A 144,179-nucleotide genomic window follows, 5' to 3' on the forward strand; every position below is an offset into this window, starting at 1 on the left:
CCAAATGGTACAGCGCGATTCCTAACTTAAAAATCACTCATTTATTGTTATCCACTGTCCAGTGGCGTTGCTCTTTATAGCGCCTAAAGCGCGGCTTAGCATTAATTACAGAAATGTGTACCTTGCGAGGATCTTTTATAACTCCCTATGGACAATCACTGTGGTAGCTGTGCTGCAGGCAGTTTTTTGCAGTTCATGAGCTATTGCTTCCGCTGATTACATTCGATTTTTTTCCACCACACTCCGCAGTGCTCAACGTTCACTGTCCGCCCGTACATTAGCTCTTCACTGTTTTGGTTTAATTATGGTTGCTCCTTCATATTTTCACTTCATTAAAATACAGGGTGGTCGCAAATTCCCGTTAGAAACTTCTAGGACATGAAGAGGGTAGTGAGTACATAACATTTTGAATAGGAACCTTTGCCCGGAAAAGTATCGTTTCCGTTCGACAACAGTTTCAGTTCACATGTGTATCTCGTCAACGTCTGCTTAGGGCAAGAGAAACGTCTCCTTCCATCCAAGCTCACGGGTTCCGCATACTTAGTCTTCCTACGACACGTAATGGCCCCGTTCTTGAAAGCTGTGCCATTGAATGTCCGTCAGGAAATGTGATTTCCGTATGATTGAGCACCACCTGACTTTTCACTGGCTGTCCGGAGACATCTCAGCAGACGGTATGGTGAAAGATGGATAGGCCGTGGTGGTCCAACCGCGTGGCCGCCACGATCGCCGGATTTAACCCCTATGGACTACTTCTTGTGGGGTCGTATAAAGAGCCTAATTTATAAGACACCTATAGAGACAGAGGAAGATGTGCAGGCACGAGTTCTGGCCGCTGCATAAACATTGAAGAGACATCAGGTGGCATGGAGAGACTGCACCAGAACATGCTTCGGAGGTACAACGTGTGTAGCAACGTTGGTGGTCGCCACATCGAGCCGCTGTTGTAATGCATCGGTACGTTGCGGCTGGTGCCGTAGATGCTGTGTTCTTGTTGCTGTCGACTAACGTAAAACATAAGGTGTAAGATGTAATGCAAATGCGTAAGTAATAACGGAACGAGTCAGTATTCTTTTCAAATGGATTGCAACAATTGTACTGGGTCACGCCTAAGTACATGCCTCACGTGGGTGTGGATGAGATAATCATCTGCATTGAAGCTGTCGTAGAACGGAAACGATACGTTTCCGGACGTGGGCTCCAATTCAAAATGTTATGAACTCACTACCCTCTACATGTCCTACATGTTTGTAACGGGAATTTCCGACCACCCTGTATAGCCAATAGTCGTCTTGGGGAGCGTTATAAAGGCTGATATGCCGTGCTAAATCTGTTACTCTAATGACTAGTCCACGTTCGAAGTCACTGAGGTCTCCTATTACTGTTGCTCTGCTGGCAACACAATATTCCACGCCTTCTTTAATGCTGCAGGGTCTGCCTTTAGTGGTTTCCAGTGATCAATTCTGCATTACACAGGGCTGTCCGGATACTTTTGATCGGATTGTGTAGTCTTGTGATACTGGATGAATTTGAAACGGTAATGCAAGCTACATCAGATGTTCACTAAACCGTATAGCCTAAGGATTCAATTGTGAAGTCGTGCATACCACGCAGTAACCTGGCGATAAGATTTCATTGTCTATAGCGGCACTATTTGCATGATAATCACGGATATTTAGATTTGATGTGGCTGTAACAACCGTTATCTCTATAGAGACGCATACCCTTACAAGTGATGGAACTGCGTGTCGGTACAGACCCGCATTCCCTATTAGTACAGAAATATTCACAACACGGAGATCGGTCGCCGCGATAGCGGTCCAGTCGTTGTCGGCTGGTTATTAAGAGAGTGATCGCAGTGCCGGCACCACGGCGAGGGAATGTAGCGCGGAACACACACGCCGTGACCTGCGGACAGCACGTGGGAGGCACAGACGTGCCGTGGGGTTCGCTATACGAGCGATCCACCAGCCTGCCCCGTGTTCCGTGTGCCCTGGAGCAGACACGACGTACATCGCTCCTCGCCTGTCCATTAGAGCCGCGGCCTGTTTGTTCACGGGGCAGCGCTTGTCGAGGCCTGTGGTGGACCGCAGGCGTGAAGCGACGCGTGCGTGCGAAATTGCTATTCGAAAGAGGTGCTCTTACGTTACTTACGTGCGTGACACTGCGATACGCCGTCAGTGTCGCTCTAAACAGAGCAGCCGTAGAAGAATCCTTGCCGGCCGCGGTGGTCTAGCGGTTCTGGCGCTGCAGTCCGGAACCGCGGGACTGCTACGGTCGCAGGTTCGAATCCTGCCTCGGGCATGGGTGTGTGTGATGTCCTTAGGTTAGTTAGGTTTAAGTAGTTCTAAGTTCTAGGGGACTTATGACCTAAGATGTTGAGTCCCATAGTGCTCAGAGCCATTTGAACCATTTTTAGAAGAATCCTTGCAAGAAGTAAGAGTAATGCCTTTTGTGAGTGCCTGTACCACACTAAGGATACAGGGTGATAGAATAGTGAAAGGGAAAAATACAAATATCAAAATGTCTTGCCAGCATTTCTCAAGAAATATAGCAGAAAGGACATGCCTTTTTGGTACTTATGAAAAAATGTTCCTACGTGGTTACGTTTTTAACGGATACTTAGTGATGTAGCAAAAAATGGTTCAAATGCCTCTGAGCACAATGGGACTTAACTTTTGAGGTCATCAGTCCCCTAGAACTTAGAACTACGTAAACCTAAATAACTTACGGACATCACACACTAGCCGGGCTTAGTGACCGAGCGGTTCTAGGCGCTACAGTCTGGAACCACGCGACCGCTACGATCGCAGGTTCCAATCCTGCCTCGGGCATGGATGTGTGTGATGTGCTTAGGTTGTTAGGTTTAAGTAGTTCTACGTTCTAGGGGACTGATGACCTCAGAAGTCCCATAGTGCTCATAGCCATTTGAACATCACACACATCCATGCCCGAGGCAGGATTCGAACCTACGACCGTAGCGGCCGCGCGGGTCCAGACTGAGTAATGTAACACTTGCGAAGCAATTTACCTTCGTATTTTAGCAGATTTAGTGGGTACAAATATGAAGTGGCTGTGATTTGGTATTTTCATAAGGAACTAGAAGCATAAAATAGGAGAGCCGTGAGGTAAAGATGTTCTTGCTTCCTCTCACACACAATGCTTGCACCCCGGAAGCAGTAGGAGAAGTTCGCGGGCAGCTGAAGTGGGGATTAAAACTAATGAACCAGCCGCTGTGGCCGAGCGCTTCTAGGCACTTTAGTCCAGAACCGCGCTGCAGCTACGGTCGCAGGTTCGAATCCTGCCTCGGGCATGGATGTGTGTGGTGTCCTTAGGTTAGTTGGGTTTAAGTAGTTCTAAGTCTAGGGGACAGATGATCTCAGATGTTAACTGCTATAGTGCTTAGAGCCATTTTCTGAAAACTAATGGACACAAAACAGACATGCTACTTTGCCCGAATGATATTGTTGTCATCACAGAGACGAGATAAGACCTAGACAAGGTCCACAACAAAACGGAAAGGATTTCCTGTAATCAGTATTGTACGAGAATGAACATGAGACAGACCAAGGTGGTGCTGTGCACTACAGAAGAAGAATGTGAAGCTCTGAGAATGAGAATTGGAAGAGAGGAGTTACATGTGATAGAGGATTTGACCTATTTGGGAAGCAGGATCGCAAGGGACGGCAGAAGCTGGTAAGAAATTGTCAGGAAAATGCAGCAGACCAAAACTGCTCGCCATGAAGAACATTCGTCTGCAAAGAAGGAAATGCATTTGTTTGGAGAGTGGCTCTGCAGGGTGTGAAATTTTCACTGCAGGAGAACAAAAGAGAAAACATCTAGAAGCCCTGGAGATACGATGCTACAGAATAATGACGAAAATCAGCTGGAGGGACGGAGTTAGCAATGAAGAGGTGCCGAGGAGAGCACAGGAAGACTGATCTCTCTGTAGGCACCTCCACACAAGAGATAAACTCGTACTACACAGCTTAAGACACAGTAACATAATTGGAACATTAGCAGAAGGCGTCACTGAGGGAAGGAATCATTGGGACGACCAAGGATCTTATACATGCATTAGATTACGAGTGGTGCAGAGTGCGCCACGCATGCACAAATAAGAAGGAAGACAGGAACTGGAGAGTGGAATGGCATGCTGTTGCAAACGAACTTCAGGATTGAACACTGAATAAGATGACAAATATTAAATAGCTCTTTAAGACCCTGTGGACAGATGAAGTGAGTCTTCCACGTACCATGAGTGTCACTACACGCAGCTGTGAACTGCACCTCAACATCTTGTGCCCATATAATGGTCCTGTCCACAGCCCTGTGAACTTTTCTTCTTACCTACTTTAGTTCTGTAGAACAACTTTGTTTGCTTATGTACCGCAACAGAAAAGATAGATTTCGGTTTACAGCGGAGTTGGCATTTTATTCGATATTTCGACAGCTACGATAGTAGTCTTCTTCAGGTGTCGAACGCAGATTTTCAGGACTCCAACCAAACTGTTTATGCGACACGGTGCCCGCCGTCCTACCCATTGTTTCTTGCCGTCATTACGCAATGACACAGACAGAAAAAAGAACGCCGTTAGACAAAAATATCTACCAAAAAACTTGTGAACTGACAGATATGATGAGAAAGAGATAGAGAGGGAACACTAAGGTGTTTTCTGCCACGATGGCAAACTGAGTCAAGATTCCCCGTTGTAATTCGAGCATCCACTACTCTCTTTTAGACTGCCTGCTTTAATACACAGTCCCACACAGTCCCAAAAACCCATATCCTGTTTGAGCATCTTCGTGCTTCATTCCCCGAGGTGAAGCAATGAATGGCGACTGTTGATTTAGCTGGTGGTTGGTATCGGATGTAACGTTTGTACTCTTCGTATCTTGTTGAACAGTACTTACAGTTTGTTCCATTCTCACGGTATATAGTATACATCCAGTTTATGGAGCTCTAGATTATCTTTCCCACATCTACGTCAGCCCGCAGAATTGGGACTGTTTAGTGGTTCATTCTGAATGAATGAGTGGAAGAATGAATGAATGCATGAAAGAAGAAATGAAGGGAGGTCCAGCGTGATCTAGTCGCCGAATGATGTCGGAAATTCATAGACGGGCTTCATAATTTTTGCGCGGGGATTTCCATCTCAACCAGTTTCTTAGAAAACTTTTTGAAGGCGCCTGTATGCAGTTAACATCAATTGTGGGATACATCGGAAAAGGCCATTCCAGGAATTAACACATAAATGTGCAGGTTTTCAATAAGCCAAACAATACACTACTGGGCGCATGAAGACACGGTTTTGCCGTTTTAAATTGACGCAACACATAGAGTGCACCAATCGCGCAGGGAGAATATCTCAAAGTGTGTGGAGTGTGTAGTTGAAGCTGGAGGTAGTTTTGTGACGTTCTGGGGGTGTTTTTCACACCGTAACTTGGGCTCACGCATTCAGGTTACTGTGAACATGAACCAGGATATTCAGTTCAACCTTACTGTTTCTTTTATATTTTCGTCATGACTGTGCTGTGAACACTCCAAAGATGACAAGTGTCGTGTTCACAGGGTTGCATACGTATCTCGGCTGGCCTGCTAAATCACCGGAACCGATGGAAAAAGTCCGTGACTATTTGGAACAGTCGGTGAAACGTAGTCATAAACATCCTCGTAAAAGGGTGGTTTTACAGTATCTAATGGGCAGTTAGTAGTTTCAGATGGATGCGATATGCCGCAAAATCTAGGGCAATCTTTTTCTCACGGAATCCAGGATAGTATGAAAGATAGGTGCGGTGTTGGTGTTACACAGTATTAACATCACGTCAACCGGCAGTGACTAATTTCTTGCCGCGTTGCTTACGTCACGTAGCGGGATCTTATGCTATACATGAACTAGGAGAGCGTAGGCTACGTTACGGGCGTATTTTCGCGACACCGCACTGTTAAGAAGGGATAAGCGGATTATTACACTCTATGATGCTGCCTGTGAAGTCGCAATCTCCACTTACCGGCTCGTAACTTACTTGCAACTCCGGACCTAACTGGGTGGCTTTAGAAAATTTTAACGGTGAGTAGACTGCCGTCGGATGAGCTGGTGGCTCCCCAAAAAAGGCGAGATGCTCGATGTGGGCCCCGCCTGGCGGAAGCGCCGTATTTACGAGCTCCTAATTGGCTGCCGCCGGTTTACGGCGCGTGGGGCGGCCAGCCCACACTGCACGCTACTGCCACTGGCTGCGTACGGCGTAGAGGTGGTGACGGCACGGCAAGCAGCGTGCCAGCCCGTTGTTGGCTCACCGCGAGCCGACGCTACAGCAGCGTAAGTCACCGCCGCTTTGGGAATTTGGCTGTGGGTTTCCGAGCGGCAGCCGCCGTTTTTGTTTCCTATATTTATAATTATTTCGTCCATATTCGGACTGATAGTTAAATACACTCCTGGAAATTGAAATAAGAACACCGTGAATTCATTGTCCCAGGAAGGGGAAACTTTATTGACACATTCCTGGGGTCAGATACATCACATGATCACACTGACAGAACCACAGGCACATAGACACAGGCAACAGAGCATGCACAATGTCGGCACTAGTACAGTGTATATCCACCTTTCGCAGCAATGCAGGCTGCTATTCTTCCATGGAGACGATCGTAGAGATGCTGGATGTAGTCCTGTGGAACGGCTTGCCATGCCATTTCCACCTGGCGCCTCAGTTGGACCAGCGTTCGTGCTGGACGTGCAGACCGCGTGAGACGACGCTTCATCCAGTCCCAAACATGTTCAATGGGGGACAGATCCGGAGATATTGCTGGCCGGGGTAGTTGACTTACACCTTCTAGAGCACGTTGGGTGGCACGGGATACATGCGGACGTGCATTGTCCTGTTGGAACAGCAAGTTCCCTTGCCAGTCTAGGAATGGTAGAACGATGGGTTCGATGACGGTTTGGATGTACCGTGCACTATTCAGTGTCCCCTCGACGATCACCAGTGGTGTACGGCCAGTGTAGGATATCGCTCCCCACACCATGATGCCGGGTATTGGCCCTGTGTGCCTCGGTCGTATGCAGTCCTGATTGTGGTGCTCACCTGCACGGCGCCAAACACGCATACGACCATCATTGGCACCAAGGCAGAAGCGACTCTCATCGCTGAAGACGACACGTCTCCATTCGTCCCTCCATTCACGCCTGTCGCGACACCACTGGAGGCGGGCTGCACGATGTTGTGGCGTGAGCGGAAGACGGCCTAACGGTGTGCGGGACCGTAGCCCAGCTTCATGGAGACGGTTGCGAATGGTCCTCGCCGATACCCCAGGAGCAACAGTGTCCCTAATTTGCTGGGAAGTGGCGGTGCGGTCCCCTACGGCACTGCGTAGGATCCTACGGTCTTGGCGTGCATCCGTGCGTCGCTGCGGTCCGGTCCCAGGTCGACGGGCACGTGCACCTTCCGCCGACCACTGGCGACAACATCGATGTACTGTGGAGACCTCACGCCCCACGTGTTGAGCAATTCGGCGGTACGTCCACCCGGCCTCCCGCATGCCCACTATACGCCCTCGCTCAAAGTCCGTCAACTGCACATACGGTTCACGTCTACGCTGTCGCGGCATGCTACCAGTGTTAAAGACTGCGATGGAGCTCCGTATGCCACGGCAAACTGGCTGACACTGACGGCGGCGGTGCACAAATGCTGCGCAGCTAGCGCCATTCGACGGCCAACACCGCGGTTCCTGGTGTGTCCGCTGTGCCGTGCGTGTGATCATACAAACAGTTAACCAATATTACTACTAAGAAATTTTAGATAGATTTCGTAAAAGATTTCTAAGTGTCCGTGTCAACATTGCTGATAATTGGATTCTCTGTCAGTAGAGCAATTTTTAACCTCAAAATAATTTCAGTACCACCACAGTCACCTTACTCACCAGATATCCCTCCGTGCGACTTTTTTCTATTTCCAAGAGTCAAAACGGCGATCAACAACACAAGATGTCCAAAAAGCTGTGACGAGGGTCTTGGAGGATATTACAGAAGATGAGTTTCAGAAATGTTATCATGAATGGTAGAAACGCTGGAAAAAGTGTGTGCATTCAGAAGGGAACCACTTTTAAGGAGGCAACACTAAACTTGACTAAAACGGTAAGCAACATTTTTTTTTCACATCTGTAAAATAGTCCCCCATTCGGATCTCCGGGCGGGGACTACTCAAGAGGACGTCGTTATCAGGAGAAAGAGAACTGGCGTTCTACGGATCGGAGCGTGGAATGTTAGATCCCTTAATCGGGCAGGTAGGTTAGAAAATTTAAAAAGGGAAATGGATAAGTTGAATTAGATATAGTGGGAATTAGTGAAGTTCGGTGGCAGGAGGAACAAGACATTTGGTAAGGTGAATACAAGGTTATAAATACAAAATCAAATAGGGTTAATGCAGGAGTAGGTTTAATAATGGATAAAAAAAATAGGAGTGCGGGCAAGCTACTACCAACACCATAGTGAACACATTATTGTGGCCATGATAGACACGAAGCCCATGCCTCCTACAGTAGTACAAGTTTATATGCCAACTAGCTCTGCAGATGATGAAGAAATTGATGAAATGTATGATGAGATAAAAGAAATTATTCAGGTAGTGAAGGGAGACGAAAATCTAATAGTCATGGGTGATTGGAATTCGAGAGCAGGAAAAGGGAGAGAAGGAAACATAGTGGGTGAATATGGATTGGGGGAGAGAAATGAAAGAGGAAGCCGTCTGGTAGAATTTTGCACAGAGCATAACTTAACCATAGCTAACACTTGGTTCAAGAATCATAAAAGAAGGTTGTATACATGGAAGAATCCTGGAGATACTAGAAGGTATCAGATAGATTATATAATGGTAAGACAGAGATTTAGGAACCACGTTTTAAATTGTAAGACATTTCCAGGGGCAGATGTGGACTCTGACCATAATCTATTGGTTATGAACTGTAGATTAAAACTGAAGAAACTACAAAAAGGTGGGAATTTAAGGAGATGGGACCTGGATAAACTGACTAAACCAGAGGTTGTAAAGAGTTTCAGGGAGAGCATAAGGGAACAATTGACAGGAATGGGGGAAAGAAATACAGTAGAAGAAGAATGGGTAGCTCTGAGGGATGAAGTAGTGAAGGCAGCAAAGGATCAAGAAGGTAAAAAGACGAGGATTAGTAGAAATCCCTGGGTAGCAGAAGAAATATTGAATTTAATTGATGAAAGGAGAGAATATAAAAAACAGTAAATGAAGCACAGCAAAAGGGAATACAAACGTCTCAAAAATGAGATCGACAGGAAGAGCAAAATGGCTAAGCAGGGATGGCTGGAGGACAAATGTAAGGATGTAGAGGCTTATCTCACTAGGGGTAAGATAGATACTGCCTACAGGAAAATTAAAGAGACCTTTGGAGAAAAGAGAGCCACTTGTATGAATATCAAAAGCTCGGATGGAAACCCAGTTGTAAGCAAAGAAGGGAAAGCAGAAAGGTGGAAGGAGTATACACAGGGTCTATACAAGGGCGATGTACTTGAGGACAATATTATGGAAATGGAAGAGGATGTAGATGAAGATGAAATGGGAGATACGATACTGCGTGAAGAGTTTGACAGAGCACTCAAAGACCTGAGTCGAAACAAGGCCCCCGGAGTAGATAACATTCCATTGGAATTACTGACGGCCTTGGGAGAGCCAGTCCTCACAAAACTCTACCATCTGGTGAGCAAGATGTATGAGTCAGGTAAAATACCCTCAGACTTCAAGAAGAATATAATAATTCCAATCCCAAAGAAAGCAGGTGTTGACAGATGTGAAAGTTACCGAACTATCAGTTTAATAAGCCACAGCTGCAGAATACAAACGCGAATTCTTTACAGGCGAATGGAAAAACTGGTAGAAGCCGACCTCGGCGAAGATCAGTTTGGATTCCGCAGAAATGTGGGAACACGTGAGGCAATACTGACCCTACGACTTATCTAAGAAAATAGATTAAGGAAAGGCAAACCTACATTTCTAGCATTTGTAGACTTAAGGAAAGCTATTGACAATGTTGACTGGAATACTCTCTTTCAAATTCTAAAGGTGGCAGGGGTAAAATACAGGGAGCGAAAGGCTATTTACAATTTGTACAGAAACCAGATGGCAGTTATAAGAGTCGAGGGCCATGAAAGGGAAGCAGCGGTTGGGAAGGGAGTGAGACAGGCTTGTAGCCTGTGCCCGATGTTATTCAATCTGTATATTGAGCAAGCAGTAAAGGATACAAAAGAAAAATTCGGAGTAGGTATTAAAGCCCATGGAGAAGAAATAAAAACGTTCGATGATGACATTGTCATTCTGTCAGAGACAGCAAAGGACTTGGAAGAGCAGTTGAACGGAATGGACAGTGTCTTGAAAGGAGGATATAAGTTGAACATCAACAAAAGCAAAACGAGGATAATGGAATGTAGTCGAATTAAGTCGGGTGATGCTGATGGAATTAGTTTAGGAAATGAGACACTTAAAGTAGTAAAGGAGTTTTGCTGTTTGGGGAGCAAAATAACTGATGATGGTCGTAGTAGAGAGGATATAAAATGCAGACTGGCAATGGCAAGGAAAGCGTTTCTGAAGAAGAGAAATTTGTTAACAACGAGTATAGAGTTAAGTGTCAGGAAGTCGTTTCTGAAAGTATTTGTATGGAGTGTAGCCATGTATGGAAGTGAAACATGGACGATAAATAGTTTGGACAAGAAGAGAATAGAAGCTTTCGAAATGTGGTGCTACAGAAGAATGTTGAAGATTAGATGGGTAGATCACATAACTAATGAGGAGGTATTGAATAGAATTGGGGAGAAGAGGAATTTGTGGCACAACTTGACAAGAAGAAGGGACCGGTTGGTAGGACATATTCTGAGGCATCAAGGGATCAAAAATTTAGCGTTGTAGGGCAGCGTGGGGGATAAAAACCGTAGAGGGAGACCAAGAGATGAATACACTAAGCAGATTCAGAAGGATGAAGGTTGCAGTAAGTACTGGGAGATGAAGAAGCTTGCACAGGATAGAGTAGCATGGAGAGCTGCATCAAACCGGTCTCAGGACTGAAGACGACAACAACAACAACAACAACAAACAATAACTGTCTCATTACTTTATTGTCGCACCTCGTATTACGTAGCATTCACACATAATGCGAGAGATACTTTCATCCTTAAGTTTTACACACCAAAGTGAAGCACCCAGAAAATATGATCGACTGTCAATGTAAGTTGACGCACGTACACATCACCGGTGAGTATGTAACTTATTGGAGATATTTGTGACGCGTAAAACGGTCACCAGAGTGCGTTACACCAGAATGTGTTAGTGTTGTTCGTGTTTACAGTTGTTGCCGCGACTGGCAGGGTACGTAAGGGACTATGAGGTGAAGCAGTATGGGGTGATGAACGCGCTTCTGCCATCCAAGTTCAGCTCGATTGCACACATAGCGACATTATAGCCGTCGTTGCAACGATGAGAGAGGTGTGTACTGAATCTAAGAATTTTTAGCATATTGCAGCCCTGTCAGCAGCTGTGATAGACTAATATATTGAAAAACCTGCTGAGTTGCGAAAATTTTCTGATCTTTACCCAGGTTTAGGCTAGAACAATCTAGCCTTCTTCAGAAGCATAACATTACTATAACATGCCAGAGTAAGGCACAGACAACATTAAAAATTAAAACCTATAGTACCGTGGTACCATGTCAGTTAAGTAGTTTTAATTTGACATGGTACCACTGTACTATAGGTTTTAATTTTTAATGTTGTCTGTGCCTTACTCTGGCATGTTATAGTAATTTTCACTTCTGAAGAAGGCTAGATTATTCTAGCCGAAGCCTGGGTAAAAACCAGAAAATTTTCGCAACTGAGACGGATTTTTCAATTGATTTGTGTACTGAATTTCACAACCTCTGTACTCCCAAATCACCCACAAACTTAATCCTGTATTCCTCTTGCTCTACCATACAAGTAGAGTGATTAAAAATTCCATTTTTTGCTAACCTTGCTGGTGTTGCATGCTTCATGACCAGCAGCGTACTCCTAGAGGGCGGTGAGAGCAGCAGACGACAGCCAGCCGGAAATAGAGAGGTAGCGAGCCACTGCGGTGCGTCCACACATAACGGTGGACTTAAGGTGGCCCACGTCTCCTAACCCAGCGGGGGCCGTCCAGTGCCCTGACTTCCTTAATAAAGAGCGCAGCTAACAAGCGGCGCTGACGTTCGCGAGAGCTCACCTGCCTCTACGGCGCAAGGCTTCCGACGTGGCTGTTGCACTCTGTGACGGCTTGCCGAGGACTCGTCCTACTGGCGGCGCGCAGCGGTGCACAGACTGCGGTGCCCGTCTGAGCATCTGGCAGTCATCAGGAACGCAACTCTGTCACTGACCTCGGCGCACAATGAAGGCAAAAGTTACAACGCATGTCAAAAAACCGGAAATTATGGTTAATATATATACTTTTTGTATCGTTGCTGTATCTTGTATAACTCCATGGCTGCTGTCTGCTAGAAATTTCTGAGGCAGACATCAATCTGCCTAAAATGCTCGTTAACCTTTAAACAAGATTAATTGCCCTGCAGTGCCTGCTTCGGGCCAGTACGCGCATCTTCAGATGGTTACACTTTCACTACATTGTCCTCTGCTCGCCGGCCGTAGTGACCGAGCGGTTCTAGGCACTTCATTCTGGAACCGCGCGACCGCTACGGTCGCAGGTTCGAATCCTGCCTCAGGCATGGATGTTTCTGATGTCCTTAGGTTAGTTAGGTTTAAGTAGTTCTAAGTTCTAGGGGACTTATGACCTAAGATGTTGAGTCCCATAGTGCTCAGAGCCAACTCGTTTCAAATTGTATCGAGCGGATGGTCGTGTACGGGTATGGGGACAACCTCATGAAACCCTGCATGTTAGGAGGGGACTGTTGAAGCTGGTGGAGGTTCTGTAATGGTGTGGTACATGTGCAGTTGGATTGGATGGGACCCGTGATACGTCTAGATACGACTCTGATAGGTGGCACGTACGTAAGCATCCTGCCTGATCACCTGCATCCATTCATGTCCATTGTGCATTCCGTTGGGCTTGGGTAATTCTGGCAGGACAATGCAATGCCTCACACGTCCAGAATTGCTTCAGCCTGGCTCCAAGAACACTCTTCTGAGTTTAAACATTTCCGCTGGCCGTCAGACTCCCCAGACATGAACATTATTGAGCATATCTGGGCTGTTCAGAAGAGATCTCCACCACCTCGTACTCTTACGGATTTATGGACCGTCCTGTAGGATTCATGGTGTCAATTACCTTCGTCGGCCGCTGTGGCCGAGCCGTTCTGGACGCTCCAGTCCGGAACCGCACTGCTGCTACGGTCGCAGGTTTGAATCCTGCCTCGGCATGGATGTGTGTCCTGTCCTTTGGTCTAGAGGACTGATGACCTCAGATGTTAAGTCCCATAGTGCTTAGAGCCCTTTGAACCATTTTTTCGATTTCCTCCAGCACTACTTCAGACATTAGTCGCGGCCATGACAAGTCATGTTGCAATGCTTCTGCGTGCTCGCGGGGGCTCTCCATGATATTAGGCAGGTGTACCAGTTTCTTTGGCTCTTCAGTGTAGTTAGCGTCACTTTATGTGCTCTATGGATGGCTTGCATACATAAAAATATCGTAATGTGCTTGCCACTGAGACCATAGAGTGGTAGAATGAGTTGTGTACATTTATGTGTTCCAGTGAACCATTTTTTGTTCCTCTTTTGTCTATATTAATTTTTAGTGGCAGGCACGAAGCGTTTAAATTTAAACAACAGGGCAACATGAATACCACATAACATTCCACATAACTGTTGCAGCTTCGGACGTGTGCTGAACAAGTACTTTTTATTTATAGTCTAAGATTTCAGATTTTTTTGTCAAGCAAAAAATGCCGTGTGGCTAGAGCCTCCCGTCGGGTAGACCATTAGCCTGGTGCAAGTCTTTCGAGTTGACGCCACTTCGGCGACTTGCGTGTCGATGGGGACGAAAATAGTATTTATGGGACTTGCAGCAAGGCAAATGTAATGTACATTTGAAACTGTTTACTGCAATCCCTTCCTTTAGTTAACGTTGGTTATTCATTTGTTTTCTCCCCAGTTTGATTCAGTACCTCTTTATTAGTCGTCAGATCTCGGCATCAAATCTCCGGCAACCTTCTGTAGCACCACGCTTTAAAAGCTTCTTGTGGGACCTGTTTACTGTTTACGTTTCACTTCCAGACAACGTTATACGCCGGAAGAACAGAAAACACTTTCTAGCATGTAATTTTCGTTTTTTAGAAAACTTTTCTTGCTGTTGCTAGTCTCCATTTTATATCCTGTCTAATTCGACCATGTCACTTATTTTGTTTTCCAAGCAGCAAAATCAGTCTACTGCTGTTAATTTCGTTTCATAAGTTTATTTCATCGGCATCATCTGATATAATTTTATTACATTTCATTGCCCTTTTTTATGTTTGTCTTACATTCAGTTTAACCGATCTTGCAAGTCATTTTCCTTCTCTAACAATCTCATAGACAAACTTCAAATTTTTTGTTTCTTCTTGCTGAACTTTAACTGCCTTTCCTTAAGTCTTCTTGTTCCGTTCAATAACAGTAGAAGAAGACTACAGTACTGTCTCGCTCGCTTCTCAACTAGTGCTTCTCTTTCGTGTCTTTCAGCCCTTATGAATTCAGCTTGATTACTGTAAAAGCGGTACATAACATTTCGCACCCTGTATTTTATACCTGCCACCTTTACAATTTCAAGGAGTTTATACCAACAAAAACTACGAAAATGTTTCTCTAAATCTACAATGAGAAACCTATTTGCTCCCGTTGAGAATAAATATAGGATTAACTGAATGCTGACGTCGTAAGTAAGTCACTACCAGCGCAAATTTCTCTCTGAGTACTTACAGAATATCATATGAAATGTAAAAAGTTAAAGAGAGAAATGTTATTTTTCTAGGCTAAAAATTAAATGAAGTAATTTTAAAGGCATTTATGGCTGTTTGTGATCTCGCTTAGCGAACTTTATAGTACAATTCCTCTGTTGGCGGTTTCCAAGTATGCAGAGAGATACAAGGCGTATGTTGAAGTTGTTATAGTGCCACGCAGCAAAACATAAACCCGAATTGTGTTGTAAATTGGGATAAACTGGATCAGAGATCTACGCGATGTTGGAAAGCAAGTCGTGAGCAAACAGCACGATAACAATTATTCAAATATGCGGCAACGCCGTTTGAGCGCATCCAACACCTCATCAAATAGAGTAGATGCTGCAGTTAACTTGGATGTACAGCAGTACCACAGTCCCTTGTGAGACTTCCTGGAACTCGACATGTGCATGATGGTGGCAGGGACCTGAATCATTGTTTAGCAAGGGAATATTATGACTGGCACAACACATCTTTGTCCACAGTGTACTGAGGTGTAAGAGGAAACGGAATTGTGGAGAATGATTACATATGTTTTTAATGTAAGTGAAAAGTCATGGAACTATCATGTAACTCCCAGAAAGTGCAAGACATCTGATTCATTAATTGATGAAAAAATCTGTATTCCACCGACCAAATAAATCTGGATCGATGATACGTGTAGTCATTCAAATTGCTTACGTATTACAGCAGAAGGTACCGGCAAAGCTGTAAAGGGTACGTTTCTCTGTCTTTGAATTTATTTCATAATTTTGAAAAGTTGCAAGCACAGAGTTGACAGAATATCTGCCATACTGCCACAAAGAGCATAATTCATGCATTTTGCTTTCATGGTTCGCCATTTTAAATTGACCGAGAATTTTTCATTAATAAAATTTTGAGCAAAGTCACCTCGGAAATATTCTTACATTCTGTGTTTCTACGACTCTGAATCACGTTGGAGGTGTACAACGACTTGCATAAAAAGTCCTTTAGCCACTTTTGAATGATTTAAAAACCCAAGAAAAATTACATGGATAAAGCAAGTATTAGAAGCTTCTATATCCAGCAAGTCAGTGGATGAAGATTCTGTTTTGTGTATGTAGGGACTGAGTCCCTCTGCTGTCAGGAATCCACAATTCGTCTGATAACACTAATACAAGGATGAGCAGTGCTAGACCAACTGTAATGGAATTGGCTTCTACATGGTTCCTTCAGACTTAAGCTCCAGACATTTTTAATACTGTCAAGTGTATACGTTAGGGTATATCAACGGACTGAGCGAGATAGCCCACACTTTAAAAAACTTGACCAGTGATGAGAGTATACCTTTCAGTTCTCCAACAATCACGAGGAACTTTAAACTAGGGAAAAATATTTCCAAGCAGTTTCCCGCTACGTTAAAATGCAGTAATGTCTGCGCAGAACCGAGGACCTCGTCCATAGAGTATGTAGCCGTCCAACTACTGTTTACTCATACTGTGATATCGAATGAGTTGTTGTAGTCTTTAAGTCACTGTACTTGTGTATGAATCCGTGAATCGAGAAGTTATCAGTTCCCCGAGCAGCCATCAGAGTTGAGTTTCCCTTGACTTTCCTACATCGATTAAGACGAATTTCAGGATGACTGATTTTGTGAGGAAACGACAGATTTCATTTCCTTTTCTTCTACAACCTGATCTTACGCTTCGTATCTAATGACCTAGTCGTTAACGGGGCGTCAAATCCTAGTCTTTTTTCAATGATTGAGACCTCTCTTCATAGCAGAGTTCTGGTTTACCTTTCAAAGTGACAGCACTCCCATTTTCAGTTGGCAAGATTTCGAGAAACTTAATCATCCACGAAAGAAAGGTGTGTGCGTGTGTGTTTGCGTGTATGTGCTTGTGTGACACTGACAGTTATCCTCCTGTAAGATGCATTCGCCATCGAGGAAGACACAAAGCGTGAATGGATGCAAGCAGTTCGCAAAAATGTTCACGTAATACCACAGGTCCCAAGGAAGGCCAGGTGAATGACTTCATAGCTTGATACTGCTACCACCTGTGTTGCTCGTTTCAAGAAGCCGTTCGCCTAGATAAAGGCGAATACGTACATGACCATCGAGGTGGTGTAACAAGGAAAGTGATTCTTCCGACTAGATGACAAGCTTCCATTGATTCACGTCCTATCTCGATGGTCCCGTGCCGACTGCAATCGTAATTGGCAATGTCGTTGGGTTGACGTGTAAACAAGTAGTGGTCGTCTGCTGCGGAACCCCATATTCAGCAACTTGTGCTGAACAGTATGCTCCGAAACATATGTGCGTCCACCAGCACTGTGCTGTGTCTTCAGAACTGTCGCTTTACAGAGTGGGCAAGCCTCCGCCCTCCACGTTTTGTGATGGGGCATGGACTTCCAACGTTTTGTCACTTACTCTTGACATCGCCGTACTTCAACCACTTTCTGTAGATTCTCACGACAGTAGCACACGTACAGAAGATCACCGTTGCCGTTTTCGAGATGCTCTCACGTACACGACGGGCCGTAACAATGTCAATGTAGCATACGTCAATGGATGCCCATACTGTCGATAGAATGATTCCTCATTTTTCACTGTTCCGCATACGAACTTTCCCTATAGCGTCACGTGACCTCAAGCCCTGTAGGTGGCTCTCAGTCTAGTGGCAGGCAGTGATCATAATGTTTTGGCTCATCAAGGTATATAATTCTGTGGTTACACCTAAAGTAATCCACGCAGAAAACACACACACACACACACACACACACACACACAAAATGTTTTCTTGTCACAAGGCTCGAATCGTGCTGTAGTTTTTTGAATAATGTGACAGGCAGCTCACGCTGATGTACTGGTGCGTGATGAACTGGATTAACCACATCTGGGATGCTGTCAGGCCTCAGCTCCGTACCTAGAATCCAACTAGGCATCTGGTGCTACACACCTCAGGAAACCTACCAAGGACAAGTCGAATCATGCCACACAGAATTACTGCATTACTCCTGTGTTGATTTGAAAAGGTGAATCACCCTATTAAGGAGTTGGTGATAATTTTTTGGCTCTTCACTGTATCATTTCACTTCGAACTGCGTCTGCTTAGCTCCTTGGCTTACCCTTGGTGTTAAGAACGTCATTATGTAGAGGCAACAGGTGATATTCGAAGGCAGTGCTTGGCTACTCAGCGATCAAGCAGAATTCACTGCATGCTTGACCGAACTGATGTCCTGACAAGCATCCTAAAAGATCATGTCCGAGATATTCTCAAGAGGCATACTGCTCTCATTGTCCTCTAACCAGATGTTTCCTGCCCTGCAAATGATTTCCTTAACCCCACAAAAGCTGATACAATTCACATAAATCAATCAAATTTTACTGCCTACGCTACATTACCTCTCAAATTATCGCATCGTGTGTTGCATACTTCTGATAGTAAGTTTCTTGTCAGTTGTGTTCTCTAAGGTTTTCTCGGCGTGACTGATTAATAGTGAGCTTCCGGGAGTTCAGCTGAGCTTATGTTCCCACACGGCGTTGTTTATTGCCGAGTTTAACTGAGAAACGTTCCAGCAGAGAGGGCTGTGAGAAGACGTCGGTCAATAGTAGGGTGACTAGGACGACACCACGACTGTAGCGGCCCCTATACGAAGAGAATATAAGCACCGCTCCGCCTAGCCGCGGCTACAGTGGAAGTCGAGCCGTCATCCAAACGCTTTAGCCGTGACACATGAACTGCTGTGTTATGCTTGCATTGAAATTGTATATACCAAAGGACATCGGTTATTTGCACGTCGCCAATCGCGCGTGACACCTATTTGTGAAAATGCAAAGTTAAATATTAACAATTTAACTTATGGTAAGAAACTCCATTAATAAGATTTGCTTGAATTGTTGTATAGCTATCCGAGAAAACAGCTTCCTGGGCACCCTATATTAACGAGTGGGCAGGAGACGACATAGTGAATCGTAAATCCTCTCAGCGTCTTCATCTCTGATGGATGTAATGGTCAGTGAGATTTTAATAAATTGAGTGCTGGTCCTAAGGCGTTATTTAAACTGTAGCCTCCATCTCTGTTTATTCGGTTTTCTGACATCTTTCTTGTATAGACTACTTAACTATGATGTCTCAGAAAGTTGCACCACGATACTGCTCTCATCGTCACAAAAGTTACAGAATAACGATATCACATATATAGATGGCGGTTGTATCGCGTACACAAGGTATAAAACGGCAGTGCATTAGCGGAGCTTTCATTGGCACTGAGGTGATACATGTAATTATGGCCACACGATGGAAATCAAGACAGTGAACGTGGAATAGTAGTTGGACCTAGACACACGGGACATTCCGTTTCGGAAATCGTTAGAGAATTCAATATTCAGAAATTTACAGAGCAGAGAGTGTGTTGATAATGCCAAATTTCAGGCATTGCCTCTCACCATGGACAAGGCAGTGGCCGACGGCCTTCACTTAACGATCGAGAGCAGCGGCGTTTGCGTAGACTTGTCAGTGATAGCGGACCAGCAACACTGCGTTATATAACCGCAGAAATCAGTGTGGTACGTACGACGAACGTGCCCGTTGGGAAAGTGCGGCGAAATTTGGCGTTAATGGGCTATGGCAGCGGACAATAGACGCGAGTGCCTTTGCTAACAGCACGACATCGCCTGCAGTGGCTCACCTCAGCTCGTGACTATATCGATTGGACTCTTGACGATTGCAGAACCGTGGCTCGGTCCGATGAGTCCCGACATCAGTAGGTAAGAGCTGACGATAGGGTTCGAGTGTTGCGCAGACGCCACGAAGACATGGATCCAAGCTATCAACAAGGCACTGTTGTAAGCTAGTGGTAGCTCCAAATGGCGCAGGCTGCGTTTACATGGAGTGCACTGGGTCTTCTCGTCGGACTGAGCCGATCATTCACTGGAAATGGTTATGTTTGGCTACTTGGAGACCATTTGCAACTGTTCATGGAATTCATGTTCCCAAACAACGATATCGTGTCACAGAGAGACTAGTCTGAAGAACATTCCGGACAATACCAGCGAAAGATTTTCTCACCTAGACCGCGCGACGGGAATCCCATCGAACATTTATTGGACATAATCGAGAGATCAGTTAGTGCGCAATATTCTGCACTGGCAAAACTTTCGCAGTTACGGACAACGCGGCTCAACATTTCTGCAGGGGACTTCCAACGACTTGTTGGGTCTGTGACATGTCGAGATGCTGCACTGCGTCGGGCAGAAGGAGATCCGACAGGATATTAGGAGGCGTCCCGTGACTTTTGCCCCTGAATGTAGATTCGGCGCAGTGCTCGGCGACAGCTGGTTGCTTGTCTGTGTGAGTCGGGTGTGTCGCTGATGTTCCTTACGTCTCTGCTCGACTGTTCTGATAGTCTGCCCAACCCAAGACGTGCCACATTCGCATGGAGTGCTATACACATGCAGGTTTCGGCGACATACATCGGCTTTAACGTTACAAAGAACATTTTTTATCTCAGTTGAAGGGCGCAGTGCACGTCGGGAATCGAACTCGGCTATAAATATGGGCGTGAGAATAGCAGGTATCAAGTACGTACCTCAACAAAACTCGCAGCACGTAAAGAAGACGGCTCCGTCGGTCATCGAAATATTAGCCAGAAAACGGAAAAACAGAAACAACTCGGCTGTATACCTAGAACCTCCCTGTTTTTTCTTGCCAATTTTCCTTGAGTAGCGGAAACTTGTTAATTTTGCATGTGCCAATATTCAATGTGCTAAATTAAAGATATAAAGCAATACAGACGTGAAAGCAGTCTGAACACAAATTCACCTAAGAGAAACGAAAGACTATGCCACTGAAGCGGTAAGTTGATAAGATTAACATGTCGGTACATCGGTCGATGTTAACTACTAACGGGTCGTTAAAGGGCCTGCTGAGTGTCTACAAGTTCCTGCGAAACTTCTCAGCAGCCACATCTTCTGGCAGTAGCTGGAGTTCGCGCTAACGCCGGAGAGCGTCGGCAAACTGCGTCAGTGAATAATTACACGGCGGCGCCGCGTACTCCTGTGCGGCCTTAGCTGCAAACTTGTAGTCGGGAGCAGAGATGCAAACCAGGACCGGTACCTGTCGCAACACGCACAGTCGCGGTGATGCTGGTAGGTGGGTGCTTCTGACGCGGCAACGTCTCACTCCCAGTGCCCGCTGCTACTCGGGGTCGGTGACGTTCCGGCTTAGAGAGCCCGTTCCCCGTCCACCGGTATATGCTAATCGGAAATGTTTATTTGACAGGTCTGAGCAGAACACAGGTGCACAAGCCACCTGCTGAGACAATCATTTTACTGCTTAGTCCCGTCTTATTTCACACAGTCCTTGCAGGAAAAGCGAGGAGTCTTCTGCTCTGACTCGAGCGAAGGAAAAACATATAACTCTAATATGCTATAGTCTCTACTTTTCCCCACGGTTTAGTAGCCATGTGATAATCGGAAAGCTGTACGTTTATTCACCACATACAACTCAAGAAGAAAAATTATTTCATTACTGCCTTTTTTAAAGAACTAATGGTACAGTGGTTGATCATGTAATGTCAACGCCAATATTTTGTGTCACCAGTGTATGCGACAGTGCTCGAGATTCATGAAGTGAAGCATATTTTCCAGAAATAACTTTTAAGCCTATATGCGAAACAACAATACGTTTTATTATTTATATAACCAATTTCCTGCAAAAGATAATACCACTAAAGGCATGTATTGGCGTTGTATTGTCTATGAAATACTTCTTTCTTCTATTGTTCTCTATGATGCATGAAGCGGCTGAGATCGAAGATTAGATGAGGTCTGTTCTTCTAAATATTGTAAAAGGTAGTCATAAGTGATCAAAAGAAAAATGTAACGAATAATTTACTAAATGGAATTCTGGTGTACTATGAATGTTTTAAGTTTTATGTCCGCAGCAAACAGGAAAGAATACCCAGTCCAGACTGTGTTCTGTCTGCAGCCATTACGTGAGCGTGTGCAGTGGCAATTTCAAACTGCAGAAATAATCGGCCATTAATTCATTCAATCGATATTACAATATTTGAACTCTGAGGACAAGAACACACAGGAATTTGTTATTTTTCTATTATTTTCTATTATAACAGTGAAAATAGCATTCAATAGAACAGTCTTAGACTTTACGCAAATGAAATAATTTTTGTGGCTGGCGCGTAAGATTAATTTTTTGCAGACTAATTAATCAGAGGTCTTTAAATAAAAATACACACATCAGAAAATGTCTTGTATCACCCCGGTTAACAGAACTCCTGAAGATAGACGTTGACTGTGGATACTGTATCATAGAGACAGTCCCTTTGACTTAACATATATCAATTAACCCGCCCAAAGATGTAAACAAACATGCATGAGCAGCCCCTATTAGACGGAGGGGGGTCCGACAGCTGATGAGTTCCAGTCATTCCATCAGTGCAACCATGCCTAGACAGTCAATACCGCGTTTCGATATCGGCCGCATTGTTACTTTGTGCCAGGGAGGGCCCTCAACAAGGGAAGTCTGCAGACGTCTTGAAGTGAACCAAAGCGATGTTGTTCGGACATGGAGGAGAAACAGAAAGACAGGAACTGTCGATGACATGACTCCTCAGCCCCCCCCCCAAGGGCTACTACTATAATTTATGATAGCTAACCTATGGGTTGTGGCTCGGAGGAACCCTGACAGCAAAGCCATCTTGATTTTCGTGCAGCCACAGAATGGCCTGTTACGACTCAAACAGTGCGTAATAGGCTGCATGATACGCAACTTTACTTCCAACGTCCATGGGGAGGTCCATATTTGCAACCACGACACCATGCAGTGTGGTACAGACGGGCCCAACAATATGCCGAATGGACCGCTCAGGATTGGCACCACGTTCTCTTCATTCATGAGTGTCGCGTATGCCTTCAACCAGACAATCGTCGGAGACGTGTTTGGAGGCAACCCAGTCAGGCTGAACGCTTTCGACACACTGTCCAACCTGCTGTTTTGGGGTGTCATTATGTGGGACCGACGTATGCCGCTGGAGGTCATGGAAGGTGCCATAACGGCTGTACGACACATGAATGCCGTCCTCCGACCGATAGTGCAAGTATATCGGCAGCATATTGGCGAGGCATTCGTCTTCATGGACGACAATTCGCGCTCCCATCGTGCACTTCTTGTGAATGACTTCTTTCAGGATAACGACATAGATCGACTAGAGTGGCCAGCATGTTCTCCAGACATGAACCCTATTGAACATGCCTTGGATAGATTGAAAAGGGCTGTTTATGAACGAAGTGACCCACCAACCACTCTGAGGGATCTACGCCGGATCGTCGTTGAGGAGTGGGACAATCTGGACCAACAGTGCCTTGATGAACTTGTGGATAGTATGCCACGACGAATTCAGGCATGCATCAGTGCAAGAGGACGTGCTACTGGCTATTAGAGGTACCTGTGTGTACGGCAATCTGGACCACCACCTCTGATGGTCTCGCTATTGTATGGTATTCATGAGTAATAAAAAGGACGGAAATGATGTTTACGTTGATCTCTATTCCAATTTTCTGCACAGGTTCCGGAACTCTCGGCCCGAGGTGATGCCAAACTTTTCTTGATGTGTGTATTTCTAACACCAGTGTTGTGATCGGTAGAGGTTGTGGTGTGACATGTTAATTATTTGGGGAAAGCATTTTAATGTCACGTACTGAATTATTGAAACAGAAGTTCAATATTTATTTTTAGTGATAAGGTTCAAAATGGTTCAAATGGCTCTGAGCACTATGGGACTCAACTGCTGAGGTCATAAGTCCCCTAGAACTTAGAACTACTTAAACCTAACTAACCTAAGGACATTACACACACCCATGCCCGAGGCAGGATTCGAACCTGCGACCGTAGCAGTCCCGCGGTTCCGGACTGCAGCGCCAGAACCGCTAGACCACCGCGGCCGGCTAGTGATAAGGTATGAGAAAATATTTCATTATAGTCGGGCTCAGCAACACATAAATAATAATTATGATATTATTTATTTCTTTCAAATAATACCGTTATCCTTGCTGCTACATTTTCATACGTTTTACAGTAACACGTACACACCACCACAACAACTTTAAACGGAACCAAAACCCATTACAACCGTTGCTAAAAACAGAGACATTGTTGGACAGGAATAGTCACAGGTAATGACTGACGACATGAAACTCGGTACATAAATAGTGGAAGTGGAGTAGTATATTTGCAACGATTACACCAGATGGGGAATGGCGGATAACAGACATAAATAACGTTCATTTTTGACACAGGTCAGGTTCCCAACATAAAGGCCGTTTTCCAACTATCAGTAAGCTATACGCCTTCCTCGGCAACTAGAGCACATTTTGCCCCTGTTAATCATGTTGGCTACCAAACTGTCGAGGAGTCCTTGGGGATATTGTCTCCCTTCTCTCTCAAGTCAGTTTTCTGCTCTTGCACGGTTCGGTGATAGGGGATGGTTCGTTGAGCAACACTGTCAATCTTTTAGCATAGCATTTCCACCTTTGTCCTTCAGTAATTCAGTATCTTTACTTTCCAGTATGTTCGACACCTCAGCGGTCCTGTGTGTGCGGGCGTTGTCGTCCATAAACAGAAATTTGGGGCCTACCGCGCCTCTAAATAGGCGGACATGAACCAGAATAATCTCCCTGTAATACCGCAATGCTGTAACGGTACCTCGCCCAAAGCTATACGGCGGTGATCGGCCACTGTGCATAATGCCTGCCCACATCATAAAGCCTAGGTCATACCGATGACGTTCTTAAATATTCTGCGGTGTGTAACACACTAACTGATAGCCGGAATCACTTGCCACAATGAAGCAGGATTCGTTAGAGAACGTCACTCTGGACCCCAAATAACAAGTTCCCTACACCAATGGACTCTTTCTCGACGATGGTGTCGTTGAAGCAGCACAAACGTAACAGGCTACCGACCACACGAAATGGTTCTGGCCGAGACACATGTACCGGTAGCGGTTGCAAGCCCTGCAGCGATCTGCCTAGAAGTGGGGTGTCGTTACTGTTCGCCGCTAGGGTTACATATCGACCTTCTTCCTGTGCTATGATCCATCTACGACCAGCGGCATGCTTTCGCATAGCATTTCCACCTTTGGTCTTTTTTAATCACTATATGACGCTTTTGGACACAGCCATGACTGTGGCCACAGTAGTGACACAAAACCAGAGTCGAGCCTTCCAACTACTCGTCCACGATCGTAAGCACTCAAATGATGTCTTGCAGACATGTTGCCTTACCACATGGAATGTCGAAGTAATCAGTTCCACAACATTCGTCAGACGCTATGCTGTATGTATGAACTGTAGACTGCGATACCAAACGTTCGTGTACAAGCTTCGCAACAGTTAAGACATCCTATCCTCTACATTTCCTTTCACTATCTTCGGTCGATTGTGCTGCAGAAGAAGACTAGCATTTGGCATCTGCCCCTTTCTGTGGTATCACGTATCGATACCACCCTATGGGCGTCATAGCAATGGAACTGCAAGTGTTCCTGAGATACCGAAAGCGATATCGCTGGACCTGTTGGACCCAACAGGGCACGTTCGCTGAGCCACGCGTACAGTGGTTCGGTACAATGAGCACCCTCTGTCTCTGGGCTATAGGACGGCCGCCAGCAGCGACTCAATCCGCTCCCACTGAGCCACTTTGCAGTGTGATGCTATGCGGACGCCCGCCTGCTCGCTGTTTCGTTTCATGGTTAATGCTTTAGTAAAGAGAGACTTTTCCTTGTAGGCACTGTGATGGCTGACTTTATTTTTTGCTGCATTTGTGCAAGTCTTCTTAGATTTGGGGAAATGAAAGTTCAGTAAATCTTCTGTTTGTTGTATTAAGTTGCTCATACTCATTTCTGATCCTGTCCAGCTTTCCTGGGACGACAGCTGCTGGTCCACTCCGAGGCTTATCTGTCCTTATCGTCGTGTATGGAGTCGTACACAAGTGTCAAGCAGTGCACATCACTTCCACCTAGTGTGAAGTACGACCTGAAAACATGTTCATCCTAATTGTAGCTCGACACTCTTTTTATTTTATTTTATTTTACTTTATTTTATTTATTTTATTTTATTTTTTGTATGTGGTGATGTCTCCCCCTCGAACAACTACCATACGACTCCAGTGTTTACACTAGCGCGGTCAACATTGAACTTTTGGATCCCGAAGTAGGCCAGTTAATACCTAACTAAAGTAACTGTCAATAAAGATTGGGCCGGCCGGCCGGCCGAAGTGGCCGTGCGGTTAAAGGCGCTGCAGTCTGGAATCGCAGGACCGCTACGGTCGCAGGTTCGAATCCTGCCTCGGGCATGGATGTTTGTGATATCCTTAGGTTAGTTAGGTTTAACTAGTTCTAAGTTCTAGGGGACTAATGACCTCAGCAGTTGAGTCCCATAGTGCTCAGAGCCATTTGAACCATTGGGCCGGCCGGGGTGTCCGAGCGGTTCTAGGCGCTACAGTCTGGAACCGCGCGACCGCTACGGTCACAGGTTCGAATCCTGCCTCGGGCATGGATGTGTGTGATGTCCTTAGGTTAGTTAGGTTTAAGTAGTTCTAAGTTCTATGGGACTGATGACCTCAGAAGTTAAGTCCCATAGTGCTCAGAGCCATTTGAACCATTTGAATAAAGATTGGAGGTACACCAGTAACAGAAATCTATTGCTTTAGTATTCAGCAGGAAGAAGACCTGAAAAGCACTCGAAACTGTAACTGCAACCGCTAGAAGCCAAGCCTTCGGAGTGGCCCCTCGCGTCCTGCGGCGCTCAAAAACTGGCAGCGGCAGCTCGTCCTCCCCTGTCCTGTCCTGTCCTGTCCTCCCCTGTCCTGTCCTGTCTTGTCCTCATTCACTTGTTGCTGCTGTTGCTGCTGCTGCCCGGGCTTTCCGGCAGCGCCGTAATGAATGGGTGCCTGCGAGCGGCATGACAGGTCAGCGCCGGTGAGCGAGTGGTTGGCATTCCGGCCTGTGGCACCAAAGAACATGAATTCAGCCTGCTCGAGGCCGCGGGGTTTCTTCGAGGATAAAAATCGGCAACATGCCTCGACGTACGCCCGTGACGTGAAACGAATCCACCGGAGCATCCGCCTGTCTCAGAGTCCTGTCTCGTGGAACCGGAAAGCCGAGTCGCGTTTCCGTGTAGGTTCTTCGTATGTACGTCTTTCTGGAAGGCGATTTTCGAGTGCAAATGAGATACGTCCTCCATTATGATTCTTACAATTTAGTCCAAAAGGAAAACGAATCATCTTGCAAGAGAAGCATACACCCAACTGGTCACACATTTTGCTCATCTTTTGCACATAGTTGTAACAAATGATACCGCGGTACGATGCACTTCTCGATCGTTTTCGTGACGTCGAGGTCCAAAGTTTACGAACGTGTTGAACACTGTATGAGAGCTTCAGCTGTCGAACAGCGGTGTTGATTCAACAGGCTGAGGCGGCAGACTAGAAGCGTGCCTATACTGTATTCGAGTCACGTCCGCAGAAACAACAACAACAATAGCCGTAGTGGTACATTCGTAATTAGGTATATTCGAGATATAATAAGGAACCACGTTGAAAAAAAATATTTATCAATAAATTCACGAATGTCGTCAATGTAGTGTATTTCCGTCACGTTGTCCTTTTATACCAGGTACTATTATTATTATTGTTGTTGTTGCTGCTGCTGTTTTCAAGCGCAGCATTAGCGCCAACGTGATGGCTCGTCGACTGCAGCAGGCAACCGACAATCTCACCGAGTGGGCAAGGAAATGGCGACTCACAAATAAGGCCTCGAAAACCCAGAGTATCGTAGTCACTCAGAAGGTGGTGCCCAGCGTCCAACAAAAGGGGCCGGCCGGTGTGGCCGAGCGGTTCTAGGCGATTCAGTCCGGAACCATGCGGCTGCTACGTTCACAGGTTCGAATCCTGCCACGGGCATGGATGTGTGTGATGTCCTTAGGTTAGTTAGGTTTATCTAGTTCTAAGTCTAGGGGACTGATGACCTCCGATGTTAAGTCCCATAGTGCCTAGAGCCTTGAACCATTTTTTTTCCTACAAAAAGTAACGATGTGGCGCGAATCTGTCGAATGGTCCCCTACAGCCAAGTACCGTGGCGGGACGTTGGACAGGAGACTAACGCGGCACCAACACGTTCTGCAGGTCAGTGGGAAGGTATTCGGAAGACTGACGGGAATTAACCTGATGCCCTGATTCACGGCTTTAGCAGCATCGTTGGTGTCTTGCTAAGGGCACTGGTATTTCAAAAGAAAATAATTAAATCAGCGTCTGAGACAAAAACCGTTGCGGCTCAAAGGGTTAAACCCATGTTTTCTCTTTCTTGTCACTATCGCCCTGTACACAGCTCAAGCCCCAATTAACGGTCCCGTGGCGAAACAAACCAACATCTGTAAGACATGCTGTTGACATTGCCGTTCCCGTGATCTGCGAATTGAGGGCCATCTTGCAGATGATTAATGGTTAATAAAAAGCGTCACAGCTGTATCATTTCATATTTATTGTGTTACGACGGTGTCGTTCGTTGAACATCTTCAGACTGCCGAGTTGTGCTGAAGTCACGGCACAAATGTATAGTTGTCGAAGACAACGCAAAAAAAAAGAAAAAAAATCGTTCTGTCGACCGCCGCGGGATAGTATGGCGAGCAGGCACGGCATGCTGCGTACAGGAACATTGTCAGCTGAGGTGCCCAGCATGATTAAGACCAACACAAGCTGCGACAGTTATTTCCCTCTATGATCACAAACTTGTTAGTTCATCAAACTACCGGCTTCGGTCAGCAGTGGCAAACTTCAGATCTGCAGCAGATCATGGGAAAAATCCAAATATAACTAGTTCACTCTCTACGGCGTAAAAAAATAAATAAATAAATAAAAATATGCTCTAAGGAAATTGCCTCTATGATCACAAACTTGTTAGTTTATCAAACTACCGGCTTCGGTCAGCAGTTACAATCTTCAGATCTGCAGCAAAACGTGAGAAAAATGCAAATATAACTAATGCATTCTCTATGGCGTAAGACAAAAAATAGGCTCGAAGGGGAATATTACTGACATACACGTGAGAATTATGCGCTTTAAATATGACGAGGCATACCTCTTTTAAAAACTAGTCCTAATATAATGGAGCCAAAGTGGTATCGTCAAAATATAAAAACAAGATCAGCTCAGCATGGTGGCACGTAAATAAAATATATCGTTATACTAGAGTCATCTTCTTCACAGCGTCACTGTTCAAAACAACCTGCCATACAGTAACCACAAAATGTTTGTGTGGCATGTTCAATTCAATATTCTTTCGGAGACCACCTTTGGCATTTCCTTGAACAAGAATCGAGGTAGAAACTATAGTGTCTCCTCTAAATCGAGATCTTCAAAGACGGGGTCTAGATGCGCAGGCAGTGTTTATTAAGAAATCCAAAGATCCGAATAAAGTAAACTAAAGACTCATGGGAGAAGCAGGTCTGGAAATCTCATTAAAATCCTTCTGTGTATACTGTCACGTCATCTCGTAAGGTACTAGAATATTATACTCACATAAACAGACGTTTCAGCCTAGTTTCAGTCTTTGAATTGAGTAAGGCCGAAACTTCTGTTTATTTTAGTATTTCAGTATTTTATAAGATGAAGCGATAGTATACACAGAAGGATTTTAATGATACTGGTACCGGCCACGAGAGTCTACGTATTTGTATTATCTCTGGAAGGCTGAACTGTGTTTCGGACTCCACGAATAAGAGGCCAGTTTGGTAGTCATTGTCCCATGTCGTCAGATTTACACTACCAGTATATGAGTTCCTATGCAACATTCTTTGACTTTTTCTTTCCTTTTGTCATGTTAATCCACTAGATGTTACACTTACGACGCCCCATTCTTCTTATTCGCAACAAACGGATGTGTCAAAACGTCAAGGATGATTTATATTGCCAACGTTTGTAAGGCAACACGTAGGCCTGAGAAGGGGCCACATGCCAAACATAATGAAGTGCTTCGCCTCTTCGCATCACGCACCAACAATAACTTGTCGGGACAGAGGCGCGGTGCCGTTAAATTGGACACATGGCTGCAGCTTTGTCCCGACTATAATGTGACGGCCCCCGATGCGGACGTTGTACCTAATAGGAGGAGAGGCCGTGTTGCTGGGCCGCGACACACGGGCGTGAAAATTAAAAGGGGCTCCATTGAATTAACCCGCGACAGCCGCGCGCCGCCGCCGCCTAAGCGATGGCACAATTTTATGCAAAGCGTGTTCGCATTGTCTGAAAAGTAACGCGGTTATTTACAGCTGTGATGCGGGGCGTACATCTTGCGGCGGCTTATTCGAGGGTAAATAATTCAGGCGGACGACACGGGCTGCAGCGCCTGGAGCCCGCGCCGTAAATCAGCGAACGGCGAGCCGCCGCTGTCGCTAAGTCCGAGAGCCGCCGACACCTCCGATGTCGCCTCGCGCGCACCAGGGCCTCGGAAACCACGCGCCCGTCTATTTTCTACGTCCGTTCTATCCACTTTGTGACGCAAATTAATGCCGAGGAGCTATTGTTTCCATGTCGATGTTGTATCGACCCGTTAGCGTAATGATACCCTTTGTCTCTCCTAAAAGGAGTCGCTTGCACACGAATTCCCTTTTTAGCGGTACTGCAGTCTACTTCCCTCTCGCTCGCCCGCTTTCACTCTGACACTGCAACGAACTGCTGTGTGCTGTGCAGGTCGTTGCGCTGTACCGTCGTGTGCCGTGCAGTTTCTCATGTGACTGCTTTAAACGTCAGTTCTTTTCTGTTTAATTTTTTATTTTTCGAATACAAAGTTCCTTCCCATAACCTAATGTTACATCACAAGACTATAGTACACAAAATTAACTCGAAGTATTAATACAGGATGTATCAAAAAGAATCATCCGATTTTTAAAAAATCATAACTGTTATGTTATTTGAGAAATGTGCGTGAACAACGTAATTTTGGAAAGGGCAAACTCTCGAGTTTTACATGGTTCCCGCTAGGTAGCAGCAGTGTTCGCCCACTTCAGTTCTAGTAAAAATGATGTCTGTACAACAGTAAGATTTTTGTGTTCTACATTTTGCGCAGTAGGGATCAGTAATAAGTGTTGATAGTATTGTTCAAAATGCGTGTGAATTTCTAAGGGACCAAACTGCTGAGGTGATCGGTCCCTAGACTTACACACTACTTGAACTAGCTTAAACTAACTTATTGCTGAGAACAACACACACACCCATGCCCGAGGGAGGACTCGAACCTCCGGCGGGAGTGGTCGCACAGTCAGTGACATGGCGCCTCTAATCGCACGGTCACTCCGTGCGGCCTGTTGATACTGTCTTTTGTACTAGCTACGGTGTGAATCCTCCTACAGCACAGCGCGTTGCACGATGGCATGAACAATTCCGAGAAGCAGGTTGTTTGCATAAAGACAAACCGCCGGGCCGTCCCCGAGTGTCTGACACGGACATCGAACGCATCCGCTATAGTTTCACTCAGAATCCGCAGAAATCAGCTGGCTGTGCAGCCCCACAATTCAACATGCCTGCGATGTCCGTCTGGCATGTATTGCGTTGACGTTTACACACGAAATCATAAAAAATTCAACTACTGGTAGCTCCTCGTGAAGGTGACAAAAAAACAACGTGTGGAGTGTTTCTTGGCAAGATGGAGGATGACAGTTTTCTTCCAGACTTAGTGTTCAGTGACGAGGAAACATTCCATTTAAATGGAAAGGTGAACCGCTATAATGTGAGAATATGGGTTACGGAACAACCACATGAAGTTGTGCAACATGAGAGTGGCTCTCTAAAATTTAGTGTTTTGTGTAGTTTCACTGGAGAAGGTGTATGGTACATTTTTCTTTGCCGAGAACACTGTTGCAGAAAGCACATATCACGATGTGTTTGAGAACTTTCTTTTCCCACAGTACGAGTTTGATTCGAACGACTTCATTTACCAACATGATGCGGCACCACCACACTGTGTTTTGGAGTGCGGGAATTTTTAAGTCAAAGGATTACTGGACGATGGATCGGTCGCACTGGACCAAATGATTCAGCCTTACATTACTGGCTTCCAAGGTCACCGGACCTGACTGTATGTTATTATTTCTTGTGGTGGTTTATAAACGACTCTGTTTCTGTGTTCCGTTACCAACAACAGTGAATGAACTGAGACATCGAATAATAGCAGCTGTGGAAGCTGTAACTCAAGACGTGCTCACTGCAATGTGGGAACAATCTGAGTATAACACTGACATACGCCGTGCTTCACAAAAGGAGCATATTGAACAGCTAAGAAAAAGTAAGCAAAAACCTTTTTCAATTTCTCGCTTACCAGAAACAAAATTCATTGTATATTTTTATTAGTTTCAGAAATATAGACGTACCAAATAGAATGACTATTCTTGATGCGCCCTGTATTTTGTGGGTGAAACGAGTTACCTGTTGCATTTGGACATTTTAATGCAAGCATTGTTACTGAAGCTAATACGATTGCTTCAGTCACGATACAAAATACAGCCCATTCACATCTAGAGACGATTACCAAAAATATGAAATCTCCACAAAGAATATGAGTACTTCATGGGAGCTTGTTTTACCTGCTGCCTAACTGTGATTCAGTGTGAAATTTATGTAGATCTTGTTAATTTTTTCTAGACTGTAGAGATGTTTTACAACAGTATGTCCGACGGAACTTACTGTGAAAGTTAAAACTTTCGCAACGTATACATTGTTCCATGATATTTGTGGCTAATTGCTGGATGTCAGGATGGTGAGCTTCCACCACGGAATGCGCTCGGAGCGACGCATAGACTTGCAGCAGAAGCGCATGCGCTGAAGCAACGCTGCACAGTGAAACTACGTACACCGCGCACTCGTCGGCGGCGTCTTAAATTTTTTCCGTGGAGGCTGGTGACCTTGTGGTAAAGCGCGTACTTTTAAATCGAGAAGCCACGGGATCGACTGCTGTTCTGGCCACATAAGTTTTAAGTTTGCCTTTAAGCAACGCTGCGCAGTGAGAATTGTTACAACTTTGCGACGAGTCGCCAGCAAAGACACGCGGTTCTGATTTCTCTTTAAACTGCAGGTTCTTTTCCCGGTCAGATAACCGGGATGGGTGAGGGACACGCAAGTCGCCGAAGTGGAGTCCAAGTAAAAGGCTTGCGCCCGGCCAGTGAGCTATAAGAAGTGTACTTTCGCCAGCAGACACCTGAAGATGACCAGAAGACCCTACGCCGTAACAACGGCGTAGCAATTTACAGACGTCCAGCAGTTCGTTCAAAATTTAAAAGAGTGAAAGAAGCATTACTTGTAAATAACACAACTGGTTAGAATTAGCTTAAGAATTTTTATTCTCTTGGTAGCATTTAGTCAGTCAGTTGTAGTCCACCCTCCTTCCCGTTGCCGGGACAGACAGTCGCTTAGAGTACTAAATGAGAGACCAGTAGGGGAGAGACAAACCGGAGTAGCTGCCCGGGCGGCAATTTCAGTGGGCACCAAATTCCTATTCTTGAAAAATAAAACCTTAATTCACCAACCGCATAGTATAGAGCGCTCTTTGGTCTATCGATTATTCTTATGTTTTTGAAACTACCAAATTTTTGGCCCGGTTCTGAAACATCGTAGATCCGGTGCTGCTGAATGGTGGTCACAACTAAACACCTTGTAATTAATAGTGTTTACTTTGTAATATTGTTCACAATTTGCAACCACAGTAACAAAATAAGAATGCAGCTATTGTGTAGTCAGCAGTATGGGCCTTTTCAGAAGCCTGCTTGAAGTTTCAGGTTGTATAATTTAACGCAATATATGTCTCGAGTTACAGCACTGCCTATTGCACAAATTTTATAATGACCGTCGTTATTTCCTTCACGACGATCACTCAATTCCAGATGCAGTTTTCTCGCATTAAGAACGAACTTACACTCGCTGAGTATTTCGGAGTTTGTTGCTGCGAACTTGAGATTTTAGCGTTGACTTGGGGCTCGCCGCGCCACGCTCGTGTGGCTGTGGAATATTCATGAGGCGTGTGTGTGTGTGTGTGTGTGTGTGTGTGTGCGTGTGTGTGTGTGTGTGTGTGTGCGCGCGTGCGTGCTTGCGTGCGAACTGCAAAGACTTCAAACGTCAGCCGCAGGCGTGGTCGTTGACCCCGCCCCCCCAGCCCCGCCTCCCTCCACGAAGCCACCCACAGCAGAAATTTTAATCGTGGCGACAAGTTTAACTGGATCTCTCAAAACATGCTGGGATCCTCATTTCTATATGTATTCTTGCCGGAATAGCCACGTCGTTGTGAAGGACTTTGGACTAACAGATACGCAGCATACGTGACACGAATAGAAACTGTCTCGTTCCACCCGCCTAGAATCACGTTGACAAATCTAATTCTCCGCGTTTGGCTCAGAGAATTTTTTAACCTATAGTACGCTAGTTCGTTATACTGAACGGTAGATGTTCAACATAAAGGAATGTTATATCGGACCTGTCTCGCGGGAGTATTGTAGCAGCGACGCTTTCTAGACATGCATCAACAATTTACAACAAAGTGGCAGCAGCACTCTCGTTCGGTTCACTGACGACACTGTTTCCCACGGGAAAGTTTCATCGTCAGCTGAATGTAAGAGACTGCACGTCGATTTTGTTTACTCTTTGCCAGGCGTGTAGACTGTTTATGCAGTTCAAGGAAATGAAGTTATGCTGGGTGAACCCAGAATTCCACCGACAAACTTACAGGGCTGGTAGTATGCATCAAAACAAGAAAAACGTCCAGTAAACATGGGATGTAAAATTTAGGAGCTATGAGCACTTGTCCATATTCTCTACTGTGAAACACATCACTTTCACTAAACAAGTGCTCGCAGCTCTTGCGATATGCGTTTTAGAACCCATGTTTACTGGACATTTCTTTTACGTTTTTTTCCATTCTAGCATCTCTGAAAGTCTGTCGGTGGAATTGCGGTTCACGCTGTACAGAAGAGTCATAAACGGCTGATACTGGGAGGGAATACACACAATCGTTGTGGAAGGACAAATTGCTTGCTACTTCCAGAAGACCGAGAGTTTTACTGGAGAAATATGGTCTGCCTATGATGGTTCATCCCGACAGCATTCCACCTGTAAGACACCTGTTGATTTGTTCTTGCATTTCCTCATAATATATTTTACCTTCTTAGCCACAAACAATCCAGAGCTAATAGAGAGCATCATGACTGATACAGGGATTAGTGATCACAAGGTCGTTGTAGCTAGGCTCGATACCGTTTCTCCCAAATCCACCAGAAACAAGTGCAAAATAATTTTATTTACAAAAGCGGATAAAGTGTCACTAGAAGCCTTTCTAAGAGACAATCTCCATTCCTTCCCAACTGACTATGCAAATGTAAACGAGATGTGGCTAAAATTCAAAGATATAGTAGCAACAGCAATTGAGAGATTCATACCTCATAAATTGGTAAGAGATGGAACTGATCCCCCATGGTACACAAAACAGGCCCGAACGCTGTTGCAGAGGCAACGGAAAAAGCATGCGAAGTTCAGGAGAACGCGAAATCCCGAAGATTGGCTAAAATTTACAGACGCGCGAAATTTGGCACGGACTTCAATGCGAGACGCTTTTAATAGGTTCCACAACGAAAATCCGAAGAAATTCTGGTCGTATGTAAAGTACACAAGCGGCAAGACGCAGTCCATACCTTCGCTGCGCAGTGCCGATGGTACTGTTACCGACGACTGTGCCGCTAAAGCGGAGTTATTGAACGCAGTTTTCCGAAATTCCTTCACCAGGGAAGACGAATGGAATATTCCAGAATTTGAAACACGAACAGCTGCTAGCATGAGTTTCTTAGAAGTAGATACCTTAGGGGTTACGAAGCAACTCAAATCGCTTGATACGGGCAAGTCTTCAGGTCCAGATTGTATACCGATTAGGTTCCTTTCAGATTACGCTGATACAATAGCTCCCTACTTAGCAATCATATACAACCGCTCGCTCACCGATAGATCTGTACCTACAGATTGGAAAATTGCGCAGGTCGCACCAGTGTCTAAGAAGGGTAGCAGGAGTAATCCATCGAACTACAGACCTATATCATTGACGTCGGTTTGCAGTAGGGTTTTGTAGCATATACTGCATTCAAACATTATGAATCACCTCGAAGGGAACGATCTATTGATACGTAATCAGAAAACACCGTTCTTGTGCAACGCAGCTAGCTCTTTATTCGCACGAAGTAATGGCCGCTATCGACAGGGGATCTCAAGTTGATTCCGTATTTCTAGATTTCCGGAAAGCTTTTGACACCGTTCCTCACAAGCGACTTCTAATCAAGCTGCGGGCCTATGGGGTATCGTCTTAGTTGTGCGACTGGATTCGTGATTTCCTGTCAGGAAGGTCGCAGTTCGTAGTAATAGACAGAAAATCATCGAGTAAAACTGAAGTGATATCAGGTATTCCCCAGGGAAGCGTCCTGGGACCTCTGCTGTTCCTGATCTATATAAATGACCTGGGTGACAATCTGAGCAGTTCTCTTAGGCTGTTCGCAGATGATGCTGTAATTTACCGTCTAGTAAGGTCATACGAAGACCAGTATCAGTTGCAAAGCGATTTAGAAAAGATTGCTGTATGGTGTGGCAGGTGGCAGTTGAAGCTAAATAACGAAAAGTGTGAGGTGATCCACGAGTTCCAAAAGAAATCGGTTGGAATTCGATTACTCGATAAATAGTACAATTCTCAAGGCTGTCAATTCAACTAAGTACCTGGCTGTTAAAATTACGAACAACTTCAGTTGGAAAGACCACATAGATAATATTGTGGGGAAGACGAGCCAAAGGTTGCGTTTCATTGTTAGGACACTTAGAAAATGCAACAAGTCCACTAAAGAGGCAGCTTACACTACACTCGTTCGTCCTCTGTTAGAATATTGCTGCGCGGTGTGGGATCCTTACCAGGTGGGATTGACGGAGGACATCGAGAGGGTGCAAAAAAGGGCAGCTCGTTTTGTATTATCACGTAATAGGAGAGAGAGTGTGGCAGATATGATACGCGAGTTGGGATGGAAGTCATTAAAGCAAAGACGTTTTTCGTCGCGGCGAGATCTATTTACGAAATTTCAGTCACCAACTTTCTTGTCCGAATGCGAAAATATTTTGTTGAGCCCAACCTACATAGGTAGGAATGATCATCAAAATAAAATAAGAGAAATCACAGCTCGAACAGAAAGGTTTAGGTGTTCGTTTTTCCCACGCACTGTTCGGGAGTGGAATGGTAGAGAGATAGTATGATTGTGGTTCTATGAACCCTCTGCCAAGCACTTAAATGTGAATTGCAGAGTAATCATGTAGATGTAGATAGATGAACGCTATATTTATTTACCTATAATATTTGGCACTTTGTATTAACAATTTTCAATACATATCAATGCAAGCTTTTTCGCGATACCTCTGTTAAGTCACTGTACTCTTCCGCGAGTCGGTTGTCTCTCAACCAATAGCAAGCGTTCACGGGTTGCGCGTCATGTGGTTTACTTGTTCTGAAGTGAGTTACTATTCGAGTACAGTCGCAAGTTGGTTCTAGTTGAAGTTGTAGAGCTGCTTTCGAGGTGATACGCTGCTCTGACTGAAGTTACTTTGTTAGACGTAGAGCCATTTTGTGGAGCACACATTACAATGTACAAGAAATCTAGTGATTTCAGTTCATTTTGTAAACAGTGCTAAAGTATAGTTTTGCGTCTGAGGTTAGCTGGCTGTTGTTTATTAGTACGAGGGTAAGTCAATTATTATCCGCAAAGTAGTTATAAAAATTTATTGTAATGAAATAGGAAACTTAGAAGAAAATCATTTTTCTACATAGTCTCTTTGCGTTTCAACGCACTTGCTCCATCGTTGTACAAGCTTCCTTATGCCCTCACAGAACAAGGTTCTCGGTTGAGCTGCGATTCACGTATTCGATCGCATGTTTAAGCACAATGGAATAATGAATTCATAGTTACTCGGAAGTGGATTACTGCATCTTAGGTAACTTTATTCAGCTTCGGCTATTACAAATTCATCGATGTTAACGGCTTCTGGAATGTAACATTACGTTTTGGCTGATGATTCGGGTATATGTATTCTGATGATGTGGTCTTGTTTTATAAGGATGAGTATTCATCGGATTATCCCTATAAGGTTGCGGAATGTTTCCATTACCATTAAAGGGAAACGTATTCCTTGTTAAATCATGTCTTGAGAAACCAATTATCAGATACGCATGATCGTTTACATTTGCTTTATTTAGATGTTCCACACTAGTTTTCCGACATCTTGTCAGGGTGCAGATGTAATATGCATTATTCACAGTCGCTTTAATGAATCGGCACTCAGCTCAAAAGTACGCACTGACAATTATATATAATAATCAATAGAATCTCTACGGACATATCACAAGGATGGACCAAACAAGGCTAACCAACCGACTCCTCAACTACTGGAAGAGCAGGAAGAGCGTCACACCATGGCTGATAGAAATCAAGAGAGACACCCAGGAACTGAACACAACTGAAAGTGACATTAGAAACCGAGTACTTCTCAGAAGATTACTAAAAGAAAAGAGGTTTCATGACAGATCACCCCGTAAAAAGACCGGCGCCCTTTGTACAAAGGATAGAAAGGAGAAACATAGCCAAAGACTGCTGGACTTCTGGGCAAACATCAAGTCCCTCTCCAGGCTGAAAAGCTGAATCGTGGTCCTTAGCTGGACCATTCGAAAGAAGAAGAAGAATAAAAATCTCTATGCATGCTAGTCAGGTTTTAAGAAATGACTAAGGTGAGGCTATGTGCGATGTACTGTTGGTAGCTGATATGAGACTTGCACTTGCACTTATTCACTGAACTGCTACGATAACGACGAATTCAGGATTATATGAAGTGATTTTTCAGCTAGGCAACTATATTCTGCATTCTGAATTTACTCATACATAATAGGGGAGGCTGCATCATAGCTCAACTGGATATTATAAGTGTCAAGCTAACACATATTCAAAGTAATCTGTTCACTTTATATAAAACAATTCACGTGCAACGTATAATATTTCAATATGTAGGCCTATTATTCTTTCTGTTGCATTGATTTTATGTACGGTTCTAGGCTCTTCAGTCCGGAACCGCTTTGCTGCTACTGTCGCAGCTTCGAATCCTGCCTCGGGCATGTCCTTAGTTTAGTTACGTTTAAGTAGTTCTAAATCTAGGGGACTGGTGATCTCAGATGTTAAGTCTCATAGTGCTTAGAGCCATTTGGACCACTTCTGAATTTATGTAAGCGTGTTGTGTGTCACTATTTTCCATGTACTTTCGAATCGGATCGCGTCACTAAGATTGTTTTCCTTTGGCTTTACATATTCACATTCTGCATATCATTAAGTTTCAGGTCTTATTTTATTACTGTCTCTGAAAGTAGTGTATTTCACCCCCACCCCCGCCACCCCCCCCGCCGCCCCCACCCCCCGCCCCCACACACACATACACAAGCACGCACACGTGCACATTCCAACCTAACACAATGAACTATTCTTAGACAATACAGGGTGTTTCCAAAATATACCTGAAAATTGAAAATTCCAGTGGATTTCAACCTAGTCATCGAAACTAAAAGTTTACCTTGGCGCGAGTTGTTGGTTTCGATTTATGTGGTTGCCAGTAGGCGTGCAGCTAGTTTGTTCATTCCTCATTACGCGTCGAGAGGGCGATAATGAGGCAGCAAGAGGGAGTTTTCTTTCTGCATTGCAGCAAGAGCAAACTGTTTAGATTGCGCGGCATTATTTTCGTGCAGGGTTCAACAGCTCAAAGCACTCGACGATGCCTCCCACTCATTTGTGTTTGTTCAAGACATGTTTCGAACGCCACACAGTTTTCCCCATGGTTCACAAAAATCGACTCGTCATGCCAGCTAGGAGTTGTCATTCCTCATGTGCCTGCACAGGGATGTTTTGCAGCGACGTTAGTGTTTGGCCGTCTCTGGTGAGCTCATTGCCGACGGGACGTTAAACTCTGACTTTCTTCCTTCCTGCCCTGTTACTGTTTTAGACCAAACAAGATGCAACTGTTACAGGCAAACTGGCCCAATAAATGAATGCTATGATAAATTATTTTTAAAAATTAAGACATTAATACCTTTAAAGCTATACTAGGTATTAACAAATGGTTTGAACTCATAAAGTTTTATTTTCTGATTCATACTCATCAATGCGTGCACCCTTAGTGGCACGAATAACGTCTACTCGGAATTCCATTTCTCTCCATGTACGATTCAAGATCTCCACTGCGAAATTTTCAAACACATTACGGATACGTGCCTTTCAAATCCTCTATCTCTCTAACATTGTTCAGTGCACCTGATCCGTAACAGGAAGGAGTCTGATTGTGTGACGTCAGAGGATCGTGGCGGCCATCGAACTGGATCATCCCATCGAATCCACATATCACCTATCGGGAAACTTTTCATCTGGACACTGAGGACATTTAGAGACCAAGGAGGTCGTGCCCCATCCTGCTATAATATGACTTCTGGTTGCGGGTGTTCCAGCTGTGGCGTAGGAAACTCTTCTACCATCTTTAGGTAAACACCACCGTTGACGGCATCCTCCATGGGGGGGGGGGGGGGAAATGGACCAATGATGCAACTGTTTATCAGTCCGCACCAAACTTTGGCCTTCGGACTCTCTCTTTCCAGTTCACGTGTAAGATGAGTATACTGTGAACCCCATATAAGAACGTTATGACGATTCAGTTTGCCAGATGCATGATACGTTGCCTCATCGGAGAAACAAATCTTTTCCAAAATATTGTTGTTTGCGTTAGTCTTACGTAGCATATCCATCGCAAAATGATCACGCTGAGGTTTGTCCGCAGGCTTTATTGCCTGAAGCTGTTGCATCTTGTAGAGATACAGCCGTAACCTCTTATGCAAAGATTGCGCACTGTTGATCGTCTCCTTTCCATCTCCGTGGCCACCATAAGCACCTGTTTTGTTGGACTCCACGCAAACACTTGCCGTACCTTGTCCACGTGGGTGTCTGAAACGGGTGGGTGAGCCGCCGCCTTTTTCTGGAGAGCACTGACTGTTTCCACAGTGATTTACGCTAATCCCGAATTATTGCTCGGGACGGTGCTTGCGTACCACGCCGGGTTAGAAAGTTTCGTTGCACTTGAGTATCGGACGTCGTCTGTATGAACCAGTGCACACACTGAGTTTTCTCCTGTGGCTTCCACATTTTATCAAATTTTCAAGTTCAGTTTTGCTTCAAAATTACGTCATCTGGAAGGTAAAAAAGAAACCTGTATGATTTATCACATGTTGAAAACCATTTGTTAATATCTGGAATAGTTTTAAAGTTATTGAAGTATTAAGTTGTAAAGATAATATGGACAACTTGCATATGTCAAGCGCCTTACGAGAGACAATCCAACTTACGTTATCAGCACCCAGGGAACGAAAATCTGACGTAGACTGTGGCAGATAATATTAACAAACGATGTTAATAAATGCAACGGAGGAAAGGACTGAAACTGTATTCAAAATATACTTATTTGAGCTCTAGATCTAGACGGGAAAGTATAATTCAGAGAGTCAAAGGTTCATTATGCTACCAGTTCCGACATCTTTTCCAGTCCTCATGTGTGAAAGGTTACGATGGACTTGGGATAAACCAGAATTCCTCCAATCTCACAACTGGAATCCTTTCTGCTAGATATGGTTGCTAATAACCTTCCTGTAGGCTACCACGACGTGTAAATATTTTTAGCTTCTACCCTCCCACGCTTGTATTTCAGCGTTTATTCATTAGGACATAGTAAACAATTCTTCTGAATTTCTAAAATCATTGGCGAAGTGGCAACCAAACGACTATATACAGAAGAAATGAAAAGGAAACTGATTATCCGTTAGATGACACTCAGTTTGTTCTTCAGAAGCGTAAACGCACCCAGAGGCAAATCTCATGTGGCGCTTGATAACGGGAGCAAGACTTAAGAAATATCACGACGAGTTCTGGGATTAGAAAGGATGCACGACAGGGTTGTAGCTTTTCAACACTACTTTTCAATGTTTATAACAATGATACAATGACGGAAGTCCAAAAATGCTTCATAAATGCTCTTAAAATGTAAATTCATTACTCACAGTGTTTGTAACTGTGCTAAATCTGCGTTAAAGTGTGTTTAAAAAAGATAGCAGATGGTAGCAGTAAAGTGAAGGATTCTGTTGGTACCAGAATTGAGTAACTAAGTCGCTATCGTTGTTGTTGAATACGATAGTTATTCCTAAAGAAAAACTGAAATAATTTGTTTGGTGTTTTACGTAACGATGCACATTATTTTTCAGTGAGTAGAATTTAAACTTTCGAGAAACATAGCCCGTTCACATTCTACGACAACGGGAAGAACTGTCGAATGCCTGCAACGAAAGGAACGGGACATCTTCAACTTCTGAACTTGATCATCAGACCACTATTCCTGGCTCTTACGATCGCTAGCTGCAGCTCCGTGGGGTGAGAGCAATGTCGTCATCGTCGTTTGTTTTACACTTTCGCCATCCGAATGCTGGGCAACTTGCTGTTAAAAGCAGTGTGTGCAGATGTTGCCGGTTGAATCGCATGCCACACAGATTCGTGGCTGATCGTCGTACGTGAAGATTGCTCAGTAACTTCATATATGTGATGGGACGTTTTTGTGTAGGTCTGCTTTGAGTTGTCTAGTGCCGTTTAGAACTGGAAACTCGTGAGCAGTCGAGCACTTTTTGGCGAAATTATTTATAGCTTTAAACTACATTTTGTCACAATTTGGAATTTTTCATCTTCATATACAAAACAGAATTAGAACCTGAAGATCCCGAGTTCGAGTCTCGGTCCAGCACACAGTTTTGATCTGCCAGGAAGTTTCAGATCAGCGCGCACACCGCTGCAGAGTGAAAATTTCATTCTGGAGCACAAAACTTTGTTGCTGTGGTGACAGGCGTCAGTTGCTGACAGTAGCTTTGAAAAATTTATAAATCTGTCACTCTTCAATACAATGTCTATTCAGAAGATGTCGAGTCCAGGCCACTATGAAATACTACAAATGTTATTCAGCTGGTAAACACAAAAAATGGGGTACAGTACTCGAATGTTCGAACTGAAGTACACCAGTCGTTGAACCACCGGAGAGGGGTTGCTTGCGTGCAGTGATCTCTATAGAACAAGATTGTAGAACTGCAGCGTGTCTACAGGTTTATGTGCTTTGCATTGTTCGTCATGTTGTACTTTGGCAAACAAATTTCCATCGGTCTGTACGTGACAAAGAATTGCAGACTGATTTCTTGTTTTGAACTTTGTCAACATGTAATGTAATAGGCTGATGTAATTGAATCCAGAAGTATTTTCTTTTCGTGTTCTAGTGACATTTCCTAACAGACATGTTGTAGTTTTGCAAGAAGCGAAATTTGAGCATCTATGGCTTGCACGATCAGACAGCTGAAGTTCATCATCCAGATTATATAGGGATCACTGCTTGCATCTCATTGGCAGCGAGGTAATCGTTAGTGGCAGCGCCCTAGTGCCGCGGTGGCGGCTGTAGGAAACACGTAGGCGTATCTGTCGCTTCTGAAAGTGCGGCCGAACGGCTGTCGGCCGATGCCGCGAATTACAAAGGATTTTCACACGTTGGTTACGTCTTTATAGCAATTTACATCAATAATTGCTCCAGATCAGTGCTTGCAAATTACAACAGCATGGCGCTTAAGTACCCCGTGGAGCATTGTGGACAAGAGACCGCAGACAGGCATGGCCCTTTCGCACACAGCTGTTGCCACGGGCAGACTGTGCATGAAGCTGTACGAGGAGGTCGTAAATGTGGTACTATGAAGGTGTAAAAGTTGCTGATGTTCAAACTCATCCTTTCTTTTACACTACGCTACGGCTAATAGGCCGTGGTCGTATAAACGCGTAATAGCCCGGAAGTTTTAAGTGATGTCAGTACCAGCCGTTCAAAAAAAAATGGCTCTAAGCACTATAGGACTTAACATCTAAGGTCATCAGTCCCCTAGACTTAGAACTACTTAAACCTAACTAACCTAAGGACATCACACACATCCATGCCCGAGGCTGGATTCGAACCTGGGACCGTAGCAGCAGCGCGGTTCCGGTACCAACCGTGACAGCTTACATTGTATCATCAAATTTGTGTTATGTCAGGTGCAAATTCAGAATAGCTTAGACAAACTTACCAATAAAGTCTCGAGAGGCAACTATCAACTGAAGCCTGGCGAAAAATAATTATGTGAATGATGTAGATTATTTCCGAATTCCAGTTGCATATGATCAGTTTGTAACACCTCATGCACAACAGTTTTAAATAATTGCTTGCAGCTATTTTTCTATCATAAATTTATGATCAGCTTCATATCCAACTTAATGCAGAGAAAAACTTCTTAATATACACTCGTAATTCTCGAAGGGAATGACCCTATGACACTAGATTCCATAAATAGCTACATAATAGTAGGGTAACAATGGGAACGAGAGTAACTAAAAAACTGAAGTAAAAATTAATTTTTAAGGTTACGAAATATCGTGGTGATAAAGATTGTTCTTTGAAACATTAAGATGTAACAGGTCTTTCAGAAGTGACATAAAATATTCGAAACTGTTTAATAACGAACAGGAAACAGTACTGCCGAAAAATGTAGGTGCACAAAACAGTATGCTGATGGAAAAACACGTAGCATACAAGTAATGTATCAACTGTTTATGAAATCATCGTTTTGTACACTATTATTAACGTGTGTAGACAATCTCCAAGGTATCTAAATTGCAGGTTGCTCACACCATTGTGTGTTAAACGTGCCTGCTTAAAAACAGTCTTGCCCTAGTTTCGTGATCTCTCTGTTCTAGCTCATAGCCAAATAGAGTCTGCCTCACACACTTCATTCTAAGGTCTCGAAACCCCTGGCTTTTCAATCCGCCGTTTTATTCTTTCAAGCGTATTGCGCTCTCTCTCTCTCTCTCCCTCTCTCATCTCCCCATTCCTCTCCCTCCTCTATCTCATCTGTTTTTCATATTTTTTCTCTCTCTTTAGTTAATGTTCATGAATAAAGATCCAGCGTTGACGCAGTACTGTGCCACCAATGGCCTTAAATACTATCAAATCCGAAGAGCTGCTATTTCACTACGTCACACATTTCAGTGAACACTCAACAAGCGGAAATCGCAGTGAGGATAGTTTGATTTAGTAACTGTTCGACATCAGATGCCTGTTCCTCTTCCCGACATACAATTTCACAATTGAGGAACACGTTAAAGCAGATTTTTTTTATTTTAGAACTGTGGCAATAAATTCGCAAATAAAAGGTCGCAGTCCAAACACAGACTCACGGTCTTTTCACACAGTCTTACTCCCAACATTACTAGTGACCCTTTTCTACTTTCCACATTTCACTGAAGTTCTCCTGCAACCTTGTGGGACTAGTACTCCTGGAAGACAGCATACTGCAAAGAGACTTGTTACCTTCAGTCCCTCTCTATTCGTGTGAGAATTGTGAAAATTTATTTTTCCTTCCTATCGTGTCCTATCGTGTCACTTCAGTATATGTTAACCGATGAACCTCTACTGCCGTGACCAGAATTGCCGTTCGAGCGTTTAACAATTCGTGTAGTTAAAAAATAGTAAGTACCAAAACTGCTAATGTATAAAGAAGACGATGGTGGTGGTGGTGATGGTGGTGATGGTTGTGGTGGTGGTGGTGGTGGCGATGATGATGATGATGATGATGCAGTCGAGGTAGCACCTTTCGACTGATACATGCTATCCAAGTACATATCATACTAATATATTAATCATCAATTAAAGCGCCTTAAATGAAATGATAATCAGAAAACTGAAGGGCTACGCAGTTTCTCGTGACAAGGTCCTTGCGTAAAAAGGTGTCGGTGTACTTGCCGCGTCATATTCGGATAAAATTCCGAGCTTTCGATGATGATAGAGACAAACCGAATGTGACGCGGTAAGTAAACCGGGAAATTTTGATGCAAAAAGCAGCATTCTTTTGGATGACGAATGCGATTCGCATCACCACCACACTCTGGAATGACGGCGCAGATCAGAAAACTTCTGTGTTACTCGTAGCGGACAAAGAGTGAAGTAGAAGACTACAGTAGTTATTACTGTCAATTTTAGCCCCTGACGATGATGGCGGCACTCGTCGAAAGCTTGTAATTTTAACCGAATTTGACGCGTTAAATAAACCAAGAACTTTTTATGCAGAAAACAGGACTCTTTTGGATGACGAATGCGATTCGCAACACCACGAAACTTCACAATGACGCCGCACTTCAGAAAATGTTTGTGTCGCTCCTGGCGACCAAAGAGTAAAGTACAAGACTACAGTAGTCATGCCGTCATGAGACTGAGGAGAAACACTTTCTTCGTTTTGTCTTATTCAGGAGGACGGCAAGACCGTCGTTGATGACGAGATAGACTTGCCCTTGGGCATTAACAGAGGCGAAGACTGCCGTGGCATCTGGAGGTGGCTATCTGAGAGTTGGTCTGCTCGCAGCTGGTGTTTATCACGGGTCCAGTCTCACAGACGGTCTGTAATTTCGGGACTCCCGCTCTCACCTACAATTTTCGAACGGGTGCCACATTTTCGGCTCTGCGTGTATTATCAAACGACAGATATTTTGTAGGTAGGCTGGCAAGACGGTATCGCTTTCTTTCTTGTTCTGCCGTCTTCCTTGTGTGAATTAAGACTTCAAAATTTAATCGAATCTTCGCAGATGACATTTATGAAGTATCCTCATAACTGAATGAAAGGCAGCTAGTAGGTAAGTGATTAAACTCATTACAAACAAAATACGAGCTTACTGGAACACGTATGCAGCAGTATATTGCACCCGTGGGTCGTTTGTACCAACACGCCGCCATAGGACTTGAGAGATTAGGAAAATCTTTATAAAACTTCAGTCAGGAAGCGCATTCCTACCGGGTAACCACCGTGCCAGATCAATCGGCAGGGAAGAAAGAGTTTAACAATCCGTCTACATCGCGGTCATCGTAGGCAGTAAGCACTGAAGTTTTTCCAGGGGTGAAATAGTGCTATAATAACACTTTTCAGTTACAAAGTTGGGGTTCAAATACAGTGATGTTCAATACGTAAGATGGAAAGTAACATTTACTAGATGTGTTTCTGCCAAGTAACATAGCTCATTCAACCTTGGACCTTACACAGAAAGAACTACTACAGTATTGTACAGAAGATAACTGAAACAAGTATTTAATGAGGTGAACAGAAGTGACACCTCCATTCAAGGACAATAATTACACTAAAGTCACCGAGATTCATGGGGTTCTCCTGTAAATTATAAAAGACAAGGGGGGGGGGGCGGACTTATGGGCGCTCAACATCGAGGTCATCAGCGATAAAAGACAGGACATGGTTCGTAATAGCGTCCGTGATCGCCACGAATGACAATGCATGCTTTGCAACATGCCGGCCGTAAGGCTGGTAAGAACATCTCGTGGCAGATCGTTCCGTTCCTCCACACCGCGGTTGACGACTGCTGCATGCATATTGTGCTGTAATATGACTTCTCGTTCCAAGAGCTCCTCTATCTGCGTAATTCTATGAGGTCGCCCGTTGTCAGCCATAAACATGAAGTAAGAGCCGAGTGCACTCCAAAATAGACACATATGTGCGAGGGGTAGTGTCTCACGGTTAACGTCGACCGGTGAGTGTCTCTTTTTAAAAACATCTGGAGGTCAGTACGCCCAGACAACATTATACCTCCCCACACCACCATAGCACCTGGTCTACCGAAACGATAATGTTTGACAATGCTCTGGTGGCGTTACATTCTCCCACATCTCGCAGTGTGTGTGTGTGTGTGTGTGTTTGTGTGTGGGTGTGTGTGTGTGTGTGTTCAGCATTACGAAAGTGATCACTTTGGTGGTCCAAGTAGTGTTGCGCGGGAAGACATGATGCATAGGTGTGTGTGTATTGTATACTGAAGCAGGGACCTACGAGGGTCACTCCAAAACAAATTCACACTATTTTTTTTAAAAATCCATCTTTTATTTTACATGTTTGAAAGTTTTACAGTGTGTAGATACATCCTTTAGGAACAATATTTTCATTTCTCCACATAATTTCCATCACTCTCAACTGCCTTACGCCATCTTGGAACCAGCGCCTGTATACTCGCACGGTAAAATTCTGGACCAACCTGTTGGAGCCACTGTTTGGCAGCGTGCACAAGGGAGTCATCATCTTCAAATATTGTTCCACGAAGAGAGTCTTTCAGTTTCCCAAAGAGATGATAGTCACATGGAGCCGGGTCTGGACTGTAAGGCGAGTGTTCAGTGTTGTCCATCGGGGTTTTGTGATCGTTTCCATGGTTTTTTGATTGACATGTGGCTGTGTATTGTCGTGCAACAGCAAAACATCCTGCTTTTGCCGATGTGGTCGAACACGACTCAGTCGAGTTTGAAGTTTCTTCAGTGTCGTGACATATGCATCAGAATTTATGGTGGTTCCACTTGGCATGATATCCACAAGCAAGAGTCCTTCGGAATCGAAAAACACCGTCGCCATAACTTTTCCAGAAGAAGGTGTGGTTTTGAATTTTTTTTCTTATGTGAATTTGCATGATGCCACTCCATTGATTGCCTCTTCGTCTCTGGTAAAAAATGATGGCGCCATGTTTCATCACCTGTCGCAGTTCTTCCAAGAAATTCATCTCCACCATTCTCGTACTGTTCCAAAAGTTCGCTGCATACCGTTTTTCTTGTTTCGTTGTGAGCCACTGTCAACATCCTGGGAACCCACCTGGCACAAACCTTTTTTAACGCCAACACTTTCACTATTCTGCAAATACTTCCTTCCCCTATCCCAATGTAGTGTGGCAATTCGTTCACTGTGATGCGTCTGTCAGCAGTCACCAATTCGTTAACTCCCTGCGCATTGTCTGGAGTGTGTGCAGTACGAGGCCTGCCGCTACGAAGACAATCCTCAATATTGCCGTGCCCGCTTTCATCACGTAACCTGCTTGCCCACCGACTAACTGTACTGCGATCGACAGCAGCATCTCCATACACCTTTTTCAACCTCTTGTGGATGTTTCCCACTGTCTCGCTTTCACAGCACATTAATTCTATGACAGCACGTTGCTTCTGACGAACGTCAAGTGTAGCAGTCATCTTGAAGACATGCTGTGACAGTGCCACTCACGGGGAGAGATTGAACTAAGTTTGAAAACAAGCGGGAAGGATGTATCTACACACTGTGAACTTCCACACATGGAGAATGAAAACTGTATTTTTACAAAAATAGTGTGTATTTCTTTTGGAGTGAACCTCGTAGAAACGACGGAGCGGCTTTGGCAACGTCTCATACCAGACGAGTGTAACGCCACCATGTTTGCTTGGTAGAGTAATTATGGTGTACGCGTACGTGGAGACAGTGTTTGCGCAGCAATCGCCGACATAGTGTAACTGAGGCAGAATAAGGGGAACCAGGCCGCATTCGCCGAGGCAGATGAAAAACCGCCTTAAAAACCATCCACAGGCTGGCCGGCACACTGGACCTCGACATTAATCCGCCGGGCGGATTCGTACCGGGGACCGGAACGCCTTCCCGTTTGGGAAGCAGCGCGCTAGACCGAGCGGCCAGTCGGGTGGGCAGGCATAGGTGTACTCACATCCAAATCTTTGAACACGAGACACTCACGGTCAACACTATTGTGATAAATCATTCTTTCCCCATGTACGTCTTTCAAGGATGCATTTGGCCCTGACTTCGGTTTTGTAAGTGGAATGAGTGGAAGTGCGCTACAGCATCGAGCTGTGTAGGTGGACGCGCTCTAGGAACGAGACGACATTTGGCGAATGGACTGGCAAACCAGTTACACCAACTCAAACCCCATCGATCACGTGGGGGACGCATTGGGAAGACATATTATAGCACCTATACGTGCACCACCGACAGTTCAACAAGAGTTGTCAACCGCACTGAGCCGGCCGTGGTGGCCGAGTGGTTCTAGGAGCTTTAGTCCGGAATTGCGCTGCTGCTACAGTTGCAAGTTCGAATCCTGCCTCGGGGATGGATGTGTGTGATGTCCTTAGGTTAGTTAGGTTTAAGTAGTTCTAAGTCTAGGGGACTGATGACCTCAGATGCTAAGTCCCATAGTGCTTAGAGCCATTTGGACAATTTTTTTTTTTTCAACCACGCTGGTGGATGAATGGAACCCGCTACCACAGGAATGCCTCACGAACACTGGGGTTGATGGTTCAGGGGTACCATCATAAATCTCTGTCAGTTTAGTGTAATTATTCTCTGTGAAGTAAAATGTCATATCTATTAGTCTCATTGCGTATTTCTTTTACTTACCTTCTGTGCTGCACTGTAGCAGTTGTTTCTACGTGTGCTCCATATTTCATAGAGCTATGTTACCTGGCAGTATCACATCATGCGAAAGCTACTTTCGTGCTTAAAGTTTTCACCCCAGTGTATTAGTCCTACTCACTTCAGGTCCTATTCTGTGAATCTCCGTATTTGTAAATATATCTGTGCCCTAACAGCATATGAGCATTTTTCGTTTACGTATCGGAAGTAAATTATGACAAAGATTAAGGCTTCAAATGGAGAAATCGCCATTGGGATCTAGCGATCGCAAAACTGTCAGTAGTATCAAAATTTTCCATTTCAATTGCCGGCCATAGTGGCCGAGCGGTTCTAGGCGCTACAGTGTGGAACCGCGCGACCGCTACGGTCGTCGGTTCGAAACTTGTCTCGGGCATGGATGTGTGTGATGTCCTTAGGTTAGTTAGGTTTAAGTAGTTCTAAGTTCTGGGTGACTGATGACCTCAGAAGTTAAGTCCCATAGTGCTCTGAGCCATTTGAACCATTTTTTGAACCATTTCGATTACTTAGTTTCTTTAGACATGTGCCGGTTTCGATGAGTAATCCATCATCATCATATGCAAAATGCTTGGCTGCGAATAGGACACCAACTTGAAATACAGCATTATAAGCAGCAGACAAATCTGATTACGGCTGGAAAGCCTACTGCTTATGATACTGTATTTCACTTTGATGTGCTATTTGTAGTCAAGCCTTTAATATCGGACGCTGGGGCGTAAGCCTTCGAAACCTAAAATATGTTAGTAAAAATACTTTGTAATCGAGAGAGAAGGTCTGTATATTACTAAAACATTTAGGAAATTAGGCTGCAAACTCTGCATCTTACTTCTCTCAACTCCATACGCAGACGGAAACGAAAAGCACTGTTTCTACAGCTCATATACTGAATATTCGTTTATGGAGTGTATCTGTAATGTGGACAACACTGGAACAAACGTAGAAGAAATCAATTAGATATTAAATACGTCAGCATGGTATTTCATTTCCGTGCGAGAAATTTCCTTGGCGAAATACGTGTTCCGTGATTTTAAATGAGCTGAAGACAAAACTGAAAATTTAACGCCCTCATTTGCCTCTCGCAAAAAAATAACACGCCTTTCAAAACACCAAACACTATAATCACGCACTGATCTGTGTTAAACACATTTAAAAATATGTTCACCTCATATTTAAATTAAAATTAAATTTCTCGCTGATGGGAGCTGATGGGAACTCATCCGAACATTTTTCCATTATCGTGTACAACGTGTAAAAGCGAACTGAAAAGCAACATTTAATAGTTATTAATTCGTTTCATTCTTTGAAAAGACAGGACAGTTCCACTTTGTTCGTTACGGGAAACATTATTTATCTTCATTCAGAGATCTGCTCGTGCATAAATGAGTATTTGCGAAAACCAGATGTTCATCATAACTGACATTCCACTCGAAAAAAATTATACTGTGTAGTAACAGACCGAGGTTCAGTGTATTTCATTAAGAATACTCTTTACGTAGGATGTTAATAGAAACTAATGCGTAACTGCCACACGAAAACAATCACCTCCATCCTGTGCCACTGGTAGAAAGATTTCCTTACGTTGCATACCATTCTTTCAACTTGCTAGGTGAGTCCCTCGAGACAAAAAAGAAAAGCTTGTTTTGTGCTGTACAGTGAAAGTGCATTTCAGGCCGTCATATGTCTTACTACTGCAGTAATGCCCTTAGCGAGCATAAACGGGACACTAGAATTGGTTTTTTTATATTTCTTTTAAGAACGTAACAAATCTGTAGAATGTAAATAAGCTCATTGCAATAAGTAAATTATTAAGGACTATTTATACAGTACAGCATGTTTCTGTGTCAGCACGTCTGACTCTCATGTGGACGACACGGCTTCGAATCGTTATACTGCCAGGGATTTTTCCTCGGTGAAAGAATTGGAACAGTGCGCGCTAAGCCTCGTGATGCCAACTGAGGAGTTATTTGAATGAGAAGTGGTGGTTCGGATGTCTGAAAAATCGGCAAGGGAGAGCTCATCCCATGCCCCTCCACACCGCATCCGCGTGGCGCTACATGGCAGAGAATGGCACTACGGCCGGTCGAAACCGGCCTGTTCGCGGAAGCGAGGTTCTTTTTTTTTTAGCATGTTTTTTGATTTCTAGAAACCCTTTTATGTAGGTTCTTCCGACTGCTGTCTAGTGAAGAAAGTACTTGCTTCAGGAACATTGAACGAAGTTTGTGATTGGTTTTGTCTCCTCAGAACCCAGAATTTTGTACGTCGTCCTCAGTGGGGAGAAATCAACAGGGTGCTGCAGGTAAGTGAAAGAACCTTTATTCCAAACTGAATGTTTTGCTCTGCAGTGGACTATATGCTGTTATTAAACTCCCTAGCAGACTAAATCCTTGGGGCGGGTCGAGATTCGGACCCGAAAGCTTGTGTTTTGCGTGCGATCCTCTTACAGACTGAGATACATAGGCACTATTCATAACCAGCTCTCACACCTTTATTTCTGGTAGTATCTCTCTTCTACATTCCAAACTTTGGGAAAATACGAGAGAGATATTGTCACTTTAGGTCCCGGTCCGGCACACTGTTCCACTCCGCCAATAGTTTCGAAATCCTAAATTGTTCAATGAATAAACTGTGTGTTCCAAACGCTTGGTTTCGACATTATTTACTAACTTATTTACGGTTTATTTAGCCTGAGCAGACACCGGACAGGAAGAACACATGCCAAACAACAAATGGTTCAAATGGCTCTGAGCACTTAACTTCTGAGGTCATCAGTCCCCTTGAACATAGAACTACTTAAACCTAACTAATCTAAGGACATCACACACATCGATGCCCGAGGCAGGATTCGAACCTGCAACGTAGAGGTCGCTCGGTTCCAGACTGTAGCGCTTAAAACCGCTCAGCCACTCCGGCCGGCAAACAATATTACAGACCAATCTTAATATCTATGTCCACTTCTATTTCATTTATGTACGTCTGAGAGACAGTACAATAATAGACTCTACTGGCGTATACAATGTTCAAATCAGAGACGGTAAAATCTGAGATTCTACGGGTGTATGCAATGTTCAATTAAGTTATGGAAATGTAGCCCTGTGACGTCTTAGACAACCGCCGATATTTCGATAGGTGCACATTCTGTCATTTTCAAGGTACAAACGCAAAAAGGATGTGCTTTGCAAGGGAATTTAAAACTCGTTTTGCGCAGCATTTCCGGAAAAAGGAAACACACACACACACAAGCACAAGCGCGCGCGCTTGCTGTAGAAACCAGTGCCGCCACACAACCACAGATGACAGAAGGCAGAAGTTATTGATAGTCAGTATTAATCAAAAACGAGTGGAAGAGCATTAACTCTGTCGAGCAGTTTTTTGACAGGGAGGAGAGGAGGATTGCACGCAGAAATTAAGCTGAAACCTCCATCTGTATTTATTAGGTCACTTGCTAAATTAACTTCAACTGTTTTCTAAATAACACTATCCCATAAGCTAGATCTCAGAGCAGAACCGCCGTGTTGTTGTATTGGATAATACCGTCCTTGTAAGGACAACAGCAAATTCGCTCGGGTGTTGTAAGCATGTGTGACGCTTACGCTGAGTACACTGGTTTTGCACGTCCTGATAGTCCAACCAACACATGACTTACCACAACAAGGAATACAACAGATGCCCGCCTTACGTAAATCGATATCATTGTTACGGATCCTAAAAGGGCTGTAATCTTAGATGATGGTATAAAAACACGTTTCCGCAAAATACGACCAATCCTGTTAGAAATCCTTCCTGCGTAAGGGAAAAAAAAGCCGTGGTCTTTGGTTCCACGTTTGTATTATCATTGCTAACCCGGTGGAAACGTTTGCCCTGTTTCCACTGTAACCACTCTGACATCAAGATGAGCAACTCAGCTGACAAACTCTCACAGTGTGAGATGAATTTGGCCCTCTGAACACTTCGCTGAGCAGTATTGTGGCAACTATCAGCTTGCAGATACAAATCAGAGTGAGTTAGCTTCCTTTAAATGGCATGTCCCAACGTACCATCAACCTCCATCTTGACCATCATACCAGGGAAGGGGAGTCAGCCTTCCCTTTCGACCTCCCTTGTGAAACGAATATCCGGGTGGATTGAATTCAGTTGCTCTAAAAAGCCAATAAAATGCTCATTACCATGCTGCTGAATAACCAAAGTATCGTTCTGTGTATCGGAAAATACCGGGCAACAATAGTAAATGACAGTGGGCTTTCCATTGCAACTTCATCTGTCTGTTCATAGTGTTGGTCATTGAATAAAAAGTAAGTGGACCTTAACACATGCCGAAATAGGTTCGTTACTTCAATACCGACTGTAGTGGCCTATCAGCGACAGTCGTGCGCCCGCGACAGCAGCATGAGCCAACCTGCGCCTCCGTAGCGACCGCTGGCGTCCCGAGTAACATAATGGTTGCTTAGTAGAAAGGAAGTTCCGATCTAGTTCCCCCAGCAATGTTAACGTTTCGGTTAAGTACACAACAAATGACAGTATTTCAACGTTCTGACGGTTTCTTTCGGCCTTTTCGGGTAGTTTTATAAATATGAATACCCAACATCCTCATACTTAACGACATGAGGTATATACGTCATGACGTTTCTCTTTTGATCTGTATAATATACACCCTGTCTGTGGAATTTAATCGTTTTATTGTGGGGTTGTTGTTGGTTTTTTAGGGAAGGAGACCAGACAGCGAGATCATCGGTCTCATCGGATTAGGGAAGGACGGGGAAGGAAATCGGCCGCGCCCTTTCAAAGGAACCATCCCGGCATTTGCCTGGAGCGATTCAGGGAAATCACGGAAAACCTAAATCAGGATGGCCGGACGCGGGATTGAACCGTCGTCCTCCCGAATGCGAGTCCAGTGTGATAGCCACTGCGCCACCTCGCACCGATCACGTATGGAGCGGTGCTCGGAACCTCTGTCTTATAACCTTCTTGCCCTTGCACCTACTTGGCAGTTCTTGACAGATGACAGTCGGCACTACGTAGCGGCTCGGGACACGGGCTCCTCTCGGCAGTACATCAGTTTATATCTTGACTCATGTTGCTTTTACATTAAAATGTAGGGTTGATATTCAAGGTGGTCAGAAATAGTCTAAAAAGCTTGAAAGGGTTTTGGATGGGAGGTTGTGCTGAGAAATAACTTTTCCGAGTTATTAGCCATTAAAGTTAGCCAACCAGGTTGACACGCGCTCAGATTCAAGCAGCCTGCCAGAGACAGTCTCGCAAATTTGTTCTCCATTTGGTTTCTTCAAGCCGAACAAACGTAGCTTTTGCTCACCTACCTTAAATTTATCACTTTCGAAAAAGACACACTTTATCTGGAAATTTGCATTTGAACAATGGTATCTCACAGACCTACAGATGTCTCTGTGTTACCGCATTTTGGAGCGTGGAAATACTTGAATTTGCGCTCGCAACAGCCTGATTGGCTAACTTCAGTGCTAAATAACTTGGAAACGGCGCAACGTATCGATTTTTTGTTAACAATCATTTCTCAGCACGGCCTCCCCTGCAGCACCCTTACAAGCTTTTCTTCAGACTGTTTCTGATCATCCTGTATTTCAAACATGAACAACTGTAATGTTATATATTTCACAGATGTAGTCTGAAGATGGTTGTAATGACCGAAACTGGTTACCAGCATTAGATATAAAATATATTTGAGATTTCGTCTGCTACTTTTAACACACTTTTATTTGGTCGCTTTCTTGCCTATTTATTCCTTCGGTACAAATTTTGTAATTGATTTCAAACTATCTTCTCTGTGATCTAAAGACTTGTAACTTTTAACATAGCCCAGAATTGGATGATAGCGCAACAACAAATCTCATTTGTTTCTGGTGTGAGGAGGGATACTTTGTGTACGACTGCTGTTCCTCCCTTTTACTGTTCAAGTGGCGAATTTTTCATGGTAGGAACGATTGCTGGTAAGCCCCGGTGTGAGCTCTAATGTAATTTATCTTCACCGCCTTTTTGTGATATATATATATATAGAAGGGAGCAATATACTGGTTGAGTCATGTGAACAGATACTGAAATAAACCTGAAATATACCACATATCTCGGCTTTAATCCCATGTTTGAAACTAACTCAAAAATTCAAACACTCACACGACTAAAACTAAGAAAATAATTATGTAAATAAATAATTTTGCATAACCCATTTGTAAAAGGAACTAAAAAGTATAAAAAAAACTTTTCCAACACCATATAGATTGCCAGCCGACACACAGATACTTCTGAAAATATGCGCATGTGAATTTTAACAGGCGTAACAATACCTGTAAATTTTAAAATGTAAAACATGGGGCGCATGCAGTAGGTAGCAGTAAGGAGTGGTAGAGACTGGCTGTAGTTCAGAAAAATCTGACAACAGGTGATGTCATCTGTAGTGCAGTGAAATAGTTAGTGACATATGTGAACTATTCGCGCATAGTTAGCTACGGTATGTGCCCGACGTTCCTCGTTATAAATCATACAAGTACTATCATAACTATTAAAATTCATATGTCCAAATTATTGGGACGATCTGTACTGGGCAATGTATTTATGAGGGTGTCTGTTGCTCCATGAGATCCATAGCGATTAGACAACGGCGCTCAGATCGATGCCGTATTTCTAGACTTCAGGAAGGCATTTGACATCTTCCCGCACTGTCGTTAAGCGAAAAAGATAAGAACTTACCGAGTATCGGGCTAGATTTGCGACTGGATTGAAGGTTTCCTTGCAGGGAGAACACAAAACGTCGCTTTTAACGGAACAAAATCGACAGATTTAAAAGTAATTTCTGGAGTACGCTAAGAAAGTGTTATAGGACCATTATTGTTTACTAACTTACGCTAAGGACAACACACACATCCATGCCCGAGGGAGGACTCGAATCTCTGCCAGGAGGGGCCGCGAAATCCATGACATGGTACCTCTAACCGCGCGACCACTCGGCGCAGCTTTTTCATTTATTCGCGACCCTTACCAGGTAGGACAAATGGAAGAGATATAGAAGATCCAACGTGGAGCGGCACGTTTCATCACGGGATAGTTGGTGCGAGGGCATTACAGAGATATTCGATAAACTCCGCTGGAAGACGGCACAAGTGAGGCGTAGTGCGCCAGGAAGGTTTACTATTGAATTTTCGTGAGAGCACTTCCCGGGAAGAATCGAACCACGTATTACTTCCTCCCACTTACATCTCGCTGCCCGCTGTGGCCGAGCGGTTCTAGGCTCTTCAGTCCGGAACTGCACTGCCGCTACGGTCGCAGGTTCGAATCCTGCCTCGGGCATGGATGTTTTTGATGTCCTTAGGTTCTAGTCTAGTTCTAAGTCTAGGGGACTGATAACCTCAGATGTTAAGTCCCATAGTGCTTAGATCCATTTGAACCATTCGAACTTACATCTTGAGCAACGTCCGTGACGAGGAAATTCCAGAAATTAGAGTTAATACAGAGGTTTACCGACAGCCATTCTTCCCACACGCCATTCGTGAGTGGAGCAGGATAGGGGGGATCAGTTAGTGGTACCAGAAGTACCTTCCACCACGTACGGTTAGGTGACATGCGGAGTGTGATGTGTACATATAGAAAATACCATTTTATACATTTTAGTCCATTTTTAAAAACGTGTTGTATTAAAAAGATTTATGTTTAAGGAATTGTTGCTATTATATTCCCAAGGAGTTAACATTTTAGAGGGCCTTGAACGGCGACGTTTAAAGACATCGAGCGAGCACCGCGAGTATATCATCAGGGAAGCCCGCCACTTCGGCGGCGGAGCAGCCGGTATTCAATTTGGCACGAGGCGAGGCGGCATGGCTGCGTGCTGCGCGCTGCGTAATTGCGTGCCTTCCGCCCCCTGGCCGCTGGAGATTGCGCCCGCCTCCTCCGTCGCCTCCGGACGGCCGTTCCAGCAACTCCAGCAGCAGCGGCGGCAGAAGACCCACGGCGCAACTGCGCTCTCTAACCTTCCACCGGTTTTTTCGTTTTTCTTGCAGCGTCCGGTCGTTAGTGCTGACCCTGAGGGAAAAGTCGCCGGGCGGCAGACGAAGACTGTTCATTCACAGCTTTCGCGCATGTTACGAGATCCTAGCCGTAAATGAACGAGTGGAAGTGAAAGTTTGTAGCCGTTACTCTTATTTCCTCAGCTACATCGTCTTGGGAAGATGTGACGTGCCGTTGATGTACTTCATTTAGACGACAACTTGCAGGTCGTCAGAAAGAGAAAACGGCACACGTCGTTTTTTGGAGTAACATTATGCTTCAAGTGCTTTTGCAACACTGTCCGAGTGAGCACAGTGGTTGAGACATTTGGACAGCGTTCGAGACGAGCGGATTTACAATTTCCGTGCCACCTTACAGACTTCTACGATTTTGCTATACAGGGTGTTACAAAATGGTACGGTCAAACCTTCAGGAAACATTCCTTACACACAAAGAAAGAAAATACGTTATCTGGACATGTGTCCGGAAACGCCGACTTTCCATGTTAGAGCTCATTTTATTATATCTCTTCAAATCACATTAATCATGGAATTGAAACACACAGCAACAGAACGTACCAGCGTGACTTCAAACACTTTGTTACAGGAAATGTTCAAAATGTCCTCCGTTAGCGAGGATACATGCATCCACCGTCCGTCGCATGGAATCATTGATGCGCTGATGCTGTCCTGGAGAATGACGTATTGTATCACAGAGTCTCTGCATTTGGTACCGGGGTTGCGTAGACAAGAGCTTTCAAATGCCCCCATAAATGAAAGTCAAGAGGGTTGAGGTCAGGAGAGCGTGGAGGCCATGGAATTGGTCCGCCTCTACCAATCCATCGGTCACCGAATCTGTTGTTGTGAAACGTACGAACACTTCGACTGAATTGTGCAGGAGCTCCATTGTGCATGAACCACATGTTGTGTCGTACTTGTAAAGGCACATGTTCTTGCAGCAAAGGTAGAGTATCCCGTATGAAATCATGATAACGTGCTCCATTGAGCGTAGGTGGAAGAACATGGGGCCCAATCAAGACATCACCAACAATGCCTGCCCAAACGTTCACAGAAAATCTGTGTTGATGACGTGATTGCACAATTGCGTGCGGATTCTCGTCATCCCACACATGTTGATTGTGAAAATTTACAATTTGATCATGTTGGAATGAAGCCTCATCCGTAAAGAGAACATTTGCACTGAAATGAGGATTAACACATTGTTGGATGATCCATTCGCAGAAGTGTAGCCGTGGAGGCCAATCAGCTGCTGATAGTGCTTGCACATGCTGTACGTGGTACGGAAACAACTGGTTCTCCCGAAGCACTCTCCATACAGTGACGTGGTCAACGTTACCTTGTACAGCAGCAACTTCTCTGACGCTGACATTAGGGTTATCGTCAACTGCACGAAGAATTGCCTCGTCCAATGCACGTGTCTTCGTCGTTCTAGGTCTTCCCCAGTCGCGAGTCATAGGCTGGAATGTTCCGTGCTTCCTAATACGCCGATCAATTGCTTCGAACGTCTTCCTGTCGGGACACCTTCGTTCTGGAAATCTGTCTCGATACAAACGTACCGCGCCACGGCTGTTGCCCCGTGCTAATCCATACATCAAATGGGCATTTGCCAACTCCGCATTTGTAAACATTGCACTGACTGCAAAACCACGTTCGTGATGAACACTAACCTGTTGATGCTACGTACTTATGTGCTTGATGCTAGTACTCTAGAGCAATGAGTCGCATGTCAACACAAGCACCGAAGTCAACATTACCTTCCTTCAATTGGGGCACCTGGCGGTGAATCGAGGAAGTACAGTACATACTGACGAAACTAAAATGAGCTCTAACATGGAAATTAAGCGTTACCGAACACATGTCCACAAAACATCTTTTCTTTATTTGTGTGTGAGGAATGTTTCCTGAGAGTTTGGCTGTGCCTTTTTGTAACACCCTGTATAACGTAACGTGAATGTCAGAACAGTTTGTCTGAAGAAGATATGAGCCATTTCCTTTCCATATCTCGCCCAGATCTTAGTTAGAGCTAAACTTCTAATCACTATGTCACTGAAGGGATGCTAATCTTGAGATTGGATTCCGTTAGGAAGTTTGTGCACCACAACCACATAACAAGTATTTCAAACAAAGGAAACTCCGTCACTGTTCGTATAAATTTGAAACCTTTTTTGTTATTGCGTATCGGTTTCGATTACAGAGTGATCATCTTCAGTACAAAACTAAGTCTAGCGGACTCATATAACCAGGCACAAAACATAAGTGTTCATGATGGACTTAGCAACCAGTAAGTAAGATTCAATCACCGGCAGCTGGTTGGTATATTCTCGACTATAAACACCTATGTTTGTAGGTATATTTTGTGCATACTGCACTTAGTCTTGCACTGAGGATGATCACCCTGTGATTGAAATCGATATGCAATAATAGAAAACGATTTAAAATTTATTCGACCAGATCTGGAGTTCCCTTGTTTATAAAGCCCTAACTTCCACAGTACGACAGCAAACAGACATCGCTCTAGATTTAAAACAAGTAAATGAAACGACTTCATAACAAATGTGAGTGGGAATAACAGGGCAAGGATTTAAAACGCTATGCTGTCTGCCTAATTCTGACCACCACACTTCGATAATTAAGGTACCACGGTTTTCAGAGGACAAATGCCGGGTGACAGGGAGGTACAATAACATCAGGTAATGGTACTACTTCATTATATTGCGCTTGGTACATCTAATAATGAAATGACTCTCCACGTGTTTTTCTTTTTTCATGTGACTTCTGTTTGTAAAAGTTTCCTGCATAGTTAAGATGATCTAAAGATACACTATGTGATCACAAATATCCGGAAACCAGCAAAAACACATGGTTCTCATATTAGGTGCATTTTGCTGGCACCTACTGCCACGTGCTACGTGCCAGCGACCTCAGTACGCCTTAGACATCGTGAGAGAGCAGAATGGGACGCTCCGCGGAACTCACGGACTTCGAACGTGGTGAGGTGATTGGGTGTCACTTGTGTCATAAGTCTGTACGCGAGATTTCCACACTCCTAAACATCCCTAGGTCCACTGTCTCCGATGTGATAATGAAGTGGAAACGTGAAGGAACACGTACAGCACAAAAGCGTAGAGGCTGACCTCGTCTGTTGACTGACAGAGACCGCCGACAGTTAAAGAGGGTCGTAAGTGTAATAGGCCGACATCTATCCAGACCATCACACAGGAATTCAAAACTGTATCAGGATCCACTGCAAGTACTATGACAGGCGGGAGGTGAGAAAACTTGGATTTCAAAAAATGTATAAAATGGCTCTAAGCACTATGGGACAACAGCTGAGGTCATCAGTCCCATAGACTTAGAACCACTTAACCCTAACTAGCCTAAGGACATCACACACATCCATGCCCGAGGCAGGATTCGAACCTGCGACCGCAGCAGCAGCGCGGTTCCAGACTGAAGCGCCTAGTACTGCTCGGTCACAGCGGCCGGCTTTGGATTTCACGGTCAGCTGCTGTTCATAAGCCACACATTAAGCAGGTAAATGCCAAATGACGCCTCGCTTGGTGTAAGGAGCGTAAAAATTAGATGGTTGAAGAGTGGAAATACATTTGTGGAGTGACGAATCACGGTACACAATGTGGCTATCCGATGGCAGGGCGTGGTATGGCGAATGCTCGGTGAGCGTCATCTGCCAGCGTGTTTAGTGCCAACAGCAAAATTCGGAGGCAGTGGTGTTTTGGTGTGGTCGTATTTTTCAAGGAGGGGGCTTGCACCTCTTGTTTTGCGTGGCACTATCGCAGCACAGACCTACATTGATGTTTTAAGTAACTTCTTGCTGACCTTTGGTGGAGTGGTTATACGACAATAACATCCCTGTAATGGACTAGCCTGCACAGAGTCCTGACCTGAATCATATGAACACCTTTGGGATGTTTTGGAACGCTGACTTCGTGCCAGGCCTCACCGAACGACTTCAGTGCCTCTCCTCAGTGCAGCACTCCTTGACGAATGGGCTGCCATTCGCCAAGAAAACTTCCAGCACCTGACTGAACGTATGCCTGCTAGAGTGGAAGGTGTCATCAAGGCTAAGGTTGGGCTAACAGCATACTGAATTCCAGCATTACCGATGGAGGGCACCACGAACTTGTAAGTCATTTTCAGCCAGGTGTCCTGATCCTTTTGATCACATAGTGTAACTATCATCCGTACTGGATCACAAGCGAGAGCGTGGTGAATATCAGTAGTCGGTGTGCACCATGTGGCGAACTGCATTACAGTAAGTCACTAGAAATGTGTTATATTTACGATTTTGTATTTTCTTCTCAAACAAACGAATGCGAAAAACTCAGTGTTTACAAGAAAATTAGGCTGTAGGCTTCTTGTTTTACCAATCATTTGAATGTTTTCTTTTTTTATCTTTTAACAGTGATAACGTGTTACAGTATGAAGAAACCTTCCAATAAAATGTTAAAACAAGATGAAGGACGATGGTGTCACTCACTTGTCATTCTTTTGCCAATGATAATGTCTTACACAACTTGACTAAAAGAATGTTTTGGTTGACGCAACACGTCCTGAAGCGTGAAGGTATCGCTTGACTACAGTGATTAGATTCACTTGGGTGCACATCGCGGTAGTTGTGCAGAAGCGGTGAGTTTTGTACAGGATAAGATGTTATCACATACTCGTACGACATTTACGAAGTGTTCCTGAAGCTAAGGGAAGCTGAAAGGCTTTAAGGAACAGTCGAAGCAACCTGTTGGAATCTTCTAGGCAATTCTCAAGAAATTAGATATAGGTGTGTGTATGTGTGTGGGAGGGATTTGGGTGGAGCGCGGAGTTATATGTGAACATTTTTCACTGGTTTACTATATACGCGTAAATTCGCTTGGTAATTTTAATAACCTTTCGTAACAGAAAGTTATCATAAACAATGGGTAATGCAACAGGAAAGATCAGTCATCAGCATTTCTGTTCTCGATGGAACATCTCGTGGTTGTAAATTTATACTGCATTCAGAGTTAAATAGTATAATGATCAACGACTGCTCACATCGAGAAAATACGACTGGCTATAGTACACCAATGACCGTTTCCAACTTTTCAAGATCGTTCTCATGCAGCATTCCAGATTATCGCACGTAATAACAATGGAGTTCATAGTATAAATGGACATCAATTTGTGCGGTAATGGACAAGTTAGGTGCGGCGCCGCTCCGTGACCACTCCGCGCCGTTACGTGATCGCTGATGGGGGCTGGAGGTCACGACGGAGGCTGTCTGTGGTTTGCAGTACCACAGCCACAGTTTAATCCAGGATGCAGTGTCAGGTTATGACTTCTGGATAAGGCATCTCACCAGGTACACTCATCTACTGCACAGTCAAGGGCTATCCATTGACATATGTGACGTTTATCTCAGAAAACAAACAAGACAACTGGAGTAGGGACATGAACCTGAAGCATGCCTCAATAGGATGAATGGCTTTCCATAGCTGCCAGCAGGTGGTGTGTGTGTGTGTGTGTGTAACTAATTATATCTATTTTTTATCTTTATGATAGTTACTTAAAAACGCTTAAATAAGTTGTCGCTGTATGCATTGAGCACATAGTGCGAACTCTAGTCAGATTTTAGTTTTGGTCGAATTGAGTTGTGTCTAAGGGTACTTTTCACACTTATTTGTAAGAATACGTCTATGTGCCTGCGACTATTCTCATTCACAAATATGTTAATGCTGTTTCTTAATGAAATTGTTAAGCTGGCAGTCTATTCTCAGTTATCTTGTCGCGTCCAGTGTGGAAAAAATCTTACGATTACTACTTTGCCTCCATTGCCTTACGAGGATCAGCTAACAAAGTATTGTAAAATATAACTGATAAATTTATGATACTGAATTTTGTGTCCTAAATTAGCATAATGAAAGCAGTCAGATGTCTGAAATTGTGTTTTATCACGAAAGACTACATAGTTAGAAGTGTAAGTAGGCTGTTTAGGTTTTTATGTTGGTAACGTCACGTAGCGCTCTGTATGAAAATCACTAACTGTACTGTGTGCAATCTGTGGGTGGTTGGCATTGTTGGAATATTCGCTATTGTAGTGTTGGGCAGTTGGATGTGAACAGCGCGTAGTGTTGCACAGTTGGAGGTGAGCCGCCAGCAGTGGTGGATGTGGGGAGAGAGATGGCGGAGTTTTGAGAGTGGACAATCTGGACGTGTGTCCATCAGAAAGAGTAAATTTGTAATATTGGATATCATGGACTGATATATATATTATGACTTTTGAACACTATTAAGGTAAATACATTGTTTGTTCTCTATCAAAATCTTTCTTTTGCTAACTATGCCTATCAGTAGTTAGTGCCTTCAGTACTTAGAATCTTTTATTTAGCTGGCAGTATTGGCGCTCGGTGTATTGCAGTAGTTCGAGTAACGAAGATTTTTGTGAGGTAAGTGAATCATGAAAGGTATAGGTTATTGTTAGTCAGGGCCATTCTTTTGTAGGGATTATTGAAAGTCAGATTGCGTTGCTCTGAAAACATTGTGTGTCAGTTTAGTGATGATCAGAATAAGTAAAGATGGAAATGTCTGAGTACGTTCAGTGTTGCTCAGCTGTTTGAAATTCAAATAACGTAAGAGGTTTATCAACACAGTCTTTTATAATTTTTCTAAGGGGACGTTTCAGAAGCACACACATTTCGTAGCGCGGGTAAATACAAGATATCTCAACCTTTGGCAGATGAAAGTAACTGTTTCAGCCACTGTCATTCAGCTGAATATGACGATGTGTCGCAATAAATTTTCCCTATCACTTATCACTGCAATGACTTTTTCTTCCACGCCAATTTCAACTCCTAAACACTAGCACCCTAAGGGTTTCGTGACTAATCGTGGAGAGGTAGAATTCCCTGGGAAGCTGAACACCAACAAGTTACTCATTCGAGTTACGAATTCAATCGAAGTTCACCATCAGTTACGTCAAACACAAATGGGTGGAGGAAAGAGTGAACGAAACACGGAAGCCGGTACTACTGATACGTGTTACCATGAAGTCTGCTCCGTAAGTTAACGAAAATTGCCAAAACAACAATAAATCGGTAAAAACAATCAGAAAGGAAGTTAGCTATGCCTTTTCTACTGTAGAGCTTCATGAAAGTGCATTGAAAATCAGCTGTCGAGTATTTCGCTTCCTTCATCAGTGAAAAGTAGAGGACAGCTTGTTTGAACCACAGAGTTGTAGAAGACAGTTTGTAGCGTAGCAAGTTATTACGAGATAACATTCATTGCGGTGAGGCACGCAGCCGTGTAGCACGGTGGCTTCGGGACGGCTATGTTTTTTCTTCGCTCTGACTCACAGCGCAGCTGATGCTACCGGCTGTGCGAGCGGTCTCAAGTAACATTCAGTCTGTCCAAAATTCATACCTCCTACAAATCTAAATAAACCCTAGTAATTATCATCCGATTTTGTTCAAACTTGGTACGCAATTTTTTGTTATTAAGGAAGGGATCCTATCAAAATTTCACGTTTACATCTATTATACTTACAGAGATTGAGAAAATTACTTAAATATCTTAAATCCGACACTTATGTTTCAAAACTCAGTTAGGAACAATAACCAAATGTCTTTTATTATCATCTGAAGTCATAACAAAGCTCACAGTATATAAAATCACTTAACTGGAATTTTCTTTTCAAAACTTTAATTACTCTATGTTATGCAGTATAAAAATCATTCAAAATTATTATCTGTTTATTATTATTTTTTGTGTGAATATGTGGAAATGTATGAGAGGATGTATGTGGGACATACGTTAAAACTCAATGTCATTTTATGTAAAACCTTATAAAATTGAACTGTGGGAAAATTGTGTTCCAACCACGATGCTGTTGACGTATGTCAATGTGTGCTTCTTTTTGTAAGAAAGCAGCCAGAATAAAAGTCTGAAGCGGAATAAGTTTCTCTATTAATTTAAAGATTCTTTTACATTTCGTTTTATATTATTAAACAATACATTAGAAATCGAAATTGTAATGACGTAAATGACTATCTGATTAGTGGTTGGATTAGGCAAGTTTTGCTGTGAGGATGATCTGGAAGGATCATTCTGATTAGTAATTCAGATCAATCGCCAATCAGAATCAAGCGGTTCCCACGTGCAGGAGAGTTAGATAGGCAGAGAGAAGAAAAGCACTGAGAGAGTCGCTCGCTAACCTGCTTCCGAGTGACACCATGCTAGATATCTCCTCAAAAATAGTATGGAAAATGAAGAGCTAGTGAAATCGTTTTAGACAGAACGTGTCGTGCCTAAAACGGTTTCAGTTAGGAACATTTTGAGGAAAGTGTGATGTTTCGGAATCAATTAGTTGAAGTTTTATAAACGTGTGATCTTTTGGTCATAGAGACAATTCCGCGTGGCATATTCCGTGTTCTTTATGGAATACTTTGGCGAGCACGTCTAACATAGAAGACTACTGAAACGACCGAATGTCAACTCGGTAATAGTAGTGGGTCAGTGACTGTTAGATCGCAAAATTAACCGGGCCGGATTTCAGGAATTCTGGCTACTTTTACATGTGAAATATGTTGGATAAACAGTGCACTTGAAACGATAGTGCATTTGCATTATTAAATACGGACTTCACAGCCATTTCGTGTGTTTCTTTATGAATAAAAAGGTGTAAATAGAATTTTCAAATGCTTACTGCGCTTAAACTGCATTCTCATAGCGCCCGAATTTTGTGAAAATGATCTTACAGGAACTGATTTGCAACTTGAGTTACGCGGCCTCTATGTGGTAGGTATTACGTAGTGGTTTCATCGACGCTACTTTACACTGCCTAGCGTGTATCTCTTATTGCAGAATGAAGGGACGTCGGAGGGAAGGAATATAGAGGTAGATGAACTGTTTGATGAAAATGAATGAGAGAGAGTAATGAGAAGAAAGAAAGACCGACCGACACCGCCCCGCCGCAAGCTTGTTTAGCTGACTTAGAGGGAGTGTCTCGCGACATTGCTCTTCGAAAGTACTACGATACATCATTGGCAGATAGCAGACAGATCGAAGCCAATGTGGTGAGAAACATACACTGCCGGAAAAAATGCATCACTTTCAAAGAATTTGTTCAACGAGATTACGGTATAATATGTCAAAAAATGGTTCAAATGGCTCTGAGCACTATGGGACTTAACTTTTGAGGTCATCAGTCCCCTAGAACTTAGAACTACTTAAACCTAACTAACCTAAGGACATCACACACATCCAAGCCCGAGGCAGGATTCGAATCTGCGACCGCAGCGGTCACGCGGCTCCAGACTGTAGCGCCTAGAACCGCTCGGCCACTCCAGCCGGCTATAATATGTCCATAATGAGGGGTTGCAGTGTTAGTTATTCATTTGTCACAGTCGTCAGCAGTGGGATGATGCTCAGAAGGCCTATATGTGTAAGCTGGCAGCAACTGTGCAGAGTTTAGAAGTGAACAGTGTTTGCAGCATTCCACTCTAGGGTGGAAGCATGCTACATCGACAAGTACATACACCTGTTGAGTAGCTTCATCCATTCCAAATGGGTCGCATTGTGAGTCTGTGATAGGCAAAATGGGCATATCGACGGATTGCTGTACGTGGATGGCACAGTGTAATTGTAGCGTTCCGTTGCTTTCATCAGAGGTCTGTGGAACATTCCTATACCTGTAGATCAGTTTCTCTGGACGTCTGCGTAGTACAGACGCACGTCAGGATCGAATGATGATACGAGCAGCGGTGGTCGACCAAGCATCATCCACGGACGAGATATGGGCAAATATTGCACTTGCCGTGTCATCGGGGAGCATTGGGAAACGTCTGTCCGCAGTAGTACTAAGACCACTGACACCATGACGCCATCGATCATGGCTGCACAGGTGTTGTGGGCGAGGGGAATGATGCTCTGTTTTCTTCACTGATTAGAGCAGGCTCTGTCTGTATGCGAGCGATGGGCATAACCGTGTATGACTTAGAATTGTTGATCTGCCTATTTCAGAGTGCATTCGCTCACTTCACACAGACCTCATCACAGACTTCAAGATGCTGTGTGGGGTTGGTGGTGAGGGGGGGGGGGGGGGCTTACTCACAACTCGTGGTCACAATGGGTACAGCTGCTGCATCACAATGTGCTCTTCGTGATGAACAACTGCCCTGGGCAGTAACATCATCAGATCTCTCGCCAATTGAAGACGTATGGTACATTATGAAACACGAATTTACTCATTCTCCAGCGCTGCAAGAACCATGGCCGAACAGTAACAGTAGTTTGCAGGATGTTTGGGACAGTCTACCGCACGATGCCATTCGGCACCTTTGTGATCATTCGCATGAGAAAATGCACGCCTGCGTGTCCGCCAGAGAGGGTACAATGCGACTCTTTGGGCACACTTTCCTGTGACATGTGTATTTTTCTTTTAAATCTTATGGGACTTAACTGCTAAGGTCATCAGTCCCTAGGCTTACACACTACTTAACCTAAATTATCCTAAGGACAAACACACACTCCCATGCCCGAGGGAGGACTCCAACCTTCGCCGGGACCAGCCGCACAGTCCGTGACTGCAGCGCCGTATACCGCTCGCGTGTGTATCTTATTTGGTACAAACTTATCATGTATTTCTGACATGATAAAGTACCCGTCATCACTTGTCAATAAAAATACCTTGTTCTCCGGGGTATTTATGCAGCTATAGCTGTGGTGCATTAAAAAGTAATTGGAGCTACTATGCTGTGCAAACAGTGTCTAACCAGAGAAGCGACACAGCAGGATCAACCAAGAACGGCCGAAAGTCACGGCACGAGCTGATATTTAATGTTAAGCACGCTAAGGGATGGAATCGAGAACCTGTCACAATTATTTTCTGCCATGTCTGCAGCTACCGAGACGGTTATTTCACCGAGCACTGTCTAGATTTCTAGATTAATGCGTGCATGGTTCATATGGTTGATTTTAACTACAGACATACAACGCTTTTGGGTCGTCTACATTTCCTGATGAATCTGTGTAAGAGGATAGTCTCGTTGGGAGTTCTCCTTCCCACAGTGGGAAGTGAGTGAATGAGATATCGGACAGCCAAATTTGCTAAAGGAGTAGTGATTCACGTTTGACGTTTACAAGGAGAAACCTTAATCAGGAAGTGAATGCATATTGTCAGCGTAAACGGAAACAGTTGACGAACATGCAAGAATGCATCGGTTAGAGATTGAAGCAAACCCCCAATTATACCGTAACCTTGTGACTCCTCTCTCTAGAGACGGATAATGTTTATTTATACATTCTCCACGCAATGAGTGTGACACATGCCTTACAAATTTCGAAAGTAATCGATTTAACAGACATTCATTCTTCGAGAATAATGTACTTTGTTATCGCCTAAACTGCGCAGACAGTTTGTGGTGTTCACATGAACGCAAGATTGGCTTCCATTTACTGGAATTTACATTTGCATTGCAGAAAATATCACACACGAGTTACAGCACATACCATAGTGGCTGCGTGGAGCTGAAGTTCTGAGGACCAAAGAAACAAACAGATAAAATGATTTGCAGTAAACAGCACAGTTTGGAGTGTCTTACTTTGGTTGTACAAAATATTTTGGGTTTTCTTGCCGCATCGTATCTGGATAAAATCTCGAGCTTTGGAAGAAGTCATCTATCGTCTTCGTCAGGAACAGTCGATTGTCGTGGCTATTGTTCTGGCCGCTGTTTATAGTCCGTAGATGGCTTGTAATTGGTCGGCGTACGTAATTATTACGTCATGTGCCAGAGATTCTGTACGTGTCTGTACAAGAGGCGCCAGACCCCTCATGAGGACGTAAACAGCGCACTCTCCCACATTATAATTTCTACTGCTTCTTTAATGACATAATGCCAGTATTCGAGGTGTAATAAAGAGGTATGAGCAAACTTTCAAGAAACCTTTCTCACTCACAGAAGAATAAAGATGGTTGTAACAACACGGGTCCACAAACACTTAATTCCATGCTATAACTAATTTTCTACTTCTCTTCATAATCACATTAATCATGGGAAACACAAGTATTTTTCGTCATACTTAACAAACAGACCGCAAAACTTTGTGTTCGAAGGGACTGCCATAAGATTCAGTCTCGGGTCCTCTCCTGTTCCTTATTATGGGTTGTCGAGAATCCTCCGGAAATTGTGCTATCCCGTTATCAACAAAGATTTTCTGTGGGCCTTTGGGCGGGCATTGTTGATCACTGTTTGTTAGAATCTCATGTTCTTCACCTACGATCAACAGGTAACCTCACTATGCTTACACAGAGAATACTCTATTTTTGCGCTACTCGTACAACATTTGCCTTTACGAGTGTGCAAAACATCTACTTCGTGCACGATGCAACTCCTCCTCATTTCGGTGTTAATGTTCGTAAATTTATAAATAACAGATTCCGTCACACACGGATAAGTAGAGGTGGACCAATTCCTTGGCCTGCACGTTCTGCGGATCTAAATCCACTAGACTTTTATTTGTGGGGGCACCTGAAAGCTCTTGTGTACAGAACCCTTGTACACAATGTACAGTCTTCGTGCCCGTACTCTGAAACACTGTGAACCCATACGCAGCTCTCCAGGCATACATCAGAGCATCAGGGATTTACTGCGAGGGCGGTTTGATGCATGTATCCTTGTTAATGGAAGTCATTTTGTACATTTCATTTAGGGAAGTGTTTATACTGTATTGATACATTCTTGTCCTGCGTGTTCCCCATGATAAATGCATTGAATATTTATGGAAACGGAGCTCTGACATGGAAATAAAGCGTTTCCGGGTCCATATTCACATAAAATACTTTCTTCCTGTAGGTGTGAGGTATGTTTTCTGAAAGTCTGATCATAATTTTTTGTTACAACCTCATACACTGGCTTAGCAGATGTCATGGGACGAACACCTAATACCGCGTGGGGCCTCCCCTTGCCCTGCGGACTGCAATTACACGCCGTGGAAGTGAGTATGCAGGTCCCTGGTACTCCTCTGGAAGCAGTTAACACCAAATCGTTTGCAGAGCGCCAGCTAATTCTGACCTATTCCTAGGTGCAGGGTTCACGACACGGACCCCGCGTTCTATGACATCCCAGATATGCTCGATGGGGTTCAAATAAGGACTCCGGAGTGGCCGTATCCGACTCTGGACGTCCGCTGCATATATGACGTGGGAGCGGTGTGGCAGCGCGTTATCTTCTTGAAATATCGCAGAACCATCAGGGTGTTGGAAGACCGAAAATGGGTGGAGATGGTCCTCGAGCGGCTCAACATACCGCGGACCATTCAAAGTTCCTTCTACAACAACCAGGGGGCCCATTCCATACCAGCAAAATGCATCCCAGACGATAACAGAGACACTACTGCATTGGACCACACTTTCTTGAGAGGCGGGATCCATTGATTCATGTGGTCTCTGTCACACACGGTGCCTCCAATTGGCATGGTGCAGTTTAAGTCGTGATTCCTCAGACCATATCATGTTACGCCATTGTTCCAGTCTCCATCACTGGCGATTATCGCAAATGCAGCCCGTTGAGCCCGATGACGTTGGGTTGACAGTGGCACCCGTGTGCGGCGCCGATTCCCATACCAATGCGATCCATGTTCTTACGGACTGGTCACTGGGAGACGTCCTGTGTTGAACTGAGCCGCGATTTGTTCCACTGTTGCCCTTCTATCGATATTCACGATTCGTTTCAGATGTCGCCGGTCACGATCATTGAGGATGGTTGGCGGCCGGTAGTTCGTCTGCTGTGGACTGTGACATCATTCAACCATTGACGATACAGCCTGGGCACGGTTGAATGTGTGAAACCGAGTTCTTGTACCACTGACCACTGTACCCCGTTCGAACGGCGTCAAGTCATAACGACGTATCATATTAGACTTCTCAGAAGATCTCCTATACAACTGCAGCTGCCACAGGGGAAGTGTGGTGCAGCATCTGATCCCCACTATCCCAAGACATAGTGTCAGCGTAGAAGTATGGGACAAGATCGAGTTTAATCAAACATAGTTATGTGTTTATTTATGAGACTGCGCTCAGTAGCCGCTGATTTCTTGGGTTCTCGTTTTTTAATGTGGCTTATCCCACGCTTCTACTTGGATTCTGTTAGTCAGTCGAAAGCAGAATGTGCTAGAACAACTTGTCAAGACAGCAGCTACAATCTTAGTGGTGAGTGGAAACGAGCTCTCGGCTGTGAGAAGACACACAGGAACAGCTGAATTGTTTACATTCCTGCGACAACTCTGGCGCCACCAGTGCAGACATAAACACAGTCACTGACAGCATGGTGTAATGTTGACGTACGAAGAGCGACCAAAAGCCGTCTATGGCCTATAAACGGTCACCGCAACAGAAGTCACGACAGTCAGTTGCTCCTGATGAAGACGATAGAGAATTTCGTCGAAAGCACGAGCTTTTAGCGAGATTTGACGTGACCTGTAAACCGAGAATATGTTTTACAAGGACGTCGTCGTGAGTCACTTCGATCTCATAGTTTAGTTTGCTATTCATTTTCCGGAAAATTAAACCCGTAACACACACCGTGCATTACCAGCTTGTAAGGACGCGCCAGCGAGTATGTACTCTACGCCTGAAGACCAACGCTCGTGCGTGCACGCAGCGGGCCTGGTGCGAGTTCGCCTTCCCGGCCGGGCCCGTCATTATCAGCCATTAGGCGGCTATCTGCGCCGCGATCGGGCGCGCACCGCGGCCGCGCCGAATCGCCGATCGGCCTCGCGACGGCGACGCCGACGCCGGCGCCGGCGCCGTCGCACCCACCCACACCAGACGCCCACGACCCGGCAGGCTGCGGGCAGACGTGACGATTCGGCAGCCTCGCCCCTGTCTCACATTACAGAGAACTCAGCAACGCCCAAGACTGAACGTCACAGACATCCCCGATGAGGGCGTCCCACGGCGAGGAACAGCACTTCTGGGAAATATAAGAACAGATTCTGCAATTATCGCACCTCTTGGTAAGAGCTCACGATATTCGAGAGATGCTCAAAACTGTGGACTAGGGCGATCGAGTCGATTCCATGTTCGTACGTTCTCAGAAGTGGTCGGACACCTTTTCACACTGCTGTCTGACAGCAAAGTTACAGAGTATCTTCACAGGTGCAGAGTTCGCTTACTACATGAATTAGATGTATAATCTGGTGGTGACTCTCTCCGAGGGTTCGACAGGCTGCCTCATTCCAAAGGTTGCTTTGTTTGTAGACATTGGCACATTTCCTTCGATTAAGGGCAGCACATCTGACGTGCCTGCTACTCCCACCACGTGTACCCATGATTTTATTCCCGAAGGACTAACCCACCACACTCTGAAAGTGAAGATGCCTCCTTGACCCACATATTTGTGGAATGCATCATTCTAACCAGCATGAGGACAGTAATAAATTTGGACCATTCCCTGCACCATTTAATCGATTTTATAAGATTATGCGTTTATTATATTAAGTTATAAGTCTCCCTGTTGCTACGTTGGTGTAGTGGATGGGCATGGTGGATGAACGCTCCATCGTTCTCCACCCACGCCCTGCAGTTCCGGCACGGAGCGGCTCCCAGTCCACCTTACTCCACCACTGTGCTACTGCAACAACAAATCTTGAAACCAGCCGCCCTACTTACCGCCCTAGACATGGGACGTGCTCCAATATCGCAATCGGAATTGTTATCTTGGAGTGAAAAGTAATCATCTGTTTCCCCGTATCATCGGCTACTTCTGAAGATTCATTCTTAGAACGGAACAATGACCATGCAGTTATATGTAGTCAAACAACAGTCAACGCCATCAGTTTCGAGTACTGTGTACGAACTGTTGTTCACAATGGGAAAGGAGAAAACCCGTTGTCACCATACAGCTTCCGCCTCTCGACTAGTATAAAAGTGACCGCTAAACTTAAGGATCCCATTCAACGTAAGGGTAAGCGTGCGATAACTACTCGAGACACTTCGGAGAAGTATGGCTTATAAAGCAGGTTGTTGATACTCAGTCTGAGTAGTTAGTAAGCGCGTATTAAAGACGCTGCTGTTGTATCCTGACGAGGTTCCATTCATTTCTTTTCTTTTGAGTCTGTCAGAGGCTGTTATTTGAAACACGTAGAGAGTTAAAGATTCACAGTGCTAAAATTATCGCAGGTTTCTACTCAAATTTCACTATCCACGTGTATTAATTATTATAGTCTTCGTGAACTACGATTTTTCCGAAGACAGGATATCTGCTGAAAAGCAGCATCATTTTCAATAAGGTCCATTCACAGAGCTGTACCCACTCGTCTAAATCATTACGGAAGAGAGTAATACCATGAGGTTGTGTCCAAATGTCGAGAAGAGATAATGCATGTTGCCCGCAGAAAGTGAGAAGAGGCCATCTCGGACTCTGTAGTCATATGACCGAAAGGGTTTAACCTCATATATATTCCGGTCTCGCATCAACGATAACTGCGACTTCTCTCAAGAAATTCGCTTCAGAATTGAACAGGCCAGAATTTATCTTCAGAAAATGAGAATTCTGACTAGCGGCGGCCTAAGTATTATACTTCGTACTCGACTACTCTGACGCTGCATATCCAGTACCCCACTCTACAGAGTTGAGTCATGGGCACTTGCCGCAGTTTTGGCTAAGAAACTTGAAGCGTTTGAAATGTGGGATTATCGGAGGATAACAAATCACAAATGTGGCAATACAGCAACATATGAACAAATATTTAGAAATTTTCAGTGTCATTAAGAGAAGAGAACGCGAATACTTTGGCCGTATTATGCGCAACTACAAAACAACAATTCTAACTAATACCCCAAGGAAAGATTGAAGGCAGACGTGATCCAGGACGTAGAAAATTATTTATGCTAAACAACTCAAACCAGTGATTTACAATGAGGGCAGGAACGCTGTCCAGAAAAGACATGCACAAACAACAGATCATGCTGCTAACCGACAATGCTGGTGGAAGACGTCCTCCACCAGCATTGTCGGTTAGCAGAAAGAAGAGTGCTTCGTGTGATTGCAATTGTTACGGGTGGGACAGATGGGCATGCAGTGTCTGCGTAGCGGACCGATGTCCGATGCGCGCGCTAGTGTGGGGGCTGTGACGAGCCGCGACCGTCACAGCCTCTTCATTCCGACGATACTTCACTGGAAGATATCTAGCAGACCTACCCACATTCACGCTGACGCCGTGGTATACTCCTAAGCCAGGCAGCTGTCGGCTTTCTTCCATACAGATACAGGGGTAGCACATGTTTTGCCCAGATTGATCACAGAGCGGTAGAATGTCCCCATGTTGTAATTCATTGTGAGAGAATGAATAGCCTGTTTTGTACATACTTGGAGTCATCACTTTTTATTCCTTTTAGCAAGTAGCCATGTTTCAAAAGTCATGAAAATCAAGTTCGTAGCTTCCACTGCTAACAAAATGTTTGGTAGATTAGCAGGGGCAATGTACGAACGATTTGACATCCGATAAGCTGATGTGTAAAGGAAAATTACAATAACTCTTTTATTACTTTCATTCTCTAGCCAAAAAGCCAGAGTGGGCTGTTACAGTTATGAAAAGTCATGGACTTTCCATCCAAATACCAGATAAACTGGTAACGGGGCAAAGAGAGCACCAACTGGGAATATTGACTTACTACCGACGGAAACCTCTCGAAACGTTCATAAGAACAGGAGAATGGGATTTTTAACTCTGGGACTGTATGAGCCAGACAAAAAAAAATGGAAATTCGTGTATGTGACTGAGTATTTGTTCCTCTATATACTGAGAAAAGTAGATGGCTTTCTTGACTTATCAAGTGTCTCTGACGTGTACGATGATTACAATAACAGAGGAGATCGCTTCAGACAGTGACTCATGCTCGAATTCTCCTACTCTTTCACTAGCGACTGCCCTCACTTCAGCTATTGTAAGAGAAAATTGACGTCTACATTATAAAGTAGACAGTACGTTTATCTGTAGGTGTGTGTGCAGCGCCTTTTGCGATCGTTGAATGGGTTTCCAGTACTGAACTAATAGCGACGCTAACGATTCCTGGGCTCTTCTAGCCCGAGAAACCCACACATTTTGTTACATTATCACGTACTACGACGACGGGCCGATACGCATAAATGATCTCAACGAGATGGTGCTAATAGGGCATAAATTGTAGGTAATTTGTCGACTTTATGAGACAAAGAAAAAAAGTGCAAGTGTCATTGATTTTCAATACTCACAAAGTTTTATGGTAATTCATTCGTCATCGAATTTTCATAAATTTTGTGAATACTGAAGCTTCAGTGAAAAATTAATTTTACCGTTGTAAAACCGTCTGATGTGGCTCACGTCGAATTCCTCTCCTGTGTCAACCTTTTCATGTCATAGTAGCACTTACAGCCTACTTCCTTAATTATTTGCTGGGTGTATCCCAATCTGTCTTCCTCTACAACTTTTACCCACTACCGTAGCCTATACTACTATGGAAGTTATTCCCTGATGTTTTAACAGGTATCCTACTATCCTATTCCTTCTTCTTGTCCGTGTTTACCATGTATTGCTTCCCTCACCGAATGTGCGGAGAATCTCCGTATTCAAATGGCTCTGAGCACTATGGGACTTACCATCTATGGTCATCAGTCCGCTAGAACTTAGAACTACTTAAACCTAACTAACCTAAGGACAGCACACAACACTCAGCCATCACGAGGCAGAGAAAATCCCTGACCCCGCCGGGAATCGAACCCGGGAACCCGGGCGTGGGAAGCGAGAACGCTACCGCACGACCACGAGATGCGGGCCATTTTAGTAGACTTCTCTCGGCCAGGAATTTCTTTTTTCCCGATGCTAGTATGTTTCTTATGTTCTTCACGCTCCGTCCATCATGTGCTATTTTGCTGCCCATATAGCAGAATTTCTTAACTTCATCTACTTTGTGATCATAAACTGTGATGTTAAGTTTCTCGCTGTTCTCATTTGTGCTACTTTTCATTACTTTCGTCTTTCTTCGATTTACTATCAATCCGTATTCTGCAGTCACTAGACTGTTCTTCCCATTCAGCACATCCTGTAATTTTTCTTCGCTTTCACTGAGGATGGCAATGTCATCACCGATATTATCATTGATATCCATTCACCTTGAGTTTTAATCCTACTCTAGGACCTTTCTTTTATTTCCGTGATAACGTCTTCGACGTAATCATTGAATAGCAAGGGCGAAAGACCACATCCCTGTCTTACACACTTTTTAATCCGTTCTTGGTCTTCCACCCTTATTGTTCCTTCATAGTTGTTGTACATATTGTATGTTATCTGTCCTTCCGTTGAGCTTACCCTTATTTTTCTCAGCATTTCGAACATCCTGCACCATTTTACGTTGACGAACACTTTTTCCAGGTAGAAGATGTAGGCTTGTAAAAACTGAGTGCTGTTTCTGAAACACCCTGGCATATATATCAGTAACCGCACTGAACCCAGACTGCAAAGAATATAAGCACTAAAACCTTCGTAGAATACAAGGGTAAGGACCCAAATACGAGACTGAAGAAGAACGATAATAGTTGTAGTGACATTCCTGTTCGCCACTGCATCGGCTTACAGGGGCTTCACATTGACGTGAGTTTACTGTTTTCTAATGGAAACTGGTGGAATCGTCACCAACCGTGATTATTCACATTTCAAGATACGTTGCACAGAAGTGAAGATACAACAAATCTCTGTTAATGTTGCTCGCGGTTGTCTTGTTCGCAGGACCCTTTCCTTATCGACGAAAATTTTTCCGTCAACAACAGTTCTGTATTAGAATCTACCTTTCCGCTAGCTACCTAAAAGCGGGACTAAACTTTTTTTTCTCCTTGGATCTGGTTCGTTTACCCAGTATCTCGGTTATGACATTCACAAATGCTGCCATGACACAAATACGTTTTTTCGACTACGGCCTTGTAATGGTTTGGCACGTTGTTCGACAGTACTCCGTAATAACAAATTATGCCCTTGAGTTCAAAACAGATTGCGATTCTGACTGGCCTTAATGGCAAAGCGGGAGTACGCACTGTAACAACTCCGAAGTCAGGTTGTGGACTGGAATCATGCTACGAATTACAATCTTAACAAGTGTTATGCATACAGAAGAGGCTAGAAGCGTAAAAAGCCCTGGCAGTGGACAGCTCAAACAAGTATTTCTTTCCTGAGAAATGACTTTCTTCTCTCTGAGAAGGTTCATTTGCATTTAATTCCATTTGAGTCTATCTTGTTGAAACACATTCATATTTGGTTACGTCAATAAATTTTCCAGTACGAAAGGTGTATGAGAGACGCAAATAGTATTTGCATAGTGCCTGCATAGAATAGCAATCATAGGACGAACTATACTCTTTAAATATTGCTGCCACTAGTAGTAGCTCCGTGTATCTCGAATTACGTACATTCCGCAGTATAACAACTAAAGTACAACTTTAGTTGCGTGCAGCACACAAGATTCAGAGTTAGATGTATATTGAGTGCGGAGGCTTTTAATCACACAGCGACTGAAGCACTGACGTCCATGAACGCTATCAGAGATTTTGGGTTCAAAACGTTCAAAGCCATACAATTCAACCATAATTTCACTGACGAACGTACTGAATATAAAATACTAAATTTCCGTCAGACGATGTTGTAACACAATAGGTGACATTGATGCCTGTTATCCTTCTTTCTAAGACTGATGCAATACTTATGCTACTTAGTTGATACAACGGGTAATAAATAGTGAGCAGTTTTGGGAGACTAAAAACTATCATTCTAAGTTTTTAGGGGTTTGAGTAGTTCTTACGGTTTTCATCTTTGTTGAGTATATTCTTTCGTGAACTGAACCATCTACATCGCTGTACAAAGTTTGATTTATTAAGTTTCGGTCACTGTTATCATCAGATCTAACGTTAGGAGACGAATAACATTTTCCAGTGTTAGCTGCAATAAAATCGGTACCTTAGCGCGACGTCAGTGTACGACGGTTAGAAATGAATGAGAGTCGAGTCAATCTAATTGCAACTGTACCAGAAATAAGCATCACCAATAACGCCTCGACCTGACAAATGGATGTGGGCAGTGCACGACCTAAAACTTCAGCATGACTCCGTGAGGTCAGTATGGGGTGGTGGTCGTTCGCCGTCGAAGCCCAAATCCTAACAAAAATATCCTCGAAACTTTTATTGTCAAAGACAAATTGGTGAAAATGAAAATATGTGTAAGAAATAAAATCTGGTGTGATAGTAACGTGGGCGAAACCAAGTTGCTTAAAGTTGAAACCAAATGCAGAAATATGCATATTAAAATGCGAATGATGGCCTTACATAGATAAATTTATACATCGGCTAAACAATAGTTAAACCAGCAGTACCCAGAACATCCACCTCCGGCCGTAATAACGGCCCTGATACGCCTGGGCATTGAGTCAAACAGAACTTGGATGGCGTGTACAGGTACAGCTCATGCAGCTTCAACACGATACCACAGTTCATCAAGTTATCACAGTTCATAAAGTTATCTAGCGCAAGCAGAGCATTTCCGCTCAGTAGCATGTGCAAAATAATTTCAGTAGCATGTGCAAAATAATTTCATACAGCCGCGTATTAAGTTATGAAAAAAAGTTCATCAGGAAATCTCACTATCAGTCACAACGAAAAGTGAAGTTCGTTACTCCTACAATATAGCAACAAATACGTAACAAGTTTGTGCCACGAATAGAAATAATAAATACAACGAAGTATTTAAGTTCACAGCAGCCTTAAACTCTTGAAATAACGATAAAGCCCGCGCGGTCGCAGAGATACAATCACTGAAATGCGCACGAAAATCTTTGTCACGACGGAATTTGAGGTCCAGAACACTGTCACGAAACTATTGTAAGTCCTGAAAATTTTATGAATGCTCAACTCGCGACAACCAGAAATTTACTGAGTCCACCTTATTACGTGCTGTTCTTTGCCAGCCCAAATACTGTACCAACCTCTAACCCCATCACCAACGAAAGTCTGCGACAAAAGACTCCGACCAAAAGACTGCCAACGAAACGCCCTGACCAAATGACTGCGGTCTGCTCATATGACACTTTAAACCTTTAGTCACGGAGTGCGGAGGCTGAATTCAGTACATATATTTGCAAGCGATCAACATGAAATTATAAACAATAATTTCATATGTTCACCACTGGCCATTAAAATTGCTACACCACGAAGTTGACGTGCTACAGACCCGAAATTTAAGCGACAGAAACAAGGTGCTGTGATACGCAAATGATTAACTTTTCAGAGCAGTTACAACGTGCTGGCATGAGGAAAGTTTCCAACCGATTTCTCATACACAAACAGCAGTTGACCGGCGTTGCCTGGTGAAACGTTGTTGTCATGCCTCATGTAAGGAGAAATGCGTACCATCACATTTCCGACTTTGATAAAGGTCGCATTGTAGCCTACCGCTATTGCGGTTTATCGTATCGCGACATTGCTGCTAGCGTTGATCGAGATCCAATGACTGTTAGCAGAATATGGAATCGGTGGGTCCAGGAGGGTAATACGAAATGCCATGCTGGATCCCAACGACCTCGTATCACTAGCAGTCGAGATGATAGGCATCTTATCCTCATGGCTGTAACGGATCGTGCAGCCACGTCTCGATCCCTGAGTCAACAGATGGGGACGTTTGCAAGAAAACAACCATCTGCACGAACAGTTCGACGACGTTTGCAACAGCATGGACTATCAGCTCAGAGACCATGGCTGCGGTTACCCTTGACGCTGCATGACAGACAGGAGCACCTGCGATGGTGTACTCAAAGACGAACCTGGGTTCACAAATGGTAAAACATCATTTTTGCGGATGAATCCAGGTTCTGTTTACAGCATCATGATGGTCGCATCCGTGTTTGGCGACATCGCGGTGAGCGCACATTGGAAGCGTGTATTCGTCATCGCTGTACTGGCGTATCACCCGGCGTGATGGTATGGGGTGCCAATGGTTACACGTATCGGTCACCTCTTGTTCGCAGTGACGGCTCATTGAACAGTGGACGTTACATTTAATATGTGTTACGACAAGTGGCTCTACCCATCATTCGATCCCTGTGAAACCCTACATTTCAGCAGGATAATACACGACCGCATGTTGCAGGTCCTGTACGGTCCTTTCTGGAGACAGATAATGTTCGCCTGCTGCCCTGGCCAGCACATTCTCCAGATCTCTCGCCAATTGAAAACGTCTGGTCCATGGTCGCCGAGTAACTGGCTCGTCACAATACGCCAGTCACTATCTTTATGAACTGTGGTATCGTGTTGAAGCTGCATGGGCTGTACCTGTACACGCCATCCAAGTTCTGTTTGACTCAATGCCCAGGCGTATCAGGGCCGTTATTACGGCCGGAGGTAGATGTTCTGGGTACTGATTTATCTGGATGTATTCACCCAAACTGCGTGAAAATGTAATCACATGTCAGTTCTAGTACAATATATTTGTCCAGTGAATACCTGTTTATCATCTGCATTTCTTCTTGGTGTAGCAATTTCAATGGCCAGTAGTGTATATTTCATTCCTCCTCCGGCATTCAGGCCGAAGAAAAGTTGGGTACGTCCTTCTTCTTGTTAGTTTGCTCCAAGTGCGGCCTCCATTTGCCCGTGGCGCAGCTCGTTAACATTCAGTCAGTCAATTGCCGGAGGGTGCGGCGCCGGTATTTATTCCGGTGTGACTGGTAGCGGCAAAACGACCAACGAGAAAAATAATACGGGAACGGATTTCTGGTCCGAAGCACGGGAGGCTCGAAAGTAATTTCGGAATTTCAGCTTAAATTGCCGCCCGCGGCCCTGTGTGATTATTTAATAGATAAACCAGCGCCGCGGCGTCGGTGGGGAAGCTGGGAGGAATTTGTGTGAGGCGGGCAGGCAGGCCGGAGCAGGTGTCTAGCGGCGCGGCGAGGCGAGGCTCGGCTCTTACGAGCGCCGGCTGTTGCTATTAAAGCAGCGGCCAACGAGCCGGGCAGAGGGCCTCGCGACGGCCGAGTAATTACGCCCACCGCGAGCAGAGCCCGCCCGCCGCCTTAATTCCACTATAAACATCCCGTCCGCACTCTCGGGATTAGCAGCGCAAACAATGAGGCCGTCGGGTGACGTTACTCGCTGTCCAGCTACCGCAGAAGACGGCAGGCCACTACGAGGGAAGAGAACAGGGACACGTTGTTCTTTTACTCTATCTTTATTGATGGTGTGTATCCCTAAACGGACCGTATTCGTATAAATTACAATTTCAAAGTAGTTGTACAAAAATATATATAAATTTCTTTGTATTTCTTAGAGCACTCTATGTACAAAGAAGAACCCTACAAGGAAGTCCCATTGTTAGATGTTGTTGTGTACATAGTTCCGCGTAGTCAGCGCGTACACAACTTTCCCAATAGAGCGCGCCCCACTAAGCACAACAGCGCAGGCGCAGCGCTCGTCCGTCTCCGCACTACGAGATGGCGCTGTCTTAGAGACGGACCAAATTCTGCTTCAACTCGCGCAGTGATACCTGAACGCTCGAGGTATTATAACGAGAGTACAGACCTCCGATTAGTCAGTCTGCATTTGTCTGCACCTGTCTGTACCAGTCTTCATTAGTCTATAGTCAAGTTTCAGTCTGCGCCTAATAAGATTATCATATTTCTGTACATAGCCATGAAGAGAAATGTATAGACACTTTGTCAAGTATCAGAGATATGTGACAATAAGATTAACGTACCAAGACCAAAGGAACTTCCGATTGTCAATTGTAAATAGCATCCAGACTCAAGTTAAGTAAGGTTTATGATTATTATTATTTTAATAAATGTGTGTGAAAATTAATCAAGTTCCGTTTAAAGTTGGTCACCGTCAATCTGCTACTCTAAGCGTGCAAGTGGCATTTCAATCGTCTGACCTAACGGCAGAAGATAAACACGCCACGATAAGACCACGAGACATATTGCTGACACTCGCCTACTTTGTTAGAGCGACAAGTCAAATAATCTGATGGTGTGTGTACCGATGGTCTTACAGTACGCACATCACAGATGTGTTTTACGAAATACTGGAAGACTAATCCATTAATACCTGATGAACTAAACAGTGACAGCTGATACTCAGCATAAGCAAATGTGTGGGCATAAACAGAAGAAAAGTCAAGGTACTGGGAACAGTTTTTACTCTTACTGGAGTATACGGGGTTTCCCAATTCTTTAGACGACTACAAACTTTTAGTTGTCCAGAAGCAAAATAAAAAAAAATTGAAACAATCAAATGTAATTTAGTTACCAGGAGTACATTAACCAGCATAATTGTCTTCCTTCTAACTTTGTTCCTTTCCAAGATATGAACAGAAGTACTATCTTTCTAAAGAGTAACTTGTATTTCTTATTCGTTAATCCAGTTCCTCCCTTCAAGTCCTGTTAAAAACGTACTACTGTGTACCAACCACAACGAGGGGATTTTCGAGCCATAAGGTTTCCTGAACAGCCAAAATGCAGTCGTCTAATACCAAGGTCACCGCCAAGTCACTCGTCGTTGACAAAAGTATGTCGCATTAATGCCTCAATATGTAGAGAGGGACTGAGGCCAGCAGCTAATTCCACGGTCACAGCTCGCTTTTTTCAAGGTGATAGTCAGCACTTAACGACTATAGCTCGAATATGTTAATAACAAAGAAGAACTGAGATTTTGAGAAGATGCGAATAGTGTGTTAGGTAATTTCAAATAGAAATACTGCTAGTGAAAAGTAAGTAGTTCCGAAGCACGACGTTGTGTCACGATGGAAAAATTTACCATGATTTGGTTATCTTTCAGAAATTTTTATTCAGTTGATAAAATCAGAAATATTGCACTGTCATTTTTTGGTGTCTCAAGGTGCTGTATACGCAATTATTTGTTAATACGCTGTCATGGCAGTAATGTGATCTGAAGATGACTGCTGTTAGAATTGAACACTATTTGTACAATCCAACAACAGTGATATTTTCGCCTGTGTGAACATTTCTTTAGGAAAAAGTACATGCAGGGTTCTTAAAAACTAATATACGATTTTTAAGACTGTGTAGCATTTATTACATTGAACTTACAATTGTGAATAATACACGGGATGAAACAGCAACTCAAACAATTTTGTTTGTATAGCTGTGTGCAAAGGGTTCAAATGGTTCAAATGGCTCTGAGCACTATGGGACTTAACATCTGAGGTCATCAGTCCCCTAGAACTTAGAACTACTTAAACCTAACTACCCTAAGGACATCACACACATCCATGCCCCAGGCAGGATTCGAACCTGCGACCGTAGCGGTCACGTGGTTCCAGACTGAAGCGCATAGAGCCGCACGGCCACACCGGCCGGCTGCGCAATGGGAAGAGTGTGGAACGAACAAGACTGACTGTGGAACGTGTTGAACGAGTAAGAGTCGTTCATGCGTATCCCCAAGACATCAGTTCAGAAGGCTGGTGGTGAATTAAAACTACAGTGACGTCTGTGTGGAGACCTTTGAGGAGACGATTACAACTACGTCTTTACCGTTTACAGTTGTTACAAGCTCTAAAAACAACTTTGCAAACAAAATTCTGGTGCATGAGGATGAAGAATTCCTGGGTCATGTCTTCTTCAGTGATGATCCACATTTCGCCTAAGCGGGAATATGAGCACACATAATGTACGCACCTGGAGTCTGCAAACCCTCACGGTGGAGGGGGAGTGTACAAATGCAACGAGACTCTTCCGAAACTGTATGTTTTCTTGTGTTATATTTCGGCGTAAAATTTACAGACCTTTCTTTTTCGATATAGCAACTGTAACTGGTATGTCTTATGTTGATGCGTTGTAACCATGACTCTTTCCTCAATGAGAAAAAGATGAACCACAGACATTTATTTCGCAGAAAAACGGTGCGCCGCCTCACTGGCATAACTCAGTACACGATTGGTTAAACTACGTTGTACCCGATCGCTGTATTCGTCGCAAGTAGCTGGATAACAAAGCTTATTTAGCACGACCTCCACGTGCACACACGATCTGATGGCATGCGATTTTTGCCTTCGATGGTTCATAAAAGATCATGTGTATATGCCTCAGCTACCAGCTGATCTAACCGACTTTAGGAACAGCACTGTTACAACAATTACTCCACACACACTGATCAATGTTTGGGAAGATCTCGCCTGTCGATCCGATGTGTGACGAATGGCACTCACATTGTAAGAAAAACTGAGTTTCATTTCATGTATTATTTACGTGCGTTTGTGTGAAATCTTATGGGACTTAACTGCTAAGGTCATCAGTCCCTAAGCTTACACACTACTTAACCTAAATTATCCTACGGACAAACACACACACACACACACACACACACACACACACACACACATACCCATGCCCGAGAGAGGACTCGAACCTCCGCCGGGACCAGCCGCACAGTCCACGACTGCAGCGCCTTAGAACGCTCGGGCTGTATTATTTATAATCGTAAGTTGAATGTAATAAATGGCAAAAAGCCTAAGAGAACGTATATACACTTTGAAATACCATGTATTTGTGATGGTCTGTCCCACACTTTAAAGTGACAAGAACAGTTACTTTGGATTCGTAGGATGAGAAATTTGACTGTCGAACTGTAACAATGGCAGTGTTAACAAATGCAGTGCTGGCCGTGGCTAATTCGTGAAGAGCGGGCCGCTTCTGCAGGACGTGAGGTCAGTCGCCCCTGGCGAGTGATACCTTGCTCCCACTAAGATTATATCTCTGCTCTCGTGACACCTCAGTCGTAAAAATAATAAGTTTATTCCAATGTGAAAAGGTGTGCCGCCTGAAATGAAACGTGGAACCGGTAGGCTGTGAAAGATACGTCGAGATACGGCGGAGAGATACTGGAGGGGACCGGCGCCCGGTCCGCTCCGGGCTCGTAACTCAAAGACGGCTGCCGCCGCCGCTCCACTCATCCATCATCGACGGCCCCCTAATTGCTGCGCACGCTGCTACAGCTGATCGAAGCGGTCGCTCCAGCGTCTTCCATAATTAGAACGAGTCCGCCACCTATTCCAGTCCGGCCTGGCGCTCTCCAGCGCTCTACGCGCCCGCCATACGCGCCCACGAAGACGGCTTGTTTACTGCTAACTACTTTGGTCGAACAGTACTGATTTACTCCGCCCGTTACCAGCGCATTCACAGTATTTTATTGTACGATTGGTCATTGATAAGATCCCCCTTCAGTAAACAAGACCGGCTGTAGCGTCTTACAGGAACAAAACTTACGGTTTGGTAACTTAGGGCAATGACTTTGTCCGTTGGAACGGCTCCAGTTGCAGTTTGCAGTTGTGGTTGTATTTCAACTTGACCTTGCATCACACGTCGTAACGTGTAATCACACTCTTACACTGAGAAACTGGCACACCTGCCTAATATCGTTCAGAGCCCCCACGAGCACACAGAAGTGTCGATACACGACCTTGCATGGACTCGACTAATGTCTGAAGTAGTGCTGGAGGGAACTGATACCATGAATCCTGCATGGCTACCCATAAATCCATAAATCCGTAAGAGTACGAGGGGATAGAGATCTCTTCTGAACAGCGCGTTTTCAAGGCATCCCAGATATGCTGAATAATGTTCATGTCTGGAGAGTTTGCAGGCCATCGGAAGTATTTAAACTCAGAAGAGTGTTCCTGGAGCAACTCTGCAGCAATTCTGGAGGTTTGTGCTATCACATTGTCCTGCTGGCACTCCCCAAGTCCGTCGGAATGCACAATAACTTTAATGGATGCAGGTGATCAGACAGGAAGCTTTTGTACATGTCATCTGTCAGAGTCGTATGTAGACGTAATAGGGGTCCCACATCACTCAAACTGCACACGCGGCACACCATTAAAGAGCCTCCACCAGCTAACATGCTGGTTGTCTCCATACCCGTACACGTCCATCCGCTCGATACAATTTGAAACGAGACTCGCCCGACCAGGCGCCATCAACTGTCCAATGTTGGTGTTGGTGGGCCCAAGAGAGGCGTAAAGCTTTGTGTTGTGCAGTCATCAGGGGTACACGAGTGAGCCTTCGGCTCCGAAAGCCTCTATCGACGATGTTTCGTTGAATAGTTCGCACCCTGACACTTGTTGATGGCCGAACACTTAAATCTGCAGCAATTTGCGGGAGCGTTGCACTTCTGTCACGTTGAACGATTCTCTCCAGTCGCCATAGGTCCCGTTCTTGCAGAATCTTTTTCCGGTCGTAGCGATATCGGAGATTTGATGTTTTACCGGATTTCTGATATTCAAAGTACACTCGTGAAATGGTCGTACGGGAAAATTCCCACTTCATTGCTACCTCGGAGATGCTGTGTCCCACCGCTCGTGCGCCAGTCAAACTCACTTAAATCTTCATAACCTGTCATTGTAGCAGCAGTAACCAATCTAACAACTGCGTCACACAATTGCTATCTTATATAGGCGTGGCCGACCGCAGCGCCATGTTCTGCCTGTTTACATATCTCTATATTTGAATACGCATACCTAAGACAGTTTCTTTGGCGCTTCAGTGTATATATACGGTGTAAAAAAAAACACTTAAAAATTACGTATAGAAAATGTTGGAGAGTCTAGAGAGGATAAAAAGAAAAACCCTTATATGTAAAAAAATGGCACCTGTACACCGTCCGATAGGCATCACAATTTTGACACTACTGATGTTGAGCGACTGCGTTCAAACTGCCTTTTAATGTATAATAAATTAGAGACGTTGCTGAAAACTGCTTACATTAATGCACAACTGGCATCTGCGTGGAAATGATTATCTAACACATTCAAAACAACCGGGTGTTTCACGAACACTTCACGAACACTGTAGCTTCAGTTAAATGGGCAACCAACTCTTCTGGAGTATCTATCGGTGTCTCGTACATCAAAACGTTTCATCTCCCCCCCCCCCCACTCCCCCTCCCCCCACCCACACAAACACATACATACATACACACACAAACAAGAAGAAAGCCATCGGAATGAGGTGGGGAAAAGGTACTGGCCCATACCACCCAATCCAACAATTGTAGAAAAAATTGTCTAAATGTCAATGGAAATGTGCGCTCGGACCTGACTCCCAGCTTGATGCTTCTGTTAGTAGTAGAAAGATACGGTAATTTCCTCCACTACCGAGGCGTAACAACAGAAACGCTGCAAGTTCACGCTACAAATGGTGCTCCTTAACTTCGTGGCTACGAATGGTCCAACACGTGATATGAGCAGGGTAGCTCAACTGAACCGTGTGCCGCGCGTTTTATTAGATACTGAGGCAGGCATGAAGCATGCCAGTAATGGAGAGTAACGATGATTTAGTTCTAAGATTGAAAGTATTCGTTAATTAAGGCTAGAAAATGTAGCTTCTTGAAAAGATGCCCATCTGCCCTTTATTTAAGTGATGCCCCTAAAACGTTACATTTGCTATAGTACCAGCTTCGAGAACGCTAACCTGGTCAGAAAAGATCTGAAAGGAAGAGACCCACTGTAATAAAACAGACTGGAATCTCATTTGGGCTCGAGTACTCTTTTGACAGACTCCGTGTCTTTATTACGTAGCAGTTTATAAGATTTTCTAAGAATTGCAGCTTAGTTGAAAGTAAAAAGCATTTTAAAAGGACGATTGGTTCCAATTTCATGGCGTACAATAAATATAAACAACTATATACACTTTCTGACAACTAAAAATATGTTTCAATAACTCTGAATATGTCTAGTATGTGAGGACCAGGTTTCAAATGTACTGGCGGCCATCCTTATAAAGGCTGCACCGGATTTTATTAAACCATTGATGAAGTCATAGCTGATTTGCTACTGCAGTCATCCTCGAATGAGTTAGTTCACGTCGATTGTCGTTGACTACACTAAAAAGCGAAAATCAAGTCTGAGCTGTTCCTAAAGGGAAAAAAAAACCATATCAACTCTCAAGCGCGACTACTGCGGCTAGTATATTCTCGATTTGGCCTGAAATAACACCCGCACTTCGCAGGCCACACGATCAAAGAAAAAGACCGAACTTCAGTCAGAGACTTTTTACACAATAAAATCTAAACACATGGAAAAAGTACACGCCATCTACGTCTACGTTCCGCAAGTCACCTAATGGCGTATGGCGGAGAGTTTTTGAGTATCTCTGTCACTTGTCGCTCTGTCATTATAACAAATGTCGATCTTCTGCGTGGATTCTGCCCATTGATATTTTAAGTGAGGAAGGAAGGCATGTTTTTGATGAACTGGTGCGGCTGCTCCGCTAGTAACACTAAAAGAGAACGATCTGCAGTTCAGAAATGAAGTGACAGAGATAATCATCTCTTCTAACTTCGTCAAAATATATTTGATTCAGTAAGCAGCAATCAAAGTATACCAAATGGGACCAGAAACTTATCGAGAGCACTTTCACAAATAATCATTCCGTTCTGAATAAAGTCTGGGATCAAAATTGGAGATAAATACATTAACGGTACGCATCTTGACAGACTTTGACTTCACGTTCGTTGATTTCTATGACTCTGCTTGGAAGCAGGTTCGAGCTACCGTTAAAATCTCTCCTATCTTTACGACAGGTTGTCAACCAAAGAATATCAAGGACGAACGTCGCATTCAGAAGTGTTTTTATAGCGGCCCTCCTAGTCGGGCGTGCTACCCACGCGTCTGCCGAGTGTGAGAAGTTAGGAAACATCGTGCCTGTCGGGAAACGCCCTGCCGTATCTCCAGGAGTTCCATCTAATGGTGTTTACCTGCCAGCGGCGGTCGTTCCTCAGGTTTGACAGCTGGAAGCTGCGCCATTTCGTGCACTGTTTTGGGAGCCACTTAACGTGTATGATGAACTGACAACTCATAAAACGGATAGGATGGCGTCGTGCGAGTCAGAAATGTAGGAACTCGACAAGAAGGACCGCTTAAATGTGCTGTTTCTATTCGTGTGGTTAACAGACCCGACACGAACGAGTGCTTGAATATGCTGTTTGTATTCGCGAAAGGCGATCTTATAAATATTACGAGATCATCGTCCTAGATTGCTTTATCTAAGTGCTGGTCTGTTCTTCCTGAACTCGCGAAGATCAGATCGTGGACAGTACATGAAGGTATTACCACACGAAGCAATTCGCCATTTTGTGTAATTTCATCCTGATGTCACGGTTTAATTTATCTACTACACGTTGTACTTATACTACGCAGAATTTCAAAATATTGGTTTGTAAGTGATTTAGTTTTTTGTATCTCTTGATTGAAATGAAGTAAGTAAATTATCTACTAGTATTACAAGTTGTGCAGCTGCTTTTAAAATTTCAGTTAATAGTTAAGACAAACAATTAAGAGCTGTGTTGTGTCCAGCATAGTACTTACAACGCATCATGTACTCGTTCGACAAAAGGATGTGATACGTGCAATGCACCGTGAATTTCAACGAGTAGTAAACTACACGGTGACAGTTATTGAACTACACGACAAGAAACGTAAATTAGTTACAAATTACGGCGTGCACACACTTTATTCAACATATAAACGTCACTACAGATGAAACTTGCTGGCAGATTAAAACTGTGTGCCGGACCGAGACTCGAACTCGGGACCTTTGCCTTTCGCGGACAAGTGCTCTATCAACTGGACTACCCATGCACGACTCACGCCCCGTCCTCACAGCTTTACTTCTGCCAGTACCTCGTCTCCTTCCTTCCAAACTTTACAGAAGCTCTCCTGCGAGGCCTATGTTTGATACTACTAGTTTTCTATTGGTCAGGAATGCCCTTTTTGCCAGAGCAAGTCTGCTCTTTGTGTCCTCCTTGCTCCAGCCATCATTGGTAATTTTGCTGCCTAGATAATAGAGTGTTTTAACTTTATTTACTTCGCGATCACCAATCCTGATGTTAAGTTTATCTCTGTTCTCACTTCAGCTACTTCTCATTACCTTCTTCTTTCTTCGATTTACTCTCAATCCATATTCTGTACTCATTAGACTGTTCTTTCCGTTCAGCATATCCTGTAATTCTTCTTCACTTTCACCGACGATAGCAATTCCATCAGTAAATCTTATCATTGATATCCTTTCAGCTTGAATTTTAATTCCATTCTTGAACCTTTCTTTTACTTCCGCTATTGCTTCTTCGCTGTATGGCTCCAACAGTAGAGGCGAACGACTGCATCCCTGTCTTACACCCTTTTTAATCTGAGCACTTCGCTCTTGGTCTTCTAGCTGTTATTATTCCCTCTTGGCGCTTGTACGTATTGTATATTACTCGTTTCTCCCAATAGGTTGATCTATTTTTCTCAGAGTTTCGTACATCTTGCACCATTCGACACTGTCTAACTCTTTTTTTCCAGGTCGACAAATCCTATGAAAGTGTCTTGATTTTTCTTTAGTCTTGCTTACATTATCTACCGGAACGTAAGAACTTTCTCTCTGGTGTCTTTAATTTTCTTAAGGCCAAAGTGATGGTCATCTAACATATTCTCAATTTTCTTTTCCATTCTTCTGTTTATTATTCTTGTCAACAGCTTAGATGTACAAGATGTTAAGCTGATTGTGCGACAATTGTCTCCCGTGTCAGCTCTTGCAGTCTCCGGAATTATGTGGATGATGTTCCTTCGAAAGTCAGATGAAATGTCGCCAGTCTCATACACTCTATACAACAATGTGAATAGTCGTTTTATTGCCGTTTCCACCAATGATTTTAGAAATTCCAATGGAATGTTATCTATCCCTTGCCCCTTATTTGATCTTCTAAAGCTCTTTTAAATTCTGATTCTGATACTGGATCCCCTATGTCTACTATATTGTAATCTGTTTCTTCTTCTATCACGTCATCTGCCTTAGAGAGCTTCAAATGCATATCATAATTCCTAAGTACTTAAGAATCGCACTTGTCTCTTAAATTTCAGCCTACTCTTCATTAGTAAATTGTGATCCGAGTCTTTATAGACACCTGGGCACGTCTTGCAGCGCAATGTCAGATTTCGCGATCTCTCTCTCTATGATGTAATCCATCTGGAATTTTCCCCTATGTCCAGCCTTTTTCCAAGTACTGCATTCCATTCTCACATAGTTATTAGAGTAACAGCTTCTATCATATACTGAAGCGCCGTTCAGTGTCCTCATATACTCTCTCTATCTCCTCATCTTCTGCTTGTGACGTCGGCCTGTATGTTTATGGCACTGTCGATTCTGATGAGTAAAACCCTATCACTGAAATGTTCCCAGCAGCTCACTCTCTCTCTCTCTCTGCCCTACTGTTCCTATTCATAATGAATTATACTCCTGTTATACCATTTTCTGCTGCTGTTGATCCGACCCCATATGCTTCCTCTGATAGTTATCTACTTTCTACTACACTTCACCGACCTTCCCTGTATCTAAACCGAACCTTTAAATATGCATTTCCCTTTACAAATTCTCCAGGTCCCCTACCGCGTTCTGTCTTCTGACATTCCACTCTACGGCTCTCTCTTCCGTTGGTTATCCAGTCTTTTTTTTTTTTTTTCATGGTTGCATCTCCCTTGACGGTCCCCTCCTGGATATCCGAATAGGGGATTAATCTACGGTGGGGAGATCATCGTGACACTTTTTCGGCTACAGACCACATGTCCTGTGAATCCACATTGAGTCTTTAATGCAGTGGTTTTCACTGTTTCCTGCTTTGTACGCCGTTGATCACTGGTGATTCTTTCGCCTTTTAGAAGCAGCTTTCCACCTTAAGGGCACTCCTTATAGCAGGAGTCGTTGGGCACCGTTGCTACTGACTTCCATTCAAAATTTAAGCAGTGGCTAGCTTCGAACTCGGGATCCAGGACGTTTTGACTTCTAATCAAATATTTGTCACTGTGTCCACAGAAGACGCCGAACAAACAAAGGCGCGCGCGCAATCATACACACACACACACACACACACACTCAAACAGGACTTGTGAATGAAATTTTCCTCCAATGGGTTCAGTTCTCATGTATACGGAGTACAAGAGCAATCGTTGCATGTGGTTTAAGTGGACAACTTGTTAGCAGTCCATCATTACTACAGTTCGCTTTAACTTACCGATGTGTAGAGGTGAAACACCTCTTTCCTTCTCTCACAATCTATCTCCACAGAGCTGGAAGGTCATTGGGGCTCGGAACGTGTGACTCGCTTGGCACTGCCTATTAGCTGAGCACGTGACGTCGCCTTCGACTGGCGATTTTGCAGCTAAATTCTTTTTGTGAACAAACACTGCAACAGTTCTTGTGGTGGAAGGAGCCATGCAGAGGGCGTTGGATGAGTCGGACGTCCACGTGGGAAATCCTTAAGGATGCCTCATGTTTAACAGGTAAGTGCGTATGCTAAGTTTTCCTTCGGTACGAATTTGCAGCCACAGAAGACTTCTCCTGCCTAGTTCTACAAGTATGAGGCTATATTCAATGTATAAGTGATCAGTAATTCCATTCTTTTACATTATAATTATGTTGTTAATAAAGTTGTGTCATCGACGTCAAAAAAGTGCAATAAAAATATTCACACTGACGAATCCTACTGTATCTCAGAGTTGTTGCATATAAACGCAAAATAGTGGACATAAGAGCGAAAAGTATTCGGTACCTAACAATTCTGCATCAAATCAGACAATACATGGCCGAGAGCGTGTAGCTGTTCATGTGCTAGACTGCAGTGTAACACAAGTTGGCTCGTGGGACACGCAGCTCACCGAGTGGCATCTAGGACGAGGCTGCCTCAGACTCTGTCCTCTCCACAACCGGTACAGCACCTCACAGGGGCAATTCACATCGCGTAATTAAAGGTTTCAGTGAGAGTGCCAGCAGTTATTCACTGATAGCTGCAATAAGAACGCGTGTGGGCGAGATACGGCTGCTCTCTAGCATTGCGTAAATATCCAGCCACATTCGAACGAGTTAAGCCATAATTACTACGTTTGTTGCTATATAGTCACTTTCTTGTGTAGCATGCGGATGAAGAGGACTTCTTTATTGTTTGAGCGCACGTTGCTGACTGCAGACCTTTCTTTGTCTGTTGACAGAAAATAGTTCTCAGCCGTCGAGTTCTAACGCAGATCGACGAGAGCCACCAGACTTTTATTCGAGAAACAGAACGGAATTGTACTCTATCTTCCTCAGCAGTAAAGTAATGTGATTTCTTTACTGGCCGGTTTTTACCGTTAAAAAGGTGGTTTAACGACAGTCTACATGGACGTAATCAGAGGTGAGGTACTGCATGTTCTGGACAGAATGAGGAATTGAGTCGCCCTGGCTTACCTGATGTAACCATACTTATGTTTCTTCAATATACTGGTAGCTACCGTCAGCTAAAACGTAATGACTACTTGCTTAATAGCGTGTTGGTTCACCTCAGAACCGAGCGAGGTGACGCAGTGGTTAGACCCTGGACTCGCATTCGAGAGGACGACGGTTCAAACCCGCGGCCGGCCATCCTGATTCAGGTTTTCCGTGATTTCCCTAAATCGCTCCAGGCAAATGCCGGGATGGTTCCTTTCAAAGGGCACGGCCGACTTCCTTTCCCGTCCTTCCCTAATCCGATGAGACCGATTGTAAGTAGGCTGTTTATGCTTTCTTATTGGCAACGTTACGTAGCGCTCTGTATGAAAATCACTGGCTGTGCTGTGTTCAGTCTGCGGCTAGTTTGCATTGTTGTCTGCCATTGTAGTATTGGGCAGCGGCAGCTGGATGTGAACAGCGCATAGCGTTGCACAGTTGGAGGTGAGCCGCCAGCAGTGGTGGATGTGGGGAGAGAGATGGCGGAGTTTTGAAATTTGTAATACTGGATATCATGAACTGCTATATACATTATGACTTTTGAACACTATTGAGGTAAGTACATTGTTCGCTCTCTATTAAAATCTTTCATTTGCTAACTATGCCCATCAGTAGTTAGTGCCTTCCGTAGTTTGAATCTGTTATTTAGCTGGCAGTAGTGGCGCTCGCTGTATTGCAGTAATTCGAGTAACCAAGATTTTTCTGAGGTAAGCGATTTGTGAAACGCATAGGTTAATGTTAGTCAGGGCCATTCTTTTGTAGGGATTTCTGAAAGTCAGATTGCGTTGCGCTAAAAATATTGTGTGTCAGTGTAAGCACAGTCATGTACAATTTTTCTAAGGCGATGTTTCATATGGCAACCCTGCCAAAATAATATGTCGTAAATGTTCAGGTAATTTGATTAAGCAAATGCGAATGAGTTCTGAGGGGCTGTATGGGTTTGACAGGTACTGATTCTTGTGCAACATGTCTTCAAAATATTTGACAAGACTGGAAAATTCAGATTGTTCAAAGTGTTTCATCATCATGATGCTATGTTTTACTCGGTCTTGTGTAGCTTGAGACCAATATGCTGAGAGGAACACATGGTAAAATTCTCCTTCACTGTGACAATCGTGAATGACCGATCGCATTCTTACAGCTGGTTCATTCTCCAAGTAGCCACACATAAATTCTAACCTGTGCTCCAATGACCAGTTGGGAGGAAAACAATGAGAGAATTGATGGAGCCACGCTTGTGGATGAATGTCATTGGCAGAATTCTTAAACGTTTTGAATTTACGTGTAGTAATGAACAGCTTATAGTCAAAATCGTCATGTCGGCGAGTCACATGTCGGTCATTGTTACGTCGTTTCGGCGGTTCCATCTCAAAATTCGGTGTGCCTTGCCAATTTCTTTCATAATTTCCGAAGTGCCCTGTGTTATTATTTTGTGGCTGTTCCGTATTTCTATGTCCCTCTTCCCGTATTGGAGCGCGAATGTCCTCTGAAATACGTAATTCTTGTATTACCTGTGTCAGCTGATCTTGTACTTCCCGGATTTCTCTTTGGTGTTTCGTACTAATTTGATTCAGATTTTGTTTCAGTTTCCTAATTTGTTCGCACTCTTCTGTATCATTAAAGACTACCGGTTTTGTGTCATTCAGATTATCATCTACCTTCGTAGATAAATTAGTGAACTGATCCGAAAGTTCGGCTACTTTCTCTGATAATGAACTAATTTCCTCCACGTGTCTTTCTGAACCAATTTTCAGAGTATCTACTGTATCCTTTAAGTTTTCTTGAGTTTTTGCAAGTTGCGTATCCGAATCGGTAGATGCAACTGAGTCAATTTTAGCTTGCAGGGTCTACACCTTTGATGACCCACCAATACCATTATCTCTACAAGGACTACAGTGGGTCTGCATCTTTGATGACCCACCAGTACCATTATTTCTACAAGGACTGCAGTGGGTCTGCACCTCTGGTGGCCCACCAATACCGTAATCTCCACCAGGACTACAGTGGGTCTGCTCTGTGATGACCTACCTACCACTATTCTTTAACTTCGACTGACTCCACGGTGGGTTTGCTCTGTTGTGGCCCATTACCTGTCTGCATGTCAAGAGTCAGCACTGTCTTTCCGTTGGAAGGACAACACTACTTCTTCAAGACTGCATGGAAGTCCACTACTTCCGTGTGCATTGTCTTTTACTGCTCAGATGTTGAGAAAAGAAACGGCAGTTTTACTGTGATGAATGATCAGGACTGTCTTTATGGACTGTGAGAAAATGTTAGCTTTTGACCAACATTGTATTAATAAGTGTGTGCATTTGATTTCTTTGTTATTGTAATTATGAAAAAATTTATCAAATCATTATTGGCCACTGCCCAAAACAATTTGTAAAATTTTTTGTGGGGAGCATGGGGGCTATGTAAGTAGGCTGTTTATGCTTTCTTATTGGCAACGTTACGTAGTGCTCTGTATGAAAATCACTGGCTGTGCTGTGTGCAGTCTGTGGCTAGTTTGCATTGTTGTCTGCCATTGTAGTGTTGGGCAGCGGCAGCTGGATGTGAACAGCGCATAGCGTTGCGCAGTTGGAGGTGAGCCGCCAGCAGTGGTGGATGTGGGGAGAGAGATGGCGGAGTTTTGAAATTTGTAATACTGGATATCATGAACTGCTATATACAGTATGACTTTTGAACACTATTGAGGTAAATACATTGTTTGTTCTCTATTAAAATCTTTCATTTGCTAACTATGCCCATCAGTAGTTAGTGCCATCCGTAGTTTGAATCTGTTATTTAGCTGGCAGTAGTGGCGCTCGCTGTATTGCAGTAGTTAGAGTAACCAAGATTTTTCTGAGGTAAGCGATTTGTGAAACGCATAGGTTAATGTTAGTCAGGGCCATTCTTTTGTAGGGATTTCTGAAAGTCAGATTGCGTTGCGCTAAAAATATTGTGTGTCAGTGTAAGCACAGTCATGTACAATTTTTCTAAGGGGATGTTTCACGATGACCTCGCTTTGTGGTCTCCTTCCCTAAACAACCCAACCCAATCCACCTCAAAAACGCTATATAGCAGCGATTCTGCATGAAACTGATTCTACAGGTACTTGGTAAGTTTTCAGAGGTATTTGGCTCCAGACCTCTACGCAGAGGTAACGCAATGTCTGCAAATTACGGGCTGGTGGTTCGTGAGCGTGCAGCTGGCAGCATGTAGCATCCAAGAAGTGTTTCATCGGGTTCAGATCATGTGAATCTGCTGATGAAGACAGCAGTCAGAGTTCACCATGGTTCTCCTCAAACCACTGTAGCAAGGTTCTGGACTCATTCCACTGACTATCTTGATGGAGGATATTGTCGCCGTCGGTGAAGACATCAGACTTTTTCAGATGCAAGCTGTTCACAATAATGTCCACATAGTCCACAGCTGTCTTGGTGCCTTCAGTTACTGCCATAGGCCACATGGAAGCCTATATTAAGGTCCTCGATTGCATGAAGCTGACTGTGTCCGTGGAGCAGTGGTTGTTTCGACTAGCAGTTCTCCTGAAAAACCACTTATCCTGAAATGATCATCGACTTGATGTAAAAATAAATATGTTTCATCTGACTAGGCGACAGGTTTCCACAGTCCAAACTCGATGATCTGTGCCCTTTGCAATATGAACTGATGTCGTCAGGTCACCATCGGAACACGTAAGGGTCGTCTGCTGCGGAGCCCCATATTCTACACACACCAAAAGAAGTTTTGCAACACCCCAGTTCCCAGAACTCCTGGAGATAGACATTGACAGTGGATATTGCATTACAGACACAGTCACTTGGACTGTTCAGATGATGGTGATGATGATGATGATGATGATGATGATTTGGTTCGTGGGGCGCTCAACTGCTCGGTTATCAGCATGCGTACAAATTCCCAACCTTTTCTCAGCCCAATCTCGCCACTTTCCAGGAATGATGATGAAATGATGAGGACAACCTAAACACCCAGTCATCTCGAGGCAGGTGAAAATCCCTGACCCCACCGAGAATCGAAGCCAGGACCCCGTGCTCGGGAAGCGAGAACGCGACCGCGAGACCACGAGCTGAGGACTGGACTGTTCAGAGATGTCACTAAACCCGCCCTAAGATGTAAACAACCATGCATGAGCAGCGCCTATTAGACGGAGGGTTCCGACAGTCGATCAGTTTCAGTCATTCCACCAGGAAGGAAGGACACGACTCGTGTTGTCTGTAGTTCAGCCATGCCTACACGGTCAATACAGCTCTTCAATGGCGTCCGCATTGCTACTTTGTGCCAGGAAGGCTCTCAACAAGGGAGGTTCAAAATGGTTCAAATGGCTCTGAGCACTATGGTACTTAACATCTATGGTCATCCGTCCCCTAGAACTTAGAACTACTTAAACCTAACTAACCTAAGGACAGCACACAACACCCAGTCATCACGAGGCAGAGAAAATCCCTGACCCCGCCGGGAATCGAACCGGGAACCCGGGCGTGGGAAGCGAGAACTCTACCGCACGGCCACGAGCTGCGGACCAACAAGGGAAGTGTCCAGGCGTCTGGGAGTGAACGAAAGCGATGTTATTCGGACGTGGAGGAGACACAGAGAGACTGGAACTGTTGACGACATGCCTCGCTCAGGCCGCCCAAGGGCTACTACTTCAGTGGATGACCGCTGGTGGTCATAGAAGGCGCCGTAATAGCTGTGCGATACGTAAATGTCATCATCCGACCGATAATGCAACAACATCGGCAGAGTATTGGCGAGGCATTCGTCTTCATGGACGACATTTTTTAGCGCCCCCATCGTGCACATCTTGTGAATGACTCCCTTCAGGATAACGACATCGCTCGACTAGAGTGGCCAGCATGTTCTCCAGACATGAACCCTATCGAACATACCTGGTATAGATTGAAAAGGGCTGCTTATGGACGACGTGACCCACCAACTACTCTGAGGGATCTACGCAGACTTGTCGTTGAGGAGCGGAACAATCTGGACCAACAGTGCCTTCATAAACTTGCGGATAGTATGCCACGACGAGTACAAGCATGCGTCACTGCAAGAAGACGTGCTGCTTGGTATTAGATGTACTGGTGTATACAACAGTCTGCATCCCCACCCTTGAAGGTCTCGCTGTATGGTGGTACAACATGCAATGTGTGGTTTCCATGAGCAATAAAAAGATCGGAAATGATGCTTACGTTGATCTCTATTCCAATTTTCTGTACAAGTTCTGGAACTCTCGGAACCGAGGTGCTGCAAAACTTTCTTTGATGTCTATACACTGAGCGTTGGACGGTGTGCTCCGAAACCACTGTGCCTACACCTGCGTTGTACTCTCTCGTCAAATCCGCAAAGTTCAGCGTCTTTGCCGCTTTACAGAATGCGAAATCCTCACCGTCTTTAAACTACCTACCATCGACGCTCACGACGGTAGCACGTGAAAAGGCGACCATCCTCGGCGATCCCGAGATGCTCGTTTCCAGGCACCAGGCCATAACAGTTTGTCCTTTGCCAAAATCGCTTACATCAGAGAATTTCCCCACTTTCGGCCTTTGTCTTGGGAATAATTCTCCATTTGTTTTCTATTCCCTTTTGTACTTATTTTGTGTGTCATATGCCCACAGCGGTGAAAGGTGGTATTCATCCTCGCGGCTGGCACTGATCATGTTTTGACTGATCAGTGTACGTGTGACTTGTCAACTAGAAATTTTCTGTATGCATAAATGATCTGGTGACAGTGTGTGCAGCAATCTGCGGTTGTCTGCTGATGATGCCGTGGTACACGGGAAGATGTCGGAGAAGAGTGACTGTAGGAGGATGCAAGGTGACTTCGACAATTTCTCTTTGGTGTGATGAATGGCAGCTGGCTCTAAATGTAAAAGAAATGTTAGTTAATTCGGATGAGTAGGAAATACAAACCCCTAATGTTCGGACACGCGATTAGTAGTGTCCTGCTTGACACAAGTCTCGTCGTTTAAATATCTGGGTGTAACATTGCAAACTGATATGAAATGGAATGACCATTTTATGATTGCGGTAGGGAATGGTCGACTTCGGTTTATTGGGATAATTTTAGGATAGTTTACTTCATCCGTAAAGGAGACCGCATGTAGGACACTAGTTGGACCTGTTCTTGAGTACTGCTTGATCCGCACCAGATCAGATTAAAGGAAGACATAGAAGAAATTCAGGGATGACCTGCTGGATTTGTTACAGGTAGATTCGAACAATTAGGTACAATCAGGCTATTATACGCACATTAAAAAAAAAGTTGTGCATCACTTCGGGTCCGCCGGCCGCAATGGCCGAGCAGTGCTAGGCGCTTCACTCCGGAACCGCGCGACTGCTACGGTCGCAGGTTAGAATCCTGCCTCGGGCATGGATGTGTGTGATGTCCTTAGGTTAGTTAGGTTTCAGTAGTTCTAAGTTCTAGGGGACTGATGACTTCAGATGTTAAGTCCCATAGTGCTCAGAGCCATTTGAACCATTTTTTAACCTCGGTTCCGAGAGGTCAGAAACAGAAAATTGGAAGAAGATCAACATAAATATCATTTCCGCCCTTTTTATTGCTCATGAAAACCACACATTGCGTGATGTGCCACCAAACACCGAGGCCTACAGAGGTGGTGGTCCAGACTGCTGTACACATCGGTACTTCTAATATCCAGTAGCACGTCCTCTTGCAGTGATGCATGCCTGTATTCGTCGTGGCATACTATCCACAAGTTCTCAAGGCACTGTTAGTCCAGATTGTCCCACTCCTCAATGGCGATTTTGCGTAGATCCCTCAGAGTTGTTGGTAGGTCACGTCGTCCATAAACAGCCATTTTCAATCCATCCCAGGCATTGTCGCTAGGGTTCATGTCTGGAGAATATGCTGGCCACTCTAGTAGAGCGATGTGGTTATCCCGAAATAAGTCATCACAAGATGACCACGATGGGGGCGCCAACTGTCGTCCATGAAGACGAATGCCTCTCCAATATGCTGCCAATATGATTGCACTATCGGGTGGAGGATAGCATTCGCGTATTGTACAGCCGTTACGGCGCCTTGCATGACCACCAGCGGCGTACGTCGGCCCCACGCGCCAGACGAAAACAGCAGGGAATCTCCACCTCGCTGCACTCGCTGGACAGTGTGGCCAAGGCGTTCAGCCTGACTGAATTGCCTCCAAACACGTCCGATTGTCTGGTTGAAGGCATATGCAACACTCAACGGTGAAGAGAACGTGATGCCAATCCTGAGCTGTCCATTCGACACGTTGTTGGGCCCATTTGCACCGCGCAGCATGGTGTCGTCGTTGCAAAGGTGGATCTCGCCATGGACGTCGTGAGTGAAGTTGCGCATCATGCAGCCTATTGCGCACAGTTTGAGTCGTAACACGACGTCCTGTGGCTGCACGAAAAGCATTATTCAACATGGTGGGGTTGCTGCAAGCCATAATCCGTAGATAGCGGCCATCCGCTGCAGTAGTAGCCCTTGAGCAGCCTGAGCGAGGTATGTCATCGACAGTTCCTGTCTCTCTGTATCTCTTCCATGTCCGAACAATATCACTTTGGTTCACTCCCTTCTTGAGAGCCCTTCCTGCCACACAGTAACAATGCGGACGCGATCAAACCGCGGTATTGACCGTCTAGGCATGGTTGAACTACACACGTGTACCTTCCTGGTGGAATGACTGGAACTGATCGTCTGTCGGTCCCCCTCCATCTAATAGGCGCTGCTCATGCAACTTTGGGCGGGGTTAGTGACATCTCTGAACAGTCAAAGGGACTGTGTCTGTGATACAATATCCACAGTCAACGTCATTCTTCAGGAGTTCAGGGAACAGGGTTGATGCAAAACTTTTTCTGATGTGTGTATGTACTCGTATAAATACAGTTTTTGTGCATATGTGTAATTTTTTTAGTTGCGTTATTTTGTAATAATGTCTACTTTCGTTCTGTCATATTAGCAGATGACTGTTACAATAATGATTTTTACAGTATAAATATCCACTAACTTTCTGGTTTTCATAGAGGCGGAAAAGGAAGCTACATGAAAATGTTAGAAATCCACAAACATTCAGTAAAACATCCGAATAACATTTTAGACGAACAAACTTAAAGTTAGAAATAAAGAAATATGTTTACAATATTGTAATCGGTAACAGATAATTCAGAACAAAAGACAAATTGTAGACTTTACGCTACATCAATAGATTTTCATCTTAGACATAAATTTTATAACAAAACATACCTGTGACGCATAAATCGATATTGTAACAGTCGTCTACAAAAATGATAGATTAAAAGTAGATCATAATTAAAAAGTAACGTTTAAGAACATAAAATAAGTAAAAATTACACACACACACACACACACACACACACACACACACATACACACACAAACACACACACACACACACACAAACGCGCGCGCGCACACACACACTATATGGAAAAAAGTAGCGTCTCTGGTGGATTATTGTTTCAACAGTACGCGTTTCATGCAGTAAATTTAGACTTTAAAATGTCATTGAGCTGGTGTTAATTGGTGACGGGACTCAGGCTGTCATAGGACAATAAGCGGCGTATCCAGTGAGGCGCTGAGGTGAGCTATAAATTCAGTGTCAGAAGAAAGCTATTGCACAGACCGACGTTTGTCGTGAAATCTCAAAACTATATGACAATTCGAGCCGAAAGTTGCCTCCTACCTCGAGCTTCTCCATAGCACATCCTGTGTAAGTTGTTGGGACAAGGAGATAAAAGGAAATCGGCTGCATCCTTTTCTGCGGAAATATCCCAGAATTCGCTTTGCTGGGCTTAGGGAAACCTAGATCTGAGTGGCAGAACAGAGATTCGAAATTAGTTTGCGCTGAATGCTTCAACGACTGCAACACTTCGCTCAGTCCCGTTTCGGCCAGTATCATAAATGACCTCCATGAGGCCGGCCGGGATGGCTGAGCGGTTCTAGGTGCTACAGTCTCGAACCGTGCGACCACTACGGTCGCAGGTTCGAATCCTGCCCCGGGCATGGATGTGTGTGCTGTCCTTAGGTTAGTTAGGTTTAAGTAGTTTTTAGTTCTAGGGAACTGATGACCTTAGAAGTTAAGTCCCATAGTGCTCAGAGCCATTTGAACCTGTAAGTAGGCTGAGTAGGCTGTTTATGTTTTCTTTATGTAAGTAGGCTGTTTATGTTTTCTTATTGGCAACGTTACGTAGCGCTCTATATGAAAATCACTGGCTGTGCTGTGTGCAGTCTGTGGCTAGTTTGCATTGTTGTCTGCCATTGTAGTGTTGGGCAGCGGCAGCTGTATGTGAACAGCGCGTAGCGTTGCGCAGTTGGAGGTGAGCCGCCAGCAGTGGTGGATGTGGGGAGAGAGATGGCGGAGTTTTGAAATTGAACTGCTATATATATTATGATTATTAAGGTAAATACAGTGTTTGTTCTCTATTAAAATCTTTCATTTGCTAACTATCCCTATCAGTAGTTAGTGACTTCCATAGTTTGAATCTTTTATTTAGCTGGCAGTAGTGGCGCTCGCTGTATTGCAATAGTTCGAGTAACGAAGATTTTTGGTGAGGTAAGTGATTTGTGAAACGTATAGGTTAATATTAGTCAGGGTCATTCCTTTGTAGGAATTTCTGAAAGTCAGATTGCGTTGCGCTAAAAAAATATTGTGTGTCAGTTTAAGCTCAGTCCTGTACAATTGTTTTAAGGCGACGTTTCAAACCATTTTGAACCTCCATGAGGCTGACTTTGAGTAAATTATTATCCTGATGAAGACCGCGTGTAACACTTAACACACTATAACGGAGGCTTGAGTACGTGGTAATCTTGAAGCAGCAATGAGAATCGTCTTGCACACGATGTCTGTAAACAGGATAACAACTTTGCTGAAATTATATGGCTGGATTGTACCGCTAGAATCTATAGGATAGCATTCGGTTCTGACAGAAGTGGAAGATTTCTGAAGCCTGTATTACTGTGACGCCATTAAGCGAAACGAAACGGAACGAACATCTGAAATCAATGCTAACGGAAAGCGAATGGAATGCTTAGTCTGTATGTGTATTGGAAGGACTATGAGAAAGTGCTGTGAAGACGTAAAAAAACTGCATACGTTGGTATATCCCATTTCAGAATACTGTTACAATGTTTCAGATCTTATCAAGTAAGCTGTACAACACACATCGGAGGAATTCATGCATTACAAGGCCCGTAACCGGTTCGCATAGCGCATATGAAAGAGTAACATCGATAGTCAGCGTGTTTAAGTGGGGAACGTTTTGGAAGTAATCCGAAGTGGTTGCCGCAAACTACTGTTGGGAAAATTTAGGATCGGCTACTGGAGGTAGACTAACTATCAATTTTACTGGCTCTATCGCGTGTCTCTTGTAGGTTTCATGAACGTAGCATAAGAGACTGGCATGTGTAAGAAGTGGACAGAAACCATCTGAAAACTTGTAAGGGGCTGCAGTGGAGGCTGCACTGAGAAATAATTGCTAAGAAGAAAATAATATACGTTGCATAGTTTCCGAGTTATTTATAATTGAAATTAGCAAATCAGGTCGTCGCGCGTGCAGATTCAAGCAGCCTGCCAGAGACAGTGTTGCCAAACGAGTTCTTCGTGTGATTTCCTCAAGCCGAAAAAATTTTGCTTTTGCTCAAGTAGCACAAATCTATCACTTCCGAAAGTGGCACATTTTAACCAGTAAGAGAATTTGAACAAGTGGTAATTCACAGATGTCTGTGCATAACCTCACTTTAGTGCGTGCACTGCTTGAACTTGCCCACGCGAAGACCCGATTCGATATCTTCAATGCTAAATAACTCGGAAATGGCGCGACGTATCGATTTTTTTTTTATTAACAACTATTTCTTAGCTTAACCTCCGCTGCAACACCCTTACAAGCTTTCCAGTTGGGTTTTGACCACCCTGTAAGTTGTACAAATGATTATTTAACCCTTGGTCCTTTTGCCAATGGGATAGGACAAGCAGTTTCAAATTCTGGTAGCAAGTACCCTCCGTCATACATTGTATGGTAGTTCGCGGAATGTTTATGTCGATGCACAGGTAGGTGAACCGCTGAGCGTCTTCCCGCTATCCGCTGGGTCCGCTTCGCAATCGGACCGCGCCCTGTGGGATGCCAGTCAGCCTCCCACTTTGTTCTCGGAATGAGTTGCCTCAGGCGACGCGCCGTAAATCCAGGCGGTGTTCCAGAATAACAGATTCGGTGCAAGTTTATTTATAGCAGGCTACGGCCGCGCTAACTCCCACGCGCCACGCCTTTCGCATTGTTCACGCCGGCTCTGTCTGGCTGCGTTTGGAGGAGCCATTCCAGTCACAGTCGACCAGGGCGTCGCCGCCGTGGGACCAACTCGCTTGTCGGAAGCGAAGAGACCCACGACAGTCGTCGTTTTACTGTAAGATTATTGAATCTGCTCAAGACGAGAGAAGGGCTCCGATGGACCTACGCAGTGACCAGTAATGGAGCAGTATTTGGCAAAAATTAAGGCCCTTTACGAGTGGAGTGGAGACTACTATGGAAAGCACAGTATTCGTAGTTCAATGTCTTTCGAAGCAAATTCATCATATGAGGTTATGAAGAATGGTATGGATAATATTAATACTATTATCTGACTGCCTGAGCATATATGATATTGATAGACGTTTACTTTTTCTCAATACCAAATCGCTGGTAGCTAAAATTTGTAGTATGTTCATCGTACTTATACATATTTGCTCAGTCAGTAGCTACACAAGTCGTAAAATCCTAAGCTGCAACTATAGAAGAGGTGGACGAGTATCTAAGTACCAACAACTGATTGGCTGTTCAGCTCTAGCGAGTTGGGTCGAACAGCAGTAGCCATACGACATTTTAGAATAAAGTCGTATTTAATAACTGACGCCACAGCTTAGGAACCGTGATCTCTATTGTTATAGGAAAAGAAGAAACGCCATATGGATCTCATTTTTTTATAATTATATTGAAATGTACCCTTTGGAAAATTAATGAATTACTGTGCTGGTAAACCCCTTACGTTATCTGATTTTCAAACAGCTGAGCAAAATTGAACGTACTCAGACATTTCTCTCTTTACTTATTCTGATCATCACTAAACTGACACACAATATTTTTAGCGCAACGCAATCTGACTTTCAATAATCCCTGCAAAATAATGGCCGTGACTAACAATAACCTTTACCTTTCATGAATCACTTAAAAAATGGTTCAAATGGCTCTGAGCACTATGCGACTTAACTTCTGAGGTCATCAGTCACCTAGAAATTAGAACTAATTAAACCTAACTAACCTAAGGACATCACACACATCCATGCCCGAGGCAGGATTCGAACCTGCGACCGTAGCGGTCACGCGGTTCCAGACTGAAGCGCCTGTAACCGCACGGCCACACCGGCCGGCATGAATCACTTACCTCACAAAAAATCTTCGTTACTCGAACTACTGCAATACAGCGAGCGCCAATACTGCCAGCTAAATAAAGGATTCTAATCAGTTCATGACATCCAGTCTTACGAATTTACTCTTTCTGATGGACACACGTCCAGATAGTCCGCTCTCAAAATTGTGCCATCTCTCTCCCCACATCCACCACTGCTAGCGGCTCACCAACTGCGCAACGCTACGCGCTGTTCACATCCAACTGCCCAACACTACAATAGCGAATATTCCAACAATGCCAACCAGCCACAGACTGCACACAGCACAGCCAGTGATTTTCATACAGAACCGAATTAATTGCTTTCGATAGAAAATGGAATGGCTTGAAAGACTCGAAAGAAAACTATCAAATCAATGTCACATGTGAGACTTTATTTTTTAAAAAAATAATAAAATACTTAAATGTATAGTGCAGGATATCATCATGTGAAAACTTCATGATCTGAAAACACGGTATCAGAGCTCCGCGATATCGAAATAAACAGTTGTTATGTATTCTGCGAGTGCGCCAGCTAACTTGCTTAGTTTGTTGGCACTGTCTGCCAGAGGACATTGATCATTGTTATATATGAGACTTAATTATAAAATAATCTGTTAAAGACTTGGCTTTATACCGCAGGATATCATGTAAATCCCTCACAGGCTACAACGATGGTGTCAGTGTGCTGCAATATCGAAATAAACGGGCATTTGATGTATTTTACGAATACTGCTTGCGAAGCTGTTTCGTTCGCTAGCACTGTTTGACAAAGGACACTAATGAACCAACTGCTGACTGTTCATTTTACATGTTTAATTTATGAGTTACCAACAAAACGGGCAAACAAATTAAATAGCCGAATTTATTGTGATGAAATGGGAAATTGGGAACTCCGTGGGAAAGTACTGTTATTTGAGAATATCTTGTGGGAGTAAAATGCTAAGAATGAATTACTATTCACCTGCATCCTGTACAACTACCATGAAATAGCATCTTCATCTGCATAAGTACTAAGCAAGCGACTGTATAGTGCACGACGGAAGGTACATTGCACCAATATTGTTTTCTTTTATATTCAATTCGCGTGATGACCGAGGGAGAAATCACTGTTTATATCTGTCCTAATCTTCCTTGTATTGTCGTAATGATCCCTGCACGACATATACGATGGTGATGGCGGCACAGTCTTCTTAAAATACAGGTTGTCTAAAGTGCCCACCAGGGATTTCGCGAAAACTACATCGACTTTCTACTAAGGAAACCGATTTAAGTTCCTCGAGCATTTGTGTTACACTTTCGTAACAGCTATGCCGATAGTTACAATCCTAGTAGCATTCGATGCCTGTCGTCATGTCTACTTGCTGTAGATCACAAACACTCGAACAATATTCTAAAATTCACCGCACTAGAGCCTTTAACTCTGTAAAGGAAATTGCATTTTCTCACAACCGTTCCTACAAATCTGAGTCTTTCATTTTAATTAGCAAATGACATGTCAAAGGTTCCAGAAGTCGCCATCAAAGGATAAATTGGGTGAAGTGATTATGGTACTAAACTTTTCAACAATATGCTGAACGCCTCATTGATTAGGTGAGATAATTTACAGACGTTATTCACATGTAGCACTTACACGAGTGGCGTTCAGTAAGTAGTGCAACACCTTTTTTCTGAAAGCAAGTTGGTTATATTCAGGATTGCAATTCACCACATTATACCCCACCCTTTTGTCTACAAAACCCTACTTTTCTACATAATTTCCGTTTAATGCTACGGTCTTACGCCACCTTGCTGGGAGAACGTGAATGACCGCATGGTAGCACTCTACTGGTCTATGTGAGAGCCAACGTTTTGCGCATGGATAATCTCTCCGTCATCCACGTACTGCTTCCCGCGGGGGCCAAAACAATGGAAGTCAGAGATTGTGAGATCCTGCCGGCTGTAGGGTGGATGAGGAAGAACGGCCCACTTAAGTTTTGTTAGGTCCTCTCGGATACGCAGACTTGTGTGACGCCTTGCGTTGTCACGGAGAAGAAATTCTTTTGGATTTTTGTAGCAACGATCACCGTGGACTCGTTTCTCCGATTTCCTGAGGGCAACACAGTACACCCCTTCAGAGTCCCAGAAGGCTGTCGCCATGGTTTAACCAGCTGAGGGTGCGGCTTTGAACTTTTTCTTCGGAGGAGAGGTGGCCATTCCATGGATTGCCATTTTGTTTCCTGTTCGAAGTGATGAAGCCATGTCTCATGGTCTGTAACAATGTTCGACAAAATATTGTCACTATTAGCCTCGCAACGTGCAAGCCATTCCGCGAAGATCTTCCTTTTTTGCTCTTTATGGTCTTCTGTTAGGCGGCGAGGAACCCAGGAGGCACACATTTCTAAGTATCCCAACGTGTGGACTACTAACAGAGACGCCCAGTTGAAGATTGAGGTGCTTAATGGTGATTCCCGGATCACCTCGACTGAGAGTTCCCGCACGTTCCATCATTGCAGGAGTCACACCTGCGTGCATTATGCCAGCATGTGGGAGATCGGACCGGTTTGCACGACCTTGCCGCAATGACTCACCGTGCTTTTGTTTCCTGCCAGGTCTCCGTTGATATTCCGCAAGCGCCTACCGAACACCTGCGATGCTCTGGTTTTGAAGGCTATGTATAGCACCACTACCTATCGGAATTTCATGAAACTATTGGGGATGAAGCGGGAATATTCCACAACGTCCCACAACAAACTGTGTATTTTTTCAATGTATAGTGACCGAGAAAAAAAAAATTGTAACTTTACTTATTGAAAGGCAGTCCTAGAAAATTACGATTGTGCGCGAACAGTATGCTCTATCGCTAAACGTGAAGTTCGCATTTTATAAGAGAATGGTTCGCGATATAGCGATAGCTTTTTGTGATAAGAGTTTTGCCTGCCGTGTGTTAGGGGGGCTGGGCGCGCAGCGGCCAGTACGCGACGCTGCGCCGCCCTGGTCGCTGTACCTGGAGTGAGTCGCGCGGGCGTTATCCCCTGCCCGTGACTAATCGGCCGGCGCGCTGCAGCGAGTTATTCCGCGAGCCTCGCGGCCGCAAGATTTATGCGCGATTAATGGCGGGCGTGCGCTCGCGCGGGAACGAACCTGCCTGAGTCAGCGCGGACTGCGAGCGGCGAGTCCCAGCCGAGCGCCCGGCGGGCGTCTCCGCGCAGACCCGGCCGCGCCTCCGCCACCACTGCTTCTTCTGAGTAATCGGCGCACTGGCTGCAGCACTGTTGTAGCTCCAAGAGCTGTCCTCAATTCCTTGATGCCTGTCTGTGATGACGCCCGCAGAAAAACTGACTCGTGAATCTTACAGCACAGCTGTTTAAGCATTCATATCGTACTGATTAACATGCCAGTTCAGGTCTAGGTTCCTTGAGGTTTTCCCTTGGTCATAAGATGAATATCGAAATAACATCCGTTGGTGCTTCCGAAAGCTACACAATGGGATGAGATTGAATAGAAGTTCCATGTCTCCCAAACCCAAATAGAGTCAAAACAGGTCAAATTAGTCAAAGCCTTAATATTCGCTGGACCGGAACCTGTCCTAACCATCACTAATGACTCCGTCTGAGCAGTTTTCGGAAGGGCTAGTGGCACCGATCGACCGCCGTTGCTAGCAGCGCTTGGTAGATCCGGACGATGACCCATCCAAGTGCTAGCCAATCACAACAGCGCTTAACTTTGGTGATCTGGCGGGAATCGGTGTTATCATTGCAGCAAGGCCTTGGCAACATGAAGCCGATGGTTAAATCAAAACTGGATGAGAAGTAGGATATAGAATATTGGGTTACGATTCAGAAACGAAAATATGACAAGCTAATGATGCTACATATAGCCTGACCATATGCACCTCCATACCGCGTCTGCATTCGCCATAAGGCAGAGTATGACATGACGGCCAGTAGACATCCCTTGGGCATTCACGGCCTGGCGATTAGCTCATATATAAACATGCAGCCAGAGTTACAGTAGGTGTTGAAAATAGTTTCCAAGTGCCTCAACACATTCGTGTATGCGCCGTATCATATTCTGTCTTACACGTTGACATCGGCCAGCCTGAATCAGAACAGCGTCAAGGGCATCATGAATTCGCTGCTCCATTGCCTATACATCTGAAATGGGTTCTGCATACACGACACTTTTGAGATGCCCCATAACCACAATTCGCACGGGTTGAGATCTAGTGAACGAGCAGGCCGTGCAACTGGACCAACTCGTCCGATCCATCGAACAGGGACGACACAATTGAGATGCGTCTGCACGTTCACGCCGAAGTGGGCTGGAGCACCATCAGGTAGCAGCCACATAATCCTTCGAATCGTCAATGGTGCTTCTTACAGCACTGCAGGTAGTCTCCCGTAAGAAACACTCATAGTTCCGGCCTGTTAGGTGACGTGGAAGGAAGACTGGTCCCAAAATACCGTTGCCAATTATCCTGGATCATACATTCTGGCTGTAGCGATGCTGATGATTCGCTGTCACCATCCGTGGGGGATCTGCATACTATCCCACAGATGACTGTTATGAAAGCGAAGATACCGCTCCACGTAAATGTGGCCTCATTTGTGAATAGGATGGATGACACAAATCCCGGAATCGTGGCTGCCTGGTGAAGAAATCAGTGACAAAACTGCTTTTGATGTGGAAAGTCTGTCGCTAAGAGGTCCTGCATATCCTGTGAGTGATAAGTGTAGTAACAGTTGTCATGGATAATGTTCCACACGGTCGTCTGGCTTACCTTGTACTGATGGGCCAACTGCCTGTTATTGACACGGGGGGCGCCTTCCACACTGTTAATCACATTTTTCCTCAACGTCTGCTGTCCGAACATTTCGAGTACGTCTTTCATGATTTCCTGCTTCCTGAAATGACCCTGTCTCAGACAAATGGCGAAACACAATTGCAAGCATTGAATGCTGTGGTTGTTGTCGGCGGGGATAGGTTTCCTGATATAATTGTAGCCCGCCGCACTTTGCCATGTGCTTTTCCGTAAGTATACACCATGTCGGCAAGCTCTCGATTCAAATGCGGAACCATAGTGTGCAACGCTGTCTCACATCCACTATAAGGTGAATCAGTAATAGAAGTAAATCACGCACAACATTACCAATGTCTATGGCAGAAGAGGGCAGTAGGGCACAGTATAACGAACAGTACCGCCCTCTAGGAAGAAACTATGCGTAATGTAACTATGGCTGCATGGTACAGCGCGTAATAGACCGCAGAGTCTGTAGCAAAGTATAATTGAATAAATGGTCTCTTTGTTCCGTATCCTCTCATCGATCAGTCCCTAGAGTTAGTACACGGTGAAAAAAAATCACCCTATATATAAATTTCGCAGCGTTTTACTTTGCATGTTGTTATCCCGGGTGCTATGGATTTATTATTTATTTATCGATTGTAACGTTTTATTTGTAGTTCACAGTTCTATTTCAGTTTACATAGGTCACTTTGTCATTTGGAGATTGGGTTGAACTGTGGACGCTCAAAATGGGGTGCCAAATGGAGAAATCACAACATTTACGGCATATTATTGTGTTTGAGTTCATTAGAGGGGTGACAGCAGTAGAGGCCGCCAAAAACATTTGCGCTGTGTAAGGGGGATAATTCCATTGGACAGAGCACGCATGAAGATGGTTTTCTCGTTTTAAGGAGGCCCGTTTTGACATTGGTGACTTCCGTAGTTTGATGAAGATCTTTTAAACGCATTATTCCACAGTTATTCACCTCAGTGTACTCGAGACCTGGCAGATGTGATGAGCTGTGATGGTTCCACTACTGTGCGTCACTTGCATGAAATGGGTATGGTTCAGAAATCGGATGTACTGATGGAGCTTGCTATAAGATAAAAACAGAAAAACAAAAAAAACAAAAAAAATTAATGGCTGAGCTCAAATAAAGCAGCAACTCCTCGTACAAAGACCAGCACGCATCCACAAACGGTAATGTTGTGCGTCTGATTGGTGGAGCACCGATTGCCTGGTGTGCTACAAATTGCTGACATTTATTGTCAACAACTGAGACGTCTTGCGGACGCAGTCCAACACCAGGAAGACTGCATGAAGTGCTGCTACTCGGTAACGCTCGCCCGCATTTTGCTAGAGGGACAAAAAACACCATTCAGGAGATGGGTTGAGAAGTCATTCCGCACCTACTTTATTCACCTGGTCTTGGACCCTCAGATTTTCACCTTTTCCGCTCTCTATCGAACAACTTTCAGAGAACTTTCTTTTCGGATGAAAATGCTGTTCAAACATTGCTCGACGAGTTCTTCACCTCAAAACCATGTGATTTCTACAGTCGTGGAATCGAAAAGTTACCCCTGCATTGGCAGACTGTTTTTAAGAAGCGAAGAAGAATGTCTCTTATGTACATCTGTTGTGTTTATTGCACTTGTAGAGAAACACTACGAACTTATGCGCCAACCCCATAGCGAAAAGCCTCCTGCTACTCTTGAACGGTTCTGGTTGGCTGTACTGCAATCACAGGGAGTGACAGTAAACCCTCTTTCGATGTTGTCAATAATGGGCTGGGGCTTTTATTGTTTTTATTTCCCTGTTCAAATCAAGTAAAATCAAATCACGCTCAAGTAGAGAAGAAGTTTCGATAATCTACCCTCTCCCTCATGGAGAGAGACTGAAAACGACAAAAAACTAAAAGATAAAATAACCATGAACCTTCTGCTGTTTTCAGACTGTTTCACACGAGCGAATATCTATCTAAATTGACTGCTAGTGGACAGTGCGCTCCATTTGCCAGCGTCTAAATCAGCAGCCAGTCACGTCGAGAGTAGGTCGGCAACGTCAATGGTCAGATGCTGCTGCCGAGCGTACTGTTCGTAAAGTCCAAGTATGATGACTGCGCATGCCCAGAAACGGGGAGCAGTGGCGTTGTGTGCCAACGTCGGAAGTCAGTCATGTCTCTCCTTGTTGACAAATGTTACTGTAATCGATTTTGTGTCCTGGCTGCATGAGAAGTTGATTTTTTCCAACGCAAAGAAAGTTTAGAATAACTGGTCAAAGAGAGAACCTACATTGCGCGTAAGTAATAACGTTAATAGACAAAGCAGTTTTTAAACGGAACTCTTTCTTAAATAAATTCACACCTATACTCCACAAGCGATTTCATTTCTGCTGGCAGAGGGTACTTTTGGCATCAATACGTATTTCGCCTTTCCTGTTCTGTTCACGAATGGTACGTGTGAAGATCGACTGTCGATGAACCTCCACTTGAGCTCTAAATTATCAGATTCTCCCATCGTGGCCGCTACGTCAGAAGGCAAATGTTGGAGGAAGTAATAAACTACCAGACTCTGCTTCAAACATAAACTCTCAACCATCAGTTTCTCCGTGACGCACAACGACTGTCTCAGTAGCGTCTGTCACTGTACTTTACCGAATATTTCCGTATTTCTGTCGCAATAACTAACCTATCCTCTGACGAAACGCGATACTCTTTTGACGGAGAAATATAGTTTTTGATGTTATTTTGCACTTACAGAGAAAAGACACAGAGAACGAAGCAAAAAAAAGCGCTATTTATTGCTTTCAAAATGCATTTTGATGTGTTCGTTTGTATATATCTTCTCAGGCAAATAACTGTAGGTATTTTGAAGTGCTTGGACGAAACTTTCATTCTATTAACGGAGTTCTCAGCTATGTGGAAAATTTAACATAGCACCCTTATCAAGAAACATCCTCTACGAGTATTTTTTAGTCATTAATAAAGCTCACTATCATTCTCGCTTACTTAATGTTGTTACTATATTTCGACTTTTTGTAAGAATGATGAGCCATCATAAGCTTACTTTCACCGTTAAGTATTGTCAGAATACGTTTTGGTGCCAATTTATAAACACAAACAACCGCTAGCGGCTACCAAGTCTCAGTACAAAGATAAAACGCCACGGGCGCTACAGAAGACACATTTGCCACGAGTAGTCGACTGAGACAAGGAAGCCCCACATGTACGATTTCTGTGATAACAGCTGATCACCATGTTCTGTAATACAGTAAATCCATTTTAATCTATTATAATACAGATATCGCAAACAATATCTTTATTACAGATTGGCACTTTCACACTACAAAGGATAATAAGTTCTAATTGACCGACCCCCAAATCTCCTGAATGAGTCCGCGATCATTGTGCATTTTTGTGAATAAAGCCTCCTGTTATAACGTTTCGTCTGCTGCTAACATCGCATAAAAATTTACAACTTGTAAAACAAAGTTCATTGGCAGTATCAATAACACGTATGCATGAGGAGAAAGCCACCTCATCCGATCAGGCCTCCCGATCTGACTCGTGCTGACATCCTTGCCATCTTCAACAGAATGTTTACATCATCATTTATGTGAAGTATCATTCATTTCATTAAAGACTTCTCACGATAACGGACAAGTAGCAGAACTGTAGCAATGGGCTGACAAGTTTCCATCTCCTCATATTAAGCAGAAAACCTTGTTTTGATACACACAGTAGAAAATATGTACAAACGTTGCTTCAAAACGACGGTGTTACTGGGCATGTGGTCAGAGGAGATCGTATCAATTGACTTGTAAACAAAGCAAGTGATCTTAAATGTTAATTTCCGTCATCCACCGCAAAAAAATATTCATTGCTATAGGAGGTTTAGGCTGTATTCCTCATATTAAGTAAAAACCTTTCTACAGCCAAGACCGAATAAATACTTCTTTATTTTCGACAACCGGTTTCGACACCCTTTGTAACCATTTTCTGGTCTTCAAAATTTTTTATCAGAAAACGTGTTCATTGTGAATTAGAACCTCATGTCAAGTTGTCTTATTACGCATGGAATTAATAATTTAATTTGTGGTAAGGTCTTATGGAATCAAACTGCTGAGGTCATGAGTCCCTAAGCTTACACATTACTTATTCTAACTTAAACTAACTTACGCTAACACAACACACACACGCACCCATGTTTGAGTGAGGACTCCAACACCTCCGACAGGGACAGCCGCGCGGACCGTGGCAAGGCTCCTGAGACCGCTCGGCTACCCCGCGCGGCTATTAGGCATGGAATGTAGCACGTTATACATTTTATCCACTAATATGACAACTTGACATGAGGTTCCAAGTCACACTCAAAATGTTCTCCGGTAAAATTTTTTTGAATAATGACGGCAAAGTCTGTCGAAACCGGTTCTCGAAAATAAAGAAGTATTTATGAGATCTTGGCTATAGAAAGCTTTTTACCGAGTCAAAAAGATCACTTCTTCTCATTTCTCAACATGAGAAAATTCGATTCTTCACATTAATTGTACGTAACTCGTCAAGCGTTCTTCACGAACTGCTTCATCATTGACCACTCGTTTAAAACACTAATTATAATTAAAGTTTTATATGGTAATCGTTGACGGAAATAAAATTATATCAAAATAAATCACTTTAGATCAGTGATTCACTCTAATCTTGCTCCGTTCAGTCAGGCTGAGGAAGTTCCTGTGAGCACGCAAATACAGAGAGAGATTGTACGTCAACGTTGCAAGTTAAATTCATCCACAAAGCGCTGAGCGTTAGTTTCCGACACAGGAAGAGAGGACCGGACGCTGGCAGCATCCGCCCTGCACGTAACAACCACAGGTTTTTGTGTGTTCTTACATGTCCGTTTAGGTAAAGGCCGGAAAAGGTGACATTTTGTTACTAATTACATGAGACACTGGAAGCTAAATAACTTAGCACACGGGACAAAGTTTACATGTTTCACAAACGGATCAGCTTCACAACTTTTTTGATGCTGTAATGATTTGACGGACTACGGTAACCTTCATAAGTAAAAAGCGAAAGATTATCCAAAAGTGCTAAATTTTATGACGGCGCAATATTGAAGTTTACCAAATTGAACTAAAAACATATAGATCGATTCCTTTAAAAAACCACCCAAACAAATTATTCCTCAGATCAAGTGAACTATTAACTTACGCTACTGCGCAACTCGTATCAACGTACAAAGAGATAAATTTTATTGATATGAACGTTATTTCTGTCCTAGGCTGAAAAGTATTGCCCTAGTTCTAATAATTCGAGCTATCCAACCCATGCATAAAAAATTCTCGTTTAACTTGCACGACAAATTCGGATTTAATACCATGATTTCGATGACTGCTCCATCATCGTGTGAATGTTGTGAAACTGGTGACACTCCGTCTTTTATATCCAGAGGACGGCATGTGATTGGCTATATTACATCACGGAGATGGCGCATACTTAAGTGGTGCGTTCTGTGTCCATAGATTACTTTTGCGCTCGCTGTGCAGAGTAAAGCCCGTGCAGAGTCGTTTGCAGCGCCACCACCTATAACACGTGGTAAGTTACATGAAGTATTCCTCTGCGATCTTCCTTTATCAAGTGTACTCTTCCATGCATTGCTAAGTGCATAGCCGGTGTCGCTGCTGAGGTAAAAGCATAGCCTAATTTCCACTACTTCGCTGATCACAGAGTCCCAATAGTTCGAAGCGTAAGCTGGAATTCTCATATGTTCAAATATATTCTTGTGTTCATTTACTAGATTGTGATCGACAACCGGTGACCTCTCGCAGCTTGGAGTCAACCGGCCTGTAACTTTTGAGCAACACAACTCACTACCTGTACTTTACGAAATATCAGTGCCTGTGTTATTAAGAAGTACCATACATCGTACTCCTTAAACACAGGCACTGATATTTCGCCAGTACCAGGCCCTAGACTCTCAATAAATATGTCATTCCTGGACGGAAAGATACGTAACGTGCTAGTGCAGTTTATGATACGTGGAAGACGACATATGGAATCTTGGGTCTGGCCGTGATACGTACACTTCCTCCTCCTTGCCCCCCCCCCCCCACCCCCACCCCTACCCCCCATAGCCGAAGCGATAAGGTGACCGCTCGCGTAAAGCGTGAAACCCGGTTTTGAGTACCGATCCGGCCCAAATTTTCAGTCGTAATTCCAGCATACAGCCGATTGCGTTTCACATTCGCAATTGCGAATACATTTCCTGTATAACTGTACTTTATTTTTCAAAAAAAAAAATTTTTTTCTTAAGCGCCATGAAAAGAAATACACGTATTTTAAATTTATAAAATGCTGACTGCCATCTCCCGCCAGTTTTGGGCGTGGGGTATGAAATAACAATAAAGGAAAAAGTAATTGAACTAGTTAGAGTGTTTAAATACGACGGGTGCTATTTCAGATTTCCCAAGTCGGGTGATCTGGAGCAAAAACTTGCCAGATTCAGATATTTGTGTGGAACAATACAACGTACATTGAAACGTAAAGAAAAAAAAAAGTTAATTAAATTTCACAAAGTAGCAGCGTTGCCTTTGTCATTACTGGACCATTTATGGTCGATATTAGACAAGAACTAAATGAATTAACTGAATTAACTGAAAAACACAGACTGAAGTGGAAAGATCATATCCAACGTGTGCCTAATAATAGGACCCAACAGCAAAAGAAAAATGTTGGACGCCCCTTAAACAGCTAACGTGCACAATTCTGAGTCTGAACAAGTCAAACGCCTTGTCCTTGAGGACGATGATGATGCTGATCAAAAAGCAGAACTGATTTGTCAAAATATCAATACTTACGGTGACATTAAAGTGCCGGACCGCAGCTGTCCGTATGGACTGTCAAACGCAACTGCTGCCACACTCACAATGAAGATTGAAAATCCCTGTCACTTTTAGGCCAATATTGTCTTTAAAAGGTCGCTAAATTAATTTTAAGACCAGCCTATAGTTTTTTCTCGTAAAACAAACAATTTCATTAGCCTATACATGACAATGAAGACACAGGCTTTACATTCCGTTGTGGTAAGTAAATGCAACATACACTCGAAGAAGAACTATTTATAAACTCAAAACTTCATTTTATCTACAGCCGAAATTAAAGAACTGGCAACAGAAAGATTGAAGACTCAATTTTTGGAATTTCGTTGGCGCACTTCAACACACTGAGCTAAGAACCATGGTCCCTCTGTATCTGCGTAGGCGGAGCACCGTTTTGTTTTGGTCCCGGTGCCTCGGAGCGCAAGACCGGCGAGGCACCTGCTGGCTGCTGCCAGCTTGCCGGCAGCAACAGGTGGGGCGACCAGCTGACTGCTGTCGCCGGCGGGTGCAGAGGAGAGCTTCCGCTCCGAGCGGCCGCCGCTTTCACGCATACGATGAATGCGCCGCTATATCATCAAACCGTGTGCAACTTCGTTTGTGTCTGGCTGCACCCCTATTACAATAAACTACTGTACCTAGAGACACAGTATTTTCCGTCTTTATTTGATGATTTCGATCTCGTCGGAAACGTGATACTTATGTCTTGGGGTGCTAACACGATGATTATTACCTTTCCGTCTTCTTTGTAGCGTTGAAAATAGTAGTCCATGTTGCGCGGCGGTGTAATAACGTTTAATCGAAAGCGTCCGGTGATTTTCCCCGTCAGTCCAAAAGGTTCCGAGACTGGATTAGTAAAGGAATAGACAAAAGTTAAGATGGTGGTTTTAGCGTTTCAGGTCCCGGCCGTTTCTACTGTTAGGCAAGGCTAGGCGGTCGCCTAGGGCGGCGAAATTTTAGGGGCGGCAAAGGACAGAAAAAATTAATTTCAAATCAAACAGGGAAAAATTAAGTAAATCAAGATAAAAAATAAGAAAGAGGAAAAATTAAAAGATCGAATTTTTTTTCAAAAGTGTATGCAACAGTATGTTAGTAAGTCCTCACTTACTTTGACGAAAGTAAACAAATTGTCTCTACCTAACTCAAAAATAAAGCGCCGGCCAAGGTGGCCGAGCGGTTCTAGGCGCTACAGTCTGGAACCGCGCGACCGCTACGGTCGCAGGTTCGAATCCTGCCTCGGGCATGGGTGTGTGTGATGTCCTTAGGTTAGTTAGGTTTAAGTAGTTCTAAGTTCTAGGGGACTGATGACCTCAGAAGTTAAGTCCCATAGAGCTCAGAGCCATTTGAACCATTTTTTTCAAAAATAAAGCAGCCGCTACTGAGTACGAAATGGAAACAAATGTGATATCGATTCATTTCTTTCAAGCACTGGAGCGGGCACGTGCGCTGGCTTACGATCATGTTTCGACTTGATACCATACCTCCGTCAGCTCCTCTGTTTGTCTGTGCAGATAATGTGTCATGCGTCAGTTGAACTGAGGATGTCTGGTCACTTTAGATTAATGATTAAAAGTATAATATTATATCTGCATTGTTGCGCCATTGTATGTTGGTAGTGGGAGTTGGAAGGTAGAGGGCGGCGGTGGGATACTCGAAAGACCGATAGTAATAACAAAGAGGTGGTGTCATTTTTCAGTTCTCGACTAGTGCTGCGAAACACCTAGCAACGGCCCTGCTTCAGGTCTTGTACATACGGGATGTTCAAAAAGTCTCTTAGCAGTGCCGTATGATAGCCGCGCGTGCCGTATGCCGCAGTGAATATACCGAAATGAAACTTAGTGAAATACAAGTTATTAGTTTATTGAATATTCATTTTACTTACAAATTTTCGCATTAAATGTTGAAAGTGTCCCCCCTGTTGTTGAATACACAATTCAATTCGTCTAATCATGTTTCGAAACACAAGCTGTAATATTTCTTCTGTAACAGAAGCAGTGAAAGTGAATGTTGCAGTTTTCTATCCATCGATAGATTTTGGACAGTTTTTATAGACAGTTGCTTTCGCTGCACCTCAGAAAAAAAGTCAGGTGGTGTTAGGTCAGGCGATCGTGGAGGCAAGAGTCCCTGTGAAATTAAGCGATCAACAAAAACATCAGCAAGAACTGACATTGTAGCGCGAGCTGTATGCGCTGTTGCACCATCTTGTTGAAAATAACCGTTCAGTATTTCACCCAACACAAGTTCTCCTATGAATGAGTACAGAATAGCACTGCAGTATCGTTATGCGTTTATTGTTTCGTTGAAAAACCCAGGCTGGCGAACAATCATACAACACGCGCGGCTAACAATCATACGGCACTGCGGAGAGACTTTTTGAGCACCCCGTAGTTTTCCCCCATTGAGTACAACGCACAGAACGTTCCCACAACCGCGTGAAATTGTCAGAGAAGTACTTCGGTGGTATGTTATGCAGTTCGCCCGTCACATTGGCTCGAATGTCACTTACGTCGTGAGAGCGTTGATCCTCCATGTGAATTTCTGCACTTTGTCGTTTTGTGGTAGCTTCGTGTTGATAACACCAAATGTCATCACCCTTGACGATCTTTTTCAGGAAAGAATTGTCGTCGGTTTGCTTTTCAATCAAAACTCGGCAGGCGTCTAAGCATCCTTGTCTTTGCTCACGAGTCATGGTGTGGGGGGAAAAACTGTGCACACAACTTTCTCTTCTTCCTTATGGTGAAAGTCTTAAGCTCTCGATTTAAAGATGCTGCACCTTTGCGATTTGTGACATAACGATGTCGTCACGCTATGAGCGCACGCACACTACTCAATGCCTGCTTGCAACTAATTGGTTGAATGAGCGTCTGTTGTTTGCAGTTGTTGGGTCGGTCTGTCCCTGTAGTTACTGCGTTGACGTCGATTATGTGCAGGAATTATGCTTTCAATTTTCACATCCACGTATGATTTTTAAATCAAACGACACCACTTATCGAATGTTTCTGTTTTCATACAAGACGTGGTAGGTGTATAAGTGCAGATATTTTCATTGGTGATTGAGGACAGTGTACTGAACAATATTACATCTGTATTTGCGTAATTTGCACATTAACGATTAGAGCTGTTAGGAGTAGTGTGTTGTTAAGTTCGGCTATTACCTCTAAACACACGTGGCAAGAGCAAACCATTAACGCTTATTTTCCCCTGGGCAGCAGATCAGGTGTAGAAGTGTGGACGCGTGCACGCAAAACGGTTAGTCTATATGACAGGCATAGTCCATCTAGTGGGGCATTTACGACGGCGCAGAAAACTTAGGAAATAAATTATGTGACATGTTTGTAGGAAGGCTGTTACACGCTGAGAAAAAACAACTAACACAACGAAGACAGTACATATTAAGTTACTAATGATCACATTATCTGCACTTATAACCATAACACCCTATATTTCACTACGATACAGTAAATGATACGTTTTAGTAGCCACTGCTTCGTAATTACCGGCCCCCGTAGCCGCGGTCGCTAAGGCATGCCTATGTGGAGAAGCTCGATTAGCAGATGGCCGGTTCTAATCCTGGTCTTGGAAGAAATTTGGATGACGAGGGAGGAGAGTTGATGGCGTAAAGCTTCTGGCCAGTAGACTCTGTGTCAATATCCTGGATTGAATTCGGAACCTCTCCGATGTGCCATTGCTGCTGGTGATCGGTTCGTCGGACGGAGACGTTAAGCTCTGCTGGCCCCTTGGTGCTTTTATAGACGAGTGGGCTCTGCACAAGCATCAGGTTTCGTCTCCTCCCTTCTCTCATCGCCACACAACAAAAACATGACAAGGCGCTGTACAAACACCCTACCCCACACTGTCAGCGACACTCCGAAAACAACTTACAACATAAGTGAAATTTACTGCTTGGGAGAAGGACCACTGCATACACAAGAAGAAACCCTTTTTTACTAGGTGGCCCAACCAACCATAGTCCAGCAATGCCATGGTTATTTTTTTAAATCGTAATTTAAAGAAGAGTTTTATAGTGACGTAACAGATCTTTAACAATCATTATCGGTAGTTTTAAGCCACTAGACAATAAATAAACAATTCCCTATGACTTTCGACCTTCAACACGTTATTTCATGGAGCTACATACATATTTTAAGTATCTGTGGAAGACGCCAGTAACACACTGAATACCTTTCCCTTAATACTATCGTCATTAGTAACTTCCCTACCAATTTCCTGCTAAGTAGGTACTCATAGCAGTCGCGTCCGTTTCAATGTATAGTGATCGCTGTCTGGTAAGAGGTTGTGAGGTTTATGTTGACTCACGGCTGGCGTATCAGTGAAGTTGTATTTTATTTGAGCCAACGTTATTTCCGCTGTAAGTCTATTCGACTTATGGACGTCAAATGCCCACTGTTAATAACGCTTCACTCTGATAAGTGGACTATATAGTTTTCTACATATAAAAAACAGTTATTCTGCATCGACAATAAGGTTGCAATTTTGATACGGAATTATATTTGAAATTACCCACAAAACAATGTCAGTGTTTCTAATGTGAATGTGCTATGATAATTCCTCACTTTCGTCAGATCCAAATAAGTTAGTACAGAGGTGCGTCACAGGCTCGAGAAAAATCTAATCTCTTTGTAAGGTATTCATCCTCTGCCACAATCATCAATGGATAGCAGCATGACAGTGGTAACTCGTTGTAACCGCCCCGAGGGGTAGAATTGAGTTTCTGAAACCCCCTATAAAGTGGTGTAGGTTAGGATTCCATGTATCACATCCTGCAGCCATTTAGACTAGTGAGCCCTAGTTTACGAATAATCATCAAAACAAAGTTTCAGTACTTCTTGTCATTGATTAGTCCCACGGAATTAACGTAATTTGAAAATGGCGACGATGCGTAGCGCTTAAGCTATGTGGCTGATATTCTTAAAGTTGAAGATTCGAATCCCGTCGGGTGAAACCTACTTTTTTACTCGTCTTTATGGATATTACTGCGACCGTTGTTTCTTATCAGTTAATTAGTTTAAATATCACATCTTTCATTTCTAATCTTTTGTCGCGTCTTTTTATTTACTGTATTAAGTTTTTTCTTTGCTCTCATTTTTTACTTCCTCATTCGTCTTTTATTTGTAATCTTTATTCATGTGATTTTTAATCAGTTTTATGACTCTACGTCCGTTTAATTTCTTCCACTTCCGTTATTTTATAATGTCGTCCATGATTTTTAGTTTCCTTTTATTTATGAAGTTTGTTTCCTTCAAATCTTAATCTGCGTTATTTTGTCCACGGTACGAGAAGAATTATAGTTTCAAACGTTTGTATGATATTTACTATCCAAAAAATTTACAAGTTGTAACAAAAAGTAAATTTTTGACACCATTGCAAGCCGCTATAAATTATGCATCTTTTGTTTTTTATCTTGTTCGTCGGTATTTTCAACTACTTAAATATCACGATAGATAAAAATAATTAAAATCACATGGACATACATTCTAAATGAAAAATGAATAAAATGGAGTGAAAAACGAATGGCTCGGAGCACTATGGGACTCAACTGCTGCGGTCATCAGTCCCCTAGAACTTAGAACTAATTAAACCTAACTAAACTAAGGACATCACACACATCCATGCCCGAGACAGGATTCGAACCTGCGACCGTAGCAGCAGCGCGTCTCCGGACTGGAGCGCCTAGAACCGCACGACCACCGCGGCCGGCTATAATTAAATCAAATAATGTATGTCAAATAACAATCGCATTCATTTCAATAAGGACAAAATAGTGTACAGCCAACAGAATTCGAACCCAAAGTCTTCAGAAAATCATCTGCATAAGTTAAACGCTCCGCTACGCTGCGGTGCCGCTTGGAAAGTATTGATAATTTTAAGGGTCTAGTCAATCACAAAAACAATGAAAATTTTGTTTTGACGATTACTCGCAAAAGAGGGCCTACTCGTGCGAATGGAGGCAGGATGTGACACCTGGAACCCTAACCTACACCACTGGACAGGTGATTTGAAAAAGTCACTACCACCCCCGAGGATCTCTCGTTGCGAGCTGCTAGATTTCTTCCAGTTGCTTCTGAGTGTACCACGGTTCAGTCCTCATACCAAGAAAGAACTTCTATCGGCACCAGGGCATTCCACTCTGTTCCACCCTCTGACACACACACACTGACCGCTCTTATTAACTTACAGAGACGTAAATATTCAATCCCACGTCAATATACTTGGACGACAGCTACTTTATGGTGTACCATATACAGCGCTAATATTATATGGATAAGTGTGGTTACTAAAACATACGCTGGTAATATGTACAGTGGATTTAAGAACACTTTTAGTATCCATATAACCACCAGTTCTGCTAATTTATTTAGCGACATCACATGCCTTCCTTACATTTATTAACAACTTTCTCATCAGCGGAGTTCAATACACACATACACTAGCCTCCCGCAGATTGATGTTACTGTACCGCAAGTATGTCTTATTGCAGTAAGGACCTTACATCAGAACATGTCCATCTACGCAGCGAACAGAAACATAAATGGTTCCTTTAGGGCATTTGTTTTGGGTCGACTTGCTTGTTTGTGCCCAGGTCTTAGCGGATTTTAATCTAATAACCCCCAACCGTAACCTCTATGTCTCACAGTAGACACAAAGTTTCTGCAACTGTCAGCTGGTAAACGTCTTTCTACATTCAATAATTCTTTGCTGAATTTTTAGTGAGGTCGTACGTCTCCAAGTGTAAATGTAGTCTGAGGTTTGCCAATTACATGAGACGTAAGTCGCGCAAATGTTTTGGTACTATTCGCAAAACATATTCATTGGATCCAATGGAGCGTCAAGTCACATACTAGTTTTGGTACCATTCAAGAAACGTCTTCACTGGCTCCAATTCAGCGTACGTGACTTACATATGTCGTAGTAATTTTTTAAATCGTATTAATAAACGTGACGCATATTTAACTTGTGCACAACCCGAAGATCATAAAATTGTACTCGAAGGAAGTTTTCGGTATAAACAGAAATGAATAATCGCAAGTTTTAGGTGAATTGAAATGGCTATGCGAAAGTCATTTTGAAAACATTACTAATTTCCTTATGAAGCATTGTACCATTCTTCTGGTATATTGCAAACGAACAACACAAGAACAACAACAATAACAACAAGAACTGAGTGCTCGATACGAATAGGAGGTGCAGTAAAGGGTGCACACAAAGATGCCACCGCCGTGATGAAACCTACATGCTCACATAGACCGCTAAGGAGTTCAATAACACAGCCTCAGAAACTATTTACTAGTAATAGTCAGTAATTTCTTCAGCGTAAGTTGTCTAATACTACAAGTAAAGCACTAACTTCGAAAAGGCCACAAAATAAAACACTATGCAATCACTTGAGACAGAAATGCCTTAAAGCAGGTGTCTCATTCGGAGCCGTATAAGTCTGCCGAAGTGAGGAAGCTAGGCTAAGATCGGCGGTGTCGACTTTGAGGCCAATGGAGAAGACACACGATTCTAAGGGTAACGAAGGAGAAGGGAATCGTTCACGACTTATTTAAACGAACCGTCCCAGTGTCCGCCCGAGCGTAAACTAAGGAATACCTAAATCTAGGTCGGTGCTTTGAACCCCACTCCTTTCTGATGAAAGCCCACACTCTGCCAGTGCAGCAGATTATTCAGCATGTCTATCGATTTTACTAAACTTTCATCTTCGTCTTGTCTAGGATACACTGTTACGACGCAAGTAGCAAGAACTGAGAAATGCATCCAATTTGCCCAATAATTAATGGTTATTTTCACTTAGTTTATCTATCATACCTCAGGCGCTGTTAATCGATTAGTCATTTAAACGAAAGTCTTTCATACATCTTTGTTATACTGTACTGTGTGAAGCCGCATGAAGACTGCATGTTTTGTATATGTTTGTTATCATAAATGGTAGATAAGACAATACAACAAAAATGTGCCTAGCGAATGTAATGTAGCTCATGAAAATATTGTCTTTCTATTATTAAACGAGATCCGTGCTACTAATTAATATGTGTAGGAAACTAACCGAACTAAATTACGGCGATGTAGAGCGCCCAGTTACGTTGGCACGCAGGAAATGTGCCAAGGCTTTGGTCAGTGCGAGATATGAAGATTGCAAATCGGCAAACGAACAACTTTCCAAACGGCTCTGATTGCAGACGACTTATGCGCTCATGTAAGAGTTCCACTTTACGGCCATTTCAGCGAAGCACAAGGAACCTTCTGGAAAGAGATACCTTAAAGATGGCACAATAACTCTAATAGTTGATCCGGTGAAGTTGTCCTGTCCTCCATAAGAACTTAGGCGGGCGTGAATTTCGGTGGCTGTTGCAGGCCGTCTGCGAGACACCATTAAGTATTGGGAGCGGTGAAAGTGGCGTTCAATTTCTTGTGCCTCTATTTTTGTTTGCTGGCGGCAACAACAGCGGCGTCACAACGATCGCGAGGGGCGAACTCCACTGGCCATATATGTATTGTCTGGATTATTATATTGTACACATATGGCGTCATGCGTTATTAAGAAATAAAAACCATTCAGATGCAATGCCGTATTCTAAATCAGCTGGGTATTTGGTCATTTAATGATGAAATACTTTCCAGTTGGTACTGCAGCCAAGTGTAAAGACGGACCACTGATGTATTTGGATTAGAATTCAACAGAACTTTAATACATTGGAGTTAAAGAAACGCTGAAAGATAAGAACAAACCGTGACGCCGTCTTTTTCCAAAGTTATTCACGGAATAGAAAGGTAGTATTTGTCACTCAGAGTATATGAGAAATAAACAAGTTCATTGTTGTTGTTGATTTTCGTTTTAATTGAGATTTCAGAAGATGTTATTTACTGAACTGAAGTCAATTTTTACAGGCAAGATCACGTCATGCTGCTGTTAGACGTTGAGTGCTTAGAAAGGTACATGGATAATGACATACAGCTGATGGACTATACAGGGCGTCCCAAGAGGAATGGTCAATATTCAGAGATGTGACGGGATCGATCATTCGAAGCAAAAACGTACAGTAAACATGAGCGATGAGCATTTCTACAGTAGAAACGTGTTTTGCTGTAGTGAAGATAAACAGGTGTTCATTGCTCTAAAGGTACCCGCTTTAGAGGCCATGTTTACTTTTTTCTTGTTTTGGTCCATACTCTCACCTCTCAAACTATGTAAGACAGAACGTTTGCAGATGGAGAGATTTGTCTCACGTTATCGAAGATGAAGAACTCCTCAAAGCTTGGTACCAATTTCACATCCCATGTTTACTGTACTTTTTTGCCTCAAATGACTCTTCCTTTTGTACCCCTGAATATTGAACGCTGTTGCTTGGTCACTTCGTATTTTTACGGCCGATGTACGTCGAAGCCTATGAACAACAGACACACAGAATAAAACCTTCCGCGTGATGGGACTCATACATGCTGTCAGGTTCTGCTTTGTTATTGAGTCTGATATGGATTTCTTGTATTTTGAAAATCCGTCGGTAAAATTTCAAGAAAGCACTATCTTCTATTCGTAGAATTACAGTGAACTGTACTCGCCCGCCGAATTGAGTTAACGTAGTTCAGACGCTATTAAGTAATCAAGAGCTAAATAATTCCGCCACAGGTTATATCAGGTATAAACGGAGGTCCTAGTATATCAAAAAATAAGACTTTTAGATCCGTGATGGTTTCTTCAGTTCTAATATTCGTCTTCTTCAGCTACGAAATTATTATAAAACACTTTTATCCATCTATATCCTACTGTGAAGAGCTTTCTACGAGGAATAAAATTACTGCTACGTGAATGGTTATATGCAGAGAACAAATGCCGCTTCCTTTCAGTTACGTCTTACATATCTTGTAGCATATTGCGAACATACAGTCTCACGTACTTGCTAAACTGTTCTTAGATCTGTAGCACGCTAATGCGCAGCCATTATAAATGTAGTTATAGACTCGTAAAATAAGCCTAGGATGATGACAGTCCGCAGTTTGTCGTAGAGTGCTCGAGAAAGAGAGAAATCTATTATTTGTCTTCCTAGTCATCCGGAACAGAGGCAAAAAATAGTACAATTTCGAGTCACTCTTTGCATTATTTTCTGTTGAACCATAAGTTTTATCGACGCTAACATCCGAATGCATGACGCAAGGTACACACAGATTTTTGATCAAAAATCATAAAGAAACATTGTCTTGATTCTGTTGAATGCACTTGTCATAATCATACCCAAGCAAAGCTTTTATACTGCAAAGACTCTTGTTTCTTTGCGAAACGATTTTGACAGTGATGAAACATGTTTCTACTAATCCATTAGCTTAATTTTAGTCAATTTCTCCACATTATGTCATGTGTAGAGGAAAAAAAAGTATAAGTAAACGAGAATAAGGAGAGTCTTTCTGGTCCTAAGCACACGGACAACAGGTAAATTTGTTTCGTTTCATGACATAAAAACTATTTTTAAATAAGAACTGAAATAGGGAATATCTGTTTTTGCGATGTTAGCCATACGAATTCCGTACTCATTTCTGTTTTCGCCAAGTGCCCTTTGTCAAGACAGAATTGAAAAAAGAGGCTATCTGTTTTTGCGATGTTAGCTATACGAATTCCGTAGTCCTTTCTGTTTTCGCCAAGTGCCCTTTGTCTACTTCAACGCAGTCCATATAATCCCCTACAATGTCTTCATCCCTAATTAAAATAATATATACCTCGTACTATCGATTAACTGCGAGAAAAGCTACAGTTGTGGTTTTGTGAACAGTTTGAAGTAGGGGTAGTGTACTGCGTCTTTCGCGATTTTGTGACGACCTCTGCGTCTCTCCTCTGCAACCTGCGACAGCGCCGCGGGTGATGCTCCCGTCTGTTGTCTGGGCCTGGCCTACCTTGTCGAGGAACGCGCGTCGGAAGCCGTCCCTGCTCAGCCTGGGGGCGGGCGATGAGGGCGACGGCGGCGCCGCCCCCGCCGCCCCCGGCGCCGCGGAAGCATTGGAGGCGGAGGCGGCGAGGGGGGCGTGGGCGGCGGAAGCGACCAGGAGGTCGGCGCACTGCTTGAGGAGGGCGGCGCGCAGGCGCTCGCGGAGGCTCTCCTCCTCCATGCAGGACATGCGCGGCGCGGCCATCTCTGCGGCTCTCGGCTGTCGGCTGTCGGCTGTGCTCGTCTCTGGCGGACGGACGTGCGCGCGCACTCCCAACAGCACACACACTGCGGCCGCCGCGCGGACCGCCGCCCGCCGAGCGGCGAGCGCGCAGCCCCGCCGTGACGTCACGGCGCCTCCTGACGGCACCGCGGCGGGCCTGGCCGGGCCGGCCGGCCGCTGCTCCACATTCGACACCCGCCGCCCCGGGGGCTTCGCCTCGCCCGCGGCCGTCCGGGAACCCGCTGCCGCCAAGTGCTCGCCTCTGTCGTCACCAACACGTCACACACTAGGGATAAAAGCAAACGTTACGGATCATTTACAGCACCGAATACTTCGATATTTAATGGTTTGGACATTTTGACAATATTTACTATTTTACATTGGAGAGGGGAAACGTGGATTCTCAACCTGTCATTGCTCAACAAATGTTACATCCATTTGTGTCATAATACGTTTGCAAGTTTCTTGTGGTGGCTGATCATCTTTTACTGATTATTTAAGAGGGCTATTTCGAAAGAAACACCCAACTGGTCGCGGAATGGAAAGCACAATGAAAAAAAAATGTTTTAGCCGAGTGGTTCTAGGCGCTTCAGTTTTGAACCACTCGACCGCTACAGTCGCAGGTTCGAATCCTGTCTCGGGCTTGGATGTGTGTGATGTCCTTAGGTTAGTTAGGTTTAGGTAGTTCTAAGTTCTCGGGGACTGATGACCTAAGGTGTTAAGTCCCACAGTGCTCAGAGCCATTTTTGAAAAATGTTTTATTTCCTATAGTTCGGTAGACCATCCAGCTACTTCTCTACACAGTCACCACTCCGACTTCGATATCTGTCATAGCGTCGTACCAACTTTCCAATACCCTCGTCATAGAAGACAGTCGGCTGTGCTTTCCGCCTCTTTTCTACGTTAGTGTGCAGCTCATTGTCTGTGCCAAAATGTTGTTTTCATAGCCAGCTGTTCTTGTGAGCAGACATGAAAATCTTAGGGAGCCAAGTCTGCGCTGTATGGTGAGTGACCAGGCACTTACCATCGAATACGCTGCACGGGTGTGATCAGACACTTCCCATCGAAAACACTGCAGAGGCGCCCTCAATGCTCCTGCAGAATGCGGTCGAGAATTTTCTAGAAGAGGGAAACGCATGACAGGTATGTTATGTGAGGTTGCATGAAATCAGGCGAAATCTCGCAGTGTGCAGCCATACTTGGCGGGGGACATTATTCTTATAGCGATCTTGTTATAGGGATCTCACCGTGTACACAGAACTGAAATGACCTACGTTATGCTATCGACAGATGTACTAGAGACACTGTCCAACACACTGTCCTTTCCATTTCATGAACTATTGGACCTTAGTTTTTGATTAGCCCTTGTACTTTTACGAGGGACTCTCAAGTAATCCAACATATTTTTTTCTCACCCAATTTCGGTTGAAAAAATGCGTAATTTGTTGTGGGACACCAAGGTATTTTCCTGCTTCAGCCCTTACAGTTTCATGAAGTTCCGATAGGTGGCTGCACTATACGTAACCTTAAAAATTGTCTCTGTAATGGATGTATTCCAAGCAGAGAGCTGTCATTGGGTTTCTTTTGGTGGAAAATCAAAGCATCGCAGATAATCATAGGCTCTTGCAGAATGTGTACAGAGACCTGGAAGTGAGCAAAAGCACGGTGAGTCGTTGGGCGAGCTCTCTGTCATCATCGCAACAAGGACCTGTCCAATCTCCCGCGTGCCGATCGTGCGCACATAGCTGTTACTCCTGCAGTGTTGGAATGTGCGGACAGTCTCATTCGAGATGATCGCTGGATTACAATGAAACACCTCGGTGCACAACTTGGGAGGTTATTGAGGCATCAAGACGTTGGCTCCGATCTCGACGAATAGAGTGGTACCATTCAGGCATGCAGGGCCTCTCAGTAAGATGGTGTAAAGGCCGTTGTGTTGAAGGGGGGTTATGTTGAAAAATAGAGTTTTGTAGCCAAAAGAGTGAGGTGTATTGGAATTTTTATTTTCACTTGATGCTTTTCTTTATTGACCCATCGTCTGATTGTCTTATGAAGAGTCTTAATATTTCTATGATTTATTATTGTAGCCTTTTGCCCGCTGCGACAGGCGGCGAGGTCCGACTGTGGTCCCTGTCTGCCTGTCTGGTCCGTGCCAGCTCCCGTCCCTGTCGCACTGTACTTTTTTTTGTAGTGCAGTGTTTTAAAAACTCAAACTAAGTACAGTGGGAAAGAAAATTGAAATACAAAAATCTCAGTCTCTTAAGAAGAATGAAAAAAGGAAGATAGGAAAGAATATGGTGGAGAGATTCCCGCCACCTGTTTGTTCGTGGCGGGCAGGATCTTCAAGTCAAATGTTCTTCAAGTCGCTGCCCGCCATCCACAATTCCCTGTCTATGTCTATCTTATCAATACCTAAGCCGATTTTATAATATTTACAGTTTGGTGCTGAGTGATTGTAGATGTAATTACGACATTCTCACCTTTCTTGACCTGTACTGTTGCTGATGGGGTGTGTTGTGCTGCGGGGTACCACTATGGATCATTGCCGTGAGATACCTCTAGTACCACTTCATTAACAGGATCAGTTTCGTAATTTGACTCGGTTTCCGTGTCAATGTCAGCGTCGTCGTCACTGGTGGTATCAGTGCTGTCATCCATCCCGTGGGCACTCTGATGTCTTAGTGCGCCAGCTTGCCTTCCGTACGGTGTATTGAGGAGGTAATCCGTGTACATATTCTTTGATGCTTCGTCGATCAGTGTGTTTAGTTACGTCCACTGGTCAGGATTTTGCAATATGTCATACAGTATGTTGTTGATGTTGTTGTGGGCGACGTGTAATGTGTGTCTTCTGTGCTGCCTGCAGAAAAAGACAGTGTATTCAGGGGAACCTTCTTCCCCGTATGTGCACCTAGTTGTCTGTTACAGATTCACATGACTCAAGTGCGTGCGATACGGGCCGTGACCTGTGAGAAAATGCATCACACCGCGGCTGGGGTCGATATGTTTTAGTTTTAGTCTTTCCCTGATGTCAGGGCGGCCCTTACCACTATGTCCCACTCACCCTGCCAAGTATCTTCTCGCCTTGCTGTAAGTTGGCGTGTTGTTTCATAAGGTACACCAGTGATCTGCCCAACTTGGTCAAGTCTCCCCATTATAAGCCAGTACATAGACGCACAGTATCGGATTGTTATGTCTGTCGGGAAGATACCGAGCACGACGCATATTGAATCGACTGGGGTGGCGCTGAAGGCCCCGGATAGTGAAGCAGCACGCTTCTTTGCCCATGGCGTACGGTGGATTTGTTGGTGACAGGCTTCGTCTGTTTTCCGTAACAGACACATGAGAGTGAGAAGTCAGATTGGTCCGTATCTCAGCGGGTATTGGTTATCCGGTATTTCGTCAGAGGATCTTCTAGTGCCCAGCACTGCCTGCGGTAGGAATATATGACACTTTGACCCTTCTTTTTAACATTCTGTATAAACAATCTAATGATCAATTCACGAATGAATCTCCCCAGTAGGAAGCCGTGTCCGTGTTATTGGAGGAGCCATCCGGCATCCACCTGAAATTACGTTGTGACATTTCTGGTGTCTCTGGAAAACACGGGAAACACATGTCGCTTCGACATACCCGAAGGTGGATATCGGACAGAGGTGGTTTCGCGAATCTATGCGCGGAAGGAGGACGACCTGCAATATCTTTCACTTGGCTGTAGCTTGTTCTGCGCCAATGAAGTCATTTTTTGCAAATATTAAGTGTTATGACATTTGAAAAAAATGGACTTCTGCCGGATGTTCGCGTCGTTAACGACGCGAACATCCGGCATAAGTCTCGCTTTTTCAAAATGTGAACAGATCGCCGGAAAAGCCTGAAGAATTATATTAAGTGTTATGTTTAGTGAGAGTTTGTTCTTTATATATACATTAGCATCCAGTGCAGATGAGTAGTTCAAGAGTTCATCTTCTGACTTGAATTCACGAAAGCATTACATGATGTCGAGTGGAGATAAGGTTATGATGATGATGTGATGGTGATGATGCGGTTGGTGTCAGCACACAACAACAAAGTCTCCGTACTAAAATAGTATGAGATGAACGGGGATAATGGGGGCAAAATGGCATAAGGGGCGATCAAGAAGTTTCCTTTCGGAGGCGGTACCGTTCATAATCGGTATGGCAAACATGCAAAATCGCCGTGAGTAATGAGGCAATCATCCCACTGTCGCACAAAGTTAAAGATACCCGTTTGGTAAAACACTGTGTCCTGCTGCGTGAAGAAGTCCGTCACTGCCAGCTGTACGCCCTCGTCCAGCAGGAGATGTCAATCCTTCAAGGCCTTTTCAAGGGACTGAAGGTGTGATAATCGCATGAGGAGAAACCAGGACTATAGGGCTGGTGGTTGAATGTCTCCCACATGAGTTGGCGTAACTTCTAGTTATAATAATAATAATAATAATAATAATAATAATAATAATAATGGCATCCGTCCATCCTTGAGGGATGATGGTGTAACATGCTTGGTTCAGAGTCTGCAGCGTCTGCTGTGGCTAAGAAGTTCCACTCGAGAGTGGCAGTCCATACTGCAGTTTGGACATGTGAAATTTGATTGACTTCGAACAGAAGCCGCTCTGTCTCTTCGCTTTGTCCTCTTCCTGATTTGTTCCTGTGTGCGTTCGTCCTCTGAGAGCTTGACGCCTTTGCGCACAGTAACTTGCCACTTGACACGGTCATCTGCAATGCTTTCCCAGTGACTTGGATTGATTCTGGTCTTCGTCAGGTCTCTCTTGCAGACATCCTTGAAACAAAGATACTGTCGTCCCACTGGCCTCACACCCTCCTGAAGTTCTCCGTACAGCAGTTGTTTCGGTATCCGTTAAGGATCCTTGCACCTGACATGTCCCAACCATCTTAGACGTCGATGACTCAGCAGTGTAAAGATGCTGGTTGTGCTTGCACGATGAAAGACTTCGGTGTTGGGTACTCTATCTTTCCAAGAGATCTGAAGGATCTTCCGGAGACAGCAGAGATGGAAGCTGTTGAGTCGAGATTCATGCTTAGAAAGAGTTGTCCATGTCTCACAGCTATGGAGAAGGGTGCTTATAACACAAGCGTTGTAGCCTTTTAATTTAGTTTTTGTGGCAAGCAGTCTGTTGTCCCATACTCTGTTTTTCAATCTAGCCATGACAGATGATGCCTTTGCGATTCTGTTAGTAATTTCAGTGTCCATGGAAAAGTTGCTACATATTGTGGATCCCAAGTAGGTAAAGTCATCAACTACCTGGAGAGGATTGCCATCAATGATGATAAATGGAAGGTTGGTAGTGCTCTGCACCATGATCTTAGTCTTTTGAAAGTTGATGAGTAGACTAAATTTTTCACAGGCATGTGACAATATGTTAATTATATACTGCAGCTCATCTTCTGTGTTCGCTACTAGAGCTGCATCGTCCGCATATAACAACTCACGGATAACAACTGCATTTACTTTGGTCTTGGCATTGAGACGAGCAATGTTGGAAAGATTTCCACCAGACCTCGTATGTAGATACACTCCCTCCTCACAGTCTTCAAAGGCAAATCTGAGCAGAAGGGAAAAGAAAATCCCAAATAATGTAGGAGGTAACACACACCCCTATTTCACACCGCTATTAACAGGGAATGCTTCTGATTTTTTACCGTTGAAGCAGATTGTTGCTTGTGTTTTCTCATGGAAAGAGACAATTATTTGTAGTAGTTTAGGTGGGCATCCAATTTTCTGCAACCGTTTGAAAAGCCCATTTCTGCTCACTACATCAAACGCTTTAACAAGGTCAATGAAAGCAATATAAAGTGGCCTCTGCTGCTCACAACATTTTTCTTGTAGCTGTCTTAAGGAGAAGATCATATCTACGGTTGATCGGCCAGGCCTGAAGCCACACTGAGATACTCGGTAGATTCTGGAATCGCATTAGGATGACTCTTGCATAAGCTTTCCCGGCTACACTTAGTAATAAAATGCGTCGGTAATTGTCACAGTCACTTCTGTTCCCTTTCTGTTTATATAGAGTAACTATCCTCGAATTCCGCATACTCATCGGGACATAACCTTCTTCCCAACTGGTTGTGACAAGTGAATATAAATGTTTGAGAAGAACAGACTTGTTATACTTAGTAACCTCTGCAGGGATCCCACCTTCACCTGGGGCCTTACCGTTAGCAAGAGAATCTATTTCTCTACTGAGTTCTTCCATAACTGGCATTTGTTTGATGGTGTCACATGCATCCTTGCTAACTTCGTTCTCGGCTGCATACAACTCGAGGTAGTTTTCAACCCAGCTTTCCATTTGTTTCCCTTCATCAGTAATGACTTCACCCGTCTTGGACTTCAGAGGAGCTCTTTTTCTGACAGTTGGTCCAATTTCTTTCTTAATACCATCGTACATTGCCTTAGCATCTCCAGAATCGGCCGCTTTCTGTACACCTGGACATAAATTCAGCCAGTAGTTATTTGCGCATCTTCTGGATATTTGCTGTGCCCTGTTCTTTGCTTTTCGTAGGTCATCTCGAGTTCTTTCATTTGGGTTTCTTTTGTAAGCAAGCAGGGCTTTCCGTTTAGCCTCAGTGACTGGTTCCATTTCTTCCAAATTTTGCTCGTACCAATCCTTATTTCTCTTTCCTTTTATTCCATAGGCCAATACTGCTGAGTTGTAGATTGCACCTAAGAGTTTTGCCGATTTCTTATCAATATTCCTTTCTGCTTGCACGTTTCCTGGGAAAGCACTTTCAAAATTACTGGCAAAATCCTGCCTTCTTTGTGTGTCATGAACATGATCTGTGTTGATACGTGGATGACCTCTCGGTTTAGCGTTGTGATATTTCTTAGGAGTGAGCCTCAATGTGCACGCCACCAGGACGTGGTCAGTGTTGCAATCAGCACTATGATAACTTCGTGTCAATAGCACATTTTTGAGACCAGTACGCCTAGCTATGACTAAGTCAAGTTGATGCCAGTGATGAGAGCGCGGGTGCCTTCAGGACACCTTGTGCTGATTCTTAAGCTGGAAATATGTGTTTGTAATGCAGATTCCATAAAAGCAGCAAACTTCAAGCAGTCTCTGTATTTTCATACATTTTTCCCACCCCATGATGTCCCAGGCAATTCGGCCATATGTCATTATCTGATCAAACTCTAGCATTAAAGTCCCCTAGAATATACAGTGTCTCGGTGCTAGGTACCTTGGCTATTCTGTCGCCGAGTAAATCATAAAACAGATCCTTCTCTTCCATGCTGGATGATAAGGTGGGAGCGTACACACTTAGGATGTCGACAGTGCCGCTTGAGGAGCATATTTTTAAAGCAATAATTCGCTCTGTTTCACCGGATGGTGGCACAGTCCAGTCCAGGAGGGTGTTTTTAACAGAAAATCCTACGCCATGAAGTCTTGGCTCGTCTTGAGACATCCTCTGCCAGAAGAATGTGTAATTATCCTCCCTGACAGAGCCCGCGTCTGGAAGCCGCGTCTTCTGCAGTCCCACAATGTCAACATTCAAACGATGGAGCTCTCTGTCAATTACGGCAGTCTTACGGATGAATTCAACCTCTTGGGCCTCGTCAATGTACCTTGGACACATGGTCCTAACATTCCAGGTGGCAATACGAAATAGTGACTTTTTTATTATTTCATTTTTGTTTTTAGTAGGTGTACCATATCAACCCGCTTGTCGAATACTTTAGGCTCCACACACCCCGTGAAGCAGGCGGATACTGGCGGGACAGCCCATTATTGGCTGGTGGGCTGCCCAGCTTGAGGCGGGCGGTAGCTGTCCAATGAGATGCAATGATCTCTCCCACCGGTGGAAGTAGCCCCTGGCACTCGAGTCTTACGCCAATCAGACAAAGCTTATAACCGCTAACTGCTTCTTCCCGTGTTGTGCCGAAGTCCTTGGATGTCGCTGAAGTGTCCTCTCCAGGATGCTACAAGCCTGAGGGTTACGACATTGACAATAACAGGACGTGCGTTGTCATGAACCTTGGCCCACCATTCCACAACGGTGGCTTTCGATAGACGTGCTGCTCCATACACATTCTTTATTCTCCATTGTATATCTTCCGTTGTCCGCCCTTCAGCAGCGAAGAAAAGATTAACAGCACGTTGGTATCGTTTGGACGCATTTGGCAATAACGTCGTCATAGCTCATGTTGCCGTATTTGCCACACACACGTAGGAAATAGACGAATGCCACACTGATGCCTTGCTAACAGCAACACCTCCAAACGAAAACTTATTATCGCCTCTTATGAAATCCAGAAGTACAAAGAAAATATAATTAACGCCAAACATGTGCGCACACACACACACACACACACACACACACACGCACGCACACACACACACACACAATACAGCACGCACGCTCGCTCTTGAGAGGGCGGGAGGGGAGGGGGGAGTATTAAGATAATACAACAGAGAGATTTGGCTGTCTGATCGCTGGAGTAAAAAGGATGAGCCAGCCATTCTGCAAAACACTACAGTCTCCAGCCTACAAGCTTAAGCCGGAGTCCAGACACATCGCAAAACTTTAAACCCTTTACCATGCTTCTCACTGTCAGCTAAATTGAGGACAGATCCCTACCGAATTTCGCTTCTGCCCTCTCAACACAATATAAAAGGCACCCACCTAAAATGAATGTACAGTGATTTGAACGCCTTAGACATCACAAACTGAAATCGTTATAGGTACAGAAAGCTGGCTGAAGCCAGAGATAAATTCTGCCAAAATTTTTACAAAGGCACAGACGGTGTTTAGAAAGGATAGATTGCATGCAACCGGTGGTGGAGTGTTCGTCGCTGTTAGTAGTAGTTTATCCTGTAGTGAAGTAGAAGTGGATAGTTCCTGTGAATTATTATGGGTGGAGGTTACACTCAACAACCGAGCTAGGTTAATAATTGGCTCCTTTTACCGACCCCCCGACTCAGCAGCATTAGTGGCAGAACAACTGAGAGAAAATTTGGAATACATTTCACATAAATTTTCTCAGCATGTTATGGTCTTAGGTGGAGATTTCAATTTACCAGATATAGACTGGGACACTCAGATGTTTAGGACGGGTGGTAGGGACAGAGCATCGAGTGACATTATACTGAGTGCACTATCCGAAAATTACCTCGAGCAATTAAACAGAGAACCGACTCGTGGAGATAACATCTTGGACCTACTGATAACAAACAGACCCGAACTTTTCGACTCTGTAAGTGCAGAACAGGGAATCAGTGATCATAAGGCCGTTGCAGCATCCCTGAATATGGAAGTTAATAGGAATATAAAAAAAGGGAGGAAGGTTTATCTGTTTAGCAAGAGTAATAGAAGGCAGATTTCAGACTACCTAACAGATCAAAACGAAAATTTATGTTCCGACACTGACAATGTTGAGTGTTTATGGAAAAAGTTCAAGGCAATCGTAAAATGCGTTTTAGACAGGTACGTGCCGAATAAAACTGTGAGGGACGGGAAAAACCCACCGTGGTACAACAACAAAGTTAGGAAACTACTGCGAAAGCAAAGAGAGCTTCACTCCAAGTTTAAACGCAGCCAAAACCTCTCAGACAAACAGAAGCTAAACGATGTCAAAGTTAGCATAAGGAGGGCTATGCGTGAAGCGTTCAGTGAATTCGAAAGTAAAATACTAGGTACCGACTTGACAGAAAATCCTAGGAAGTTCTGGTCTTACGTTAAAACAGTAAGTGGCTCGAAACATCATGTCCAGACACTCCGGGATGATGATGGCATTGAAGCAGAGAATGACAAGCGTAAAGCTGAAATACTAAACACCTTTTTCCAGAGCTGTTTCACAGAGGAAGACCGCACTGAAGTTCCTTCTCTAAATCCTCGCACCAACGAAAAAATGGCTGACATCGAAATAAGTGTCCAAGGAATAGAAAAGCCGTGTACCGCAAGTCTCTAGAGGAACAGAAGGTTCCAAATGATTGGAAAAGAGCGCAGGTAGTCCCAGTCTTCAAGAAGGGTCGTCGAGCAGATGCGCAAAACTATAGACCTATATCTCTGACGTCGATCTGTTGTAGAATTTTAGAACATGTGTTTTGTTCGAGTATCATGTCGTTTTTGGAAACTCAGAATCTACTATGTAGGAATCAACATGGATTCCGGAAACAGCGATCGTGTGAAACCCAACTCGCTTTATTTGTTCATGAGACCCAGAAAATATTAGATACAGGCTCCCAGGTAGATGCTATTTTTCTTGACTTCCGGAAGGCGTTCGATACAGTTCCGCACTGTCGCCTGATAAACAAAGTAAGAGCCTACGGAATATCAGACCAGCTGTGTGGCTGGATTGAAGAGTTTTTAGTAAACAGAACACAGCATGTTGTTATCAACGGAGAGACGTCTACAGACATTAAAGTAACCTCTGGCGTGCCACAGGGGAGTGTTATGGGACCATTGCTTTTCACAATATATATAAATGACCTAGTAGATAGTGTCAGAAGTTCCATGCGGCTTTTCGCGGATGATGCTGTAGTATACAGAGAAGTTGCAGCATTAGAAAATTGTAGCGAAATGCAGGAAGATCTGCAGCGGATAGGCACTTGGTGCAGGGAGTGGCAACTGACCCTTAACATAGACAAATGTAATGTATTGCGAATACATAGAAAGAAGGATCCTTTATTGTATGATTATATGATAGCGGAACAAACACTGGTAGCACTTACTTCTGTAAAATATCTGGGAGTATGCGTGCGGAACGATTTGAAGTGTAATGATCATATAAAATTAATTGTTGGTAAGGCGGGCACCGGGTTGAGATTCATTGGGAGAGTCCTTAGAAAATGTAGTCCATCAACAAAGGAGGTGGCTTACAAAACACTCGTTCGACCTATACTTGAGTATTGCTCATCAGTGTGGGATCCGTACCAGATCGGGTTGACGGAGGAGATAGAGAAGATCCAAAGAAGAGCGGCGCGTTTCGTCACAGGGTTATTTGGTAACCGTGATAGCGTTACGGAGATGTTTAACAAACTCAAGTGGCAGACTCTGCAAGAGAGGCGCTCTGCATCGCGGTGTAGCTTGCTCGCCAGCTTTCGAGAGGGTGCGTTTCTGGATGAGGTATCGAATATATTGCTTCCCCCTACTTATACCTCCCGAGGAGATCACGAATGTAAAATTAGAGAGATTAGAGCGCGCACGGAGGCTTTCAGACAGTCGTTCTTCCCGCGAACCATACGCGACTGGAACAGGAAAGGGAGATAATGACAGTGGCACGTAAAGTGCCCTCCGCCACACACCGTTGGGTGGCTTGCGGAGTATAAATGTAGATGAATGTAGATGTAGAAACTGTGGTATCCTCCCTCCAGATTAAGGAACCACGCGTAAGGGGACATCGCTCCAATTCGGAGGCGTGACGGGATCGCTCTACCCTGTCTGAATGACCGTCAAGAGGAACGGCACGACCAGATATCTGACTTCACGAACCCTTACTGCCATCCACTCCTCTGATAACTAAGAGCGCTCGTACGGTAATTTGTAGTGGGGAGGGGCTAGACCTGGGGTATGGAACACTTGTGATATTTTAGAAGACGAATGGAGACTTGTAAGCAGCATTAAAAAAGTGCCAGTTCCGACACTGTTAAAAACCTGCTAACTACTGAGTTTTAATCATTTTCTTGAAAGATAAACTCCTGTTAAAACTATGTTTCTTCCTTTCCCTGAGAACTAGGGAAAAAGGGGGTTGGGGGCTCCTTTGCCCGCTTCTATGCTCACACTTGACCACAAATGCATATATCTCTGAAGCACCAGTGAAGTACAGCCTTCAGGGGAATGGAACATTCAGTCACGCCATGTTCCCTGCAAGTCTCCCTGGCAGCTTCGTCATCTCGTACATTTCCCCATATTTCCTCATATCCCGCACCCACCAGAACGATATCAGTTTCCACCACTGTTGAAGGATGCACAGTTGCATATATTATCTGGACCCTTTTTCTATCTGCTGGATACAAGTGATGCAAAGGCTGAAGGGCAGTCAGGGAGTCGGAGTACATAAGGAACTGTCCTGAAGATGCCTCATCTGCTCCAGTGCCTTAGCCACTGCATGGAGCTCTGCAGCAAATACAGTATATTTACGAGGAATGAGAATCCGGAAGACACGTTTTGAACTGGCACTGTTCACAACTATAAAACTTGATGCTTATCTAAAATGTTTAAAAAAAACAGAGATTAAAACGTAAAATGTAATCGCAATCTTCCTTATAATTCGTCATGCCAGAAATAATTCTCAGCCTCTATAGGGGTAGACCGCAGCTCGTGGTCTTGCGGAAGCGTTCTCAATTTGCGCGTAAGGGGTGCCGGGTTCGATTATCGGCAGGGTCAGAGATTTTTTTTCCTGCCTCGAGATGACTGGATGTTGTTGTGTAGTCTTCATCATCATCATCATCATTCATCCCCATTACGGTCGGAGGAAGGCAATGGCAAACCACCTCTGCTAGGACCTTGCCTAGTACGGCGGTGCGGGTCTGCCGCATCGTCCCCTACGCTCCTCGGAGTGTGAGACCTCATCATTATACGTAGGGGTCAAAATGGAAATCTGCTCCAATCAGTCACACCCAACTGTAGAAGGCAATCCTCGACGCGAATACCACTGGGGCTCATTGCACACTGTCGATTATCAAAAAGCTTTTTAGTTGGGCGCCAAGCAACTGTAGAGAATGTGGGTGCGTACGGCGTGGGCAGGCTCTCACCATGAGGACTCGTCACACGCTGTGAAAGGCGTCTCGCTAGCCTCAGAATAAAGGCTTGGCATGGGGCTGGTTCTGAAGGCTCCATCTAAAGGCCTCAGTGACCAGTCGAATTCCTTCATGGTGTATCACGTGCAACATTTTTAAATAACAGGGTCGTGCACACCCATACACGATTCACCCATATCAAGGCGAGTTCGCATGAAGCCTCTATGAAACTGAACCACATACATGATGTCTGCCCACATGAATTCTGTCTGCCCACATGAATTATGACCAAGTCGTTTTAAAATATTGAGAGCCTTTAAGGACCGTCTTTTCAGATCCCTAAGATGTGGCAACCGTGGGAGGTTAGAGTCAGATGTGAGGCACAGAAAACTCACTATTTGTTTAAAGTTAAGACCAGTGTCCCTATCCGCAACTTTGTAAAGTTTAAAACAAATTATTAACGGTCGAAAAGAATACACATATTTGCCGGTTGAGAAATTAGAACCTCTCTTCTCTGCCCATTCATCTGACTGCTGAATAGTCAGTTCCAAAAGACGAGCTGTTGTTGCAAGGCTCGAGGAAGAAAAAAGGACAAAGAAATTCGACTATAAACAAAGTACACTGGAGAACTCGTTTACCTACTAACGTGATACTATGACAAAGGAAGTTACAATTGAAAGGCAACCTTAAGGGATACCATTCTCTTGCTCAAAGCAGCCAGAGAGAACATCAGAAACTCCATTTCTAAAACAGTAAAGTGGGACAAAGGACCGCGAAAAATCAGTAGATGTCCTCGAAAATCCCATTCATGGAGCTGTCCGAGGATAATATGGCTCCAAGAAGTATCGAGGGTGTTCTTAATGTCAAAACACGAACCAGTTAAATGACGCCTGCGCAGGAAATACAGCTGTATAGCAGCTTCCTGGAGGATCAGATTACCAAAGATGGAGCGATACCTCCTGAACCCACTCTGAAAGCGACGAAGGACCTGTCTAGGTTCTAAGATACAGATTTCGCGGCAGCCGAAAATCCGCCCAAAGATCTTTCCCACGCAGATAGTTAGGGCAACATTACGATAACTGTTCGAGCATGTGCAGTCCTTCGCAGGTTTTAAGACTGGAATTAAAACTGCCTCTCGCCACGAGACAGAGAAGTGTCCTGATCCCAAGTGAGGCTCAAAAGTGAGAGGAGCGTTTGCTTCTGTGGCCTGTGAGGTGTCATAACATACAATAATCCTATCGCGATGAGGTGACGTGTCACGAGCTGCAGATAACGTAGATCCTGCTCCCACATGGAATAGGCTAGTTTGATTCTTCATCAGTGTGGAAGATTACAAGCCGTTTTGATTGCCTCCTTCTATTTGTACTAAATTTATGTGCCCCTTGTCACGACTGGCGATAGGCAGTGCATTTAAGTCGCATCTACTTAAAGCCTCATTACCTTGATTTATTACGGGAAATGTATTTTATGGCGTGTCAACTGTCCACCGACGGTCCACCGACGGATGCTCACGGAATCTACCGGTCCTTTTCACTAAGTCGGGGTTAGCGGCCTGTGGTACGA

The sequence above is a fragment of the Schistocerca cancellata genome, chromosome 6 (assembly GCF_023864275.1).
Source record: "Schistocerca cancellata isolate TAMUIC-IGC-003103 chromosome 6, iqSchCanc2.1, whole genome shotgun sequence".
NCBI classification, from domain to species: domain Eukaryota; kingdom Metazoa; phylum Arthropoda; class Insecta; order Orthoptera; family Acrididae; genus Schistocerca; species Schistocerca cancellata.